Source organism: Scleropages formosus, chromosome 4 (assembly GCF_900964775.1).
Source record: "Scleropages formosus chromosome 4, fSclFor1.1, whole genome shotgun sequence".
Classification (NCBI taxonomy): Eukaryota; Metazoa; Chordata; class Actinopteri; order Osteoglossiformes; family Osteoglossidae; genus Scleropages; species Scleropages formosus.
Window position 1 is genome coordinate 25863289 of NC_041809.1, and position 110354 is coordinate 25973642.

The 110354-nt window shown below is 42.6% G+C and overlaps 10 protein-coding genes and 1 pseudogene across 21 annotated transcripts in view; 7 read left to right on the forward strand and 4 right to left on the reverse strand.

Annotated features, from left to right (window-relative positions):
• LOC108921181 (protein phosphatase methylesterase 1-like) overlaps positions 1-4714 on the reverse strand; it is a 7161-nt gene extending 2447 nt beyond the window's left edge. For 2 of the 3 annotated variants that reach the window (XM_029250825.1, XM_029250826.1), the window contains exons 1-10: positions 4473-4714; positions 3226-3319; positions 2274-2366; positions 1974-2031; positions 1725-1776; positions 1429-1583; positions 912-1002; positions 746-811; positions 337-463; positions 41-170 (exon numbers count right to left, since the gene is read on the reverse strand). In XM_029250825.1, the coding sequence (XP_029106658.1) occupies positions 41-170; positions 337-463; positions 746-811; positions 912-1002; positions 1429-1583; positions 1725-1776; positions 1974-2031; positions 2274-2366; positions 3226-3319; positions 4473-4558 (952 nt within the window). In that variant the 5' untranslated portion in view covers positions 4559-4714. Of the gene's footprint in view, positions 1-40; positions 171-336; positions 464-745; positions 812-911; positions 1003-1428; positions 1584-1724; positions 1777-1973; positions 2032-2273; positions 2367-3225; positions 3320-3406; positions 3514-4472 lie in introns of those variants that run through there. The other variant, XM_029250827.1, reaches the window with a different exon arrangement.
• Positions 4715-10484: 5770 nt separating this feature from the next.
• LOC108921207 (mitochondrial uncoupling protein 2-like) lies at positions 10485-14698 on the forward strand (annotated as a pseudogene).
• Positions 14699-15858: 1160 nt separating this feature from the next.
• Positions 15859-19385, forward strand: LOC108921291 (mitochondrial uncoupling protein 2-like). Its single transcript, XM_029251291.1, has 8 exons — positions 15859-16013; positions 16160-16317; positions 17170-17386; positions 17842-18046; positions 18247-18444; positions 18524-18625; positions 18705-18885; positions 19004-19385. Exons 3-8 carry the CDS (start codon positions 17261-17263, stop codon positions 19116-19118), a joined length of 927 nt encoding a protein of 308 aa, XP_029107124.1. The 5' UTR covers positions 15859-16013; positions 16160-16317; positions 17170-17260; the 3' UTR covers positions 19119-19385.
• Positions 19386-19442: 57 nt separating this feature from the next.
• On the reverse strand, positions 19443-23598 carry dnajb13 (DnaJ heat shock protein family (Hsp40) member B13). The gene is made up of 8 exons (XM_029251292.1): positions 23249-23598; positions 22995-23098; positions 22575-22736; positions 22142-22299; positions 21863-21976; positions 21632-21745; positions 20462-20538; positions 19443-19610 (listed from the first exon to the last, which is right to left on the reverse strand). The coding sequence occupies exons 1-8, from the start codon at positions 23314-23316 to the stop codon at positions 19457-19459; spliced, it is 951 nt and encodes a 316-aa protein (XP_029107125.1). The 5' UTR covers positions 23317-23598; the 3' UTR covers positions 19443-19456.
• A 1230-nt stretch (positions 23599-24828) lies between these two features.
• Positions 24829-28230, reverse strand: mrpl48 (mitochondrial ribosomal protein L48). The gene is made up of 8 exons (XM_018730599.2): positions 27613-28230; positions 27223-27281; positions 26921-26952; positions 26604-26692; positions 26245-26435; positions 25931-26033; positions 25505-25594; positions 24829-25313 (listed from the first exon to the last, which is right to left on the reverse strand). The coding sequence occupies exons 1-8, from the start codon at positions 27631-27633 to the stop codon at positions 25236-25238; spliced, it is 663 nt and encodes a 220-aa protein (XP_018586115.2). The 5' UTR covers positions 27634-28230; the 3' UTR covers positions 24829-25235.
• Positions 28231-29357: 1127 nt separating this feature from the next.
• rab6a (RAB6A, member RAS oncogene family) lies at positions 29358-49213 on the forward strand. 9 transcript variants are annotated; one of them, XM_018730600.2, is made up of 8 exons: positions 29358-29492; positions 40354-40412; positions 42044-42097; positions 43310-43415; positions 44939-45050; positions 45322-45415; positions 47377-47443; positions 47876-49213. In XM_018730600.2, the coding sequence occupies exons 1-8, from the start codon at positions 29423-29425 to the stop codon at positions 47938-47940; spliced, it is 627 nt and encodes a 208-aa protein (XP_018586116.1). In that variant the 5' UTR covers positions 29358-29422; the 3' UTR covers positions 47941-49213. The 9 variants fall into 9 exon arrangements, with proteins under 9 accessions (XP_018586116.1, XP_018586117.1, XP_018586118.1 ...); XM_018730601.2 differs by lacking the exon at positions 45322-45415 and adding an exon at positions 45957-46050; XM_018730602.2 differs by lacking the exon at positions 43310-43415 and adding an exon at positions 43542-43647.
• A 3269-nt stretch (positions 49214-52482) lies between these two features.
• On the reverse strand, positions 52483-56402 carry plekhb1 (pleckstrin homology domain containing B1). Its single transcript, XM_018730609.2, has 6 exons — positions 56286-56402; positions 53789-53941; positions 53507-53609; positions 53371-53410; positions 53204-53297; positions 52483-52971 (listed from the first exon to the last, which is right to left on the reverse strand). The coding sequence occupies exons 1-6, from the start codon at positions 56320-56322 to the stop codon at positions 52838-52840; spliced, it is 561 nt and encodes a 186-aa protein (XP_018586125.1). The 5' UTR covers positions 56323-56402; the 3' UTR covers positions 52483-52837.
• A 2993-nt stretch (positions 56403-59395) lies between these two features.
• On the forward strand, positions 59396-73795 carry LOC108921179 (protein FAM168A-like). Its single transcript, XM_018730529.2, has 7 exons — positions 59396-59592; positions 65842-65931; positions 70223-70303; positions 71007-71149; positions 71416-71590; positions 71702-71822; positions 72003-73795. The coding sequence occupies exons 2-6, from the start codon at positions 65862-65864 to the stop codon at positions 71815-71817; spliced, it is 585 nt and encodes a 194-aa protein (XP_018586045.1). The 5' UTR covers positions 59396-59592; positions 65842-65861; the 3' UTR covers positions 71818-71822; positions 72003-73795.
• A 2618-nt stretch (positions 73796-76413) lies between these two features.
• LOC108921223 (P2Y purinoceptor 3-like) lies at positions 76414-79123 on the forward strand. 2 transcript variants are annotated; one of them, XM_018730574.2, is made up of 2 exons: positions 76414-76709; positions 77616-79123. In XM_018730574.2, exon 2 carries the CDS (start codon positions 77638-77640, stop codon positions 78592-78594), a length of 957 nt encoding a protein of 318 aa, XP_018586090.2. In that variant the 5' UTR covers positions 76414-76709; positions 77616-77637; the 3' UTR covers positions 78595-79123. The 2 variants fall into 2 exon arrangements, with proteins under 2 accessions (XP_018586090.2, XP_018586089.2); XM_018730573.2 differs by lacking the exon at positions 76414-76709 and adding an exon at positions 76717-77103.
• A 6552-nt stretch (positions 79124-85675) lies between these two features.
• rsf1b.1 (remodeling and spacing factor 1b, tandem duplicate 1) lies at positions 85676-100431 on the forward strand. Its single transcript, XM_029251110.1, has 17 exons — positions 85676-85826; positions 88841-88932; positions 89074-89166; positions 89596-89801; positions 89949-90094; positions 90185-91555; positions 91651-94406; positions 94560-94829; positions 95064-95168; positions 95271-95350; positions 95466-95520; positions 96192-96322; positions 96426-96493; positions 96807-96984; positions 98121-98362; positions 98475-98660; positions 99512-100431. Exons 1-17 carry the CDS (start codon positions 85676-85678, stop codon positions 100105-100107), a joined length of 6726 nt encoding a protein of 2241 aa, XP_029106943.1. The 3' UTR covers positions 100108-100431.
• Positions 100432-104126: 3695 nt separating this feature from the next.
• On the forward strand, positions 104127-108311 carry LOC108921267 (methylosome subunit pICln-like). Its single transcript, XM_018730658.1, has 7 exons — positions 104127-104560; positions 104876-105015; positions 106538-106666; positions 106819-106923; positions 107201-107338; positions 107583-107652; positions 107787-108311. The coding sequence occupies exons 1-7, from the start codon at positions 104442-104444 to the stop codon at positions 107806-107808; spliced, it is 723 nt and encodes a 240-aa protein (XP_018586174.1). The 5' UTR covers positions 104127-104441; the 3' UTR covers positions 107809-108311.
• Positions 108312-110354: the final 2043 nt, after the last annotated feature.

The following is a 110354-nucleotide window of genomic DNA, read 5'->3' on the forward strand; positions in this document are numbered from 1 at the left end:
TAAAATAAAGTTTAATATTATTAGAGTACCTCCCTCTTACCTGCCAAGAGAAGTAGCTTAGGAACTGGGCAGCTGAGAAAGAGAGACGATAAGCCTCGGAACCAACCATCCCAATAGCGCTCAGTCTTGGCCAGCTCAATACGCCAGGTGAAAAGGCTCACATTTTTTATCTGAGCAGAACAGAGAATGGTGAGCAGGACCCTGAGTACACTCAGACACAAATTCAAAAATTCCCTTGCATATTCCCTCACTGAAAAGGGTAACTTTGTACACCCCCGTGAAGCACTGCTGCAGGTCTACCCCTGGGACCACCTTAAAACCATGGAGATTAATGACCTCTTGGTCGCCTTCTTTCTTCAGCTTGTAGTTAGACTCTCCTCCATCTTCATCCTCCTCCTCTTCCTCAATGATCCCTTCACTGATGCCCTTGGAGATGCCAGGACTGCTCAGGGGCTCCTCACACCTGTAAGACGAGGGTTTGAGACAGCAATCTCACTGAACTGGATGAGGAAGTTGTATACCTCCTGGGTTGAACAGAGATGTGGGATTCTAACCAGTAAATGACTGACACCACATTCTCATTCTTCCAGGAAATCTCCAGTCAGTCAAGACCAATTTAATAATTTTTAGAACAACCGAAGACAACATGAAAAATGTGTGCAGAAGGTACAGCTGGCGGGGATGTAAATCAGAGGAGAAAGTCATCAGCTTGCTCTGAGCAGCTTACAAATCATAAACTCCTCACCTTTTCACCTGTCCCACCATAGACACCCGTGCAGACTCCACATTCCTTATCTGTCCGCTCTTTACACTGCAAAGGTCAAAAAGACGCAAGAACAACATGAATGAAAGTACTCAGTTTTTTCATGTTTTGCTTTAGTAAATTACTGAATTTCTTCCTGCTCACTCACCTCCACTCTATGGCATTCTCCAGTGATTTGAAGGTCCTTGGTCGGCTGCGCAGGAAATTCTGCATGCTATTCAAAGCATCCATGGCTGTCCCTATGTGAGGTGGCCATCAAAATAAGCTGGTTAGCTATGTAACTACTATGGAACCACTGTGAGACAACAGCAAATCATGAAAAATTTACATTTTTATCAAGCCAAAAATTAATTATCCAACAAAACACTTCTAATAGAGCAACTGTTTTTCAGGTGTTGTCTGTGCGCCACTACTAATCTCCAAAGCCTTTCAAGTAGAGTGCAAGGTGATTTCTTATGTATGTCACGTACACGGAAAGAGAAATATGAAAATAAAAAGCACATGGGTTCAGTAGACAATTGCCTGCACAAATGTTCTACTATTGGTATATAGACTTTTGCAGGAAAATGGTCTGAAATTTTTTGTAACAGTTAAGTGGTCTACAATGAAAAATTTGGAACCACTTCAAAAGATGACAGGCGAAAGTTTTCATACTTCCCACATACCTTCCACCACATCAATCACACAGAGGCCAAGTAAGGATGGCAAATGGTTGGCTGCTGATGTGTGAACTGCTATTGCCCCACCCATGCTGTGTCCAATAATCAGGATCGGTGGAGGATTTTCACCATAGAGTGCTTCAACCACTCTGCCAACATCCCTAGAAAAATGAAGACATACCAACATTTACAGTTAATAAGAACACATTTTACACTGTCACGTGCAACAGTTAAATGTATACACATATAATAAGGTATGTACTTTCTAAGTTGTCAAAATAAACATCACATAGAAAACTTACTTGGCCATGGTTTCTGCTGACAGGTCTTCACTGTTTTTTACTTTTGTGTCACCTGAAAACAACACAGTGAAGGTAATGAAAACTGATGATTAACAAAGTCCACCTCCCTCAAGCTACTGTATAGGATAACATTTAAAATGTTTGAAATGTGCGAAAATGTGAATTTTCCACAACGTTCACAATAAACACCTCTTTCAATCCAGTGTCAAAGGTGTTAATAAGGAAGGGGGTAGGGGTGGCCTTACTCACCATGACCCCGAAGATCTAAAGCTACCACTCTGCAGGTGACCCGACTGCAGATGGCTGACTGTAAAGAGACAAGGTCAAAAAGGTCACCTTCATTTTGAATCCTGTGCTCTTCTTCTCCAAAAACAAATACACAAATATCTTTCTAAGATAATATGCCAAACGCAGCAGCCTCTGCTATACAAATCAACAACTTACAGCAGGTTACCACTTATAGGCAATTCAGATGGCGTTCCTCCAGTTTTTGGTGACACGTTTGCTTTTCTAACCACTGCACCATCTGCTGCCTACAGCTGATCTCACCGTGAAGACGGCCCAGGACAGAGCTGAGTGGCCGCCACCGTGCAGGAGCAGAAGCACGGGCCCCTGGGATCCGCAGCTGTAGATTCGGAAAGTGTGCACCGTAGTCAAGGTCAAAAAGACACCAGATGTGACCAACATGACGTCATCTTTACATTGGCAAAAACGTATGACTCCCAACGCCACTTGTGGCCATTTATGGTACTGCAGATGTAAGGTTCCTGCTCAGCTTTTTTCAAAAATAGTTTCTAAGAACAAAATCCTTCCTATGCAAACACACACACACACACACACACATTTTCAGAACCGCTTGTCCCTTACGGGGTCACGGGGAACCGGAGCCTACCCGGCAACACAGGGCGTAAGGCCGGAGGGGGAAGGGGACACACCCAGGACGGGACGCCAGTCCGCCACAAGGCACCCCAAGCAGGACTTGAACCCCAGACCCACCGGAGAGCAGGACTGCAGTCCAACCCACTGCGCCACCGCACCCCCTTTCCTATGCAAACATTATAGTCAAATTAATCTGATGCCATGTGTGATTTATAACAAAGCAAGAACAACGATTTTAATAATAATCTTGGATTTAAATGATAATGTTTTATGTTCACAGGGTTCAATTCATCATCAGTGTCTTGTTCTCATCTAACAGGTTTCAGGTAAAGTCGCCCAAGAGCAAGACTGACAGAGAGCAGATGTGCTTGCGCTACACTTTCGCTAGCTTTCGCTGGTCGAGTGGCTCGACAGATACGAAGATCTTAAGATTTGCAGCCATGAGGATGAAACAAGTGAAACCTCTGCATCCATAAAAGCAAGGAATGTGTTAGGTACTGGGGGAACGGAAGTGGACTTTCACACAATCTGAGCAGTGAAGTTTACTTGAACACTACGTACAGCACCCCAAGCCTATGTATAAAACCTTGATTCACAACACCTGGGAAATGTAAAAGGATATGTCCTTGATGTTGTCATTTTCCACTTCAAGGTCCTCCATGGTTTCAAAGTACTGGCTCCATGGCAAGGGAGAGAAGTCACGTTTCCTTCCAGGTCTGCAATCAATATTGATTGAAAATTCATCACATTGTGGTTCCACATTTATAATATTACAATTACATCACACGTATCACTCTTCACACCTGTCTTATAACGCATTGCGAGGAAGTTCCCACAAGAATACGCCGGTTCACAACCAGTTTCTCATGACGTAGAAGTGCCTGTCAGCGTCACAGCACGCGCGGAGAAAAAAAGTCACGACAGCGGCTGTTCTCGAGATCGCGAAGGCGGGGCGGGGCAACGCGCGACAGCGAGCCAATGAGACGAGTGGGACGGGAGACGACGCGCGGCTTCCCCTGAACGCCGCCGATTCGCGTCGTGATCGGCTGGGATCGTGGGCGCGGAGCCGTGACGCTGTTTTTTCACCGCCGCAACACCGGAGCCCTCACACACTCCTCACACAAGGATCGCACAACCTTGACTCCAAAACAGTCACAGTGCACTTACTTACCAGAAATGCGGGAAAGCCAAGGAGAGTAGGGGGCCGCTAACTAAGATTTGCGCAGCATGCGAGTCTGAATCATGAATGAAAGACGATTTGTGAAATTTCTCTCGGAACTTGAAACATTTTTAAGATGAGAATTGGTCGCATTTCCATTGTTCTCGCTGGAAAGTGACAGCAGGCGGTTATCATAGACAGGACTCGCGCTTTGGAAAATTAAGATCCCCGGTTCCTGAGTGTCCAAATCGATGCAGTAACAAACCCTACCAAATGATTTGAACGTGCGTATCTATTTGTAAGACGCCTAAATAAGTCAGATAAATAATAATAATGATAATAGTGAATCAGTGCAACTGCCATTAGAGCGTTAACAGATAATTGACGGACTGCATTTGTAATCTGATTTATTATAATCTCTGATTTTTTTGCAAGACATTGAAAGTATCATGTCATGTGTGCTACAACTGCAATTACAGCAACTTGGTGTTTTAATGTAATGAGCCCAAATGGTCAAAATCACTGCACTTCCAATAACATTAACAGACTGCACTCATGACACTGCATCTTTACACTCACTTGTACTGAAAGACAGCCTTCAGACAGCATTAATGGCACACTTAATTAACACATTAAAAAGGCGCAATAGTTACAAGATGACATTGCAAGCTTTCCATCAGAAGTAGCATCATCAGAAACTAAAAACTTACCCCATTCTCATTTTCGAACCTGATTGCAAACCTCCTGGTAACGCCGGTCTGGATGACAGTAAATTAAGATGTAACTGTTTCTCCATTATTAGATTATGTTCCTGATATTAAATGTCTACAGTCTCTCTCCAATACAACAAAATCTCAACAACAATGCCCGATCCACCTACTAGTACTTCTGATTCCAATACTGGACTAAAAATTTTACCCACGATGAGGGCATCCTCCCACTATACTATAGCTTTTTTTTTAGCGTGCTTTATTCTGGGAGATGTATTCTTTATTTGCGAGAGCTTCCATTCAACATCCGTACCACACAGACAAACGTTTACTACAGTTCCCAGAGTGCATCGTAAAACACCCTGTTGAAACTATGAAGAGATGACGTAATGTTTTCACTTGACACTGGAAAGCCGTCAGATAAGTTATTAAAAATGTCAGCATTTGCAGAAATTAACGTCAGAGCCTTTACAATTTCTAATTTGATCATTCTGTACCATAACCCGCACTTTAATCTGTCTAAGTTAAATAAATCTTCAATATTTTTTAAGTTTGTGCCAGTGTTTGTATCCCAGTCTAAATTGGTTCATATTATTATGCACAGTGATCTTCCAAAACGGTCATTCGTTTCTGAATACACTTGTTTGGCAAATACTGTAGTTCTTGAATCCAAACGTGTGTAATACATACATTGTGCATTAGGGGGCAGCATTGTTATGATTGAAGACGAATGCGAGCTCTCAGTGTCGAGTCGCTGGCTGTGCTACGCCGATGTCTCTCGGGGAACGGACGCTCCTGGAATGCGCCCGTGTTCTGTTCATTCATTAAAGACATGATTATTCATCCAGGGACAATTAAAAATCCGTGTCCAGGGAAAGTTTAATTTGAAAAAAAAAGTTCAGTTATTCTGAATTCCATGCACAAATGCACCAAATGAACCTGAGTCTTGTTCTACCCTCAGAGAAACAGCCCCCAGCTTGGGCTGTATATAGAAATGGCGCTTTGGCTTTCGCTCGCGCCGAGTGCTCTTATCCCCTCCCACATCTAAGATGTCCGTGCTGTTCGCAAGAATTTTTTTGAACGAATTTTGCGAGACTGTGTGCGTGACAGTGGCTCTCCTGCGATTCCATTCCTCCCTCCCTGGATACCGAGGACAGACGAAGGCAGAACCCCCCTGCCCAGTCAGTCCAGTGGTCCCCGAAACGCGAGCATCTCTAAGGTGTAGGCCACTCTTCACCGGTAGGGGGCAGTAAGGAAGCGGCAAACCCGCTGCCCTGAATTCCGACCGCTTACGTAAGATAGACGCGTGGAACACACACACACACACACACACACACACACACACACACACACACACACACACACACACATTTTCAGAACCGCTCGTCCCATACGGGGTCACGGGGAACCGGAGCCTACCCGGCAACACAGGGCGTAAGGCCGGAGGGGGAAGGGGACGCACCCAGGACGGGACGCCAGTCCGCCGCAAGGCACCCCAAGCGGGACTCGAACCCCAGACCCACCGGAGAGCAAGACTGCGGTCCAACCCACTGCGCCACCGCACCCCCTTACGCGTGGAACAATGGACAGAATTAAGAGAAGATTTTACATTTCCGAGTGGTTGATTGAGAAACAGACAAGCTGCTTCGTTCCTTTTAAGTAGCTACAGCTAGGCTAGAAAAATTAGGAGAGGAAAGTTAAACCTCGTCTATTCACGTTCCGCAATTATCCAGAATCTATGTGATGTTTGAAATTTTTAAGGTGTTTAAATTAGTCTTTTTATAGGTACTAGTTCACTTTCATAGGTAGTGTATTTTCACTTTCAAAGAACTTTGTCACAGCTTTATCAGAGATTTTTTATTGAATTTTACCTGCAAATAAATTTGCCTTCATTATATAGCTTTTAGGGGGCGCGGTGGCGCAGTGGGTTGGACCAGGCCCTGCTCTCCGGTGGGTCTGGGGTTTGAGTCCCGCTTGTGGTGCCTTGCAACGGACTGGTGTCCTGTCCTGGGTGTGTCCCCTCCCCCTCTGGCCATACGCCCTGTATTGCCGGGTAGGCTCCGTGACCCCGTATGGGACAAGCGGTTCAGAAAGTGTGTGTGTGTGTGTTGAGTGGGGGTGTGGTGGCACTGCGGGTTTGGCTGGGTCCTGCTCTCTGGTGGGTGTGGGGTTCAAGTCCCACTTGGGGTGCCTTGTGACAGGTCTGGTGTCCTGTCCCGGGTGTGTCCCCTCCCCCTGCACCCTGTGTTGCCAGGCTAGGCTCTGGCTTGCCATGACCCTGCTTGGGACAAGTGTGTGTGTGTGACAGAGAGAGAGAGATTTTGAGTAAGTAAAGCTGAGTTTTATGCACCTACTTTTGCGATGAACATTGGTGCATAAGTGGAAAGAAACTAAGTTTACATAAGAATCACATATCTGCAACTATGTCTCTTTCTCCTGATGTAATGCACAAATTGTATTTTCTCTGAGATGTACTCGTTTTGGAGAAAAATGTCTGCTAAATGAATAAATGTAAATGTAAGTGGTCCAAATGACTTTGGACTTTAGAAGAAGTCAAGTTATAACTGGACTTCCACTCCAAGTGTTAGTAAGTTAAGGAAACAGTATATAATGTTCAATAGGTTAAAAAGCCAGCAGCCATTCTGTTAAATTGCCTTAAGCATTCATCACCCTCTCAGCACATCTGTAACTTCTGAGGTTAAATATTGAGTCAGTATGTGCTGTTTACCCCCTTGCAGATACTCCAGGTTCAGGGTGCAGAACTGTAAATGGAGCCTTGTCCTCTATGCCTGTTAAAAGAGGCAGAAGACTGTACATTTACATTTACATTATTCATTTAGCAGATGCTTTTCTCCAAAGCGACGTACATCTCATAGAAAATACCATTTGTACATGCGTTAACATTGAGAGCAAGGGACGGCCGAGCACATTCATGGTATTACAGCAACTGCGAGAAGGGAGCATGTGGTAACAGCTGAATCTGTCTCGTTCCAGCTTGCAACGCACTTGGAGTGCCAACCAGAACATGCCAGGTCTCTGCCTCCAGGACTCAACCCATGGGATTCAAAAATGGGAACAAAACTTTAAAAAAATCTTGTCCTGGTGAATGCTGAGTGATTCAGCTTTGTGGCTATTATGCAAAAACAATCTTCTTCTTTAAAAAATGAGTGGCCTTAAGGCAAGAACATGAACATGAAACAAGGTTCTTATGTGTCTCACTAGGCTGATCTTTAACTTTACACTAAAAGCTGATTTCTCTCAGAAGTGTGTCTCTGCCACATTCTCATCAAGTTTGAATTTTATTTATCTGATTTCTTTCTCGCTGTTTATATATATTTCTCGCGTAGAGAAGAATACACAAGTTTGTTGAGATGTCTGTTGACTGTTTTTCTGTTTTATAACTTAATAGATGAAAACAAGGTTCATCTGACCGTTTTGTTACTCTCCACTATCATTGTGTGTAGAGTTTTGTCTTCTAGTGATGAATGAATGAATGTTTTGTTCATCCAATTAATGTATTGTCCATCCATCCTTTATTAGTAACGGCTTGTCCAATTGAGGGTCACAGTGATTTGAAGCTTATTTTAAAAGGACAGTGCCTGAGACAAGGACACCCTGAATGGAACACCAGTTCATCGAAGGGCAATCAAACACACTCATTCACTCACACGTCCACGTACTTGGTGCAATTTAGAGTCACCAGTTCACCTAATACATGTCACTGGACTGTGCAGCGAAACCCACAGAAACACAGGGAGCACATGTAGACTCCACAGACAGAGCTGGATTTGACCCCATAGCACAGGAGCTGTGAGGCATGGGTAATACCAGCTGTACCATCGTGTTACCCTGAATCATACAATTATATTACACTGTAATATTTTCTATACACTAACTTTCAAATTGCAGTATACCTAAAAATTGCTGCGCATTTCTTTCATGAACGCATTATGTAGGATTCTCTTTGAATGAATGGACTGACTCTGGGAAGGTGGATTTCAAGGGTCATTTAGCACTGGGGTAAGTACCATCCAGTCAATTCTGATTTAAAGTGGTCAGTCACATGGTCTTCCTAGCACAGGGTACAGGAGTTGTTTTCCTATAGCCTTCTTCATTTTCGGATTGCACGCTGGGAGAGCATTCGGATTTCATACACCTTGAGTTGAATTTGAGCTTATCTGGCTAACCAGCTCAGGGGCAGTGAGACACGAACATTTCCTCGTGCAGCCTCAGTGTTGCTATCATTAATATTAAAAGGGCAAAACGATTTTTTTTTTTCATACAACAATCAACTAGTATATTACATGGCCACCAGTGTAAACCATTCATAAATCTATTTTCTATGGGTAGTCAAATCCTTGAGCAGCACAACTAGCAAAGACAGTGCAAGCTGTCCTCACCTGTACGTTTAAGTGTATGTTAATGCACTTTAACGGTGCTTTTTCAACACCAACTTTGTTTTCCTTTCTTCTCCTTGTTGGTCTCCGGACCCGGCCAAACCTGCAGCACCACCACGTCCCCCCATATTGCACTGCTCTGTTGTATAAATGTTTGAATAATTGTAGGGAGTTCAGTGTAGTGTATCTAATAGTGTAAGTCACCTAGAATAAAGGAATGAAGCAAAGCGCAAAACAAGTTTAGGGTTTTATTTAAATAAAGGAGGTGCAGAACCAAAGTATATTTTATGTAGCATGTTTCAGTGGAAAAACATGCCCTTAGACTTTCAGAATCCATGTGCCCTGGTAATCTTTATGCAGAGGCACTTGGTTTATTAACATTTGAAGAGTTTTTTTATGTACAGTGTAAAATAATATATATACTGTATATATATATATATATATATATATATATACACACACACAGTATTTATAGTTTCATGTTGGATGTCATAACATGCTTGTACACCGTTCTGCCTTTCATGGATCCAGTTTCAAAGGGAGGGAGGTCTGGGGCAGAGGAACAATTTGTTTACCATGAAATGTGTACTGCCAACGTGTTAAAAGGAACCGGTTTCAGCTGGTTGGGCTGGAAACTGACAAGAAAACAGATGACTAACTAAACATTGTTTTTTTCATGTACATTAGTTTTCTGCCCATGTATGTTGTTTAATGTATGCTTCTAGAAACTCCAGTACTATAATTACAAAGTTTTAGTGCAATATTTTTTTTGAATATGAGCATACTAAATTGTGACATCATAATTTATATTAATCCTACAATGTTTTCCTTTAAGAAAATGTACGTTTCCAAAGAAATGTTAATTTGTGCTTTTTTCAAAATACAGTATATACGTATAAGCACATATTGAAGGGTATTGTCATACATGAATGCCAGATATGAATGATTCCTACATCAAGTTTTCATTGTTGTCAAATGCTATGGACCCAGTTGTTAGACTCTCTTACCCTGTTACATAAGGATGCCAAAAGATGGTCACATGAAGTCTGCCTCTCTGTTAGTCAGCAGTGATGGCCAAACATTGTTTCAATGTGACAAAAGACAGCTAAATTAACACATAAATATACACCATCTACAAGTTATTGAGCATATTGTGTAGGTGCTATAGTTAATTGCAAGATTTTTTTGGATCTTTTTTTCTCTATGGTGTGATATGGTTTACATTTTATGTAGATGTTGTCTGAAGTACTCTGTTCCAGATTTTTAAGTTCTTTGGTTTATTGTGTACTATGTGTACTCATTGTTGCATGGGTGATGTTATGGTCTTTATTGTTTGTTAAGAATACAAGAAAATGCCACCCTTTCAAACAGTATGAAAGCCACATATGAAAGTAAAGTCGGCGCTATTGGAGTTGGAGTCGGTGGTGAACCTCTATAATTACCTTCAACATAATTTCATAAGATGTACTGATGATGTTTTTTCATGACCTTCTTTGCATTCAGTCGCATTCTTGGTCTGATACAAGGTATCAGGGAAGATAAGCAATCAGTATCCATGCTACTGTCAGTATACAAGGGTACTGTTACAAAATACTGGTTTCATAAAGGTTCAGTGATGGATTTTGACCTGTATAACAGACAGGAGGATTTGGGGAAGGTCTGTTGGTGATTGTTAAAATTTCATTCTGTTTAACTGGGTCCTTGTCTCATAATGCTCTGCCTTCTGAGGGAAAATGAACTCAGATCAGATGTTAAAGGACCCAAAAACCAGCTTTCAGATGGATTTCAGGCAGATGCCTCTGAACACACCCCTTCTGTCCCAGATGTGCATTGGCTGGCAAAGCTGGCATTTCCTTAGTTCTGGTGTATTCCATAAGTTCAGTTACCGTTTGCAAGAACGTGCTGTTTTATGGAAGGTTTTGAAAGCTGGTAAAGCGAATAAAAGTTATCTACATAAGTCTGAAGTGGGAAAGGGAGTTTAAATAATTAGATGTGTTAAGCAAACTCCTTTAAAGTATACGTCTGATGGAAGCAGTGTGGATTTTCATTTTGTGTGCTAGCACAGAGGTTGAATCTCATAGTAATTACTTTCAGGTCAAAACTGGAATTTCCACATTGAGGTAGTCTGCACAATTACATTTAAGTACATTCTATGGAAAGAATTATTAAATTTTACTCATAATATTCAATTCTAAGATACTGATATGGCTGAGAAGAGCATGAAAAGTTCATGCTGTATTTACTGCAAATTTTACATCAATACAGCAATCAACAGGTAACAAGAAAATACTTCTAATGTTAAAATCAAAGATCAGTGTTTTTTTAGTTTTCAGGCAGTCATTGGCGGTAGTTAAAATGGTCAGAAAGCTTGGATGTGTAATGTCTTACTTGGGATTGACACTGATTCAATTCACTAGTAACTAGAGGACACTGTGAGACATTCACACATATGCACATTTAGTTCCTGAAATTCTCGGTGGGGGGTGTGCACTCTCATCTGATAGGATAAAAGGTCTAATCCTCTCACACACACTTGGTCAAATATGGGTAGCACATGAAACTGCTTCCAAGAGCTTGCTCACTAAAGGAAAGTAGAAACATACGGCCTTATGTTTCCAGGATGGCACGTGGTAGCGATTCAGTATTTCTGGAATTCAATAAAACTGTAATTTTCTTATGGTTATTTTTACATTATCTAAACAGTAATTGTTGGTAAATTAAAAGAAAAATCTGAGTTTGGGGAAAATGTGTTGTTTTATTGTTTTGTGCGTAATATATACAGCAAGTGTAAGCATTTCAATGAAGCCATTTTGGGGGGGGGGGGGTGAACACTGAAAGAGGCTTTAAATACATGTTAAATAACTCAGTTATATAACCTTTGCATAAAACAATGTGAAAATTACAGCAAAATACTTAATAAAATATTCTCAATTTAGCTGATAAATGGACTGTTATATGCATTAAACTAGAATATTATTAATTAATTTTTAAATTTTGCAAAGAATTTACTGATGACTATATTTTCTTCATCTTGGTACTCTAAGGAAAATTGAGCTTGACATTTCCAGGTTATATTTTCTTTATTTTTTTAATACGCACTGTTAGTGTTTCTAAATTGTGCATTTTGTCATTGCTTTCATTATTGCAGAGATGCAAGCTGAAGTATACTAGAGTGCATGAAACTATGACATTTTAATACTAGAGTTGCAACAGATTAAAAGGAAAGGTTTTTCTCATATTATAATAAATATGTGTTGTTTGGTGTTGTGATGTGTCGTCATCATTATCATTCAATTTATAAACACAGAAACAGGAGACCCGAATCTTTTATTAACGGTAGAGTTGTACTGGTTGTGCTGTGTGGTGAACTTCTAATTCATGTGCAGACTAGCCCTACAAAGATCAATGTCAGCAGGCAACAATCTATACCCAACGGTGAACATCTGAGAAAAACATAACACTGGCCTGCAGTTTGACAGCTGGCCATCTGAAGCTTGTCAGGAGACACGTCTATAAATTGTAGAGCCTCTTGGATTGCCTAGAGCAGCGAGGCTGAGTTTAAGAAAGACAATGTATTAAGTGGAGTGACCCTTACAGGACAGTCTCAATCTCTTCAATGGAATTATAGAATAGTGTTTGGCTTGACAAATTAAGCTAAGAAGAACATGTCAAGAATGTGAAAGTTACATCAGTGTCTGAGAACAAGAGTAATATGTTTTCAAACAGTGACTATCGTCCTGCTGGCTCTGGAAACTGCTTTCTGACTGGTACAGCAATACAGTACTTCATACAATAACTGTCCTCAACAGAACAACAAAAATATTTATTACTTTGCTTCCTTGTTTGTTTTTAAATAGTAGTATCAACAGCATTTCAATGCCCAAACCCCAGAATTCCAGTTAATGTTGGAAAATGTATTTCAAATATTTCAAAAATGCAGTTGAAAGGGAAAGATTTCATTAAAAAAAAAATCACAAAAGATAGAATCGTGACAAATATTTTAAATTTAATGTGTAAACAGGATCCAGTGATTATCTTCAGATTTGGTTTGAATATTCACACACACACACACACACACACACACACACACACACACACAGAGTGTCTGAAACTGCTTCTCCCAAACGGGGTCACAGCAAGTCGGAGCCTAACCCAGCAACACAGGGCACTTGAATATTCAGCAAAAATTAATTAAAAAACCATATAAACTGAGCTTTGCTTCTGTCTGCATTGGCCTCTATGAAACAGCTCTACCACCAAGCCTCAGACAGTGAGTCCCCATCACACCTGTCTAGAGAACGGACAAAGTCTCGGATTTTACTGATTTGCTGAGCCACAGGTCCTGATAAAAACTGCCAGGGGGTGAAAGTGACACTCAGACTTGGGCAAAAGTATGTCCATATCTAGAGTTCACAGTAAATAAAAGTAAGATGAAGCAAGTTAAAACACACAAAGAAAAAGTGGAGGAAATTGGAAAAGAAAAAATGAAAAAACAAAGACCAAAACAAGGATTTCGAATTACAGAGCATTGAATATTAGGTACTTGTTAGTAAAAGTAGAATCTGCGGGTTGTATTTTTTAATTTGAAGAACAAGCTGGGAATCATGGGGCAAGTTAAATGTATTATTAGATGGCAAGTTCCAATGTAAGGGTGTAACAGCTAGAAGTTATCCATGGACAAGAAAACTCCCCATACACCTCTCATTCCCCCCCTCCAGGTGCAAATATTGTGACCCAACTGATGGCTGGCTGCACAATAAGCACCATGGCTGTGTCATTTGCCAAGCTTACTGATGTGGTCAAGGTGTGTTTTCAGGCCCAAGTGAGACTGCCTAATGGAGTGAAGGGGTACAATGGCACCATGAATGCCGATAGGACTACTACCCATGACGAGGGCATCAGGGGCCTCTGGAAAGGTGGGGCATGAATGGATTGGACTCCAGTCCAAAATGTGCACTGGAGCCATGGCATCTATTTCATACCAACGTAAAAAACTTAGTACATCAAAATTCTTTCCCTTTCACTCTCTTTGTCCCTCCTAGGCTGCATACTTAACATAACGTGAAATGCTATGGTGAGCTGTGCAGAGCTTGTCACCTATGACATCATCACGGTGCTCGTCCTGAAGTGTGTTTTCATGACAGGTGAGATGTGCACATAACCTGAAGAAATGATGTGCCACAGTGCCATGTCAACGTATTCACATGTGCATGTGTGCTTCTGTGTTTTGCAGATACTTCGCCCTGCCGCTTAACAGCAGCATTTGTTGCCGGCTCCTGCACCACCATTGTGGCTTCGCCAGTGGACGTGGTGAAGACACGTTTCGTAAACTCCAGCACCAGGCAGTACAGCAGTACTGTGAACTATGCCATCACCTGCTCTCTACAAGGGGTGTGTTCCCATCCTGTATGAAGAAGAAATATCCCCACATATTTACAAACCTTAGTTGAGAAACCAAACCTGAATGGTCAGCACATTAATTTACCTGTAATGATGCCAAAAGGAAAAATAAGCAAATCATTACCGATAAGTCACGGGAAACCTTATTCCCTGTGTTATATTTCCAGAGCCTGTCCTGTGTGTGTGTGTGTGTGTGTGCGTGAAGATTGCTCATTCAGCATTTCCCCGTCTTTCTCCTTGATTTATGCCCTCATTCCTTCACCTTGGCTCCTAGAATATTGTCATGTTCATTTCATATGAGCAGATCAAGCAAGCAGTAGTTTAGGCTCAGCAGTCGTGGGAGGTGCCCTGTTGAGAGCTTGCTTTCAAATGTTTATTCAGAGGCTGCATACTGAGGAGGACAGTTGAAATACCAGTCTAAAGGGCTGATGTGAATGTCATTCAGCCAGCAGGATGACATGCTTAAACCGCACCTAATTTCAGCAGTCCTGAAACTACTGCCGCATAATGAGAAGTTTTAATAAGGGAAGACATAAAGGATGACAAATTTGATGCAACATATAGTTTGACTACAAACGCTACAAACTCCTGATATTCAGGGTCAAAACTTGAACATTTGACAAGATTCAAATGTATAGAAATTGTAACTCCAGTTAGCATTTTAATGGCAGATGTCTGTGTTATAATTTTTATGGACGTTACATTACTGTGTACTATTTTTATAACAGCTAAGAAAAAGAATAGAATTTATTGTTTATCACTGGTCAATGCATTCATTTGTATGTACTATTTAAACCCGGTTTGCTATAAAATAAATCTCATTTGGCTAAACTACTGTAGTTACTTAAAACTGTTCATTGTTACATGAAATAACATCTTTACAAGGCTTATTTATTGCTGAGACTTGAGATGTAGTCACATAATGCTAAGGGTAAAGATTATAACTGCACAATAAGCAGGCAAAATATCACAGTGGAATAAGTTCATGAAAAGCAGTCATTAAATGTAGAATTTAGCAGCTGGAGAGTTTTTCTCTTTTTTTACAGTTACATTTAAGATTTCCTGGAAGTTGTTTTTTTTTTTCTGCTGGTAAAACTTGTTATGTTTATGCATGAAAAGGAATGGAATGTACACCGGTAGAAATACACCAAAAACAAGTATATTTAGGTTTATGTAAATGTGACTAAATGCTCAATAATAAACAAGAACTAACATAATATATTGTGGCATCTATGATGGCATTTTTTGTAGCCGTGTTTGAGCTTATTTGTGTCCGTTTTGTATTTTTCCTGACAACTGTCATACATTTTAATGTAATAAAATGATAATGTAGCACATCAGACTGGAACTTGTTTTGAATTACAGTAATCGCTTCAAGCACAGCCTAAAGATAACGCAGTTGATGCGGGGTGGAGTCACGTGCGGTGGAGTGAACGTAAACAAATGACCCGAGCCAATCAATACTGCGTCTGCCTTTGCGCTGTCGGCGAATCGATGAGCAGCTGTCGCTGATTGGCTGGTTTCTAAAGGCTGCGCGTTGGTCGCGGCTTCTGCACTGTAGGAACGAGATCAACGCAACTCTTGCGCTGTGACGTAAAAGGGCTTTCTGAGGGAGGCTATAAATGCGCATGTGGCGAACCGGTAACGGTGGGGGAAGGTTTTTGAGGTAGTGGTGTCTGTGAAGGCGGCAGGTAGCCTGAACAAAGAAACTCAGTGTTTAATTGTTCTGCTGTTTTAGTTTACGGTAAGGAGAAGTTGTAGTCTTAAAGTTGTCTTTCTTGCAATAACTAGTTAATAGCTGTATGTATCTAATGTGTTTATTAAAGTTCGGTTCAACTTGTTATGTTAATCGACTGCTGCTGTTCTGACACACTTCTTGTTTTTTTCCAGACTTTAGAGTATGTTTTTAAAGTGTTACACTTTAAAGCGTGTTTCTATGGAAGACCAAGTCAACGAAATTATAGCAGAAAGCCAGTTCAGCGAGAGGGATACGTTTAGAGAAGCCTGATCCTAAAAAATGTTTTCTTCCTGAACACGTGGAAGAAAAGGTAAGTATGCGCTAGCGGTTAAGCGTTTTATTTAATTTTATAAACTTGTATGTCGCTTAGGGGAAAGCGTCTGCTAGGCAGTGAATGCAGCGTGTAATTCTCATTTTTAAAATGGTTTTATGATATATGATGTGATCAAGCGATGTATTGATGATTGTATTGTTCTAGTATGAATCGACCTCTACCCAGGCGGTAAGCAAACGCGGCGCTGCCTTTAATTTGTGATAAACATGTACAATTTGAAGGGGTAAACAGATATTTCAGCGATCCTCACTGTACTGTACACGCTGTATAATCCTGGAAGTTGTGGTGTGATGCAACTTTTTTTTTTAAATTTTAAGTATGTGGGTTGGATCAGTTCAGGCAGGCTGGAGTTTACTATACTGTGAGGTTTCACCTTAGCTTATCTTGTAAGTTCTCGGGGGGGGGGGGGGAATCAACAGACGACCCCTGCATCAAGTTGCCGCGTCTGAAAAGTTCTGGCGTTTTCGCTGCGCGAGCCTAGCAACAGAGAGCCGCCAATGAGGAGCGGAGCCGGTTCACGGAACGGGCGCCCCACACGAGGCGGGGTTAAAGGGGGGGGAGGGGGTGGTAAAGGACTTCCTTCTTTCAGAAGCCCTGTTCACACCCGCTTGTATAACAAAAGCGGAACATGCTGCGGTTTCCGTGACGTGCCACCGCCCTGTTATTCTTCATCTCGGGGGGGGGGGGGGGGGGATGTCTATCAGTATGAACAGGGCACGCGAGCAGCTTCCTGCCACATCTCCCACCGCACTTGTGAAAACGCAGCAGTGTATGACCAAAGGTTACACGCAATTCAATGGCCTAATCAATAACCACCTTTCATTGCAGGCTTTGGCAGAGATCACCTATTTCGTCTTCACTCTAGCTCTCGCAGCTTTTGTTAACTCATCCTTGTTGGAAAGCGGGGGGAGGAAAAAAAATGGTTGGATTTGCACCAAGTAATGTGCCACCTACGGCCACAGTCAAATTTATTGGGGCTGGAACTGCCGCCTGTGTTGCTGACCTGTTGACTTTCCCTCTGGACACTGCCAAGGTTCGGCTTCAGGTGAGAACTACCACTAGATGGCACTGCAGGCCTCAAGTATAGTGTATAACCCTTGGTTGGCTGCTTGTCATCTGGTGACGTCATACTGTGCCAAGTGATGTGGTGGCAAAATAAGGAAAATGTTCTCCCTTCTGTGTCACAGAAGGCCTGACAAGTGGGGAATTTTAATTTAGCTGTGGAAAATAGGTACAATATATTGGTAAATGAACATTTTGTTTGTTGGCAAATTACCACATAGAGGCATACTGACCTAGATTTTCCTTGACTCTCTCAATCCTTTACCTTCAGTGTAAGCTGTTCCATGAAGGGGCTGCTATGCTGTAGGAGTCTCCACATTCAGGACCCTGCTCTACGGATGCAGTTTTGCTGCTGCTAGGGGGTGAATGGGTGTTACTGTAACACCTAACCCCTCCCAGTTTCTGTAAAGCTTCTCCTTGCCCCTCTGTCCTGCGCAGATCCAGGGTGAGGCCCAAGCTGCTGCCAATGCTGCAGTGCGCTACCGTGGTGTGTTTGGCACCATTGCCACCATGGTGCGGACAGAGGGCCCCCGCAGCCTCTACAACGGTCTCGTGGCAGGGCTGCAGAGGCAGATGAGCTTTGCTTCTGTCCGCATAGGGCTCTATGACTCGGTCAAGCAGTTCTACACCAAAGGGTCTGAATGTGAGTCCATACCTGACTTGTCTGTGTTGGCCCATTCTTACAAAACTAATCTTCATTGAGTCACTTGCCTAAGCTGCATTAATTTGATTGTGCCAGAAATTTCTTTTAAAAAGAAAGCCAAATCTGCTAGAGTGAATGGCACTTGTAATACTGTCCAGATCCTTGAAATGGACCACCGACTCATGATCTCTGCTCCTCAGATGTGGGGATTGGTAGCCGTCTGCTGGCAGGCTGCACCACTGGAGCACTGGCAGTGGCAGTTGCCCAGCCCACGGATGTGGTCAAAGTCCGATTCCAGGCTCAAGCAACTGTTATGGGCCCCGGCAGGCGTTACCACGGCACCATGCATGCCTACAAGACCATAGCTAGGGAGGAGGGTGTTCGTGGATTGTGGAAAGGTAGCTCTCAATGCAAAAACAAGACTGAATTATCTATTGGTGTTGTGTCCTCCTTGCCCAATTACTTGTATCATTACAGGTACATCTCCAAACATTGCCCGCAATGCCATTGTCAACTGCACTGAGTTGGTGACCTATGACATCATCAAGGATGCGCTGCTGAGAATGACACCAATGACTGGTATGGCTCTAAAGGTTAAGGACTATGCCAATCTAGTTTTATACGTGAGTATCACTAAAACAAAATGCTATTTGTTTAGATGACTTGCCATGCCATTTCACATCTGCATTTGGAGCTGGCTTCTGCACCACTGTGATCGCCTCCCCCGTGGATGTAGTGAAGACGAGATACATGAACTCTGCCTGTGGCCAGTACAGCAGTGCCTTCAACTGTGCTGTTGCTATGTTGATCAAGGAGGGACCCTTTGCCTTCTACAAGGGGTAACTTCAGTCAATTATCAAAAGTTAAGCTTAAATGCCTCAAACTACCAATGCAGTCATCGATTCCCTTATGTGCATTCTTGCTAATGCTTCTCCCCCCCCCCCCCCCCCCCTGCAGGTTCATGCCTTCATTCCTGCGGCTGGGGTCCTGGAATGTTGTGATGTTTGTGACATATGAGCAGCTCAAACGGGCCATGATGGTGGCCTGTTACAGCAGAGCTGCTCCTTTGTAAACATCACTTGTGTGGATTCACATTCCTGTGACTTGCTCCCTTTCAGTCTTTTAATTCTTAAATGTAGTAATAGTTGACTTGGATAATTTTAGCAGACACTCGCATACTTATATTGGTGTGATACTTTTTAACAATTCCCTTTAAAGGGATATGAGTACCAAATGGTTTTATCTACTAGCCTTTGACCCTGTTCACGCTTGCCATTTTGGTCACTAAGCTGGTCTTTCCTTTTTACATATATGAAAATAAAGGGTTTTCCTTTTGAAAGTAAACTCTGCATTAAAATTTATTGCAAAATGGAATACTATAAGGTGAGAACCTTAACCTGACCCCTGCAATTACTGGGCAAGGGCTTGCCTGAGCAGACGCTTGCTCTCAGCAGAGAGCTTCTCTGGAAAATGGATCTCAAACTGGATGATGAGGTTTCCTCGTTGGCTAGGGTCTCCAGACACAGGCATTCCTTCACCAGGCACAACTTTTGTGTACTTTGGGCTGGGGGAGAAAAGGGCCTGTATGTCAGTTGTGGATACAAGGTAAAAAAAGGTCGGTATAATCGGCTGAAATACTTCGCTGGTATCCCTCCTTTCATAATGCAATACTGGAATTAAAAGATCCAATAGGATAAAATATTGCCCCCTTCAGCTTTGCAACATGGCCATCTTAAGTAAATCTCAGACTTACTCCCCCCAATGTTATGTGGGTAGTTCTATTGGGACAGCCCTGGGTAAGTACCTTACTCAAGAATACTGGAGCAGAAGGTAAGCGCTGAACCAACAGCCCTTGGATTTGCAGGTTCTACCACTATGCCATCAGTTGCCCTTGAAGTACTTTTGAGAGCCTGGCAAAACCTAATAGTTTCATTGCACTTGATTTCTTAAATGTTAAAGCTGTAAGACATGTATAATTGTACATGTAAAAATTGACTATATTGACAGGGTCTGATTAACAAGGGTCTACACAGTATTGGTGCTTAATCTTTTTGAGGAAAAGGGCATGATGCATCATCTATAAAATAAAATCTTGTACACCCCCACTACCCCAGAGTTTAAGCATGGGAGAGACCAGGCTGCCTCAAACATACAATGAAGGTGTCAGTGGTTACCAGACCACTACTCAACAATATAGGAAACTACACCCAAGTGAACTGAAACCAAACTACTTTCTATGGTCTAATAAGTCTAGATTTTGGGGAGATCAAAAAATACTGTCAATGCTACTGTATTCAAGTGTGTTACTCTTATTTTGGAACCCAAGCTGGCTCAGACACTGCAGGAGACATGTCCCCTCACCTTATTAAGCCTATGTAATGTTTTTCAGAAGATGAAAGTAAAAGTAGCACTCACTGTACTATGTCGTTGACGGGAACATTGACGAGCCTGCCATCTAGTGTCTCTACTTCTATCGAGAATCCAGTGAGGGCCTGTATGTTGGACATATCACATGAAAATGTCATTTACTGCTGCATGAAAATTACATTTATTAATTTATCTGATGCTTTTCTCCAAAGTGACTTCCAGTGTTAAGGTTAGTTATAACGGGGGAAAAACTGCAGGACAGTCCCAACAACTATCTCATTCTAGTGGTTCATGAGAAGAAAATGACCAAAATGCTTGATTACATCTTCAACTCATTCTTGTCTTTTAGCTTTTATGCTGTTCATTTCAAAGGTCTGCATCCATACAGCTTGTAACGCATCCACTTATGAAGTAGCTTCATTTAAATGTAATTATTTGTACAAAGCAACCACTGAATTTTCACACTTTTACAGCTGGTGCTTCAAAGATTAATCCTAGTCTTAAACTAAATTTATGTCAGTAGAGACTGAAACGTGTTGCCACTAATCCGCTGCCACATCAATAGGTCTATCGACTATTTTTTCCTTACAACCACTCGCTGCTGCTACTGATGGTGTTAGGCCCCTCCATAGAGCACACATTCTGGGTCTATAGGGTGATTGTGAGTGATCTGCAGAAATTTCATTGATGAGGTGTCCAGTGAAGACAAAATAAATTGTAAAAAATGATTATGTGTGTGAACTGACTTGAGTAAATTGAAGGCTTAGAGTGCCGATATTCAGTTCTCCTGAACTGAATGTTGAGGGTCCAGACTGAATACAGCAGACTGTATAAATGACAATTTGGACAGGTAGTGATAGAAGTGGTACTAATAATCTCAGACCACATATGTGGAAAAAATATCTAGAGACCAAATAAAATGGGAGGAGTGTATTTCAGTGTTTTCTTGTCATCTTTTGGTGCAGTTTACCTAGTAGATCTAAGTACCACACACTGGATAATGAGTGAAGCATGTCACATGGCACCTGAAAATCATTACACATTTATCCCACAATGCCCCCACAATATTCTTTTTAGTTTAAGTCTAGGGCTAATCTGAGAGAAACTATTCTTAAATCTTAAACTTCCAAGTACTATAGCATTGATTTTTATCAAATTCACCACTGGAACAAAGCACATTTTACTGTAGGACAGGAGTGTGACCTCAGGGCATCTCACCTTCTCCAGGTCAATATGAGATGTGTAAATAAGGTCATCCTGTTGCCGTGAGAACCACGGGTGAGCCTTCTCCTGCACGATGAACACAATGTCGGCCGGGATGCAGTTGGGTCCCTTTTGGACAGACACCAATGCGGAGAAACCTATGTTCACAAGGTGTTTCCTAATACACAATACTAACCAGAAGAAAAAAAAGACAAATGTCTGAAGTTTAAAGTTTTTTTTTTCCACCTGGTCCCCCTCTTTTTCAAACTTTATCCTTGTCCCCTGCCTCCAGCCTGGTTTTACGTCAATGCTTAGAATTTTGTCTTTAATACTCGATGTGTGTCCATCCTCGTTCATAATCTGGTTGGGAAATGAAAAAAATCTACTTAAAAGCTTGCAATAACAGATTGAGTGACCACCTCGGGTGATGGATGGCAATTAATTACAGGCTCTCTCCTACTGCAGCAAAAGTTTGGTGCTTTGTAGGCAGCTGAGGCCTGCACTCTTGCACTTTGTGGGTCTTACCCGTCGGGATATCTTCATTTTTTTAGTGCACCCATAAAACAGGTCCTCGAGAGCCAGGTGCAGGTCTCTCTCGATGGCTGGATCTTGCTTCTTCACCCCAAGGTCCTGCAGGCTTCCAAATTCAATGCTGACCTCACTCCCGTCTTGAGTGTGAAAATCTTGAGGGCGAAAAGCCCAAACAATGTTGAAACCTCGGCTGCACTTATAGTAAGACGACCGAGAAGTGCGGCTGCAACAACCCCACTGTGACTGACAGAAGGTGATGGGTTTTATTCCCAGGTATGACAGTACATTTAACCACTAAGGACTGCAATTCTGTTGCTAATGTAAAAATGAACTCTATGTGTTTCAAAGAAGAAATATCTTGAAGGTAACACATGGAATTAACTCTCTTTTATAGCCTCCCTTGGACACTTTTCGTATCCCAACTTGCCTGCAAAAGGGTTGTCCCCTCCAAAAAATTGTCGAAAGGTTTTCTCTGGGTTGCCATGGTAGGTGTACCCTTCCGTCCACGCACCATTGCCACCATAATCACACGGAATTCCTCCTTTTAGACCGTCCTCACCGAACTTGTCATACGTGGCTTTCTTCCTAGCTGAAGTGCAAACACAAAGGATGAGCGTATGAGGCTTGGAGAAGTACAACTTAGACAGCAGCGGCTACTGGGCAGGGCCGTGCCCCCCCCCGCAAGGGTTCAACAAATCTTATTACCCCCCCACCCCCCGTATGTGCAGAACTCCTTTTAGTGGCCCAGATAACAGTGTCCGTTCCTGCGTACCTAACAAGTTGTTCCGCCCTCAGGAAGGTACCCAGGCCAGACAATGTGAGATGGCCATACACCCCGGCTACTCACGGTCACTCAGCACCTCGTAGGATTCGGCCACCTGCAGGAAGCGCTCGGAGGAGCCCGGGCCGCTGTTCGTGTGCGGGTGGAACTGCAGCGCAAGTCTCCGGTACCTACAATACATGCAAAGTTCCCACAAGTGAACACGCCGAAGGTGAGCAAACGTCGTGACTATTTCAATATGTAAAGAAAACAAATAAAGTATTATTAATAATAATAATAATAATAATAATAATAATAATAATAATAATAATAAATCTTACGCGTTTTTGATGTCTGCGTCTGTTGCGGTTCGGTTAATTTCCAGATCGATATAGTAATCTCTTTCCATTATTTAGTATAACTTAAGGACAATACGTGGTCTCTGAAAAAGGACTGATGGGCGAAAAGAACTGAACCGTCGAATATGGTTTGCTGACGGTTTACATGCTCCGTTGCCATGGACACCGCGTGAGCTGCGGTGAATTCTGGGAAACTGTCCAACAATTACCGCAAGTTTACATGTCAGAAAAAATGGAAAGATGCGCTCAACTTGTGGTAAAATAAGGAATTAATGGATTGCGCGCTCCAACACTCTGTTCTATGTAGAGTATCTGTAAATTTTAAGTGTAGTCTCCCGCCATTGCTCCAATCCTAAATGGTTTATATTTAATTATTATATATTATTATATCACTAGTATAAGTAATTTTTTAAGTTTGCAAAAGACTCTGATTTGTAAAGTAGTAGATGTCTGTGGGGGGCAAGACTAACAGGGTCCCTGTTTTTCAAGACCACTTAATTCATTTGGTTGAAATTCAGAGTAAAATACCACTGAGGTGACAGTTGACCAAGACTTTGTGGAGCAAATTATCCATAAAGTGTACATATGTGTCACCAATCAAGTAAAGCGCAATATTGTCCACGTTTTTATATTTGTGGAAAAAAAAATTCACATCACTTCAAAATTATGTTTTAAAAATATGTTTCATTATCAAATCACTACACAGTCGATACAAATGGATGATAATGGCTGATCTCTGAATTCAGTCAGATCTATACAACAAATTACCATGACTGAAGGCTATCTGACTGGGCATTTTTTAAACTCAAACTATTTTTCTAATGATTCTGCCTTCATATATAGCAGATATACTTTTAGAGGGGGGGGGGGGGGGGGGGGGGGGGGGGGCAGACAAAGAGTGCAGCATGAAGTGGCCAACACTGCAACAATAGAGGTCAGCTATACATCACAAGATTGGGCAATAGCAAATGTCACCAAGCAATTATGGCCATCCAGTTGAACACTCTTCCTCCTCCCCTGCCCTCTAGCCCAAATCTGACGTCATCAAATAAAGCCTCTTCTGTCAAAGAGTATCAATGGCACATTCAGGGAACAGACGGAAGCGCGGGCCTGTTCTCGCCTGTAGTTTCCCTGGGGACCAAGTTGGCAGTGACAAATGTTACGAAGTAGCCGGAATCGGATGAGCTGTGAATCCAAACTGAGGACACTGTGTATATTTTACAGATACTGTATCTCTCTCATCTGTGCTAACGCTGACAATAAAAGAAATGTAAACCTAATTAACAGAGTGAGGTGATTCCATTAACATTTTAATACGAGATTAAAAAGAGCTGTAATAGGAGAGACTGTTTCAGCTGTGAATCAGTCTGGGCTGACCAGTCAAATAATTCTTTGCCAGTCTGGGCTGACCAGTAAAATATATACATACATACAGAAGCTGTTTATCCCAAGCGGGGTCGCGGTGAACCGGAGCCTAACCCGGCAACACAGGGTGCAAGGGGAGGGGACACAACTAGGACAGGACACCAGTCCATCACAAAGCACTCTAAGCAGGACTCAAACCCCAGACCCACCCGAGAGCAGACCCTGGACAAACCCGCTGCGCCACCGCAACACCCAGTAAAATACCCTTCTGTCAATTACATATCTTTGTTATTTGTTTAGAACTAACACTGGCTATGACTGCCAGGCTCAGCCTGATCAACAATACTTACCTCTAGCTGGCTTATAAACCATTCATTGATTATCTTGAATACATTTATGTTCCCAGATGAATTATTTTCCACAGGTACCCCTCACTCATAGGAATAATTTTCTTCTAATGTCATACAGGAATACAGTTCCCTTACATTGTTTAAAAAAAAGCACAATACACACAATCCTTTTAATCAGCATTTGATGTACAAAGACTGTCTGAAGGAAATGCTGTACACATGGTGTTCTGAAGGAATATCTCATCTTGTGGTGATTAGTTGTTCAACTGTGCCAACAGCTCCTCCATTTCTGGGCGAGATTTGAACCGTGCCTGGAAATCGGCCTGTGTGTGCTGGAGACAAGAAACCACATTGCGATTAAGGTGACATTTCAACGTGTACTAGAAAACATTTAACCACCCACCCCAGTACACACACAAAGATGCATAGTCCTTCATTATGAGGTTAATGATCAATCAACACCATGGGTGACTACTTAACTGATATAACATGTGCATCCCACACATGGAGCAGATTATCTCACCTGTTTCAGAGACAAGTCAACTCCCTCAGGCTGGTTCTTCAGTAGTACTTCAATAAGCAAAGGACACATCGTAGCACTGAGATCCTTGAGCTAAATTACAAAAAAAAAAAAAAACACACATTGTATATTTTGAAACAGAGACCTTTACTACAGTATCCTACACTGAAATGGTTTCATGATATACAAAAGTACACAGCAAATATAAGGGTTAAAGATTAAAATTTCAGGAGGACATACAGTACACGTTTAAATTTAAAACATTCATGCTTAAACTATCATGTAAAGCACGAAAATTGCTATAAACAAAATTATTTTCCACTAGCTAAATAATGGTGATGGTCAGATGGTCTCAGATGTATGTCGCTTTGGAGAAAAGCATCTGCTAAATAAATACATGTAAATGTATGTAAATAAACCTGTACTTGCCTGGATTACGCGTATGTGGGTTTTGAGCACAGCATCTACAACCAACTTGGCGCTGTGCTCCTTCATGAGCAAGATCTCTGTGGTCCTTGTTGGCAAACCATAGCTAGAAAGAAAAAGCAGTGATCCACAAGAAGTGTATAACCTGTAACTGTGGCCAGAATTGACAGTGGTAGGAACATAACCCTTCAGTAAAGACAAATTTACCAAAAGTCCATCATCTCCATAAGTTAATTTCAAATTTTATGAGTAGCTTTTTGATTCAAAAACTTTCGACAAATGGAAAAAATAAGAGACATGATAGGGGCTCATTTCACCTGCGGCTCACTGGAATCTTAAGGTGATTGCAGAGATGGTGGGCATACTGGGTGTAATGGGAGACCAGAGTCATGTCATAGCCGGAGACTGTCAAGTTCAGTACTCCGTACTCAGTCTCTGTCCCCTCACTGATCTCTTTCACCTTTAAGAACTTCTTCCTCCTCTTTGACTTTACCTTTTTTAGGGAGAACTGGGCATAGAAGAGGTATACATAAGGATCACATTAACAAACAATTACCTGAATTTTTGTTATGTCAAAGTTCCTGAAAAACTGCTTATGATAAGTAATACACAGATGAAAAGATGTAACAGAGGACACAATATAACCCTCAAGAAAATAAACTGTAAGGAGTCTTGCCGAATTTTTTGGTATTAGGTGAGAATATCGTCCAATTCCATGGGTTGGCATCGACTTGTACTCTCTTCCATCACTAGGTAAGAGACTGCCTGTTGAACAGAAGAAAACTCAAACCATTATCACATGTAGTACCATTCCTGAAATAAAGGTCTAACTCTTGCTGCTTTTAAAAATTATTCTGTGTACACTGAAAACTGAATTTAACAAATTTAAGACTAAAGAAACTACATATGGTATTATTCAATTGAAGTGAGGTAACGTGATGAGTGTTTCACAGCACAGGCTATTCAGGTTTGAAATTTAGCAGCCTTACTTACCAAGCAGTGGGTGCTGTTTTACAACCACAGACCTTCAAAGAAAATTGCACAGAAGAAATTACAGTACTCCATTAACTAAACATGAGATTAATAAATATAAAATAATCAAATTCCAAAAAAAAAAATCAGTATGTCTGTTTATCCTACATTATTTAAGATGCTATAAACTCTTTTAATAAGTAGTAGTACACAGTCTATACACAACAGTTACTGGGCAGGTAACTCGTTATTACCAAACCAGTTCAATTATCTCTCCTCTAAAGTTATACCAGTCTACCTACAGTACACGGGTACAAACTTACCCTAATATGGATCCCGTCCGCTCCAAGGCATTAATGTGTCGTGAAAAAGAAACTCTTAACTGGAGAGAAAGCCAATACTATTACGTCAGTTGTTTATTTAAAAAGTTGCATATTGAAAAATACATGTAACTATGGCCCATAGTACGGGTTCCAATACAAGTATCTTAAGTACAAGCATATCTTCAAGTATATATCTTTCTAAACCGATCACCGACAAACACCACATGCAAATAACTCGATACAATAATGTACTGCAATCGTTCACTTCATCTAAATCCACAACCCCACATGATGATGATTGTGTGCAGCAGTGGATGCTTGACCTTCTCCATATAACTTAACGACATATCGCCGGTTATTCAGTATACGCATAAGACATAATTAAATTACCTTTGTAAAAACAGTATTCATTGTTCATATACGAACAACAACTAATTTATTCATTAAACAGGATGAAGTATGTCAAAGGCGATGCAACTCAAAAAGAAATTTCTTAGAAAAAGAGTTTCCGGTATGTCCGTCCCTCTAAAATGCAGTTAATGCATCGCGGTCACAATGTTTGGTTCCGTTTCTTTAGCGTTCAACCGCTCCTAGTTTCATTCGATGTTGTAAAATATGCCATCTTAAATTCCTCACTCACATGTTTAATTTTCTATCTGTAAGAGATGAACTGCTTTAGATTCCACACCTCCTCCTTTTTTTTAAGCTTTGCCGATTAATGTTTAAGTGAAGGATCGCAGTAGCTGGTTAAGCGTTGACGCATGATAAGGTCCCTGGTTGGAATCCCACTCCTGCAGTAGTACCAATTATCAATGTACGTGTTCTGAATTGCTCCACTACAAATAACCTACAATATAAATGGAGAAAAGCATTGTAAAATTCCTTAACATGATTGTAAATCGCCTTGGAACATGAATAACCTGCCCAAGTGAAGTAGACAAAACAGTTATAAGCTTGTTACAGTTGGTAAATATATGTATGTCTAAGATTCTTCTTATATCCATTTTTGATTCAATATTTTATTTCAAATACTGTGTCGCAATATCATATTTGAGGCTGAAATCACGCAGTGTAAATCCTAACCGATACACGACAGACATGCAGTAACTTCCTTGCTCGATGCTGTTGGAAAACATGGAGAATGTGCCAAATGACGTTATTTTCAATGTAGATCCAATAAAATGGTTTTTAAGTGTTCGATTGTGCAGGCATAAGAGCACCGAACTCAAACGCTTCCATTGACGTTGTAGTGTGACGTCAACGAGAACAACGTGGCGTCCCTGTCGAGCAACCTAACCCAACAAACAGTGAATCCCCGCCCCGGTGGAACGGATTACCAGGACTATGGAAGGGGCGTTGCAGACGAGTAGTACGCAAAGCTTCAAGCATAAATTTAGTAATGTAGTCAAACGATTTTGGCAGTAGGTAAATAAAGTTGTAAGGAGAACAAATACACGCATTCACAAATTAGGCTTATGTGTTTACATTTATTTAGCAGACGTTTTTCTTGCGACTTCCAATGTCAATGAGGAACTCTATTTACCAGCCCACACGTATTCACACTGTATGTTATATTTTATGATGAATTTAGAATTAGGAATAAAAATAAAAAATACTGCTATTAAAAAAAATTCTTTTAAAAAAACGTTCGTATTTGGGTACACAAATATTTTGTTGCTAGCCTAGGCTAGAAGTGCACGTCCGACCTGTTTCGTAACATTTTGTATCAAAATTTATTTTATAACGATATCGTAAGAGATGACATTTAAAACGTTGATATAGTCAAGGACAATGCTATACATACTGCCATGAGCAAAAGTTCGTTCTGAAATTTGTTTATGCTCTTTGCCGCTGTTCTCAAAATGGGAATAGCTCCTGTGCTGTAAGCGGATTGGTTCCGCCGTCTGTCGATTAAGTGCGTGAGCGCGAACACTTTTGGTTGTCACAAACGCCTTGCTAATAGTACGGTCAGTGGAGGAGTGCGGGGTTTTCTGATTCATATGACCGACAGATGAATTAATGCGGAGGCTGTATAACGAAGCAAGAACGACGTGTTCTTTTGGTTTTCCGAAGTAGTTAGCTCCAGCCTTTCACATTTACAGTCGACGGGCAAGGTAGAATCAACCCAGCTACTTTTCCTCCAACTTAGTAGGGAGGAATCGGATAAGTCGATCGTACGCCTGCTCGGACCGCTGCCGTCATGTCTGCGGCTGGAGACTTCGGAAACCCGCTGAGGAAATTCAAACTGGTCTTTTTAGGCGAACAGAGCGGTAAGTAGGAAAACGACGAGCGCGTTTGGCCCTTCCCGTGGACCCATCGGATCGTCTTGTGTGCGCGCTTCGCGGGGACGAGCCGCTACCCCCGGCTAGCCTCCCCCCCCCACACACAGCACTAATTCGCGCTGAAACTGAGTCTCAATCAGTCAGTGTCAGCACCGTGTGACAATGATGAACCCGTACCCGATTCAGTACGTGGTTGGTTACCAGCTGTTTTTTGTGGGGGTTTTTTTTTATAAACTAATTTCTCGTAGACTTTTTTTCTCAGCAGTGCTAGTTTTGCGTAGGAAAGATCCAGAAGACTAGTTTTTCCAGCGCGTGGCGTCGTGTCACTCAGAAGAACGCAGAAGAGAATGTGAGGTAAAAATGAGGGACAAGTTGGTTGGCGCAGATTAGCGCGCGGAGGGAAAACAACGTGTATTATGAATGAGCAGCGCGCTCACTGACTTGGAGTAAAATGGGGCTGTCATCTGGGCTGGGTAGATCTGCGGTACTTGGCACTTTGCAGGTGAGTTACTGTGAGGTTCCCTCCAGGTTCAGTGGCTGCTCACGGTGGCAACAACCTCAGTTCTTTCCTCCTCCTCTGAGTTATTGGCGTTACTTTTCCTGCTGCTGTGTTTCTCACCAGCGTGGCCACAAGGAGATGGCCGCAGGGACATGATCGTGATGTCAGTTTGCCCTGTAATCTGCCCTCGGCCTTTGGAAATGTCCTCTCCGATGCTGTTTGTTTGCTCTTGTTCTGTTCTGCAGAGCCAGGGCATGTATAAATTACCCCGTTTGTACGAGGTTTTGTGTGCAGCATGTATGCAGACGTGCTGGATTCCAGGAGGAAAGGGCTTCCAGGGGCAGCGGTGTCATGTTGGATGGCTGAGGATCTGTATGGCAGGAGGTCTCCTCTGGCCCATGGGCCCTGCTGAGGAACAGGAGGTCTAACCAGGAGCTCTGGATCTCTCACCCAGACTGTGAGACAGCAGCTTTTCCTTGTCCTCAATACCATCGGTTCACATTCACCCATCTGCATGTGAGCTGTAATTAGTTTTATTAAAGATATTCTCATTAAATCAGCATTTTTAAAGGATGACCTCACTGTACGTGTCTTAAGCGTCAGTAAGCAGCTATTTTATTCTTTTTTTTTTTTGTATTTCTTCCCTTTTTTGTGCATTTAAAACCTCTTATCCTGTCATTAAGTAGCTCATCTTGGATATCCACAAGGCCTCCAGTAGTGATATGTACCAGGTTCTGAAGCCTGCATCAAGTCATCCTGTGTTTCATGATAAGAGAGAAGTTGTTGTTTTCTGGTGCACAACTGATAGGTCTCTTTTAAGGCACTGGTTATTTTTTTTTCAGCTTCCTTGGGCCAAGAGGAAGAGTTATCGTTAAGATTTTATTGATTATGATGCTTGGTGAAGATGGATGAATGCTCTGGAGGGCATCCACATATGCTAGTTACTGTTATGGAGAGCAGTTGAAAGAAAAAAAAAAAATTACCTGTGATAGGCTTGTTTTCATAGAATGCGTGCCGAAGAGAATTGCCAAACATTAGAAAAAAATGTGGGTTTCTAAAATCTTGAAGTTTTCAGCAGGTGGCGTGAGGAAAAGTCCAGCTCTTAAGGGTGATTTGGTCTTTGTCTTAGTCACAGGCTACTGACTTATGCCATCGGGGGAGAGGTGCATCAACTTGTTAGAATGACATCATCCACTTCTGAAGCAGCCGTTGTTATGTTATTCGGTGTATTGGCTGTTCAGTAGAGAGCATAACTTCATCTTGAGTCTTTGTCCTTATAATGATTATCTTGCATTAGTGTGTGACAGTATTGAGATAACAATAACAAACAATTGCTGCTGAACTGCTGCAGTTAAGGTGCTGGTGTTGGATTATGACTTTTGGTTGGAACTGATTGTTGATCAGCAGGATGAAGTTCACAAAAGATGCAAAAACCTATTTTAACTCTATGTTGATTAACCTGATTTTTGTGCCTTTGCTGTAATGCTGGCAAGTATTTTTCCATTGGGGTGAAGTGTGGCACAATGATCTGGTGTTATAGATAGCTCCTAAGTGCTACTCTCTTGTCAAATGTCAGATAATTTGGTGGCTCAACTGTTCATTGGTTGCCTAAAGAAGAGTGGCCAGTGAAACCTGAGATGTGGAGCTCCTTCTGGTTTGTAGTAGAAAGATGAGCCAAATACCAAGGATGAGAGGATCCACCCATCCTATGCTGCAGTCTGCTGGTTTCTGTTCCACTGCAGCTCTGCATGTCCTGACTGCTGTTAGTTGCATAAACAGTGTCTTTACTATTAGTCTTGCATGTTAAATGGGTGTCTTCTAGTAAAATGGTCTGCATAATACCTTACATCTGCTTTTCCCACCTATAGCTTGTTTGGGTTCTTACATCACTGTTTTAAATAAAATTCTGCTGCAATCAGTTATTGTCAAGTTCCATCCATTCCTTTGGGGAATGTTTCATTTGGGATTGAGAGCAACTGGGGAACCCTTGACATCCACCCTGCTTGCTGTGGATTTGTCATCATTACCTGTTATGGTTGGTTGAATGCTAAGTTGATGATGGAGCCCCAAGCCCTTGATCAGGCTGAGTTGTATCAAAGGGCTATAGACATTGCTATCCAACAGAAAAGTAGCTTTGTGGTTAGAAGGCTTGGTGGAGAAATAAAACATTTTTTTTTTTTTAGTTGTTTCGGAATACATGTAGTGTTGCTGATCACTAAATGATCAGGCACCTGCTGAGTCATTGTCAAGGATGGTGGATTGCCTTCAAGCACTAATGATTTTGTTTTTTGTATTAGGGCTGTGAATGGACTGACTAGGCAGCTGTGCTCTTACTGCAGACCACTGGGCTGCCCACAACACACTCTTGAATCTCATTATATCCATTTGAAAACATGTATGGAATTTAAGTGGAAAATCTCTGAATAGCCTCTGAGAAATTTCTGTTTGGAGAGTCTCTACAGTCTGGATATGGACCCCCTGTGGAAAGAGTGTGAGAGCAGGACTTCTTGATAACACTGTAGCCCGTCTGTACAGCACAAGTTGACATTAGCTTGATTCCCCCCCGTGTGTTAGTTGCATGCTGACATGTTGCCTGCTTCACTGCAGACATTTTTTGGCTGCATTGTATTGTGACAGCTGTATTTCTTTGTATAGTTTTTTTTTTTTTTTTTGTTAAAATTGCCACATATGATGTTTAGGGTACTTCTCTTGTGAGTAAGTTCTTAAATTTTAAAAGTTTTACTGTGTTTACAGTCATTTGGTGTTGTCAGTTTACTCATGCTTCAGCTTCTACATGGCTTGCTTTTGATGGGGATTAACAGATGCTTTGCTGGGATACTTGGATCTCAGGGTGCCAGGTTTCAGCTTGGACACAGGAATGCTCTGAGACTGCATTGGAATGTTTGGCTTCCACCAGCCCTGCCCTTGCAGTTTTATTAACCTGACTAAGTGGTTTGCTTTGTGGTACCCGGAAACCAGAGAAATGGTGTCAGGGTCACTGTCATACATTTAAGGGATGTGTAATTGGGTAGAATGCCAGCGGCACCTGTTGTGTCTGCTTGGACCTTAGACAGTTTCTAAATTTCATTAAAAATGAAAAACAGGTCCGAGATGGCTTATACTTGCAAAATCAGTGTTCTGTCCGTGTGTTTTTAGACTAAGAAATTACAGTGCATGCATCCAGGCAGTCCCCTTATCTGTCAACCTGTATCTGGTCAGGAGTGGAGTTAGTGGTTTGTTCAGCACATGAAACCAGAAATGTAAACATAAGAGTAGGTCCAAGTGGACCAGGGTGATGGTAGCACTCACTGTGGGGTACAAAGCATACTGTACAGACACCCCTCGATTTACACAAATAGACCATTCTTCAACCCCTTTACTTAAGTCAAAATTTAGATATGTCGGATTCCTCCACCTCCCCACCATTCAACATAACATTAATAATTATTCCATCTCAGTTATTGCACCTTGACGTTTCTTTCTTATTGTTCTTCATGCTAGCTTTTTCTTTCACATGTTTCACTATCGTATTCAGTCGATTTGGCTAAATCTGGTTCCCATCCTATAGACAATCTTTGTCTACCTTCATACTTCCTTATTATTTTGAATTTCATCTCCAAATCGGTTGCTGTATGCTTGCAAGACGTTTCTCGTTTTCCTTACATTTATTCATTTAGCACATGCTTTTCTCCAAAGCGATGTACATCTCGGAAAAAAACGGTGTGCATTACATTAGCAGAAAAGACTTAGATGCAGACGCGTGATTGAGTGCAGTTATTTTATTTTCTTAGCACCATATGAACGAGTGGCTGTATAAAACTGTCCAAATATCACCGATTCCTTCCTAGTATTTTTTTTATATAAATATATATGATTATGAACATTTATGTTACAGGAGTAGTTGCGTGAAGGTTAATCCGTTGTTTAACAGACATGATCTGAAAGTTATAGTGCATGAACATTTACATGTTACACAAACTTAGTAGATCATAGTCGTAGTGAGTCTGGAAGAGGTGAGTTTTAAGACCCTTTTAAAATGTGGACAGAGATTCAGCAGTAAGTGAATCCTTCAAGTGCACGTTTACCACCAGGCTTTGTGAATAATGAAATTGGTTTTTTTTAAAAAAAAAAAATGCGAAAAAGCACTACGCTAACACTAGGAGATGCGTTCACGGCTCAAAATGCGCGAGAACTGGGAAGATGCAGCTTCCTGCCTTGTCTGGCTACGCCGACTTCGTGCTTAAAGTATTTCAGGTGTTTTGCGTAAGCACTATTCATGAATGTGTATGCCAAGAATTTTTTACGTAAATCCGGATTTACACAAGTTGAATTTAGAGGGGTGTCTGTATTACGTTCTAATGTGATGCACATGACTCTTATATCAAACATTACATCTATCTCAATGTGTATAGGCCTTTCTGTGCCTAATCAAGCAGGAAAATCATGGCAGTACAACTCTGCTCTTCTTTTTTACATTAGTAATGGATGGATGTGGTTTTTAGGTAAGGAATGGACCGTGGTTTACCATTGCCTTGTTTCATGCATCTGCAGGGTGGAAACACAGAGTGAACATGCAAACTCTGCACACACTAAGCTAGATTCAAATACATGCCCAACACACAGCACAGGACCTGTGAAGCACTGGGTTTAGCCAATGTGCCGTTGTCCCTTAAATTGGTAATAAAGGAAGCCATATACTGTGGTCAAGGTCATCCCCCTGAATTTGTATAGGTGTAAGAGATAAAGATAGAATGCTGGGCAGTATCGATGGTCTCAATCAACACTTTGGCTCTCTGGGCATAAGTGACTGGTTCTGGGTGGGGTTTTTAATTCCTCTTGTGTTGTCAGTAGCAGGAACACAAAGATGCAGTGTGCATGGAATCCAGGCATCAGTAGAAAAGGTATGAAAGCAAGGTTCCACATGACAGTTGAAGCCCTTCCAGTCCTTAAGCTTCTATCATATCCAGTATAGTTGACTTGAGTTGGAACACTTGTCTGTTTTGACAGCTGTTGTGGTACCTGGCCCCCATATTCTCCAACGCAACTGAAAAACCTAAATTGCCAAAGAGGAAGGAACCATCAAGGCAGAAGGGGATTATTGTATGGGTTAAAAACTTGGATTAGGATGGAGACTGTCATGATTAACGAGGAGGAACACACTGTGTGTGGATGAAAGGTAATGACAGTGTTTGGGCCATCTTGTCACCACCGAGGAAAAAGAGAACACGCTACCCTTTCTTCATATCCTGTATGTGGGGGGTGGGGGTTTGGAGATGAAGTTATTCCCGTCAAAGGGCAATACACCTTGCTTTTATGCATACATGTTATGTTTATCACTATGTTCAACTGCTGCTCAGCCACTCCTCAGATGTGACCATATTGTTTAGGATGAACACACCCTACAAGCTTACGCATCCCCAAAAAGTAATGGGGAGATGGTCCACTTGTTGCTTTCAAAAACCTGTGAAGTCAAGGTTACATGGAAGTGCGTTCTTTCACCCTCCCATGTGTCCACAGTGTTTTTCCCCTCTGTACTCCTTTGCATTTTCATCCAGTGGTTCTGACTGAACACTTCTCTTCTGCACTGCTTACACTTTGATTTTCTCATAAGCAGTCTTCTGAGTAATATGGGAGTGACAACAGAGGAATTAGTCTGACGAATCTACAAGGCTGATCTCCAAGTAGCTGAAAAATGGGTGTTTTTCTTGTAGCGGCTTAATTTATCCACAGGATGCGCTCTGTGGTTGGGTTTTGGTGGAATGGAGAGACAGGTGTGGAGCAGAGGAGCAGGCTTAAGGGAGTTCAGTGGGATGGGCCCCTTTTTCTGAGAAAGGGGTCAGCTGGGGTATGGAGGGGGGATGTTCTCAAATATGAACTGAAGTATTTTGGTATCTGGCCTAGTTGTGAAGGCAGGATATGATGACAGGAGGGAAGGAGGAAGACTTATGGTTGCACAAAGAGTACCATTGTGAACACACAGAAATGCATAAGAACAATGCCCTGATCCAAATTCAACTGCCCCACCTACTTTTAAGTCCAGGATTGTGTCCATGTGAAACTTTCACAATGACTTTTTTACACATGTTTTTGGGAGACAGGATTAAAATTCATAAGCATGTGTGAAAAGTACATGCAAGTCAGACAGCCGCTCCAGCTTATCGGTGTTGCTGATGTGTGGTAGCACTGTTCCTTCCACTTATTTTCACTTCACGTTCTTCCATGCTTCAGTGCCTGGACTGAACCATCCCAGCAGGAGGACAAGGGCACACCCACTCTTCCACCTAACCTCAGAACAGTCTCTTTTGGGCCAGTGCTATTGTCTGCTGAAGCTCTTGTCTTATTTCGTTGCATGTTGTGTGAGTTTGAGGGGAAAGCAGCTTCAAGTCTTTGTTGTGTCGTCTTTGTGTGCATGTATCCTTGCCACCACCCCCAAAGTGGAGGAGGTAGGAGAGGGGGTAGACTGCCCAAGTTAGTGGGATCTAGCCTGGCAGTTTGTATTGTGGGAGATGAGATGTTTTGTGTCTCCCACCCCTTGGTACTTTTTCATCCCCTTTCACAAAGCTGTGGGGGTGGGGCTGGACAATTGCTGTCGCTCTGCTTCCCAGTTGGTCCATCTGAAAAGACTGATGAAAATTCATGAACATAGTCTTCGGTCCTGCTGCACTTTCCGTTCAGCAGTTTGTAGAAAGGAGTTCAGTTGAATAAGGGCCTGAACCCAAGTCTGAACCTTAACACAATTGAGATTAAGGTAAGGTCAGAAGTTGATTATTGCACAGTTGTGAGAAAAAGTTTGTGAGCCCTTTGGAATTATCTGCATTTTTGTATGAATGCCACCTAAAATGTGATCTCATCTTCATCTATATCCTGTAATAAGTAAAGGCTGTCTTATTTAACAAACATCCACAACATTTTACATTTCATTGTCTTTATTAAACAAATGGTTTTAGCAATCACATTTTTGAAGGAAGTTAACTGGAGTCATGTTCCAGTCAATGAGTCAGGACATCCAGTCAACTAAGATGTGCGTTTGACCTGACCTGTCCTGCCACATAAAACACAATTTTGGTTACCTACTCTTCGCAACAGAATTTCCTCTGTCATCCGAGTAGAATGCCCAGCAAGGGTTGGGCCGCCACAGGACCTTGGATCCCCTGAGGGGTTTTTTTTTTTTTTTTGTTTGTAGTTTGAAAGGTTTTTGTTTCCTCTCTTCCCTGGCCAGATGGCTTAGTCTGCAGTGATCTACATTTGTTTTAGTGTATTATCATTGAATTCTGTTGTAGCCTTGTGTCATGCGGGTGGGAAAGATGCCCAACTTTATATAAAAAAAAAAAAAAATGTGTATCTCCAGAATTCAATGCAAAATGGCCCATAAGACAGGAAAGTGTTACAAAAGGGTTTCTAAACACTTGAGCCTCCATCTGTCGACAGTCAGGTAGAAAGTGTATAAATTGGGGGAAAAAATTTGGAAAGGAGCGACGTTGCTCCCTAGGATTAGGAATCCTGCAAAGATCTGTGCAAAGGCATGTTCTACAATGTTCAAACAAGTAAACGACAAAGAACCGTCTGTTGACAAGTAAGGATCTGCAGGCTTTTATGGCACTTATGTCTGCTCATGATTCAACCATAAGAAAAATGAGTGGTGTTCACTGGAGATTGCCACAGAGTGAACCACTGCTCCCCAAAAGACATTGGCATGTACCCCAAATTTGCAGAAGACCACCTGGATGTTCCACAGCACTCATGGAACAATGTTCAATGGACAGATGAAAAAGTTGTGCTTTTTGATAAGCACACAGTGTTATGTTCATTGGAGGAGGGGGGGGGAAAAAAGCTGCAAACGGTGAAGCATTGTAGAGGGCGTATAATGTTGTGGGGCTGCTTTGCGGTCTCAGCGCCTGGATGGCCTCACCACTGCACAGGTCTGATTACTGCACATAACCACTGCACAAGTCAGATTTAATTTGTCCTTAGTTTACAACATAGTTCTGCTTTCACAATTTTGTTATAAGTTGAGAACTCCCTTATACTGAATTTTGTAAATCGTCAGCATACATAAACAGTTCACATGTATGAGCGACATGTTGTATAATAGTGAAACAATATAAAAGCCCTAACTTCTCAGCTCATTGTTAAATGTGCTACTCATAGTGATATAAATAAGTACAGTGCATACACTGGCAGACTGCTTCTGATTTAATTTAAGGCTGCCTCATTCACACTACTGCACCCTAACCAATGGCATGTTAAGCACAGCTACATGCTCTGATAGAGAATGTGTATGTGGCCTTTGTGGTTCTTGCATTCCTTTTCTTGCTAACAGCTGTTTTGGGACTATGTGCTTGTCTGTCCACACTATTTTCAGTGGCTGCACTTTTTCTGTGGCTTGTGGGGACTACAGATGAGACCTTTTTGATCTAAATTGTCCAGCGGCTTTTGGGGAAAGTTTTCTAGGTTCTCATGCAGCTGCTTCCAGAAAATCAAGTAATTTGCTGTTTGTTACTATTTATATCTTTCTCTGTTACCAACCCAGAATTTTATTTTAATCTTTCTAGCTTGGCACACAACAAATGGGGTTCTCTGTAATTATCATTTAAATGGGGGAAGAAATGAGGATCAGTGGTGTGAGAGAATATGGGTTTGATGCATGCTCAGTCTGTGCCTGAGTTTGTATGTTCTTCCCTTGTCTGTGTGGGTTTCTTCCAGGTGCTCCACTTTACTTTTACAGTCCAAAGACATTCGAATTCAGGTGCATTGGTGATGCTTAACTGTCTGTAATGTCTGGATACCGTGCAATGGACTTGCCTCCTGTCCAGGGTGTACCCCCCCAGCCTTACACTCAATACTTCCAAGGTAGGCTCCAGTTCACTACAAACCTATTCAGCACCAGCGGTTATTGAAATTGAACAGATGGATAGATGGGAAAGGAATAAGGATAATGAGAAGTGACAGCATCTCCTGGGGTGCGAGTCATTGGCCTTGGTGTAAATCTCAACTACAGTAGCCAGGCTGTGGAAATGAGCACCTCTAGCCATGAAAGTGGACATGTTTTTGGAAATATTGCTTTTGTATTTAATACAAAAGCATAAAGTTGAGCTTGTTTTCTGTTCAACAGGAGTCTTAGTGGTGTTGAATACCCAACACTTTCTTTGCAGAGTGTTCAGGGTGTGTAGCCATTTTGTGGGAGCATCAAGTGGATTTTGTGTTAATTCTTCAACCTGGAGGCAAGATGTTCCTGGCAGAATCAGCAGTGACACTCTTTGTACCTTGAGGGGGGCAGTAGATTCGCCCACATGCAACCAAAAAGGCCTCTTGTAGAACTGGCTGCTTGTGCTGCTCTGGCTCGAAAGACTTCCACTCACAGGCATTGTAAGATCGTCGGTGTTCTGTTGACATTAAATGCATAGGCCGTTTGAAATCGCAGATTACAGTCATGCAGACAAGCTTTGAGGTGATTTTAAAAGGCACATGTATTTGCATTTTTCTTTTCTTTCTGTGAAGTCAGCAGGTTCAGTATAACATCCCAGGCTTGTCAGGTGACAGATTCCTGACTTGAGGATGTATTTTCTACCAGTTGTCCCCACATACAGGGTTATGAGGTAGCTGCCCCTTGTGGATCCCCTTCCCCCCATTCTTAGGGTTGTTTGGGTTGGTACAGGTTTGTCACAGAGCTCCTATTGTCCCTTCCTCAATCTCCTCCCCTTCCTGAGTCCTCTCCCTTCTCTGGGACTTGTCTACTCCTCTCAAAGCCATGTTAGTGGGCTGCTTCAGATATGGCAGCATGTGGTAAATTCTCCTTGTTCGTGCTTGGAGAAAATGGGTTCTTTTATCATAAAAGCTCTCTGGCATCTACTTCAGTGACAATGCAGAAGTGAAATGAAGGGACAAGACAGTCCATGTTCTGCTTCTATCTGTGGCTGTAACCCTTAATGCTGTGATGCTGTTGTCATTGCTTAAATGTTCTGGGACATGGGAGTTTTGTAGTGAGCAAGAACTGTCAAACTTCGGACACACCTGAATTATCAGCACTTGTTAAATTGTGTTGTTGTTCCCCCCCGTGGATGCCAGAAAAGGTAAACTGTGATTTATGCCTGTCTTTCTCTTGTGTGTCAGAAGGAGACTAATGATAGTGATGAGAATGACATGGTGTCTGCATCTCATTTTGTGTGTCTGGAGACATGAACCAACAGGCCCTTGATGTGATTGAGAGCCCTACTGTGAAGTTTTTGTACAGTTCAAATGAAGTGCTTTATGTAAAAAGCCAGAATCTGTGAATCTTTCCTGTAGCCTTTGCATTTTAAAGTAGTTAAATTGGTGGACCTCTCAATAACATGCAGTCTTCACCTCTTACAGTTGGCAAGACGTCGCTGATCACCAGGTTCATGTACGACAGCTTTGACAATACCTACCAGGTGAGACCAGTTTCTGTACCAACGAGTGCCCAACCCACAGCCCAGCATGTCATGTTGTGTGGCCCTTGAACATTTGTAAATTATTAATACATGCTACAAGTTTTACTGAATCACAAGGTAATAGTTAGAGCAAGCCACACACTGTGCCTGATAACACTGAGTGACAGAGCAAATGGTGGAACTGCAGTCAGAATTCATCAGTGGCAATGCTGTAGTCTTCTTTTTTTTTTTTCTTTTTTCTTTTAGTGTCTTTGGTTTTGACACGTTCTGATTTTTTTTATTAAAAAAATCACTGTAAACTCTTACTTGGCATTAAATACTGTTTAATATTTAAATTTACTTTAGTGCTGAAAATTGCTTCCACATCAAGTAGGAAAAGTTTCTGATGGATGTAGGACAGCAACATTGATGAACCTTTTTTAATTTTAAACCTGAAAGGCCCAAAACACCCAGTGATGCCAGGTTACGTCACTGATTTTCTGTTCAGGTGCATCACAATTTATTTTAATTGAAATAAAGTTTGTCATAATGCCCGTTTGACATAATGAAGCAGCTACAGTCCTTAACAGATTTAAAATCGGAAGGCACAAAATGCATCTCCATGCAGCAGACTTCCAAGTCCAGTTTTGTGAAGTCAGTATATCTGAACTACAACTTAAACTTTGGGGACAGCAATGGATTTTTATGATCATGTCCTTTCAGTCAGAATCATTGGTCACAGTGAGCTATGCAGTAGCTGAAAGGATCAGCAAGAAATGTTAATCATTTTAAAAAATCAGATCTGTAAAGAATATTGTTTTCAAATTAGACATTGAAGATTCAGTATGTTACTGTGATTTTTACATGTGCATCCCTTGAACCAGTTTACAATAATGATTTCAGCCCTTGGTTGAAAAAGGTTGGACACTCTTGCCCTAAACAGTGTTTTAAACATTACATTTACACACATCATCATCTGAAACCGCTTATCCCATACGGGGTCGCGGCAACCTGGAGCCAAACCCAGCAACACAGGACGTAAGGCTGGAGGGGGAGGGAACACACCCAGGACAGGACGCCAGTCTGTCACAAGGCACCCAAAGCGGGGCTTGAAACCCAGACCCACTAGAGAGCAGGACCCGGTCAAACCCACTGCTCCACCACCCCTCCCATTACATTTACTAGTTTTATTATTTTAAACACAGTACCATCATTACAAGCTGCTGCGGATTGCTCATGATGCAGAAGGGGAAGAAAGAGTTGAGTTGCAAAAAGTTGAAGATAGTTGACTTAAGGTCCTTGAACAGAAAACTAGGGGGGAGCATCACTTGTCTAAGAAATATTGAAACGGAAGCATCAGTGAGGTTCCAGTCAGCAGGGAGGGTAGAGGAAGAGAAGACGAACCTTCAGGGTTGGGGTTGGTCCTACTTTGCTTCCTTCACAGACTTGCTGCTGTGCCAAGTCTCCTTGCAAAACAATGCAGTGGATCCCAGATAAAGAGGGCGCAGTGGGAGTGCTGTTCAACTGAGCAGTCCAGCTGCTAGGCAACAGCACGGGGTTCTGAGATTGTGGCACAGGTGTGCTAATGTTTCTTTCTCATGTAGGAGGTATGCTCACTTGTTCTGTCTTTCTCTCTTACCTTTATTCCTCAGGCCACAATAGGAATTGATTTCTTGTCAAAAACAATGTACCTGGAAGACAGAACAGTAAGTCACTTTTGTTTGGCTTCTTCTGTCAGAAGGCTTCATTTTTAATATTTTTCTAATCTGTGTTAAGTGCTTTTTCAGTGTTCAGTTGAATATGTGTGTACCATCAGTTTGTAGAATGTATGTAAAAACAAAATTATTTATATAATTTTTGGAAAGTAGATTTAGGGTTGGGAAAATTGTACATAAACTGACATGACTGTTTATGTCTATTAAATAGCCATTTATCAAAACAGAATACAGACACACACTTTGTTTTGCATTTTTTTTTACTTCCACCTTGAAAGGAGGACATTCATGTAGTGTAGGTTTCAGTATTGTTGTGTATCTTTGTGATATCCAGTGGAGTTGAAAGTGAAAATTATTTCTCTGTAAATTCAATTCCTCATTTCTTTAACAGAACAATGTTTCTTTGATAGATATGTATACCTAATGGAAATTGTGAGCAATTACATCATCACTTAACCGTCAGGACATGTTATATTGTGAATGTAGCTTTAAAAAAAAGGATTTTATATCCAAGTTCAATTTCTTTAAAAAAAAATTAAGTTTCAAAGTGGGACCCCAGACCAAATTTGCAATAACAACCCAAGCTGCTGCTATTTTGTGTGTGTGATTTATTTATTTGAACTCTTGGGCCAGAACTAGCCTGGAGGAGATCAGTAAGTGTGCCTTTCCAGGGAATATTTCCCCCTCAATGTTTTTTAGGGAACTAGATAACTGTCCATAACTGGGCTGACTTGGCTGCACCCTGCCACAGCCCACATCTGATTTTCCATTTCCAGTGCAGCATCCAGCCACCTTCCACCAGCTGATTTTGTACATTCACTTCTTGCTATTTTTCTTTTACCCCCCCTTTGTTTTTTTTTTTGTTTTTTTTTTTAAACCCATTATGTTCTGTTTGCTCCCAAATCAAAAGTGATCATTGATTCTTTACTGAAAGTTCCCTTTGTTTCGTTCCTTATTGATCGTTCTCTACTGGTATGTGCACAAGAATACATGCAAAAAACTGCGCCGCATGCCTGTTCCACATGCATGTTCCTTTTGCCTTTTTATTTACTCTTTATTTGAGCAGTTTCCTGCTATTTTCTCATTCCATATTTTTTTTTGTCCCCCATTTTTGTGTGTGTGTGTGTGTGTGTGTGTGTGTGTGTGTTTTGCCCCACCTCCCCCTCCTGGTTCATCCTGCTTCCACCCGTCCGCCTCGAGCAGATCAGACTGCAGTTATGGGACACAGCGGGACAGGAGCGCTTCCGCAGCCTCATTCCCAGCTACATCCGTGACTCTGCTGCTGCCGTCGTTGTGTACGACATCACAAGTAGGTTTCCAGCCAGTGCCCTCTCATTTTCTCCCCCCTCTCATTATTGCGTCTTTCTTCCTCATTCCCCACCCCCCTTTACCTTCTCTGTGCTCCACGCCTTCTGTGGCTCACCTGTGTGGTCAGGTGCGCCTGCAGCTGTGGGACACGGCAGGACAGGAGCGCTTCCGGAGTCTTATCCCTAGCTACATACGGGATTCCACTGTGGCGGTGGTTGTCTATGACATCACAAGTGAGTGACGGTTATTTGAGACATCACAACTGTGTTGCGCTCATTGTCGGACGAAAGTGATGGCAGTTTATTTATAAAGGAAAACTAAGCAAAATTCTTGTGGTCTAGTATGGCAAGTGTGGTGGCTGTTTTTTCTAGTCATCTTTTTAATTTCAGTATGTATCCTGATGGAGGAGGAGGAAACCTAAGATTTCTGTTGCCATCAGACTCTGCATAAAAAATATATACAGACACCCCTTGACTAATACAAATATATCGTTCTTCAACCCCTTAAGTCAAAATTTACATATGTCGGATTCCCCCCTCCTCCCCCACCATTCAGCATAATTAATAATTTTTCCATCTCGGTTATTGCACCTTGACGTTTCTTTGTTTTTCATGCTAGCTGTTTCTTTCACGTGCTCCTTTATACGTGCAGCGTGCTTCACTATCGTATTCAGTCGATTTGGCTAAACCTGGTTCCCATGCTATAGACGATAATCTTTGTCTACCGTCATACTTCCTTATTATTTTGAATTTCATCTCCAAATCGATTGTTGTACAGTTGCAAGATGGTTCTTGTTTTCCTTACATTTAGTGATTTAGCAGATTCTTTTCTCCAAAGCAATGTACATCTCATAGAAAATACAGTTTATGCATTACATTAGCAGGAAGAGACAGATAGATGCAGACGTGTAATTCTGAAGTGCAGTTTTGTTTCTTACCACTATATGAATCTGTGCATCACACGAGTGGCTGTATAAAACTATCCGAATGTTGACGATTGCTTCCTAGTATTTTGTGTGTGTGTGTGTGTGTGTATATTATATATAAAATATATATTTTTAACAAATTATTCCAAATAAAGACTGGAGTAAGGATCGTAGCTTGAAATATCTAGCTCTATATTCTGAGGATGTAGCAGAGAGACCTGCCAGTATGGAGCTTGTGAACATGGTTCCTTTGTGCAACTGGTGGATCCTGCCAGCCTCAGCATGAACAGCTTTACAACAGTCTTACAGTATTTTTACTGAAGGCCACTTCCCTGGAGTCAACCTACCAGCATACCTGGGAAAACTTGAGCTTTTTGGTCTTTGGAGTATGTCTCACACCTTTTCTCTACCATTTCACCTTACTTCAGGATGAAAAGGCTGTCTTCATGCTCATTGTGTGCGTGCGTGCGTGCCAAAAAGTCTGTGTACAGGCATGCATTCTTCTGTCTATATGCCCATTTCAGTGTGTGTGAGACATTTTTACACCTTGTAAATTCAGCTGGACTAAGAACATTTTATCTCTTGTCCATCTCTGTCAGACGTTAACTCCTTCCAGCAAACCACAAAATGGATTGACGATGTTCGAACGGAGAGAGGAAGTGATGTTATCATCATGCTGGTGGGAAACAAGACAGACCTCGCAGACAAAAGGTACATGTGCCCTTTATGCAAGACTGTTTCCTTTGATAAATTCTGACAAAAACTGACAGTTTGCCGAGAAGTAGATGTCCTCTTCTACCCTCCCTAACTGAATCACGCTTTGGAAAATCTGTACTGAGAAGTGCTTTTACCAGACTGCAGATAAAAATGTACAACACCAACTGTGCTGTCACTTTGGTAGAGCTACATTTAACATGTGAAAACCAAATTAGTGATGGGCTTCCTGTTTCTGTAGCCCCCCATTAATTCTTCTCTGCTGCAGGCAAGTATCCATCGAGGAAGGCGAGAAGAAGGCCAAAGAGCTGAATGTAATGTTTATTGAAACTAGTGCTAAAGCAGGATACAATGTCAAACAGGTGAGTGTGATGAAAATGCACGCCTTTCTGCAGTTCTGTCTGCTGCTGCCGCCATCACCACTATGGACCTTCAGGGATGACGCAAAATAAAAGCCAGCTTGGCCGTCACTGAAAAGACCACCTTGTTCAATTTTGGTTGTTGCTACCTCATCCAGATACAAATAGCATGGTTTGGCCAAATATACTTTAAACAGTATTCTAATTTGTTATGGCACTAGTTCTTAAATGAGCTGGTGCGCAGTAGCTCCTGCACAGGCCATGGTTTTATAACATGAGTTAAAAATGTCCGTCCACCTTTTTGATTGGCTTCTAGCAGGCTATTGTTAAAGAGCAAATAAACACTTGCGTCCTTCACACAGCTCTTTAAATAAGGAGGCGAAGATCGCGGAAGCTCAAGAATGGCAGAAGGTGTAGTGGCAGACAGAAATGGGGCGTGCGCAGTCCCTGCCCAAGATATTCACATTCTGTTGTCTGTCTCTCTTTGTTGCTATTCTGTGTGTGTGTGTGTGCGTGTGTGCATGTATGTCTGTTGCCTTCTCAGACAGATCACCACTGAGGAAGGAGAACAGAGAGCGAGGGAACAGAATGTTCTCTTTATCGAAACAAGCGCAAAGACAGGCTACAGTGTGAAGCAGGTAGAGAGCCAGCCACACCCACAGTAGTGGGGAAGGGGAGGGTCAGTTCTGTCCACCAGCCCAACAGTGGGTTGTTCCTCCTTTCACAGCTTCTCATTCACAAGTGTTTGTGTGTGAGTGTGAGAGAGCACACCTTGCACAGTATGTAGCAGTGGGGATGTAACATCCAAACTTTGATCCACCTGGTTTTGGTCCCAACACAAGCCCAGATACATAAGTTTTGACTTCAACACCAAGGCAGAGGAATGGCTGTTTTGTGAGTGTGCGTGTTTCCCCCCCTTTAATGTCAACACAGGTGGTTCAAAATCTGGATTTTGTCCATTCTTGATTTGAGGTGATCTCTTCAGTGCTTGCTTCTTTATTTTTGTTCTTTGTTAAAGTGGTTAAATCTGAATGGTTCTCTGTTCTGGGGCTGGTGCAATGTTTTCTGGGTGTGTGATTTTAAAGGTCCTGAGGTGAAGTTGCTGCTGAACTGAAAATGTAAATATGAACCTGTGTGTTGGCAGTGTGCAATGGTTGTATTGCTACTCTATTACTTTACTGTGCTCCCACACTTTGCTGTGTTCTTTCACACAAATCCAGTAGCCTTGGCATTACCTGTCAACGCACAGCATAGCTTTTGATTTAATGTGAAAATGACACCTTATGTAACGATGGGTGATTGTTATTGATTGGATAGAGAATTTTAAGGCAAGAGGTTTCTGTACTTTACTCCCTTTGTGGAACATTATTGTGGGGGTGTAGGCCTGAGTATCTAATAGTTGAGAATATTATAGTTTAATTTGAAGGATGAGTGCATAATTAGAATGTTTCACATAATGACCAGTGTATAAGGTGTTTAAATAGCAGAAGGAAGCAGCAATTTAAATGTTGCTGACTGAGTTAGTCTTTCTTTCCTTTTAGTTGGTCTCCCCTTCTGTATCAGCTGGACAGAGAAGATCCTTTCCTTTCTGTGCAAATTTTAATAATAGGACAGACTCCTACCGTTTGGTACCTCAAACTCCAGATTCTTTTTTTTTTTTTTTTTTAATAAAAAAAAAAAAAAAAAAAAAAAAAACACAATATATGTGGCATTAAAATTTGAATGCCAAAGGTTAAGATTAAAAAAATGAACATGTGGTAGAATCAGACATATTCCAATTTGATACTGGATTTTTCTGGTCAGATGTTTCCTCTTGCACTAATTGTGGACTTATAGTTAAATAACATAGCATTGTAGTTTGAGCACTTCATGTTTGTAGCTTATATTCTATCTGCCCCCCAGCCATATTCACGGTTGCACTATGTGCTGTTGACATATTTTATAAGTCGTCATCATCTTTGTAGCTTTTCCGACGTGTTGCAGCTGCCTTGCCTGGAATGGAGAGTACGCAAGACAAGAGCAGAGAAGACAGTATCCTTTGCTCAATCAGATGTGGCAGCACTGCATTTATTTTTTTTTTAAATATGTTCTTTCCAGTATAGTGATGACAGTCCTCTCCCCAGATGACTAGTTTCTCTTTACCAGAGTTACCATCTGAGCATATTCAACCCTGAAACTGGCACAGTGACTAGTACTGGTAGAAGTATGATTTAAGACAAGAAATTTCTTTACAGTCATGGCTTCTGGGCAAAGGGATGCCAGTGGCTTAAGTCATCTTATCTTCAGAGGTGACAATCCTAGTGCCAGAAGGCACTTCTATTCCTTAGAGAGAGGCCCTAAACAGAGCCAAGGTACATGTACAGTTCAGGCAGGATAGATGCCTGGATAAGTCTACCAAGCACCTGATGTGTTGTCCATGTTTATGTGTGAGAGAGAACATGTTTCCTTAACTTTCTCTCTCAGTGATTGACATAAAGCTGGAGAAGCCCCCAGAACAACCTGTCAGCGAGGGGGGTTGCTCTTGCTAATCCCAGACTATTTTGTCAGTCTCTCCATCACTCCCTTTCCAACCTTTCTTCCTATTCCACCATTCGTTACTCTTGTCACCATCTCTCTGCTCCACTCCCCATTAGCTGCAGTATCAGTATCCAGATTGTAACTCCCAACCAGAATGTAAAAGAACACTACTTATTTAAATTAATCATTTTGCTGACTCACTTTGAAGACCTTAAGCTTTATGAGCACAATGTTGGCTCTGATGGTGGCATAAATTTGTTTTCCTAACTTTTTGATAGCTTGTTTATGTCTTTGTTCATTTTTTTTTTTCCCCCCCTCGTTTATTTCATGTTTGCATAGCAGGCACTTCTGACTTGGCGAAGTTTTTCTTTAACTTTTCCAGCAGATTCGAATATGATGATGATCATGATCATAGTGATAGTTGTAATTACTTTGTTTTGCTATCTTAAAATTATAAAATCTTGTCCTTAATGGGGCTTCACTGGTCTCGTGAGAATTAAAATCTCTGATTTTTGTCTAATGCTGGGGGAGGGGAGCTGGAAGAACTGAGTTAATGATATTCTGAATGAACAATGCTCAGTGTAAGAGATGTGGACATGGAGTTACTTTTCCTCAGAAGTGGTGGTAACTTTGTATTCAGGTATATGAATGAAAAAACAAAGTGACATTAGCATCAAAGTGAAAGTGGTTGTGATTGTTTTAAAAAAAGGGTAGTCCTTTTTGAGGAATGAAACAAAGTAAAACTATCTTAGGAGCATCTTCTGAAAGAGTTTTTGTCGCCTTGCCTGCTATTTTCATTTGTGTGTAAAGTAAGAACTCTTTAATCTGTAAGCATTGCATCTGAGTAGATTGAAAAATATGGAGAAATTAATACATTAGTATTTAACAAGCAGATTTTTTTGTCACCAAGGGAAGCATATTTAATAAAGTACTTGTCCAATGTAAAAATACGCTTTTTAAATATCCATTCTCATAGGGCTTCCACTATTTTTTTGCTGGTGTTGTAAAGTTTGGTTTAACATTGTAATTATTGACACTTTAGCAAAGAGGTCTTTTGTTAATAACACCTATTTAACATGTCCATTAAATCAAGTTCTATGTAATATTTATTTTTTTGGGTCACGTTTTTTTCCACTCTTTTCAATCTTAATGTAATTATTGTAAAACCACCAATATGCTGTGTGTTTATAGATTATAGGTACAGTTATTTCACAGGAAGCCGATGCATAACTTTCTCCAGCCGTAGATTATACCCAATAAGATATCTACCCATCTCTAGAGTGCCACCATTTTTCGTTATTTTTAACAGACTAGTAATGTCGCTTATGTGCTATCATGCACTAAGGCTTGTATTTGCACTTTTAGAATCCGTTGTGACACAGCTGTCTCTTTGTCATCTATAATAAAAATCTGTGTTTAATTTCTATGGAAAAGGTTGTTTTTTAAATATGACTTTTTACACCAGAGGTTGAATAAAATAGAATATACTTTATTTTCCCATTTCACAACTGTGAAGTTGTGGAACAGAAAGAAAAAACACAGCTATCACAGGTTACCAGAGTAACCAGGCTTTGGTACTTCTTTGCATCTGTCTGCCTTTAACATATTTGTAGATTAAAATGGGTAAGTGGAGAGTTTTATGTTGGTCTTAAGTAATGAATAGCCTAACTGAATAATGCTGATGAAGTTATTGTAAATCCGATATGGAATTTAAAGTAAATGCTGTGATGTCTCTTGCACGTGTCAAATGTTAAATCTGTCTTGACACATTAAAAGCCAATACTGATGATTAATCCCACCCTTTCACACATGTACATTAATTTTACAGATCATAATCTATCTGCTCCTCTAGTGGTGAAATTGCATAATTGTTAAATGTTTTTTAAAATATTTTTTTGACATTGTACTTTTATATTCCAATTTATTCCGGCCTTTAAAAGGTCTTTGCTTTTTAAAAGACTACCACATCAAAGACTGATTTGTAGAACAGTTTAATCAATTGAATATCAAAATCTGCGGTCATGATGTCTGCAAAAATCCTCCCACCCGCCGCCCAGTGTGGCCTATAACGTACCTCCTTCCTCCGCAGCAGCAGTTTGACGCAATGACTGTGAGGTAGTCCTGCTTGCTGCTGGCGGTGTTGTCCACATGCCATCTGTTACAAGTGCTGAGTCACTGCAGCCTTCTGTGTTTGGTCCTTACGCTGCATGCCAGCACAGGATCATTGTAGCCGTACAGTATAATCCAGCCATGTATGTTGGCATTTAAACTGATGACATAAAACAAGGAAGATGTGATTGTTTTCCAAATTTTAAAGATTAAATTTATATTAATATATACGTTAAAACTATTGTCAGCAGACCGGTATTCTTACAATCCCTGTTTTGTTTCCTGTGGGTGTTTGCTTATTTTTTTCATATTTTTGTTGCGAATATAAGTGATTACATTCCTTCCTCAGGAGAAATGATGAAAAATTAGTTTTGAAAGCCAGAGTAGGAACAATTATAACTGCAACCAGACAACTTTTAGAATCGGGAACGATCATAAGGCAATCCAGGAAAAGGTTAAATGAGCACTAAAAATCCAGGAAGCATTCAAAGGAAATAAAGTGTGTGCAGTTGAATTGGAGTCTTTTTAGAGGCCCGTTTGTTGAAAAGCACAGTTTGATTACGCATTATTGTTCTGTACTTCTTTTTGTAGGGGTAGATTTCAAAGTTCATTGACACACCTGTGTTTGTAGGGCACCTAAAGAAGATGTACGGGTGACCATCAAGACTGACATGAGGTGATGGTGGGGGCTAAGCTTAGATGATGTTATATGCATCCTGTGGTATTCATTTCTGTGAAAGGTGATTCTAACAATGTCTGGTTTGCAGCATCTGAAGAGAGAAGTGGGTGAGGCAGGAAAGTGAGGAGGAAGGAGTTGTCAGCAAAGTGTGAATAGGGTTAAGCCTGGATATGACAGCAAGAGTGGGTTACACCTTTGGAGGACAAAAATCACAAAGGAACAGTCACCCAAAAGTGTGATGGTATGTTAATAAAGAAGATCCTAAACGACCAACTCGTTTTGTCCGTTTTCAGCACAAAACTGAAATAATATATAGGTCATAGTTGTTCTTGTACCATGCTGTAACTATTAATACACCGTAGGGGTGTGCACCATAGTAGGTCATTCCTCTGAAGGCCTCAGGCAAACATCACATGGTCTGTGTGTGTGTTTAAGCTGCAGTTTCCCAACTGGGACAGTACAGATAAAATTCTGTTTAATTTCTACAATGAATTTGTCTTCAGCTTAAGGGTCTTCAAACTACCACTGCTAATCTTGCAATTAGCAACAAAATAGTCTTGCAACTAACTTAAAACCTGAATATGGCCAAATATGGGGTTGCTGGTGGTGGTGTGATTAACACTGTTGACTTTGGATCCAAGGGTCACAGGTTTGAGTCTCACATCCAGCTGTAATACCCTTGAGCAAGGTACCTACTGTAAAATTGCTCCAGTAGAAATTACCCACCTGTATAAATGGATAAACAATTGTAAGTTGCTTTGGAGAAAAGTGTCAGCTAAATGAAGTAATATATTTATTCATTTAGCATATTGCCAGTTGAAGCTTCAAGAGGTACCTTGCTGTGATGAAAGTTAAATATATAGGTGTATAAAAGAGTAGATGTTTAATTGGAATAAAAGCATCAGCTAAGCAAGGACAATAGTAGTAATATACTAATTATTTCAAATTGTTAATATTTCTGCCTCAGTTTAGTGTTGGAACTCCCAACACAAAGAGGTTTCTCTTCACCCATTAACCCAGACTATCTGGGTTCTAAATTAAATGAAGTGGGAACTCTAGAGGGGGGGTTAAAAAACATGTAATTCAGCCATTTATTCGTGACTTTTTATGTCACTTTAATTTGCAAAGCAATTTTTATTTAAATGGCTTCACTCATACAAACCTAACAACATTATATTCAATGTCAGTCTTTAAATACTTGGAACATACAGCAGTTACTAACACTTATTTAACAGCAGGCTAGATTATTGTTACAATTAAACTGTGACCTGCATGTTAATTGCAATCAAAGGTTCCTTAAAGATTGGTGAACCTCAGGCAACTTGTACAGATGAATGCAGGACGTTCAAAGACCACGTCATGTTTACACCTTAGAATATTCCCCAGCCTAACAAGTTTTTAAAAATCCTCACTTGGTGGACTTTAGAGATGGATTTTATTGTACATTCACATATCCTCTTGCAAGCACCCTTGGTCATGTAAGCTGCCACCACCATACTGGTGCCCATCTCACTCTTTGAGAAGATGTGAAAAGCAGTAGCTGGGGTCTCTTTTGTATAATATTTGTCATTTTGCTGAACATGAATCATGGTGGTACATTTACTATACCGTTGACGGTAGTTGTGTGTTTCCCTTTAAAATACCTCTCATCAAAAGGGATTTAAAAAAAGAAAATGTGAGAACTGAGGTAATCTGAATGGCAGGTGTTTGGTCCAGTGCGGGTGAAAATAAGCCCTATAACTATGTGTTTTGATTATTGAATTGACATTGTCAGCTCTGCCAGTGTCGTCCTCCGCTGCCCCCACAGGGATTAGGGAAGGTTAAATGAATAAAAAAAAGAAAAAAAACCCACAAGGACACACAGCAGGTAAAGAATCTGGAAAATAGTCTTGACGTCTGTAACGCGGACTGGCGATTTGCAGTACTTTTACCAGGGACATCTGCACTGGCGCTGGGATTCACGGATCAACTGATGTCTCGGCTTCAGTCCCTTCTGTTTGTTTCTTTGTTTTCTCAGAGTAAGAAGAAAAGCAAAAATGCTATAAGAGATTTGATGAGAGGCAGACAGCAGCAGCTCTAATGAGTCAAGGTGCGAGAAAAGGTGGGAATTGAGGGTCCCTTCAGCAAAACCAGAAAGGCATCCACAGGAAGGACCGCATCGCGGCCCCAGCGGCCATTCCAGCTAGGAGCCCCAATGCCACCTGTTCCCCGATTCCATCGTACGGGTCCCGGTGGACCAGGATGTGGTGGGTGCCTGTGGCAAAGCAGGAGATAGGAAGGAAGTGAGTTAGCATTGCCTCGTCCATATTCCTTAACCTACCACATAGAGGAAGTCTCATCAAACTTGAAATTTAACAAACTGGGCTTGTGACCAAAATTGTTTTTCTTATGTCAAAAAAAGCACCTAACTATAAGGAGAAGAAAGTGACAACTTAAACTGCATTAACAAGCCCAGATAAAGTTATGTATGGATGTACAGGCATTACCTCCTCCAGCACAACTCGGACTGACATAGATGGCGTTGTGGCTGTCTACAGGTACAAACTGGTAGCCGTCATCATAAGGATTGTACATGTAAACCTGTGACAGAGAGAGACACGGTTCAGGTCCCCAGTCACTCATCTGCTCAGTAAATGCCAGAAGACAAACTTACTGGATTTCTTTTCGCTTCCATCAATGTCAGCTTCCATGCCCTGCAAATGACAGAAAAATGAATTGTAGCAAATGCTGAAAAGAGAGGAAGGAGTAAAAACACAAAGGCGGTGGTATGGAGAAAGAAGCAAACTCACAGGGCTTCGTCCTCGCTGTTGGCACACATCGCCATGGTGGATCCATCTTTCAGAACCACCACCAGCAAGCTCTCCTTCGGATGGCCCTCAGGAGGAACGACGCCTGTGTACGGGACACTGAAGGTGTTATACAACATCTCCATCTACATCTCCATGCAGCGTGCTGCAGGTCTTGTACAGCATATGTAAGAAAAAACGAGAAGATCGGTGCACAGTGAAGCACACCCGTTCACATTAGCGTTGATTCTTTCCACGGGCTGCGCGAGACCGGTATTCTCGTACCCGTGCACTCCAGCCCAGATTTGACATTAACGCACTGGTTCTTCAGACTGACGCGGTTCTCGTAGTCCTTTCGGCTGTCGGTCTTGTAGAAGACCAGGTTCCCATCTACCCAGAGGTCACACCAGTTCAGCTTCCAGCGCTTCAGGATGGAACCTGAGGGAAGAGGAGAGCAGAATAGTTACAGGTTTCAGATAATGTCATGGCAATAGGTATCGAGAATGGTGCATTTCATGAAAAACATTTTCCAGAACAAAGAACTATAACCAGACTTCCTGTGTGGGATCAGAAAGTGATTAAACTGGTTGATGTTCAGTAGCTATTGTTTCACAATGCTCGTATTGTTCTTCCTCTTACATATACACATATATAAAAGTGGGAGCTGCTGTAATTAGAATTAACTGTGAACTTGTATCACCCTGCTTCTATTTGGATCTTTGGAAGTCCATGTCAGCAGATCTTCCTCCATTTGTCCCCAAGTGGCTCAAAATTAAACACATGAAGAATTTGTATGTTTCTATCAGCAAGAGGGTCAGGGGGGCGCGGTGGCGCAGTGGGTTTGGCCGGGTCCTGCTTGAGGTGCCCTGTGACGGACTGGCATCCCGTCCTGGCTGTGTCCCCCTCCAGCCTTGCGCCCTGTGTTGCCGGGTTAGGCTCCAGCTTGCTGCGACCCCACTTGGGACAAGCAGCTTCGGCTAGCGTGTGTGTATCACGGAAGAGGAACTGAAATTACTCATATTACCACCCCATTTACAGTGATCACAGAACAAGAAATATTAGCACTACAGGTGTTTAAAATGGCAGGAATTAATTCTATGTATTGTTATGCTTTGGAGGGGGGCTTGGTGGCGCAGTGGGTTGGACCAGGTCCTGCTCTCTGGTGGGCCTGGGGTTTGAGTCCCACTTAGGGTGCCTTGTGACGGACTGGCGTCCTGTCCTGGGTGTGTCCCCTCCCCCTCCAGGTTTACACCCTGTGTTGCCGGATTAGGCTCTGGCGACCCCGAATGGGACAAGCGGTTCAGAAAATGTGTGTGTGTTATGCTTTGTGGAATGAAATTAGGTAAACACATTCACAAAATTACATAAAATCTGCAGGAATTAAGATATTTCTTCTGTATTACATATCTTTGAAGAATACATTTACTTAGACACTTTCCTACAAAGCAACTTACAATGAACTCTATGTAGTGTTATCAGCCCATACACCTTATTCACCAAGGTGACTTACACTGCTAGATACACTAGGTCACTCATCCATACATCAGTGGAACACTCTCTCTCTGTCACTCACACACTATGGGGGAACCTGAACAGCATGTCTTTGGACTGTGGGAGGAAACCAGAGCACCCAGAGGGGACCCACACAAACAAGGGGAGACCATGCAAACCACATAGACTGAGTGGAGATTGAACCCATGTCCTCTCACACCACCCAGGCACTATGAGACAGCAGCACTACTCACTGTGCTACCACACCCTGGGTTTCCAGAACATTGTCTGCTAAATGAATAAATGTAAATGTACAAGTATACATTGTACATGGATTCCTTAATATACATCTGTGACCATGCTCTTTCACTTGCCCTTTACAAATGGGTTAAAATAATCAATGTCTAAACAAACTTTGTTTCTTTTTCCAGTTTGCTTCTGAGTCATGGATTTATTTGTATTATGATGATGAGCTCTCCTTTCTACTGGCTCTTGAAAATCCCTCTGGATTCACGTTCGTCCAATCGCTCTTATCACGGTCACTGTCAAGTAATGGGATTAAGGAGCGTTTAAGGATTTGAGTTTCATAACTTCAGTATATTTGTCTTTCTGGAAAAGTTGCCCTCACTTCAGTTTCTAGAACAATACCGTACCTTCATCCTACCCCGCTACAGAAACGAGCCTTAAAGGCATAAACTCAGATAGGCTGAACATGTGATAGCTGCTCTTTTTGCATTGGTAGGCCATAAAACCTTCATTGTGCAATATTGATCTTTTTATAGTTTTTACCAAGGACAGGAATGAGCTCTTGTCCCTGTGAGGACAGGATCTCGATGTTTTTGAGAACGTGAGCTTCTACTCTCAGTAACCTGGTGAATCGAACTCTACCAGTGCTATCAATACTTCATGCTTAGTTCACGTAACGGAGACATGCAACACGCCACTGACTCTCCGCAGTCGCCTCCATTTTGTTCTTGTCAAACCTAAATTCAAATCGCTCCTCCTCTTGCCCTGGCTTTCCACGTTATTCCAGATTTTTTCGCATCTGATTTAAACAGAAAAATCCGAAAAGAAAAACCAGCCAGGTGAGGTGAGTCATCTGTCCTTGTCATTAATAATACAGTTTTACTGAAGGACATTCGCGTACTCAGTGGTAACCCAGCTAACCAGCTCTGAAAATTTGAGATCAACAGATGGGTGAGAGTATTTAAAAACATCTAATCCTGCCCTTAGTCTCGAGCAGAAAGTAATCTAATAAAGACCTGAGCAGGAAGATTCTGGGAACACTCACTCTGCCTCCAGAGCCATCCGGATTTCATGAGGACCATGGTGTCCCTTCGGTTCCCGTGAGGCCCTGTCCACAACACGTCGTGTCTGAGATCAGAACGTTGGAGTCAGACAGGAGCTAGCGCCCAAGCGTTTAAGGCTCTCAGTGGCTTAAAGTGTGAGGGCTGAGAGGATCTTTACCTTGGCTCCACCCACTTCCTCAGCCACGCCCCTTTAATCCTGCACACCGCACTAATGTGATGGTTAGTGACAGGTTAGCGGTCATGTCCTCCTCCGGCTCTCATTCCCCACCTCCTACTGCTGGAGGCCATAGGATGTGGCTGTAGGTCCGGCCTTGTCGTCCTGCCTGCATCATCTGCCCCAGGTGTTTCATGTGACCCAGTGAGGTGTACCTGCATCACATGCCCAGAGGGACGAAAATGCTTCACATGTTACAGTTGATGTGTCTGTTATTTTGAGGTCTTGCAGCTTCCAGATGTAGTGAATGTGGCTCATACAGGGTGTCTATAAAGTCCTCGCACAGTTTGAATTTTTAATAATTTCACTTCTATATAAGACTTGAAAAATCTGAGAAACACACACACACAGTCTGAAACCGCTCATCCCAAGCGGGGGTCGTTGCACACCGGAGCCTAACCCGGCAACACAGGGTACAAGGCTGGAGAGGGAGGGGACACACCCAGGATGGGACGTCAGTCCGTCGCAAGGCACCTCAAGCAGGACTCAAACCCCAGACCCACCAGAGAGCGGGACCCGGCCAAGCCTGCTGCACCACCGTGCCCCCCATATCTGTGAAACAGAGGGAATTTATTAGAGATTTAAATATTAAAATGAATTGTTATCCTTGATTTTTTTCTAATTTCCTTGTTTATTCGGCAAATAATGAACCCTACACTGTACCGAATGGCTTCATCTTAAGAAAGGTCAGGTGTATTACACTCTGACCAGTTGAACTGAAGTCGGAATCAGCCATCAGAAGTAAATGATGAGCACTTCAGATTTTTCCCTCGCTTTGTAAAGGCACTTTATGCCAGAATAACAAATGTGGTCAGTGCCGTAAGCGAAACCCACCCGCAGATCATGTTGTGGGAACAGAATCCGAATGGTGCTATGATTTGTATCCAGAATATTGGTGGCCGTGTCGAAAGGTAACATCCCTATAACTACATATGCTGAACATCGAGCATCGAGCATTTAGGATGACCGAATTTGGATTTCACACTCCTCCCGACAGCTGAGCGAGTCACCATGTTCTCTTCTTTGCGTTGATAGTTTGACGTGTGATGTTTTTTCTCAGCGTTCCCCCCGTTAGTTTCCTAGTTTCACTGGTTGTCAGCTCGGGAATCATGGCTCTGGTTGGACCGCTCAAACGCTGTCAAAATGTTTGCCTGTTAAGTGTAGGGTGCATATCAGCTAGGAAAGAGCTGAAGGAGCACAGGTAGACAACCATACAGTATTATACAGTAATTAATGAAGGGAAACATCCTTATTGTGCTGTGTTATAAACAATGCTGATTACTGAAGTAATTGTGCCCATTATGTAGTAAGTTATTAATTTGATTTGGTGAGAAATTACCATAAATGGGTGTCAATTTGAGGGGTGCGTGGTGGCACAGCGGGTTTGGCTGGGCCCTGCTCTCTGCTGGGTCGGGGGTTCGAGTCCTGCTTAGGGTGCCTTGTGACGCACTGGTGTCCCATCCTGGGTGTATCCCCTCCCCTTCCAGCCTTATGCCCTGCGTTGCTGGATTAGGCTCTGGCTCCCTGTGACCCCACCCAGGACAAGCAGTTTCAGTGTGTGTGTGTGTGTGTGAGAATTTTTGAGCTAAGGAACATGCAAAAAATTTTGCCAGTGAAACTAGTGGTAACTGGGTCTTCGATTTATGACAACTAATCTTAACGAAGGGGTTTTCAGGAGAAGATGCTATTTGAATTACCGTGCCCAAGGCTGAAAGGAGCTGTAACCACGAGTTCCTTTCTACCACAGTTCACAAGACGGCCACTAGATGGCGTCTTTGTCCTCGATGTAACTGGCCTGGAAATACCCACAGCATGGATCATTTTTCAGGACAGAGTCCCTCCTGGGACTTGAACCAGTAAACGTGAAACTAAAACCCCCCACTACCTGATGCCTTTTAATAATTCTTTATATTACTTTTCTGACTTAGGAAAAATTTCTCTGGTACCTTTTGGAGTGAAAAATGGCAGCCGTGAGGACACACAAAGATTGGAGCGAAGGCCAGTCTCGTACAAGAGGGTGTGTGTTTGTGTGTGTTGTTCCAGACACACTCCACCCTTCCTCTGCTTATTCGAGATAACGGACCTTTCCTGACACAAACACCACTGCGGCAAGAAACATTGTGGTATTCTGGGGCAGCCGAGGTTCCAGAACTGCACCTGGTGACAGGAAGGTAGCGAGTTTGAGTCCCAGAGGACTACTGTCATTGTACTCCTGTGCTAACTTTGTTACACCAGTGCATGCATCATCATAAATTCCACATTTTTGTGCGGTGTAGTGATTACAAGACGACATGGTTTAATGCTTGTGGGTTACATTGTTCATCTGAGCACTGCAGCTGAACCCCTGAGGAAATTCACCCTCCATTTCACAAACCTCCATGTGTGCAGTCCAGTAGCGGCGCATTGTAAGCCGACAAGTTGCCACAGGGTGGCGCTGATGTGCAGACCGTGAACCTCGGTCTCTTTGTTACAGTGAAAATTGACTCGATCCTAGTTCAGAATACATCATGTTGTCAGAATGTTAGTAAAGACACGTTACTAGGGGGGTCGCAGTATTTTGATTTATATTTCTTTTACGCAGCAGCACGCATCCGGTAGTTTAGCAGCTGTCCGCCATCGCATCGGGCTCTTTCCACGCGCATCATGCTAGTATTCGGACCTGAGGGAGTAACGGGACGGCTGGAGTAACAGCGCGGAGAGCCGCGGCTTTAGGCGAGGAACCTAAACGAAAAAACGACCCCGCAGCGCAAACATGGATGTTTAGGCTGTCTGTGGTTGTTGTCCCCCCCTCGTAACTGCGCTGGCCCGCTGCCTCCCTCCGTCCCTCCCCACCACTTTACTGCCCTCCCCTCGCGCTCCGCGGTGTCCCCATCCCCCACCCTGAGTGCAGCTCGCTGTTACCGACGCCGCTCGCGAGCCCGACGTCGCTGGAGCGGAGCGAGCGACGGGGAGGGGGGGGGCAGCGCGAGCGTCACCGCGGAGAACCGGGAACGCGCAGCGTGTGTGGAAGAAGCAAGAGGGAAGGCGGCGACGAGAGCTGGAAATAAATACATCACATCCACCTGGATTGCGTGGTAAATTTGACAGTTTTACCCTTTTTAATTAATCGTCGTCAGGTTTCCCGTGAATGTTGCTGCTCTTTATCATGCCGCGGCGCGGTGAACACGGACGGTGCCGCCGTGCAGCTGCTTGGGCAGTGACTGACCGGGAGAAGAAGGGCTCGAGGGGGGAAGGCGCCCATAAGCAGTCGTTTTTATTATTCATTTTTAGTATGACCTTAGGCTTAATGGCGAAATTGGGTGCGGTGCTGCCGGGACACTGTAGCTGTCTCGGTGGTGGGACCTGACACGGCATGCATGTTCGACGCGGTGCGCTAGTCCGACCGTACGACCCCGGCTCCTCTCCGGCTGCGCCGTTTTTGTCCTCGTCCTGCAGCGGCCGCCCAGAAGATGTGCTTCTCAAAATGGTGTCGGCAGCTTGTGGGACCATTTTAGGACCATTTTAGGACCAGTACGTTTGTTGCGCGTAGCTACCGTTGCGAACGCCGCGCGCGCAATAAATGGTGCGGATGATGAGAAGTCGTTAGGAGACGGTGTGTATTATAGGGGCCGGGAGTGGCGGGCACGCAGGCAGCGCGCGCGCCTCCGGAGCGGAGCTCGGAGAGCCTGAGCACGGCTAGCTAGTGTTAGCTACAGCGCTAGCTGCACGGCGCAGTCATTGACAGTGTCAGACACGGTGCGCTTACACACACAGCGCCCCGCGTTATCATTAAAATGTGCTCTACCATGTCAGCCATGTTATTCGGGAATAACATCTCAGTTGTTGGGAGTATGCCAGAGGTGTGTTTTCTGTTATCGATCGGCGATATCCCGACATCCAGTGTGAGATTGTGGTGATACGATGTGAGATAACAGTAGGTGTAGCTAGTCGATACGGTCAGTTTTTGACGGCTAAGCAAATCAACAGTCAACTTTGGACACACCGAGGCGATATTCATATTGGTAATGTCTGAGCAGCTGGAATCATGCCGTGGGGATAGTAGTGGAGGATGGGACAACCTTGAGCTTGAATGATGGAAATACGCAAGCGACGTCGTGTAATAAATTTTCTGACACGCGAGCACAGCAGGGCCCTGGGTTGTTTTATTTCGAGGTATTCAGAAATTCTCCGACCTGTTTTTTTTTTTTTATCCTTTTTTTTTTTTTTTTTTTTTCTCGGTCAGGTTCACAGTCACAATGAGGGGCATCCGCACGGTGGTGGCACAGCGGGGCCGCGCGAGCCGCCACAGACGCGGACCCAGTTAAAGTGGCCGGTCACGTGCACTCGTGCGACTGCTTGACTCGCGCTGTGCGCGCGGAGTGGTCGAGGAAACAATGCGTTCCTTACACACTCCTTACACGGTTCAGCCACTGTCACCGGGCAGCAGACAGGTCCCCCCGCCCACAGGACACTTAGTTCTCTACCGCTTTCCTTAATTTGCGACGGTTTTTATCCCTCACATAATGCGCTCAGTTATGGATCGATTGGACACAATCAGTTCCAGAGCGAACACGAAATTTAAATAGCGTAAACCGCTTCGCAGGCTGCTTAAATTTTTACTTCGTTTGTCTAATTATTGAGTGCATTGGTCTGCGCGCCTCTGCCACTCACCGGGATCCATAGGCCTGGCATTGGGGCCGTTTTCACGAGCCACATTCTGCCTGTGTGAGCAAAATCATCGATGTCACCAGAAACACACAAATGTTCCGCCGCCTTGTTGGGTCGTGTCACACATCGAACCGTATATTCACCGATCGCCTGGCGTGTTGATGGGGGGTTGTGAGCGATAAACCGGGAACTCGACGATACACCACACTAATCCTGAGAGAGTGTCAATTTCTTGGTGCAGGTACTAAATGTTTCTGAATTATTGGCAGTTTTCCTGTCAGAAAAGCATGAGTTCTTCACACATGACAAATCATCCGGACTCGATCCTCGTCTCTCATGTGGGAAACCGGGTTCCCATCAGTGCCAACTGTGGTCCACAATTTTCCTTCGTATTTCGGTTTGTTAGAAATGCATGCATCCAAGCTGTTTTAACACTGTGTTTTAGACTAGCGAATTTGCACGGGCACGTACACGTTTTGGAGGAAAGGCCTGTGAATGCAGCGCTTGCACTTCGCTTTGTGTCACAGTCGCTCGTCTCCAGGCGGCTGTGTTTCCTCCGGTTGGCCGGAAGAGGGCGCGCTCTCCGTGCGGGCAGTACAGCCCTGTCAGCATCACAGACCGCATCACAGACAGCGTCACAGACAGCGTCACAGACAGCATCGTTCAGCGGGTTCTTTTCTCCAAAGCCACGTACATCTCCGAGAACAAAACAAAACGCGCATTATACCAACAGAAGGAGAAATGTGGATGCAGACACATGATTCTTCAGTACAGTCACTTTGTCACGTACCACCATATGAACCAGTACATATTACAAGAATAGCTGCATATGTGGGTTTTTTAATTATTGCACACTTATCCAGCACATAGGAGGCGAGGGGAGAAGTGAATTCAAAGGAAATGAGTTTTATAAGTGTTGAGAGAGAATCAGCAGTTAGAGAACGGGGTCGTTTCACCACACCTGAGTCAGAACTGAAAACCTTTGTGCTTTTGCTTTTGGACCTCTTGTGTGTGGGACCACCAAGCAGGCAGAGGTGGGGGAGTGTAGCAGTCTGGTTGGGGTGTATGAGGGATCAGGTCTTGTAGATTTTGGGGAGCAGATTCGTTGAAGGTTTTGTATTCCGTAACCAGAGTCTTAAATTTTGTGTGGGCAGCTATAAGAAGAAAACGGAGAGACATGAAGGGGGGGAAACATGGGAATACTTTGGCAGGTCGAACACAACTCGTTCAGCAGTGTTCTTTATCAGGTGTAGAGGTTAAGTGGCAGAAGCTGGAAAGCCAGACAGGAGAGAGTTGCACTAGTCCAGACAGGATATCACCATGGCCTGGATCAGGAGTTGTGCAGGATGTATATGTAGGTCTGAGTTGTGGCATCAGTGTGCTGAGAGATAGACAGACTTTACTCCCAGACTCTTAGCCGATGAAGTAGGTCAAATGAGTGAATTGTCCAGTTTCATAGAGAATTCTTGACAGGAAGACGGACCAGCTGGGAGGTGAAGAATCTCTCTTCTGGAGAGGTTGAGTTGTAGGTGGTCATCAGACAGCCAGGCACAGATGTCCTAGAGGCAGGCAGCGACGCGTGAGGAAACATTTGTAGCTCTAGGAGGGAACAAGAGGAAGAGCTGGGTTTCATTGGTATAGTAGTGCTAGGAGAATCTGTAGGAGGCAATGATGGGATCAGGGGAAGAGGTATAGATTGAGAAGAGTAGGTGGCCCAATACCAAGCTCTATGGAACAGCAGTTGAGCGAGGCAGAGGAGATGACCGGCAGCCATGCCAGACCACTTGGTAAGTTCTACTTGATAGGTAGGACTGAAACCATTTCAGTGCTGTTCCTTTGATTACAAGATGTCCAAGTGAGGAAAGTAGAGTCCGGTGGCTGACAGTGTCAAATCCTGCAGACAGGTCTAGGAGGATGAGGACCGAGGAGAGGGAGGCCGGTCTGGCCGATTAGAGAGCATGTGATACTGCAAGGAGGGCAGTTTCGGTAGAATGTCCGACTTTGAAACCAGACCATCAAGGGGCTCCATCTAGGTGAGGAATGCAGACAGCAGGTTATCAGTTGCCCGTTCCAGAGTTTTTCACAGAAAAGGGAGGAGAGACGCTGGCCTGTAGTTCTTGACTGAGTCTGGATCCAAAAAGGGTTTCTTTTAAGAGCAGTGAGATGAGGGCAGTTTTGAAAACAGATGGGGAACAACCAGAGGAGAGCGAGGAGTTGATAATCTGTGGAAATAACGTCCTTCTGTTGATGTAATGAACTCATTGTATTTTCCTCTGAGATGGATGCCACTTTGGAGAAAAGCATCTGTTAGAATTAATAAATGTAAATAAGAGATAAGTTACAAGGAAATGTTCTATAGGAGAGGTGAAGGGATGGGATTGAGGAAGCAGGTAGTTGCTCTGTGTTATAGCAGGAGGTCGGAGATTTCACCTTCAAACAGTGGTTGGAATTCAAAGAACAAGCCTTCACATGGGGAGATCTGGCATGAACTATGGTTCGTCCGTTAAAGGTCTCTTCATGTAGCTGTCAAAATTAGCACAGTGAGGTTTTTGGTGAGACTTTTTTTCATACAGTCAAAGGATTTAAGTGCTTTTGATATACAAAGCGAAAAGAAAAAACTAGAGGTATATTCCATGATAATTCTTTGGATGCTGCACTGAATGATGCTTTTGTGAGAAAATCGTTGTGTTACTTCAATGGGTTGTCTTGTAGTACATTACTCGGTTTACGTTAGATGTGCTACTTAAAAAAAGCCTTCTTGAATTTATGTTTATTCACTTAGCTGACATTTTTCTGCAGCGCAACTTACAATGTGAAGTTACTTACAGTTATTTACCCATTTATACAGCTGGGTAACTTTATTGGAGCAGTTTAGGGCAAGTACCTTGCTCATGGGTACTACAGCTGGAGGTGGGGATCAAACCTGTGACCTTTAGGTCCAAAGGCAGCCGCTCTAACTGCTACAATTGTTGTGGATACAGTGGTATAACATGGTAATACGCTGTGGTCCAGAACTTTTTGACTTCCTTTCTAGTGTAATTTATAACAGTAACTTAAAATATCCAGAGTGTTGTGTGAATGTGAGCTTTGGGTTGTTTAATTTGTATTTAGCTATCTGCTTGTAAAGTTTCCTTGTTATGAACCAAGTGCTGAAAAATAAACTTGTGACCTATAGCTTTTATTTTTATGACTTTGAAAGGGAACAGTACTTACAGCCTCGAGTAAGTGACTTAATCTTCTTTAGTGGAAATCCAGCTGCATAAATGGGTGAAGTGTAGCACTGTGAGCTGTGTAAGATAAGGTAATCTGCAGAGGGAATAATTTACCATAAAATCAGGAAGACACAAGAGTTTAAGAGACCAAAGTGGAACAGTGAGACTAAGATGGAGGGAAAACACAGTCCTGTTGCCTAGGAAACTAGTTTTATTTCTCTTCCACAAGGTGGTTTATATGTGGCAGTGAACTCGGTGAGTAGGTGAGCTTGACAGCAGTGTAACGCTCTCTGGTATAAAAAGCCTGTCACTGATGGTGCCCTTAAAGGGGATGGGGACCATCCACCATCCATTTGTTCAATAAGAGGAGTTTTTTTTTTTTTTTTTTTTTTTTTTTGTGGTGCCCTTTAAGAGGCGGAGTTTCTAATCAGTAACAGTTTGCCACAGCAATCTGGCCCGGAGGGTAGCATGGAGCCACATTTCATGCCTTTACAGCAGTGCACAGTTCTTGTGTCTTTTACATGGTGTTCTGCTCTGTGCTCTGGTGTGACATAGGATCAGGGTCAACAAAAGGTCAAGCGGCAACCAAGGGCGAGCGTGCCCTCAAGAACAGCATTTACTGAAGGCACCTGAGAACCTGGCAATGAAGGCACACAGTATTTTCACTGGCTGAGTAAACAGAGTGAGAATATAAGTACATTGCAGTGTTTTGGTCATGCTTTAAATGTGAGGATGGTTTTAAGTGGTCAGAAGCTGGGTTTTACCAGTGTGGTGTTATAGTGCATAACTGTCAACAGATCTTTCTGTTAGTGTCTGATAAAAATGAAAGGATAGACAGGTTTTCTTTGGTTGATAGGACAGGGATGCTTGCCAGGTCCTTAAATCAGCATGTGGTTTTATTTTCCATCAAGGAGGTGTATATATGCTAAGTGACTTATCTTGTTTATTCATATGTTTGTTGCTGTCTTCCATTCATTGTGTAGTTTCATCCTAAAAATGAAGTTTTTCATGTCATACATTCTCTTCATGGCTGATTGCTACAATGTCTTCAGCAAGTTATCTCTACTGTCAATTTGTATCTTGTTTCATCAGTGTTTCGTGCATCTATCTGATTCTAGCTACTACTTTAAATTGCTTTTCTTTCATGTCATATACCTTAATGCTTGTACATCATATCAATCTGTCAATTAATGTTCATCGCCCTCAGGCAGTGTTCATTTCTGCTTCCTGGCTTTATATAGCTATATATAGTACTTCATTATAATATAGTTGAAGTTTCAGTCCTGTGAGATATTTTTCAGTTTTTTTTTTCTTTCCCTAACAGTTGTTCCAGAGCTCTTAAAGTATTGTAAATTAGAAGAATGAGGAATTGTGGAAAGTAGGAAAAGCCATGGTGTTTGAGATCTGTCTTTCACTGACTATGTTATATTTTACTTTTTTCTGCATTTCCTATTTCCTCTGCAGCAAGTCCGCTGTCTTTTGTCATGAACCCAGTTTACAGCCCTGTACAGCCAGGAGCCCCGTATGGGAATCCCAAGAACATGGCCTACACAGGTGAGCACTCTGTCCACTTTTAATGGGGAATAATAATACTCAGACTATTTCTTTGAGTTTGCCTTTTGAAGTTCCTGTTTAAATCAGTGAGTTTATAGGGTCTTTGAGACTCTTGCTTTCAGAAAGCAGATGAATGCTTTGGAGGTTGCCAGCATAAAATTTAAACAAGCAATTACTTTTGGCTTTTCTGTACAGCTGTACGGTGGGATGGAGTGTTGGGTGGGTGGGTGCTTTTACAGAAATTAGCTGGAAATAGAGGTTTTCTTAAAATGAGGTGGATGTAACAGTGTTGTGGCTTACCTTGATATGAGCTGACATGGAAAAAAATGAGTATAAGTACATGAAGTATACAAATATGTAGGATTTCTCAGTCCAATTTTCTGCTTCTTGTCAAATTCAGGTCTACCGTGTGTGAGTAGATGTTGGGGTACAAAGTGTATCTGTATGTGTGTAAATCAGGTTGACCTATTGCCTGTGCTGGGAGTTGATTTTATAGCCAGTGCCAGGTTGAGTAACCCCCGCAGACGGTGGTGTTAGATGGACAATGGCAAATGCTCTCGTGACCTTTCGGTCCAAAGCAAAGCCCCGGTTGTTAGCATTGCAGCGGCGAGCCAGATGCCAGGCCATTGCCATGGTGATCGCTGTTGATGAGGGTCTGTATATTTTTTTTTTTTTGAAGTTCAACAGTTTCTTTTAACAGTTTTTTTCTCCTAAGGCAAAAGAGAATCGTCGTGGTGCAGGGGGATTCCTAATGAAACAGCTGTATAGAGCATCATGAGAAAGGGTGAAAATACACTGAGAGATGCGATAAATGATGAGTGTCATTCCCAGTTTGAGAGTCTACGAACCCATAGACCCCCACCCTACACTTCCTATGCCCCATATCCCTGTAACCCCTGGCGTTGCCAAAAGGGGGTTAGGATCACAGTGTTTGTGTTATAGGAAGTCCTTCCTCTGAGTAGCATGTTACACACTCCAAGACTCCAGCAGCCTCCCTGGTTCATCTTTGAAGCCTGTTAGTTCTAACAGTGCGGAAGTGTGTCTCCCACAGCTCTCTTTGATGAAAATGTCAGAATGGGAGGTGGGGGGCAGTCTGGGATTCTGTTGGAGGTAGCTGTCATTCACTCAGTATCTGCAGAAGTCTCCTGGAATCTTGAAACAGGTGTATTTGTGTCTGTATTCTTTTTTTGTTCAGAGGTTAGTAGCATAATAAGTTCTTAGAAAATATTGTACAAAATCCGAAGCCCTCTCGGGAAGAAGGCTCCAAAACAGTAGGTAGAGTAAGCATCACTTGGCACAGAGACCATTTCCGTGCCCACACACCTAGAAGAACACGTTAAAGGTGTTGCATTTGACTGGCACCAGACTGTCAATGACAGGAGAGAGACACAAAATGGTCATTGTTGCAGATGTTATTCTTTGGCTTCAGCAGGTAGTGTTGAGAAGATATATGAAGAATGGAGCATGACAGCAAGGCAGAGAAATGTGTGAAGAGGAGATTTTTTATAGCTGTCTGTAGAAATAGATCTGGCTTTCAGTGTATGGAACAGCGAGGCGGCTGATGTTGAAATGTCTTGTAGATGCTGGCCGTGTGGGGCTGGTGCCAAGAGGAGATCGATAACTTGGGGACAGGAAGAGGGCAGGCTTAGTTGTTTGCACCCATGCTGTATGCATTGCCACTCCTACACAGCGTGGGAGGCCAGTGTATCCACCAAATGTGGTGGTTACATGGGTGGATGCTGCTATGAGGGATGCAGAGTGTTCAGAGAGCTTCCGGACAAAAGAAATGAAAGTCCAACCTGCTCTGCAGTGGCTGTTCAGCTGCAGCCACAGAAATGCTGATCCTCCCCTTGACCTGGACTTCAAAAGTTACTCTGAACCAACTGTAATAAAAACGGTGTTGTACAACATTCAAATTCAAAAAGATGGACAGAAATAGCACTTTCAAATGGAATGTTGAATAAATAGAGACATACCAAAACAATTTAATATAGAAATATACAGAACAGGTAATACTGAACATTGAGTGAACAGCCAGCTCAGCTGACTACTGTATATGTGAACTTGACAATTTGTGACACTGTAAAACAGTAAGTAGTGTTAATGCCTCACAGCTCCTGGGGAGTGGGTTTGAAGCTGGCTCTGTTTGTGAAATTACATCTTCTCCCTGTGCTTGCGTGGGTTTCCTCCCACAATAGAAAGACCTGCACCAAAGAATGCAGTGGTAAACTTTTTCTTAACCCTTCCTTACAGTTGCAGCAAGGGGTCGCCTTAAGTTGACTTTGGCTCAGTGGCATTTACCTTAAGATTTGTAGAACAGTTTCATGATGGATGTAGTAGCAGTCCAGGTATTATTAAATACTAGATGCAGGTGAGGAAAAGCTGAGTGTGAGGGGAAAGAGAGTGAATTAAGTTTATGCTATAATGAATGAACAAGCAGTGATTACTTACACAGTTCTGACAATTACATAGTTGTTTGAAAAGCTTAGAAAGGTTAAGATTTTAATTAATCCCAGTGACTTCTAGTGTTAAAGTATTCAAATGTTTGCATTCAGTGTTGCTAATGGTATCTATCCATTTCCCAAAATGTTTGTCTTTGCGGGGGTCATGAGGACAGACCAAACTTTGATTTCCATGGCAGCAATATCCAGCTCCTCCTGGGGAATTCCTAGGTGTCCTCAGGTCAGCTGTGAGTTCTCCCCCCCACTGTCTCTTGCGTCTTCCCCGAGACCTCCTTCCAGTGGGCTGCGGCTGGCACGCCTCCTCTGAGAAGTGCACAGGGCTGTCCTCACTAAGTGCCCAGACAGCCTCAACTAGCTGTTGTCTACTTTGATGGTGTTGCCCTCAGAGTCATATTGAAGTTTAAATAAATTACATTTTTACAACATGCTTTACATAATTGATTTCTTAGACCATCTCAGATTTGAAGAGACTTTCAAATGACATGGCTGGTCATATGGTACTCCTTTGCATGAGTTTTTGCACTGGTTTGTGATTTTTGTATGGATATTTTAATGATTTGAAGCTGTTGCTTATGTATTTTGGAGTCACTCTATGAAGGTGAATAAGAGTACCTTATGCTGCAGTGGCATTTTATAGCTAAGTTAATGTGATTGACAGAACATTTTGGCTTTTTTCTTCAGTCAGGTTTCCTTACAACTTTACTGTCATTTCACCTGTGCCCTTTTAATTAGTTTGTTTGACCCCAAATGGGACAAACGGTTCAGACAGTGTGTGTGTGTGTGTGACTGGGTTCACTTTTTATGTAATGTCATTTAGGCACTGTAAAATTCCCATTACAAAGTTTCTGTCTTCAGAGTGAAACATTTAGTCCGCCACTGCACACACAAGTGTGTTTTTGATCTGTTTATGTTAGATTTTCCCAACTTTCTGCAGTCATTATTCACTCAGTACACCTTTAGTGTTTTTTTCCAGTTCTGCCATTGTTTTTCATCAGGTCTCTGCACTGTGAATGGCTTGGACTGACTGTTCCTCACCAGTTTAGCTCACCACTGCCTTGTCCCACCAGGGAGAGGTGGAATCCCTTGAAGACCTCTGTCTCCTTTTGCCCTCCTCTGACATGCCCGTTGTGGGGAATTACTGATCTCAACAGATTGTTTGTAGTCAATGCCATCTGTCTACATTTTGATTCAGAAAATCTCCTCCAACCACCCCCATTGCACCCCCCACCTCTTCTTCTTTTTCGCTTTCTGAAGCGGGTGGTTGGTCCAACCATCTGTCGAGCCCCAGTCAGTGCCAAAGGCTGAATTAACTCAGAATATGAATGGGTGTTCCAATTCAGTCAGTCCGCTTCGTGTACTCGAGTCATTTTTTTTAAACTGCTCACCAGTGTGCTAGGTTAGAGGGGGCTGCAGGACGTACAGGGCCCAGGTGATCCAAGTCACTGGGAGCACAGGTGTTGGGGGTGCAGATGATGCAAGGCTCTGGTGATACCAGACACAACAGGCAGATGTTAAGTGCACAAATAATACAGACTCTGGTTATAGTAATTGTGGTAGTCAGGTGTTAAGTGGACATATTGGGGACCCAGCTGATACTAGTCCAGGAGGTCAGGTAAATCATTGAACAAAGCTAGTTTGATGGCAGTCTTAGAGTCCTGGAACCAGGAGGGTTGATCAAAGCATCCAGCTTATTATTGTCCCAGCCTTTGGAAATTATACCAGTTTAACTTTATGAAGAGCATGTCGAAGACATAAACAAATACACAGTTTAACTGTCACCCTGTCCGGGGCATGTTCTAAAGAGCATCCCTCCTCGTATTTCCCTTTAGGCTATCCTGGAGGATATCCCACTACAGCACCTACCTACACCCCGAATCTGTACCAGACTGGCAGTCCAGGCTACCCTCCAGGTAAGAGAGCTAATACTGTCACATAACTCAAGCAGTCACCTCGACAAAAAACGTGTATGCTCTGTCTTGCATGGAGATGCCCAAGAATGGCCTCACTTTCCTGTTGTTCTATAGGAATTAACAAAATTAGTGAAGAGGAGGGTGAGAAATGAACAATAGTGGGACTGTGTTTTAGCCCTTGCTTTGTTGGTTAGTATCACTGACTTGTACTGTCACCGAGCAACACCTGTTCTTGTTCAGACAGGAATGAATAAACATGGTCCGCAGCGTTCGTGAAGGAACTGTGTTACTGTAGGGATGTTAATTTGGTTCCTTATATAGACTGTCGCAAAATGGAGTCAAGATAAGTGTGGGATTTGAAGTTTGGTTCTGTGTGCTTACCTCTTCTTCTATAATTCCATACAGGGTGTACAGAGTTTCATTATGCTTTGATGTGAATTATGTATTTTTCTATGACATGGTACCTTATAGCATTTGGTACAAACCCCAAGATCTCTCTGTTTAACAAAGAGACCCCCATCAGTTCAGGGCAATAGAGCTATATGGCAGGGTAGGTGTGGGTGTCATGCGGTGCTGGGCCCTTGTTCAAAAATTATCTTGGAGGGAAGAATGCTGAGTCTCATCCCAATTGCTTCTGTATGTGCATTTTCTGCCACTTCTGAATCATATTCCTTTTTCCCCAAACTTTGTGCCTCTATTAAAGGATATGCAGCTGGGACCCCCTACAAGGTCCCCCCCACCCAAACTAATGGAGCCCCCCCACCCTACTCCCCATCACCCAGCCCCTACCAGACGGCCATGTACCCCATCAGAAGTGCCTACCCCCAGCAGAATCTCTATGCCCAGGTGAGGCATCCATCCAAAGTAATATGTAAAAAAAAAAATTTTCTAGGGTTTAAATTCCAGTGGAAAATGTGCCTTTTCCAAGTCTGTCAGAATTTGTATTTTTCATATGTCAGTATAAAAACACAAATCTCCTTGTTGCATGATGAGTTTTTTTTTTTTTTTTTTTCCCCTTTTTTTCTTTCTCAAGTTTTGGTCTGACTTCAGGAACATTGTTGACTGCATTTATGCAAAATGTAATTTGTAGGCTGTTTTTTTCTGTCCACCAGGGGGCGTACTACACACAGCCTGTGTATGCTGCTCAACCGCATGTGATCCACCATACCACAGTGGTGCAGCCCAATAGTATCCCTTCAGCAATCTATCCTGCACCTGTGCCTGCCCCACGCTCTAATGGCATGGCGGTGGGCATGGTGGCTGGCACAACTATGGCCATGTCAGCAGGTGAGTACACCCTTGACACCTGCAGCTGGTTAAAAGCACAGTATGGTACACTGTAGACTGTTTGGGTGCCATAGCAATGACACTCTTTCTCCTCCACATCCACATTCGCAGGGACCTTGCTCACTACACCCCAGCACACACAGCATATTGGTGCACATCCTGTTGCTGTGCCGACATACAGGCCTCAAGGGACGCCTGGGTACAGCTATGTGCCACCGCACTGGTAAACCATGTAAGTACCACTTCCCATCTCTGGTTAGTCACCTACACTCTGTATTATAAACCAGTCCTGCCCTCCACTGGTTGGAAGAGGTTGTCGTCGTTGTCAGTGGGTTTTAACAATGACTGTAAAATAACTTTACCTTTGTTTATGTTTTCCACCACATATACCCTTTGTCCTTCATTTTTACAGATCAGGAGATCAACATTGTACGCAACTTCTCAAGTCCTTTGCTGGTGCTGGGTTGTTAACATCGGCGCCTGAAGTCTGTTTGCAAGTACAAGAAAAAAGTGCAAGGGTCACTTTATGCATTCATTAGTGTTTTTTGAGAGCTGCTTTTTTTCATTCGTTTGGAGACTTTTTTTTTTTTTACATTTTCATATACTCCAGGTTTACCGTAACTTACAGTAGTTCATCAGTCTCTCATTTTTGGTGGTTCATGCTGGGGAAACTTTCATATCTTTTTTTTCCTGCCAAATTTTCTGACTTAGCACTGTCATCAGCCCCCCTTTGCTATTCTGGGTGATTTCTACAGAAGGGATTGCAGATATTATGAAGTATAATTTATTTTTCTTTTCTGTTTGCGATCATATTTTTTTTTGACCTTACCTTTCCCCTGAAATGTAGTCTTCCAGCTTGTAGCAGAGTGTTAAGCAGACACATTTAAATTTATGTCCACTGTAACAACAGATTCTTGTAATCCTTTTGCAAAGAATGACACAGTGCTCTCATACATCATGTAGAGGACAACTATACAGTGGACTCAATTAGCTTGTACGTAATATTATAGCACAGAATTTTAAGATGTATGAATTTGATATTTACACACAGACTCGATCTATACTGTATATATAAAATTAATCTGTATTTAACACAGCAAAGAATTAAAGGGATTTTTAAGCAACATATTCATAAGATTTCCATAGTAAAAAATTATTAGTCGGTGCATTCCCGGACACCATCCTGATCATTTTAGCACTCTGATCCCAGGTGCAAGATGAGTTCAGTTGGCTGGTTGAGTTAAGGGAGTTAAGAGCTAAGGTTACTGTGACAAGTGTCCACGGAGGGCAGACATACCCAGCGCTGCCATTCAGACTTGGGTTTTAAGAGCCAGTTTGAGGCTCTGCAGGCAATATGCAATGAGTACTTCCTCGTTGTGGCCTGGTGGGGGCAGCATGGAGTCATAGGAACTCTTGTAGGAGTTTTAGGAACTGAAGGGAATAGCAGGTAGAGTTACGAGGAGTTATGGTTACCTAAAGTTGGCAAGACCCCTTTTCAAGTGAGAATACTATGTTCTTGCATAAATTCATAATGTACTGGAAAAAAGTCACAGAAAGATATACAGTAATCTATGCTATAAATAGGTACTTAAGATGCTGCTCTGATCCATAAATAAATTTGAGATGTTTAACTAATTGTCACATAAATAAAAATCATAATTTTTTTTGTTTTGCTAAGGTCAATTAACTACAATGTAACATGGAAACATGCCTTTTAATTTAGGAAAGAGCAGCTTGGCATGACTGTAGCTTATGGGAAGTGTTGCTAACTTCCTGCTAAACGATGATCAGATAAAATGTGTTTCTTTATGGAGAGGGATGATGAATACTGCCCCCCCCGTACAACACCAAATTTTTCTACAAAAAACACGTATATTGATGGAAATAAACTCTGAGAGAGTTTACTTCAACTCTACACATTGTTTACATTTTCCCACTTATAGTGCTTTACTTTTTTTGGCTCATCAGAATTTTCAGAACTTAAGTATGGTATAGTGAACTGCTTTCAACACATGGAACCATAGAATAGATAATAAAAATAATAATAGAAAGCATGAGCCAGCCATGCCCCTGTCCCCCCACCCCCCACTCAACTGGCAGTGGTCAGCCAGTCCTTTTGTAGCTTAATACATTCCATTCAGGTTATTTAAACAAGAAAAACAAAGATATTTTAATTTTTAGTTTACATTACATTTATTTATTTAGCAGATGCTTTTCTCCAAAGTGACTTCCAATGAACTCTATGTAGTGTTATCAGCCCACACGCCTTATTCACCAAGGTGACTTACACTGCTAGATACACTACTTACACTGGGTCACTCATCCATACATAAGTGGAACACACTCTTTCTGTCACTTACACGCTATATTATAGTTTCATCCTGTTTACATTGTTGAAACATTCCAAATTTAAAATTGACTTTAGTAAACTGTCCACACTGCTTGCCAGTCTTCCATTCAATAGTAAGGAGAGTAGTTGTTGTACATGGCAGCTTGGGTTCTGTTAAGTCAGGGGTTGTCTGATTTGGTCCTGACAGTCTTTTCCTGTGGGGATCATAAGCATTTGATGGGGGGAAAAAAGTTGCAGAGGCTATGACCCCCCAGGACCAGAGACTGAGGCTCCTTCCCTAAACTATTCACCTCCTCAATAAAAACAATGAACTGCACAAGAAGGGAAATAGCATGGTTTCTTTAGTTTTTTCGCTGCTTTGATATCCAGGGTTTGTGAAATCTTATTAGAGTAATTTTTAAACTGCTCTATAATGTCAGCAGGACCCCCCCCCCCAGGTACTTTTTCTTGTGCCATCACAGTGTTGTTTCTTTAACCACATTCATTCTGATATCGCATACTAAAATAACCATCTTTCCTTTCAAAATTTATTCCAACCGTAATTGGAATTTTAATTCTGTCACTGTTCTAAATTTATTTCCTTCTTCTCTCAGAACTTGTCAACATCTGGCCCAGTGGCAAGTTACTACAGCAGTGAATACACACATACACTTGTCCCAAGCAGGGGTCACGGTGAGCCAGAGCCTAACCCAGCAACACAGGCTCAAGGCTAAGGGGACACGTGCCGCACAGGATGCCAGTCTGCCACCCTCAACGGGACTTGAACCCGAGACCCACCACACAGCAGGCCGTGCCCAAATCTGCTGTGCCCCCGCACCCCTCTAATTCTGTAATTTCACAATTCCACATCGTAGTCCAGTCAGTTAGACCGATGTGATGTGTAGTATTTCAAACACTAGAGGAAACCTCAAGATTTCTTTCAGACCTTAGAAACATCAAGCCAAATGTGCGTTCTTTTGAAACTAATATTGATTTTGCTGAGCTTTGCATATCTTTGCAACAAACCCATGTAATGCAGGAGTTGAATTCGAACCCATTTTGTATCTGTGGAACTTAATAAGGATTATGGAAGTATGCCTGAACAAAGAAATATACATTTCAACAGCAACAGCCAGCTCATCACTACCTGTATTTTAATAAAGTGTTTAAAAATGGGTTTGTTGTGAGTGAACTTGCGCATAATTTCAATACATTGTACCACAAGTGTTAAAGATTTTGTTGTTGATCACAATGGCAGTTATCATTATTATTATTATTACTTCCATGTTTATTTGTAGACCCCAGTTTATACTAGCTGTGGTTCAGTCATGTTGTGGGAAATTATAACACTTTAAGGATGGTAAAAGTTCTTTTTATATGCCTGACTTCACCGTAAAGGGTTAGAAATTTCCAGGCAAATCCTCCAGTGAAGACCTTGTCTTGGATCCTGGCATTTACTCCCGGAGTTGAGACTACTGAAATTTGTCCCCATTTAATCCCTCAGAATACAGTACAGTATCCCCCCCCCACTTTCAGAATAATGAACAAAGCCAAGAACCGTTTGCTGAATTTTATGAAAAGCGGGGCAAAATGCAATTGCTCAGACAAACTTTTGGAGCGATGGGTATTAATGTCAAAGTTTTCCTCATTTTCATGTGAAATAGGCTTTACACAATACCAGATATCAGATCCACTGTGCTTATGTTCCTGTGTTAGAATAGGCTTTTCACTCATAGTTCTGGAAAACAAAGAAACTGCAGCATTAGCATTGGTGGTTGCTTTTTTATTTCTGTTTTTCATTAACTGCAGCTTGAAGTTTTGTATGTGATTTTAACTATGGTTTGAACACTAATTGTGAAGCAAAAGTGTAAATTTCGTGTCTTCCAAGCGCGTTTTCCGTAGTGCGATTCGGAATATGGGAAACGCTTTTTCCAACAATCCAGCCGGTGCACACGGTGTCCATGTAACATCCCTGTAATGTCACCGCCACAGCAACACAACCATGTGGCAATCCTATGGCAACGCTGTGCATGCGTTGCAGCAGTATCAGCTGGGTGTCTTGTGAAGCGGAAAAGGCCCACGTCAGGCTTGTGAATATGAAGTGTAAATCTGTTTTTATGTTTTGTTTTTGTTGTTTTTTGGAGATCAGTTTCTGATCCTGGTGAAAGAATTAAGCCAAGTTTGTAATTGTATAATATTTACTGTAAGATGTAGAACATTCAATAACTATTAAAATCTTTCCCAAAAAAACAGCTTTGATTTGTCATTGTTTTTAAAACCTGGAACTGACAAACAGCAGCACACTCGGTCATTAACTTTTTAGTTTCTTTCTGAAATTGGTGTGTCTAAATCACTGTGGGGGGGTTAGGGGGGTTAGGGGGGTTGGGGGGGGTACGGTGGCACAGTGGGCTGGACCGGGTCCTGCTCTCCGGTTGGTCTGGGGTTCGGGTCCCGCTTGGGGTACCTTGCGACCGGGTTAGGCTCTGGTTCACTGTGACCCTGTTTGGGACAAGCGGTTTCAGACTGTGTGTGTAAATCACTGTCCAGATGTCACAAAGGCAGGCTGGATGCTTTGAACTGGGAACCTCTTGCTATGCCAAATGTTTACTTTACAAGTTAAGTTCGCTAGAATTTACTCAAAGCAGTGTAGTGCAGGACATGTTATTTCACAGAGCATGTTTGTAAATATTTCTCAATAATGTCTCTATGAGGTATTTTACAGGGAGCTGGGAGCAGACAGCAGAAATGTCCATCAGACTGATGCTGTTCTGAAAATGCAGAAAGGTCCCAGTAAGTACACATTGTTGCTCAGATTTTAGAGAAGATGAATGAATTTTGAGTAATTGTCTCAGTTTTCATTTTTACAAAATAAACCATTGGATGACACTGGTCTTTGAGATGGGTTGGGCGGGAATGCTGCAGATGGTGGGAAACGGAAGCAGCTGTGACTTTGTAGGTCAGGGGGCAGCTGGGGGTCTGTCAGTGATCCTCACGCACTCACTCCAGCTGTTTCTGGGAAGTGGCCTATTTCTGAACTTCTGTTGAAAAGAGTCAGTGTGAGAAAATGACGAAATATTTAGGTTATAATAATAGTGAGTGGACCCCCAAATGATACCAAAAGAGTACAAAAACAACGAGAACAACAGACTCTGTCAACACACAAGATGGACCACATCACCTTCAGGTCTGTAGCTCAAACTTAATTTGTTAAATATTTTGATTCAACTTAGCAGTAAATGTGTATGTTATGTTCTTAGGTTTTAAAAAAAAAAAACAATTTTACTTATTAATATTTACCTGTTTCTATTTCTGAAAGTGGCAGACATTCATATTTTATATTTGTATATTTTATGCATTCGCTTTTATTTATTTGGCTTGATGCACCTATGGAAGTTATTTTTAGTTTATTTTCTAACTAGAAGAGAAGTTATCAGGTACTGCAAAACCGGGTATTGCCCAGCCTGATTTTCAAATGTTACTGGTACAATTGTATTTTTCATCAATGAGGTAAAGGTGTAAAATATATGTCAAATACTGCAACAGGAAACTCAATGGTTGTTATGCATAATTTTGAGTGTGTTAGAGCTTGTTTTTTGAGTTTTCAGTTTTGTGGGCTGGACTGTTAACTGTATCTTGTTGAGGAGAAGCGATCTATAGTGTGTCAAAATGAAGACCAATTTTCACTGTTGTCTCCAGAAGCCTTCCACTTGCAAGTGGCATGTCTCCCCAGCTAACCCCCTGCACCTACAGCGAGGGCTTCAAGTTCTACCTCTTGCCAGCCATCTATGGTGCTGTCTTCCTCTTTGGCGCTCCTCTCAACGCCTCAGTCATCCTGCACATCTGGAGGTCAAGGCTGGCACTGACTAGGAGCTCCATCTACATGCTGAATCTAGCGACTGCTGACCTTTTGTACACCTGTTCTCTGCCCCTGCTTGTCCTTTACCACAGCCGCCATGACTACTGGCCGTTCGGCAATGCTACCTGCAAGCTGGTCCGCTTCCAGTTCTACAGCAACCTGCACGGTAGCATCTTCTTCCTCACTGTTGTCAGTGTTGAGCGCTGCTTGGGTGTGTGCTGGCCACTGGCTAGCTGGCGGCTGCGACACTGTGTTGGTGTGAGGGGAGCCTGGATCGTGTCCCTGGCCATTTGGGCAACAGTGCTGGCACTGTGCTTCCCAACCCTCAGCTTCGCCAGCACGGGGATCCAACGCAACCGGACTGTTTGCTATGACCTGAGTAAGCCAGGCCAAGCAGCACAGTACCTGCCATATGGTATAGCACTCACCGCCCTGGGTTTCATGGCACCTTTTATGGTCATCATCACATGCTACTGTCGTATGGCCCATGTCCTGTGCAGGAATGGCTTCTCAGCCGGGTTAGGAAAGAGGAGGCAGGCTTTGCGCATGATTGCCGTGGTGGCAGCAGTGTTTGCTGTCAGCTTCCTACCTTTCCATCTCACCAAGACAGCGTACCAGCTGGTGTACTCCATGCCAGGATTGGCCTGCAAGGTGCGCAACCTCTACGCCATCATTTATAAGTCCACTCGGCCATTTGCTAGCTTGAACAGCATAATAGACCCATTCCTCTTCTTCTACACCCAAACAGCTGACAGGCGCACCAACAGATTGACTCCACCAAAGCTTCTGATCACCTCAGAGGTCAAAATGATGACCTGAGAGGTGGGCCAGAGGACCAGATATGTGTTTGGGAACAATTTTTTTTTTTTTGTCGCACTTTGCGCTACATCTCAGCACTACAGTAAGATGCAGCTATAGGAATATGAAGGATACTAACATACAACTGTCTTCTGTAACCTTTAATGTGATTTAAGAAATACTCTGCATTTAAAATCACCTGGATACTTAAAAACAAGCACTTTGTGGAAAGCATATTAATAAATGTAACAAATCAATGTAGAAAATGTATTTAATGCATAACTGATTTTTTTTTCAAGTGAATTCAATCATTATTTCATTTTACTGCTGAATCATGTGACCTAGACCTGTATGAATAATGGATGACTTCATTAAAAAAAATTCTCATCTATAAATTGGAATTTATTATTTTTATAATTTTTTTAATGGGGTAGCCCATTAATGGCTCTAGCCTCAGAGCAGATGAGAAAGTAGAACATATTGCAGCACATAATAGGGCAGCATGGTGGCACAGTGAGTAGCGCTGCTGTCTCACAGCACCTGGGTGGTGCAAGAGAACTCGGGTTTGATCCCTGCTCAGCCTATATGGAGTTTGCATGTTCTCCCCGTGTCTGTGTGGGTTTCCTCCAGGTGCTCTGGTTTCCTCCCACAGTCCAAAGACCTGCTGTTCAGGTTCCCCCATAGTGTGTGTGTGAGTGACAGAGAGAATGTGTTCCACTGACATATGATATGGATGAGTGAGTGACCCAGTGTAAGTAGTGTATCTAGCAGTGTAAATCACCTTGGTGAATAAGGTGTGTGGGCTAGTGACACTACATAGTATCCATTGTAAGTTGCTTTAGAGAAAAGCATCTGCTAAGTGAATAAATGTAATGTAACTAATAATAAATGTGATGTTTCAGTACCTTTGTTTTTTCCTTTGAGTTCACTTGACCACAATTTGTCCTTTGGTGTGCCCACTGCTACATCTAGTGGACATTTTTGAATTTATGTATTTAATTAATTAAATTGGTAATATATTAATTTTTTTAAATATTATTAGTAGAATTATTGTTGTTATTATTACAACCCGCGCTCCCTTCGAGCTGGAACAGTAGCAGGTTGCTAGTATTGCTATACAACTGGAAGCGCACCACGACGTTGAAAAAATTCCAAAGCCAAGCCCGCGCTCGCTAGCTACGTTGCCATTATAAGGCTCCTACTTGTAGCTGTCATAACGATCCAAGGACGAGCAAGAGGACCGCAGCTTTTCGCTGGGCTCAGTAGAAAACGCGCTTCTAGCGCAGCGAACAAAGAGCGTCCTCTATCTCGGTGCCTCAGTGGCTCAGCGCTCGCATCACGCGGCCTCGGCCTCGCGCTCACATTCCGTAGCCTGTGGCGTAACGTCATCATGACATGATGAATAAAAAATAAGCACGCTCAAAATACCCGTGCGTATTAATTTTACTCAGACTGAACAAATACCTGCCCGTGCCTGCTAGCGTGCGCATATTTTGCTCTGAGTTAGGGCCTGGCTGTAGCCCGTCTCTCTGCGCGCAGACATGATGAACGATGCGATAAGGCAGACAGAAAGAAAATTCATATTTATTTACAATTTTGTTTTAATGTAATTCGTAGTTCTTTCTAGTTAGTTGTCCATGTCACTAAATATCGCCGAATTAAACTTTAATTTAAACTATTTAAGTCAACAGTATGTGTGCGGATAGTGGAAAAAATAATTAATGTAATAAGTGCTTTTCATTACTTCCAATGCGGCAGAATCATATGGTACCACGAACCACACTTCCGGTTGCGATCTGTCTCATTTCCGGTGGAATGACGGCTCCTGTACCGTGTAAGATCCAACATGGCGGCACAGGGTTAGAAGTAGGGAAAGATGTATGCAGTTATTAACTGGAACAATTTTTAGCTGAGGTCCGTAAAGTTGTGTTTTGTCATATAAATTATGGGTTTTCGAATGATTTTCCGTACCAGTCGGTTTTGGGCTGCATGTAATTAAAGTAACTTAATGTGAACGAGTTGATGTTAACTAGTATTATAATTTATGTGGTGTGTGTCTAGACTAGTGTCATCATGTCGGGTTGGATAAAGGTAATTCAATTATTAATCACTCTTTGTCACTTTGGTGGAAAAATTATGCTGAATGAATGCATGTAAATGAAATGAATTTAAGTACATGGAGAAATTTGAACTCACTTTGACTTTGCAACCTAAATAAATTTGGGCCAGCTGGTAGAGAGTCAGAGTAGTGGTTAGAGCTGTTGTCTTTGGACCTGAAGGTTGCAGGTTTGAATCTCACCTCTGGTTGTAGTACCCTTGAGCAAGGTATGTACCCAAAATTGCTCCAGTAAAATTACCTGGCTGTATTAATGGGTAAATAATTGTAAACAAATTAACACTGCAAGTCACTTTGGAGGGAAGTGTCAGCTAAATGTAAAAAAAAAAGGCCTTCAGTTAGAATCACAGTCCTACTGTTTTTGCTCTGGGAAGAAAAATGTGGTGTTTAAATTGGTGAACCACTGTAAACTTTATCTAAAATTATAAATTGTCTGAGACACAGTGTCAGATAAAGATTAATAATTCAGAACCTGAAATTCTTTGGGTGAACTGGTTGTCGTGGGTCAAGATGGAGTTTTAACTCCAGCAGCATGTTTCATTTTGATGATCTGGTTCTGAAGTTGTCCTGTGTGCAAGGCCTCAGTAAATGTTGAATCCGAGCATCTGAAATATGTGTATGGACATACCCTCATTAAAATGAAAATATGATCACAAGTAAGAAAAGGACACTGTGTGGTGTTATGGTAGTTTGTTCCTGTTTTACATTATTGAAAGTTATTGTTAATTCAAATACAATACAAATGTACAAAAAAAGACTAAACAAATTCCAGGTTCGTAATAACTACCCAAAATCACACACATGCTGTCTGAAGCCGCAGCAAACCGGAGTCTAACCCAGCAACACAGGGCACAAGATTAGAGGGGGAGGGGACACACCCAGGATGGGATGCCAGTCCATTACAAGGCACCCCAAGCGGGGCTTGAGCCCCAGGCCCACCAGAGAGCAGGCACAGGCTAAACCCCCTGCATTACCACACCCCCCACATACAAAGTGCCTGAAACAAAGATACAATTAAATGGTCTTTAGAGCATTACACTGGAGGTCAAGATGGTATGGATATACTGTTTGACCTCCATGAAACACAGCAGAGAATTTTTGCCCTCTAAATTTACTTTTGTGAATATGATATTTTGCCAGTAAAATAAGAGTAATAAAATATTATTCTTTCTCCTGCTACATTTATTGATTTAGTAGACACTTCTCCAACTTCCAACAAACTCTATTTAGTGTTATTAGCCCACACACCTTATTGACCAAGATGATTTACACTGCTAGAGACACTTTACAGTAGGTCAGTCATCCATACATCAGTGGAACACACTGTCTCTGTCACTTACACACTATGGGTGAACCTGAACAACCTCTTTAGGCTGTGGGAGGAAACAAGAGCACATTGACACAGATACAGGGAGAACATCCATACTCCACATAGACTGAGTGAGGATTGAACTCACATCCTCTTGTACTATTCAGGCACCATGAGAGAGTAGTGCTACCTGCTGTGCCACCATGCTACCTGGAATTCCATGAGGAGGAGAAATGCAGGTCACTTTTGCTCAGCAGAAAAAATTTTGGAAAACAGAAAGGTGGAGAAAATACAGTTGTGTAATACCAGGTACTGTGAGGAAGTGGTATCCATCTTCACAACCTGAGGGCCAAATCTGTTACTTTTGTTGGTACACTGAGGATTCACAGTTGCAGCCTTTTCAACTTGTACATGGGCACTGCTGTCTGGCATACTCTGCTCAGGTAAGGTGAGGTCAGTGCCACAGGCAATGCAACCTGGTTATAAAGCTATCTGATCCACCTCGGTCTTGTCTGTTTTTGCCTCCAGAGCTTCAGACTGAAATGCATCATTTTTCATTTGTTGCATAGTTTAGTTATGTAGAAAATACACTTAGAAACCACAGTAGTTCTCAGATTATTATTGGACAATATTGGAAGTGTGGGTTTTGTAACTCTTTAATCAACATATGTATTTAGTAGATGATTTTTGGACAAATGGAACAACAGCACAGTGTTTATTTAAACTTGAACTTCCAACTTTTAAATTCTTCCACTGCCTTACAAAGGTAGTTCCCTTTAAAATCCTTTGTAAGGTACATTTTCATAAATCAAAGATGTAATTACCATTAGTTCCAATGTTAAAAACTTGTGTACATTCCTGACCTCAAATTGACACTGATTTATGCTAAAAAGTCACCAAATACCATTGAAATGAAAACTATTTCTGTAGTTAACTTTTGTTACAAGGCAGTTTGTCTTAATTATGATAATACAGTATGCATGTAGGGGGTGTGGTGGTGCAGCAGTTTTGGCCTGTGCCTATTCTCTGATGGGTCTGGGGTTCAAGTCCTGCTTGGGGTGTCTTGTAACAGACTGGTGTCCACTCCCCCTCCAGCTTTGCCACCCTGTGTTGCCATGTTAGGATCCGGTTTGCTACAACCCCACTTAGGACAAGCAGCTTTTCTGTGTGTGTGTGTGTGTGTGTGTGTGAGTGTGTGTGTGAATGTACTGTATGACTGTCTGCCTGCACTTGATCAGCTATTATGTATTGTACACTTAACAAAATATACATACAAAAAACAAGTGCTTTAGCACTGGCTTCTTCAGATTTCTTTGTGCTGCGACCACAGGGGAAACACCCAGACTATATAAAGTTGAGCCTGACTATGCAGCTCAGGAGCTGTGAGGGTACAGCACTACTCACTGCATCACCATGCTACAGTTTCTAATGTTTTTAATGATCCACAGGTATCCTGGGCATACAAGTGAAGATTATGCTTCCTTGGTATACAAGTGGCCATAAGAAGCCCCTTTCATACTATATGAGCATCATGGAGCAAAGCATGAGACTCACAACAACTCCAGTCCCTGCCATATATCATGTGCCAACTGCTGTCACTGCCTAAAGATGAGGATCATCATCACACTTCATCTCTCGTGTATCTCCCTAATCTCTCAGTGTTAATACAGTGCAGACTCCTCGCAGATGACGCAGTGACGACAGAGCAGGCAAGACCACTTGTCTATGAGGTCAAGTCCCAGTGACATATTCTGTGTGTAAAGTCAGACCTTAGAGGAACATAACCTCATAACTTCAAAATTGATGCATTTGTATGAGAGCAAAGTGCAATGATGTTTGAGGAGGAAAAACAGTTCATGTGCCCATTTGTCAAATTTTGAAAAGCTTAATGTAATTTTTGATGTGTATGCACTATATACAAGATCCATGTCAGTATTTACTTCCATAATCTAAAATGGCATGACAGGGTTATGTATCAGATCTTCTTTCTTTCTCAATATTTAGGGTTCTTTTTTGAAGGTATTTGCTGTATTCTGAAGACTTTCCAAATAGCAACAAAACAAGAACAAAAACCAGACAAAATAAAACGAATAAAGCTGTTTTCAATTGAGTCATATGGTACAGATTTCCATACTGATTCTCCTCTGTGCCAAATAGTTTAAAATATAATTGCAGATATAAGGATAAATTACCACAATTTTCATTATATTGATTACCTCCTTCAGACACAAGTCTGTCAAATCTTGGCACCTGACACTCTAACTGAACCTCATCGCTTGAAAATCTTTCATCTAGAGAAGTATGACGTAATTTTTCTCAAACACATTATACTAGTGAGTGATAACTGAACACTTAAAAATGTATAGACCTAACAGTATTTTGTTTACTTGAAACAACTGGACGGCGGTGAAGTGTGAGTCGGTATGTGACATGATGTAAGTGGCTGTTATGCTGGTGAATCATGATTAATACGGTGGCGCAGTGGGTTGGACCACAGTCCTGCTGTCCGGTGGGTCTGGGGTTCGAGTCCCGCTTGGGGTACCTTGCGACGGACTGGCGTCCCGTCCTGGGTGTGTCCCCTCCCCCTCCGGCCTTACGCCCTGTGTTGCCGGGTAGGCTCCGGTTCCCCCGTGACCCCGTATGGGACAAGCGGCTCTGAAAATGTGTGTGTGTGTGTACCTCCTCAAAAAGGGTCAGTCACGGTACTATGCGACAATATTTTCAAAAATTTTACTTGACTTTAAAATCGCGCAATTAAAGAACTAAAGGACTATAAGTCTATACGTAACATGGGATTCTTAAACGAACAAAATATTCATAAAATCAAGCAGCACTTGAAGCTCGTTGGATTGTAACGGCAGCTCCCCGGTTGTTCTAGCAAAACTCCGTCAGACCGTTGCCTCGTATTAGGGACGTCAGAGGGCACGAATATCTCCCTTAACGCCCCCTTTGAGACCGGAAACAATTGCAACTGCACGTGTTCTGTGGCCTAATATCAATAAAACTAGTTGTTCCGCTCGTTTCGCCGTTCCACGAGCACGGTGGAATACGTCGTATCACCGGCTGCACCTCCTCCACGCACTGTTTTGTCTATCTGTCCAATCTTGGCACTTGACACTCGGTGACCCCGCCTCTTATCACTTTTTTACACGACACCCCACGTGGACTTCAACAGATTCCTGAATGTTTTTAACTGCTGCAGCTTTTATTAAAATCAACATTCACAGCCAGGGACATGTTTGACACACGTTCACTCACACGCGAGCAAGCGAGCGAATGCCGTGTACGTTCCTACATTTATTTAACACACGACGTGTAATTACAAAAAATGTGTACGTCGATTTTTTTTTTTTTTTTTTTTTTTTTTTTTTTTTTAAAGAACAAATAAAGCTACCTATTTGGTCGTTTGGGTCTAAATTGAAATAAACCTGGCGGTCGCACTTCGGATGGGTTAATGACTAGCCGTGCTCCCCGTGCTTTTATGAATGAAAGTCTTCGCGCCCTTCATGTGCGAAAATACGAGCAAGTAATCATTCTTCGGGCATATTCGCTTGTTTACATTAGTGATTTCACTTCACCAGCAGAGGCCTATAGGCCACCGGGCTCGTTGACGCGGTGAATTGTGGGCAGCCATTGGTCCTCCGAGCTCACGGGCTCCTGGTCCCCCGCTGGAAAAAATGGCTGCCTCGGCGGCGGCGGGTTCTTGTCCTGGTTTGTGCCCGAGCTTTGCTGTTGTTTGCTCATTTCTGGAGCGCTATGGCTCTGTTCTGGATTTGCCCGAACTTACTTTTCCGCAGCTGGAGCGATATCTACAGGAGACTTCGACAGGTAAGGCTTAGGAGCTTAGAGGTAGGGAACGGTGTATCTCCATCGCTTGTGCGTGCTGCTGCTGCTAGTGCAGACATTTGTGTGTTATTGTGTAGCAGTACTTCAGTATTTCGCGTCTTTTTCCTCGGCTTAATGCCCTACTGATCAACTTTCAAAACACCGCACGACGATGTGAAATTATAATAACTTGTTACCAGACCACAGTGGGTGTCTAATATCTTTGTGCTTTGTGCAGATAGCGACTTAAGTATACCAAGATGCATTTTCCAGGCTGCCTTAAAATTCTGCATGGATCAAATTGTTCCTTGCAAGAAAAGGAGGCTACCTCGGTCGAGTGCTAGCAAGTTTAATAAAACTCTAGCGATGACCTGAGCGATTGCGTTCGTTTATATGACACTGAGCTGCTGTAACGTTCGGACCCAGACACAAGTATGCTGTGAAAGACTGAATGCACCGACGATATTTACAGTTACATTGTGATTTTTGGCAAGTCGGACATTCAGCAGCACTGCGCATGCGCGCAATGGGCAAACTTCCTGCCGAACGGACTGGCTCTGCTCCTTTCGAGCTGAGATTGAACCCGCAGCTCAATGAAAGCACTGTGGAATTAATTTTCTAGTGTGCGAGAAAGAAATATGTATTAAAATAAGACTTTGAACGTTTGCGTGGTCAAAGTCATTTAACAATTAAAAAAATCTTTCGAGTGGCTTTCCAGGAATGAAAACGCATGACTTAGCCCTAGCCGATTAGCTGCATCACGATATAATCAAAACAAAAACTTATCTCTAAACAGGCACATGATTATCAGCTGAGAATTTGTGTACATGGCTTTACGCGTTTTTAAGTTTTAGCTGGATCAAAACTTTTTAAGAAATGTTTTGTCGCCATGTCTGCTGATATTTTGGTTGCCAGTCAGTGGTGGCACGTGGTGTATAATAAAACTGAACACACAATGGATGCTTTAAAGCTCTAAGTTTAAGTCTCAATGTATACTTTTAAAAATGATGAATGTACCATGTTAGTTTCATAGGGACGTCAACAAATTATCAGATAGCTGGGACGAACCAGCGGTGGCGTAGACGGTAAAATGTGGTGAGACTCGCCCACACACAAACAGTGAGGGGTGCCACTGAGGTGAGAGGGGTTGGCACAGAGCAATAGTTTAAGATAAAAACTGTTATGCACCTACAAAGGAAGAGAAAACGTAGTTTGGACAGGTTACATGAAAAATACCGTCCATCGCAGCCTCAGAGCGGCACAAATTACATTATCCGATGAGTCCCAACATTTTTCGCTCAATCGATCCTCATTGTTCCCGCGCTGTCCGCAGTTTTCTACCATTAATTTAAAATTCGCACGCCGAAGCTTTTACTCTCTTGTTGTGCAACTTTTCATCTGCTGTTTCTGTGATCGTTGAGCGGTGCTTGCAGCATTACCTGGTCCCGGGGAGACTGTTGTAATACCTGTCACAATGTTAAGTGTGTGATCGCAGGACATCCTACGCGTCAGAATCTCACGCTACGGTTCTTCTTACATCAGACAAGATTCTCTTAATTAAGTTTGACTACATAACGTCCTTAGCGAATATATCCGATTCTTAAAAAATATTAAGTCGGATTTTTTTTTTTTGACAGATGCTGAAAACAGCATTACCAGTTTTTTTAGGCAGCTCAGTGAGGTTCCCTGCAGCAGTCTCGTCAGCCCAGATCTTCGACGATAACGGGAGATTTTTCCAACTTTTATTTTTAAGTCCAACGACTTTACATCAAATTGCACAGATTATTACGAGGCCGTGGTGAACTGTAGCACGACAGAGTGTTCGCCACACGGATCGATACGGCCAGCAGCCCGCTATGAACAGTCTGTCCGTTTTACGGCTCGAGCAGAGCGCCGGTAAGAACAAGTGACACGCGATCAGACGTAGCGAGCGGCGTTGCGGCGGGAGTTCTCGCGACCGCTGTCAACAGCCAGTAGGAACGTCCCTCCTCGTCACGTGTCCCTCATGATAGCGTCTCTTCAGCTGTCCGTCAGCAAAGAGTGAAGAATTCAATATGCATTAAACACCATGTATCAAACTTCCATATAAATGAAATGAGTTTAATCAGAAAATGTATGAACTTGGACAGTGGTGCTGGTTGGTAATGATTGTTTTTGTCGGAGTGAATCTACACTGCAGCTGAATGCCTGGAGTTTGTTTTATTTGTTGTAACACTGACAGCAGTTTGCTGGTGGTACTAGTGCAGCATGATCTGCCTCTCCAGGCAAAGACTATTAAAAACTGGCTGTGTTGTGTATCCAGCGTGCACCATGTTCTTCTTAGATTTCTTGTGCTGGGCTTGCATACTATAATAGGTGTCAACTGATTAAATAGCAAAGCTAATTAATCTACGTAGAAGCTGAAGTGAATTTAGTTGCTGCGTCTCTTGCGGAATTGGTCTAGTCAGCTGCCTAATGTACTGGTATGGATTTTGAGTTAAAAACTTGAATTTTCAGGTCCAATGGAGGTTATCTGAGTTACAGAAGGAAAGTAAAACCTGAGTACATACCTTAATCTAATTAACGTGTCATTTTCATGATAGTGCACATTTCAGTTTTCTCATACCAAACGTTAATAATAGTGTTCGTAAGCCTTATGAAAATGAAGACCCTGTCTATTAGTGGTCACTAACAGAATAACAAAACGGTCCCAGTTAGTACTCAGTTTTGAATAGACAGTATGGTTTTAAGATGCTGTATAAGTTCACAGTTTATTACTTTGTGTGTAGTTCAGTTTTGCTGCTTTCACACTTCTGTAGTGTAGGCTTCTTGTAATACATTATTTTATTATTAGACTGCAAATGGAAAGGAGCCAACAGGATAGTTAAGTTAAACTGAGTAATTGTCCACACACTTAGTGTGATCATTTGCATGATTTGCAGTGTACATTGCATTTGCATGATTGACAATGTATATTATATATATATATATATATATATATTTTTTTTTTTTTTTTTTTTTTTTCTTGTCCCTCTCAGTTCCTAAACTTTTAGTGGAGCTTCATGTAAAGTTGCTGAGAAAAATTGGGAAGTCTGTATCATCAGAAAGATGGGAGAAGTATCTGGTGAAGGTGAGTACAAGTTTATAGTGCACCAAGGCTCTGTTAGCACCTTTTAATCCTTTTGTGGCCTAGCGAAATATCTTGCAAGGCACTTTTTCAATATATCCTATGTAAGATAAAACACTGAGTGAGGATGTGTTATTCTTCCAGGTGTGTCAGGAATTCAACAGTACCTGGGCTTGGGAATTAGAGAAGAAGGGGTATCGGGAGATGACTGTTGAATGCAAGGCAGGAATCCTCAAAGTAAGACTCTAAAATGTTTTTTAGAAACTTGATGTTCATGCTACTTTCTCCCAACACGGGCTGTTTGGGCATAGGTCCAAATTTGGCTCAGTCTGTATGGCGTTACATGTTCTCCCCATGTTTGCATGTGTTTCCTTTTGTAGTGTTTATGTGTGAGTGAATGCATGTGTTTGGCTTCCTTGCAAAGGACTGGTGTCCCGTGCAGGGTCTGCCCTTACTAGCCTGTGATTCCAGGATAGGCTCCACACCACTGTGGTCCTCACTTGAACAATTGATTACCATTAGCGAGTGAGAAAGTTGATATTCATTAAGTATAATAAGGTGTTTTTCAAAGTCATAAGTCTCGTACAGGAATAAAAGGTATTTCTCAGTTGTCTCTCACCATAATAAAGCACTGGTCATGTTTCTCTTCACAACTCCTTTCATCAGTACCTATGTGAGTGCCAGTTTGATGACAATGTCAAGTTCAAGACCACCATCAATGAGGAGGATCCTGATAAGATGCGACTACAGCCTATTGGTCGAGACAAGGATGGTCTTATGTACTGGTTTCAACTGGACCAAGATCATAACGTACGTGTTTATGTGGAGGAACAAGATGACCTTGATGGATCCTCCTGGAAGTGCATTGTAAGGTAGGGCTGAGAGTGTGTGAGGCAGCCATTGTAGATCCAAAGTTCAGAATTCTTACAGGTAGTAGGCTGTGAGACTGTGAAAATAACTTGGAAATATGCAATATCAAAAGTGCAATATCAGTGGCTAAAAGACCCTCTCGTTTACAGGACACGGAATGAACTGGCTCAGGCATTGGCGCTATTAAAAACCCAGATTGATCCAGCATTATTGGCCAAAAAGGAACCAGATAATGGATCTGCCAGCACCAGTTCAAGCCCAGAGGAAGAGGAAAACAGGGATGCATGTGTTGAAGGTAAATGGGTATTTTTGGTAATGATGAAAAAAGATTCTTTAAAATTATTTTTAAAAAAAAAAAACTGCTTTTTTTGGTTTCTATAATCAGGGCATGTGAAAAAGAAAGAAAGCCTAGAAGAAGCTTCAGAAGATGGTAAGTCATGCAAGGATGCTGTGTGTTCAGTTTCTTCAGAAGATGGAAGTATGGGAAAGCCTCTTCTGGAAGAAATGGAGAACTTGAAGCAAGAAGACCTCACAGAGTGCAAACGAGCACCTGTGAAAGCTGAAGAGAGCAAAGATAAAGAGGAAACAAGCAAACTGGGAACAGTGAAAGGACAACCTTCAGTAGGCATTAATATCCAAGCTGTTAGCACCGCTGTTAAAGAAGAACCAAAAGAACAGTCCATAAATGCCAAGGGTGACACCCCGAGTGTGAAATTGATGGAAAGAACCACAGACTATTTGGATAGCACCATAAAGTCAGGAGATCTTGACGAAATGAGGAAGAAGACAGCAGAGGAATTCCAGAGGGCTATGAGGAGTGACCAGCAGGCTAAGATTCCCCTAAAGAAGAGGGAGATGAAACTGAGTGAGGATTTTGATAACAGCAATGTAAGCATGTGTGTTGTCTTCCGAAACCGTAATGCCAGTTCAGCCAAAGAGCCACCAGAAGAGACTGGAAAGGACAAGGAGGTTATCAGTGTGTATTCTAGAAAGCTGATGGAAGACGCAAAAGACCAGAATAATGGAGAAGTTAGACCAGTCCATGAAAAAAATAATGCAAATAAAGATAACACTTTTCATACAGAAAGACCTAAAGAAAATAGCATAAAACAAACAGCCCAGGTTGAGGACATATTTTCAGAAGATGGCAAAAAGGGAAGGCTGAGTTCACCCAAAGTGGAAGAGATGATTGAGAAGCAGCAGGTCAACCAACCCAAGGAACCTGACCAACTGAAGACCATTACAGCAGTTGGGGAAACAGATGCTTTGTTTGGCTTGAAAGACACAAAAGTAAGGGGAAAAGAAAATGTATCTGGCTGGGTTGCCACTGCAGTACCCGAAAAGGAAACACAAGCATCTAGTGTCAGAGGAGTACAAGAAAAAGAAACCTCTTCAGCCTTCAGTTCAACGGCAGCGTATGGCACGGAGGCCGCGCACGACACGGAGGCTGTGACAGCGCACGGCATGGAGGCCGGACCTGCCTCCGATGCGGCGGCAGCGCACGACACGGAGGCCGCACCCTCGCACGACACGGAGGCCGCACCCTCGTCCGACGCCGCGGCAGCGCACGACACGGAGGCCGCGCCTCAGTCCGGCGCAGCGGCAGCGCGCGACACGGAGGCCGCCCCTGAGTCCGGCGCAGCGGCAGCGCGCGACACGGAGGCCGCCCCTGAGTCCGGCGCAGCGGCAGCGCGCGACACGGAGGCCGCCCCTGAGTCCGGCGCAGCGGCAGCGCGCGACACGGAGGCCGCCCTGAGTCCGGCGCAGCGGCAGCGCGCGACACGGAGGCCGCCCCTGAGTCCGGCGCAGCGGCAGCGCGCGACACGGAGGCCGCCCCTCAGTCCGGCGCAGCGGCAGCGCGCGACACGGAGGCCGCGCCTCAGTCCGGCGCAGCGGCAGCGCGCGACACGGAGGCCGCCCCTGAGTCCGGCGCAGCGGCAGCGCGCGACATGGAGGCTGTGGTAGCAGCGTCGGAAGTGGCGGCAGCAGCGCACGGCACGGAAGCGGCGTCGGAAGCGGCGGCAGCAGCGCACGGCACGGAAGCGGCGTCGGAAGCGGCGGCAGCAGCGCACGGCACGGAAGCGGCGTCGGAAGCGGCGGCAGCAGCGCACGGCACGGAAGCGGCGTCGGACGCGGCAGAAGCAGCGCACGCGCACGGCTCGGACGCGGCGGAAGCAGCGCACGGCTCGGAAGCAGCGCACGGCTCGGACGCGGCGGAAGCAGCGCACGGCTCGGAAGCAGCGCACGGCTCGGAAGCGGCGTCGGACGCGGCGGAAGCAGCGCACGGCTCGGAAGCGGCGTCGGACGCGGCAGCAGCAGCGCACGGCTCGGACGCGGCGGAAGCAGCGCACGGCTCGGAAGCGGCGTCGGACGCGGCGGCAGCAGCGCACGGCTCGGACGCGGCGGAAGCAGCGCACGGCTCAGAAGCGGCATCGAACGCGGCGGCAGCAGCGCACGGCTCGGACGCGGCGCACGGCTCGGAAGCGGCGTCGGACGCGGCGGCAGCAGTGCACGGCTCGGACGCGGCGGAAGCAGCGCACGGCTCGGACGCGGCGTCGGACGCGGCGGCAGCAGCGCACGGCTCGGAAGCGGCGGCGTCTGACGCCTTGGGAGCATGCAGCACGGAGGCGGCGGCAGCGTCTGACGCCTTGGCAGCATGCAGCACGGAGGCCGCGGCAGCGCACGGCACGGAGGCCGCTCATGCGTCGGACGCCTTGGCAGCATGCAGCACGGAGGCCGCGGCAGCACACGGCGCGGAGGCCGCTCATGTGTCCGACCTGGCGGCAGCGCACGGCGCGGAGGCCGCTCATGTGTCCGACCCGGCGGCAGCGCACGGCGCGGAGGCCGCTCATGTGTCCGACCCGGCGGCAGCGCACGGCGCGGAGGCCGCTCATGTGTCCGACCCGGCGGCAGCGCGCGGCACGGAGGCCGCTGTAGTACAAGAGAAAGAAGCAACTCCTGCTTCAGAAGATATTGCTGTACAGGACATGATGGTAGCCTCTGTTTTACAGGAGACAGGTGCAGCTCCTGTGTCCAATGTCGCTACCATGCAAGACATCAAAGCAACTTTTGTTTCGGATCCTGCTGTAGCACAAAACACGGAAAAAGTTCCAGCATCCCTTACTACTATAGTACAGGAGGTGGAAATGTCTTCTGCTTCTCAGTCAGCTGAAGGTGAGGGTAAGGAAAAGACATGTTCTAAAAATGCTTCTGCTTCAGAGGCTTCACTGGGGGGAAAGGAAACTCTTTTTGGCTCTGAGAACACTACAATGAGGAAACGGGAAATGACTCCTTGCTTTGAAGCCAGTGTATTAAGGGAAAATGAAATCGCCTCTGTCTCTGACACTGTAATAGACACAAGGAAAGTTGGTTTCAGCGCTGAGGTTGCTCGAGAAGGCAAAATGGTAAAGGCTGCTGGCTCAGGTTCCACTCTTGAAGGGGATACAGCTTCTAATGGGGGTGCTAGTGCTGAGATCATGACACTGAGAAAAAAAGAAAATGCAGCTGGAATTAACACCTCAGTACAAGACGAAAAGGAGAAATTCTCTACTGAAGATGCTTCTAGCCTTCATGCCACCAAAGTAAGTGATAATACACAAACGTGTACAGAATATAGTGCTCATCCTCATGCTGCAGCTGGAAAAATGGAATCCATTACGGAGTCTTCTGTAGCAGGAAGGAAAGAGGAATTGGATCCCATGAAAGCTCAAATTTCAAGTGCAATACTGCCTGTGGTCTCAGAAGAAATATCTGAGGATGTAGCGATAAAGCATCCCTTGAACGAAGGCAGCCAAGTGGAACTAATGGAAATCAGTGTGAAGAGTTCTGCTGGTGTTAATGAGGAGATGGAGCAGATTCTTGGTGCAAGCGGAGGTTATTCTGATGGTAAAGTACTAAAGATTGCAGAGGAAGAAGAGGAGTCAACCACAGAACCTGTTCGGATTGAGCATAACAGGCCTTCTATGGGTGTTCTCATGGACAGAACTGTTGCAGCAACCTTTTCTGAGGCAGAAAAAAACTCATCTGGACTTAATTCCTTGTCTATGAAACCCAGAATGTCGGAGGAAAAAATTCAGAACACTGAGAGTCCAGTAAAAGAAGGTACTTCAGAAGAGGAGGTAAAACAGTTTAAAGGATCAGAAAACTCGCATCAGGCAGAGCACAGAGAAGCTGAAGAAACAAAGGATGTGGTCAAAGAAAATGAAAAATGGAAGGGGCAAGAATGTGACAACCAGCCGGAGGACAAAAAACTGGCAGATGCATTACTGAAGGAAACTGAAGGAGGAAATGAAGTTTCTTCCCAAATTCAGGAAGATGGCATCCGTTTGAAGATTCGCCTTCCGAGCCACCGTAGGACAGTGGAGATCCAGAAAGACTCAGAACTGGAAGTAGCTGATGGGAGGTCTCTGAGGAGGTCACCCAGGATTTGTCGACCAACAGCCAAGTTGGTTGAAATTCAGGACATGAAATTGGAGAAGAGGCAGACAGCAGCATCTGTGGTGAAAGAAGAGGGGCAGGATGAAGATCATGAAAAAGAAGAGAAGCCAGCCCAAAGAAAGCAGAGGGATCGGAAAATTGATCCAGATAGCCAGCCTAAGTCTACAAAGGTAATTAATGCTTTAGTTTTAACTAGACCATAACCATGGCTGAGGCCTTGATATCGTTACTAGTAAAATGAGAAATCAGACATTTATTCAAATAATTGTCATTTAGTATGTCCTTGGGTTTTCAGAATCTGTGGTTATTTCTTGTTGTTTCAGGGAAGACGACGGCAGCGACGAGCCAGGTGGTCCAACACGCGAACAAGGTGGCGCAAAACAAAGGGTTCTAGCGAGGAGGAGGATGAGGAGGAGGAAAGCGATGATGACGATGATGATAGTGATGAAGACTATAAGGTGGAGAAAGACAGGAAGAGAAACAGGAACAAACAGAATAATGACACAGACACATCCATCACCTCCTCTTCAGGTGATGAGATCCCAAACGATGATCCTTGTAAGCACTGTGGCTTGCCCAACCACCCTGAACTGGTGAGTGCTTTTAACTGATGGTTATATAATCCTGAATCTCTCGAAAGGGAGGAAAATTGCATTCCAAAAGGATTTATGGAGTTATCTGGCTACTTCTGGATGACAAAACTATATAAAAAATGAAATATTCAGCCACGTTTACAAATGGGACAATGATTTTTTTTTTTTTTTTTTTTTTTTTTTTTTATTATTAATGATGTATGTGCACAACATTCCATTCTCTCTACCTTGCAGATCTTGCTCTGTGACTCCTGTGACAGTGGTTATCACACAGCCTGCCTGAGACCACCCCTCATGATCATTCCTGATGGCGAGTGGTTTTGTCCACCTTGCCAACATGTAAGCAATAAATTGAATTACACAAATTTTGATTATGCTAGATTCTGAAGAATTTATTTAGGTGCAAGCTAAATATTCTGGACTGCCCTGTTTCTGGTGTAGAAACTGTTGTGTGAGAGGCTAGAGGAGCAGCTACAGAATCTGGATGTGGCCCTGAAGAAGAGGGAACGAGCAGAACGAAGGTCAGTACCTGGGTATTCTTCAGAATTCTTTCTGTACTCAGTCAACCCCACTGATGTTTCTCTGTTCTATTTTTTTTGTGTGTGTGATTTCCCTCTTCTCTTGGTCTGTCAATAGGAAAGAGAGGCTCCTGTATGTTGGGATCAGTGTTGAGAACATCATCCCTCCTACTGTAAGTGTCACCAAATAATTCTGAACTGGGTCCTGTATATTCAACTTTATGGTCATAATTATATTTGGCAAGTTTGGATTTTTAGTTCAGGATAAAGAAGTCTGCCCTTTCTCTACCTACTATCTTTTTTCGTAACTGATTTTGTTTTGGTTAGTGTCAATTCCTGTTAAGTTGAAGACCTGTGACACAATATTTAAATTGTCTCAATTTCCATAAAACAGTAACTTGCATTGTATGGATATTTGATTGTTCTGATTTGATTGTTCATTTATTTTGTCCGTGCTGCTCTATTTCTACATTGTATTATGTGGGATTCCCACAGAATGATGTACATTTGCCTTTGTTTTGATTAACTGGCCTGGAAGTGGAACTGCAGTACACATGAAAAAGGGGACAATTAGGCTACATGCTATTCACCTGGAAGGCATGGGCTTTAGATTTCTTGTGTATGTCATGTAGAGCAATAATTTCTTCACAAAGACCTAACTAAGCCAAAGTCACGGTTAAGATTCCAAATTCCCAGCCTTCTGTCATTTCTATTCCATTGATAATGTTTCAAGAATTAAACGTCTGTTTTTAAATAAATCTGTCGACCCCCTGTCCAACTTGACATTCTGGAAATCCTTATAAGCTGGCTCATGCACTTGTAACAGACTTGGGTTTCTCTTCAGGAGGTTGGAATAGAGGAGGAAAAACGTGAGAAAGAAGAAGAGAAGGGGGAAGAGGTGTATAAGAAAGAAGTAAAAAAGAGCAGAAATTTTGGGAGGCGGTCAACCCGTACCAGGAAACATATAAGCTACAGGTCTGTATAGACATTACTGAACAGTTTCCCCCCCCCCTTCCAAAGTGAAGTTTAACAGTGATAAGACACTTTATCTTACCAGAACATGTTCTGTTGGCACTAGGTTTGATGAGTTTGATGAGGCCATTGAAGAGGCAATTGAAGAGGACATCAAAGAGGCAGAGGGCGGGGGTGAGTGCATGGAGTCCTAGAGTACAGTGAAACACAGAGGCATTACTATGAACATCAAGCTTTGGCAGGTCATAACTGATTCAATTCACTTGCTTGATGTCTGAAAGAGTGCACTAATCTGTACCACCACCATGTATGTAGAACAATAGGGGGAAGAAACAATGCGTTCAAAGCAATGTGTGGTGTATTTACAATGGTGCCTTTATAATTTTAGTGGAGATGCTGTTTCCTACAATGAATTCAGGGGTCTGTGAGTCAACAGAATGAGGACTTACCAGTGATGGGGTTTATGTGAGTGTGGGGTCCTTTGCAGGCGCGGGCCGAGGAAAAGATATGTCCACAATCCTGTCAGAGGAAGGCAAGGAGAATGGTCGGCCGCCTAAGGCCAACCCCACACCCCGCAGGAAGAAGCGACGACGTCTCAACGACCTGGACAGTGACAGCACTATGGAGGAGGAGGAGAGCGAGGAAGAGTTCAGGCTCAGTGACAGGTATACACTTGCTATCAGTAGCTTGCTTATTTAAATCCCTGTTAGTGACTATGTTTGTGTGTGCTTCTGTTCGACTGTTATCAGTCATAAATCTGTAATTTAAACAGATTGTCAGAGCAGACAAAAGGAAACAGCAATCAATGAGCATATTTTGTTAAAGTCCAGTTTGATTTTTCTCTCCGCTGTCCCACAACACTTGGTATGGTAGATATAATTACGAATATTATTTTGTCTCTCACCACACAGAATTTGAATCAGTACTTCATATTTTACCCTTACTTATGATGCCTTTGTCCAAGAGGATTTACAATGTTATATACAATGGCTTGCTCATTTATAAAGCAAACTATTGGATTACTAACTAAAGGGTTTACTTCCTTTGAGCCCACAGGACAAATAAAACGCACAGAACATTAAAAGCAATGAAAATAAGAATGCATGAGAACATAATACAACATTCCATGCAAACATGAACCATGAGCTGATACAGTGTGTGTGACAGAGAGAGAGCACGTTCCACTGATGTATGGATTAGTGACCCATTGTAAGTAGTGGATCTAGCAGTGTAGGTCACCTTGGTGAATAAGGTGTGTGGGCTGGTAACACTACGTAGTATCCATTGTAAGTTGCTTTGGAGAAAAGCGTCTGCTAAATAAATGTAAATGATACACATTGTTGAAGTCTGGATAAGCAGATGTTCATATAATGGGCATCTCTGTAACAGGAAGCATGTGTATCTAAGGTTCTTAGTCATTTCTAGGCCACAGACTCCTTTAAGAATCTGTTGAAAGCTAAGGACCCTGCACAAAACATTTATAAATAATTCAGAGAAAATATTGTACTGAAATTATTTTTTTAAAACTTAATTACCTTCTCATTTAATAGTTATAAATATTTTTAATGTACTTTCTGTTGTTTTTAAAGCAAGCCTGTACTTTATGGGGCCTCTGAAGGCCATCTGTGGACTCCTAAAGGGTCTATGGACCCTACATTAACAGCCTGTGGCAAATATTAAAGAATGGGCAAAGCAACAATATTGCAACAAGCAAATACATTTTCCTCCCTCCACCTTTTCTTCCCTTACATGCATATTCCTGCATTGCTCTGAATGTCTGTATCACTCTGTCACTTTGCAGTACCGAGGAAGATGATTTTGTGGTGTCAGATAATGATGTGGACAGTGAAGAAGAAATCCAGTCCAACGACAGCGACTTTGGCAGCAATGGGGAGAGCCCCCGTTATGTGTCATCTCGGTCAACGAAGTCTGTCAGGCGACAGAGGAACTCTCAACGATCACAACGCCAGCAGCGTCGGCGAAGAGGGTATTCAGATGATGAAGAGGAAGAGGAGACCGATGAAGAGGAAGAAGAGGAAATGGGTGAGAAAGTTCACTAGGAGATGCATGCAGAATATGAGAGCACTCAATGCATGTGTTTTATCATGTTTGTTAACCATTGAGTATTTGACTCCTGCCAATTCTACTGCTGCAGTGACTGAGGCCTCTAGTGATTTCAGTCCCAGTGACCTGGACACATGGCGCCGTCGCTCCCGCAGAAGCCTAAAGCGACAAGTGAATTACTGTGAGACATCAGACTCAGAAGGCTCCCAGGGGGCCAATAGGGACCGGCCCAAAATACCATCACGCCGTCGTCGGCTCTCCACCTCTGAAAGTGAAGGTCAGACTGCACAGTGGCCCAAATAGATTCCTTGTTTTTGGAGTGCTGGGTGAGGGGTTGTCTAGCTGTAGTATCTTAGAGGTGGACATGGGGAAATGGTAACATGGCTATCAACATACCCCTGTCTTGTCACACTTTTTTGGGAAGTTCTAAACTTTAGTCTGTTATGAGAAGAATTGAAGTTGTGAGATATTACTAACCTAACAGATCAAATAAACTAAATGTATTCAGCAATACCAGTCCTATTATTGGATACATATATTTTTTCCCCCAAAAACTGGCTAAATGTTTTAAAAAAAAAAAAAAAAAATACTTATTCCTTATGGGCAGAAATTCCCATTTGTCCCAAACCCATTCCAACTTCACTACAAAATTACCCTAAGTGATGTCTGATGTCATAAGGAAAAGTTCTCACAATGCAGTTTGTCTTGCGGTTTCTCTCACACAGCTACTTAGTGTAGTTTTCAAATGTATTCATGTCATAAATAAATGCAATAAGCTGTATAAATGAAAATCAGGATCAATTACCAGTGGTATTGGTTAAAAAAAAAAAAAATGTTAGACTGGATGCCTGAAAAATTTGGTGATTAGTATTTTCTAAGAGTACCCTCCCTTTCCCTATGAATGCTCTACAGTGAAAAGATATGGGTGGCTCACAACATGAATATTGAAAGTGTGTTCTTTTGCTTTCTACTGAAGTTGAAGATATTATGCTTTTATGAGTGAGAAAAGAACAAGATATTTGCCCAAAACTTAATTTGTGAGAGAGGGATGAATAGAATTTTCAAAAAATAATTTGGTCTATTTAACTGTGGCACAAATTGTGAACTTTCCTTTTCTGAAAACCTTAGGAAGCTTTTGTTCCAAAGACTCTGAAGAGAAGGGGAAGAAGAAGAGAAGCAGGCTAATGGATGTCTCATCAGAGGAAGACTCTAGGAAGAGACGACAGCAGTTAACACTTAAACGGAGCAGAGGGTCTGAAGATGATGATGATGATGATGATGATGATTCGGATAACTCCGAGATGGAAGAGGAACGACCTGTCCGCAAAAGGGTTAACCGCATTGACTCAGATGATGACGATGAAGAGGAGAACAAGGTATCCATGGAGAAGCCTATGGGCAGCATGGAAAGAAGGCCCCACCAAGTTCCAACTGATGATGAAGTAGAAGGGGTAGAGGGTGTACTGGAGAAAGAAACAAGCCCCCTAGACTATGGCTTGGTGGAGCTGCCCTCTGCCAACGGACAAAGCCCTATTAAAGGCCTGGAGGGCCTGATTGCCCGGGGCCATGTGGGGCCCAAGAATGGTGGGCCAACTCTGCCCCCAGCCATGCTGGCACCCAATGGCATGGCTCCTCAGGAGATCCTGCCGCAGGAAGATGATGAGGATGACCTGTTGGGAGTGACGGACCTTGTGGACTACGTGTGTAACAGCGAAGCATTATAAGGCCCTTGACCGTATTATTGTTTTCATTAATGTTTTGTCCCCTCTAAATTCCCATCCTTCAGGACAGTTGCCATCTATACTTGCTTGTCTTCCGTCTTCCTTCCCCTCCTGCTGCCAGTATAAACTGGAGCCCCAAGTGAAGTTAGGTGTCATTAATGGCATCACCACAAAGAACAGTGGGTTACCAGGGGCAGGGGGTGATTTTCTTAACGCACTTGTGCGATCCTCTGCTGGATTTTACGGACACAGGCTCACAGCCAATTCTCTTCGTTACTCTTTGTATTACCATTCTGATGAAGACAGGTCTGTTATTTTTATTCCTTATTTTTTTAAAGATGTTTTATTGTACTTCCTTACTGGTCATCCTTCAGAATTGGCAACTTTTTTTTTTTTTTAACTGCAGGTTTTACTTCATATTTTATAAAACTGTTTTAGAATAACTTGGTGCCAGGTAGAAGCAAATAAATGTGTTCCTTTCTTCACAGTAGAAGTTTGAAAACAGTATAAATTATTTATGTATATATATATATATCCCCCATACAACATATTTACCCAGGAATTTGCCAGGGAAACAAACTAAATTAAACATACTGGGAAGTATCAAGTTCCAATTTGTAAAAAAAAAAGAAAAACTGACAAATTCCTTCTGGCCACGTTAGTTGATTGTCACATTGAAATGAGAACTTGGTATTTTCTGGCTGAGCAAAATGTTTGTCATTTTCCAGCTTTGCACTTATTTTGTGTTTTTAACTATTTATTCATCTGTTGTTTAAAAAATTTGCCATAGACCAGTTCCTTAAGAGAAGAATTTCAGACTTCAGGCTTTGATTTTATTTATAGCAGTACATTATTGCCTTCTAGATGATAGTCAAAATACAATAATGTCTAATGCTAACTTGCTCCTACATGAAAATCAGTCTTGGTAATTGATTGTTCTACTGACTGGTCTGTTAGTATTACAACACCAGCCTCAATTCATGTCATAACCTTTTCACACCTTCCAAAAAGCTAAAACTGAAAAGTAACATTTTTTCTTCAATAAAAAAACCATCAGTCCAGGCTGCTCAATTATTATGTTTCCACTGCACTCTTCAGGTTTTCCCCATCTCTGTGACTGTGCTTTTTTTTTTCCCCACATTAAGCATCTTTTAGTCCACTGAACACAAGTATTTTTTCCTTTCACGAGCAAGTACTGGTAAAGGTGCATATCTTAAATCCAAAGGTATGCTTTCCAATTTAGCTTTGACAAGCAACCTTTTACACTGATTTGTCAGGTACCAGTTCATTTACATGTACTGTTGTCTACATAGTTATAGATGCTTATGTAGAAAATAAAATCTGGATATATGAAGGGAATACAGAGTTTTCAAAATGCATCCCATCTTAATTTACTCATCTTTTTAAAGGGACCAAGTACTTCACAGTATTACTGATTGTAGCCCATTTGCATTACGTAGAGTAAATCCAATTTATTTCATAATCTAGTTCATACAAAATTTCAATGCCAGCTTTTATTGTTGATCCCTTTTTTTTAAAGAATTCACAGCTTCAACTTTTGAAATTTTGCAAATTACTTGTAGAGCATGCATTATTTTCCCAACCCATGTATTGGAGCATTCTAGAGAACACTACGCCACTTCACTCCTGAAGTTTTCTTGTACAAATCATTCATCCCAGAATCTCATGGAAAGATATCCTTTGTCTTGCACCAACAGGGAATTCTTTTAAAAGATTTATGTACCAGCTTAGGTATAAGTTTAATAGATATGGTGCAAACAATTCAGTTGAAGTGTACAGCCTTGGAATAAAATACCAGTACCCTAACTTAGGAAAGCTACAAAACAAAATTTATCTTTGTGTGTATATCTGAAGCTTATTCTGTATCATATTTAGAATCTTTTTTTAATCATGAAGAAATATATATTTAGCAATTATTTACGATTGCTACTGTTTATAATTTTTGTAGTAGGTTGTGATATTTAGTTTTTCATGTAAACAGTTTGCTTGCATGTTTGTTCTCTGTGAGTCTCAAGGGCAGGATTCTTTATTTTATTATTGACAATGTTAAATCCTGGTCTGAAAGGGCCACATGGTGTGCTGGTTTTCATTGCAGCAGAGCTCTTAATTACACAAATTTTATTGGGATTTTGATTTGATATGTTCCATCGTTCAATTCAAGATGAACTGAAATCACTGCTTGAGAATCATGTTAAGCTTAGTTTGTGTTAATCAATGAACTGTTGTGATACTTGTATAATATTATACTGTAATGTGGTTTTAACACAAATGGTTTAAACATGAACAGGAAATCAGAATCACTTTTCACAAGGGCTGTTGTGGTTAAAGTTACCTGCATCATGCAGTTAATGTAATGAAAATCCCAAAGAGGACTGATGAATTAAGAGCTAAACTGTGAGGCACCATACATTGCCATTTGTAGTCTCTTCTGAGATGATCTGCATCCTTTGGTACTGCAACCTGAATGAATTAGTTTACTTCTCCTACTGGCATATTTTAAAGCAGCTGGGTGTATAAATAGTTCTAGACTGTTCTTTTAAAGTGTCACCGGAAAAAGTTTCCACAGCCATAGGTAACTTATCTCTAACCTGACAAACCAAATACAGTTTTCTGAATACCTTTTGACCTAAAATTGTGACTTTTTCTAATCATTCTACCACCTCTTAGGCTTTTTCTTTAAATATGACTACAATGAAATAAGGTACAAGAAGCTTGTGTTCATCTTCTGTGTGTACTTTTTAACTACATGTTGTATTTTGGTATTCAAAATACTTAGAAAATTTCTCTTTGAAATTCTCCTTTGAAAATGAGTCCGTGCCAATATGTCGAAGTGTTAAATGTCTTCAGTGTCCTACTGAAGTTGGAGTGGTGATTTGGTCAGATCTAGACAGGATGTGGACATAAGCTCTTAGACCTGTCTTTTGTGTATGTGTCTCCTTCTGAAAGTTTTATTAAGTCTGCTGTAATTTCTTTCATATGGATAAAAACTTGTACATTTGTCATAATAAAAAACGGTGTTTAAGCCTTGGTGGGTGTAAATCATAAATGAATCTTAATCTGAAAGGTTTGTACACTTAGAATGTACTGCCATAATTTGATCGGGTCCAACAATTAATGATGCTATTTCAAGGTATATTTATTTAGCTGACACTTTTCTTCTCTAAGCCCACTTACTGTTTGCCGCGCAATAAACTACTTAACAGGTAAATCAGATGCCTAGAGACTGTAGGATCGCTGCTGTATTTCGATGCACAAACATAGGAGAAGGACTCTGGAGCAGATAAATGGAAATGTAAATTAATTTCAATATTTTAAGACACCTTGCTTGTTTTTCGCCGTTTTCACGTGTGCTCCTCAACCAGTTTAAGAGGAGAAGAGGTCGGACATTTTTTCAGCAATCTGTGCGCTCGATTTCTTTGGCAAATAAGAGTGACCGGCTCGTTAGAGAATGAAGCAGTCCACTGTTCTCTAATTACGGAGAGGGACCGTTATTTACATTTAGCTGATACTTACTTTTCTCCGCGACTTGTCTACCTACAATTATTTACCCATTTGTCCAGCTCACTTATTTTACTGGCGTAACTAATTTTAGGGTAAGTACCTTGCTTAAGGCTTGAGTCCAGGGTACTACAGCCGGAGGTGGGGATCGAACCTGCAACCTTCGGGTCCTAAGGTAGTAGCTCTAACCGTACTGTTCTGTAGTTAGTACAACGTTCTGCGGTGTTCTGCACGCGATCATTGTCAAGCTAAATTCAGGGCAGGAGCCGGAATTGCCTTCCGTTACAAATAAATAAGTGCAAAAATTCTATCTGAATTCGACGCGCGAAACCAATACCTCCGAACATCCAATATTGAAGTGAGGGCGACTCATCCAGGATTTCCTACAATGAAAAAGAGAACGTACTTTCAAGCGTGGCGATAAAGTCGTGAGGAGTTTACAGTAGTCGGACAAAACACAGCTCCTCCGCGATACGATCTGCGCATGTGCAACCAAGGTTCTCGCCCGTTGAAGTGCGGTGCAGGAGTCGATGCTCCGCGAGACACCCTCAGTCCTGCTGGGTGGCAGTGCAGCGCGAGGATGACGTCATTAGTGTCAGCATCAAGCCTTTGGTATAAGTTAGAGAAAGCGAGGTGTTTGTGTTGCTGCACTCTTACGACGGGTTGCACGGAGTGAAAATTGTGACGAAAGAGAGTTCTTGCCCAAATCCAGAGCTGTTAGTCTGCATATTATTACTGTGGGATTACCAGGTGTTTTGGTAACTTCAGAGACGAGCTAACTCGGGTTCGTTCGTCACTTTCAAGTTATTAGAGAAGGGATGGTGCTGCTGAGAATGGTGTCTCCTCCGTGTGAAGGCGTCCGGCACGAAGAGCCCGAAACTACTGCCTTCCTGGACGGAAAGGGACTTGGATCAGGGACACTTTGTGTTGCCGAAACGTGAGCCTTTAATGTTTCTCTTTATTATGAAATCTTGCTTACATCATCATGATGATTCATCATTTCCTCAGTCTTTTCTTTTGGAGTGTTAAAAGAGTTCGTCTGTTATTTATTATTAGTAGTAGCCCCCGCAGGTTATTATTTGCAGGAGTTACACCAGGCTGATGTTGTGCTCCCTAGTTAGTATCGACTTGTTTTCACGTAGTCTTAGTTAATTAAATAACAGTAGCTGAGCGAATTCCTTGTACTCAGTTACGTCACTGTCCTGCATTTGTCGCGCGTCCTCGTGGCCGTGCTGCTGCTGAACGCACGCAGGCGCGTGTCTTGGTTCGACGGCTCGGGGATGGGCTTCTCCGTGGAGTACCCCGCCATCAGCCTGCACGCCATCTCGCGCGACACGTCCGCGCACCCACAGGAGCACCTGTACCTCATGGTCAACTCCCGATTCCACCACGGTGAGGCCCAATGTTTATGAACCAGCCCTTGAAAGTATGAAAAGAGAAGAGAAGGAGGCGTCTTTCATGCCACTTACTGACTTAGACTAGTGAAAGTATGGAGGAGGGGGAGGGAGGGGGTCCCGTTTTCTGTGATAGATTGTGGTCGGTGGCAGATAAATGGTGCCTCTCATCATGTTCAACAAAGGTGCAAAACTTAGCCAAAGTCTTTAGTTCCATCCAGTGGCGCCACAAACTTTCAGGTACTGGGGACAAAAACATGAAAGCAGGAGCTTATACCGCACGCAAATATTGTAGGGACACGTTAGGTTTGCTGAACACTGGGGGGGGGGGGGTCACCTCGCCTCTCCCCATTGTTTCCCTCTCATTCAACTTGCTTAGTACCCAGTTCACGATAGCAAGAGGGAAACTTTCTTGGCTCTTAGTAGATTTTCCCAGCAAGTAATTGCCAAAAAGGATTTCTCTCTCGGCAGGAGGGCAGCCCGAAGGCCCTGTTCTGGCTCCAGCTGCCCCACGCCTGGCCTTTTATCCAGAGAGAGGCCCATTGTCCCTGTCTTACATCTCTGCCAGTACTCCCCTTGACGGGGCATTTAAACCGAGCCGCTGACTTCACATTAAATGTGCAAGGCCTTTGAAAAACTGCCTTGTGTTACTGCTGCTTTCACTTGAGTCATCAGCATTTATGTAGTGGTATCTGTTTTCCTAGTTTCAAAGATATGTGGAAGGTTTTTCTATACTCTATAATCAGAAAGACTAATGATTATTATATGCCTGTTGTGAAGGATTTATATGAATTAGACAAACTAGTAACTCTTATACAGACCTGCTTTAGCCAGAAAAAAAATCAAAATTACATTTACTTTAATAAGTTCTGTATCCATTTTAACTAAATGATTGCTTTTGCATTAATTGAATGAAATCAGCTTCAGGACATTGATGGCCAACCACAAACCATACCCCTATTTAATGCCATTTGCTCATTGCCTTTGCCATTTTTGTGTGGTCTGGCAGCATACCAGTGAGAATGGTGTCATCGGGGAAACTTTTCACAAGGGAGACTCTGGACTGATGTATGTGGTTCAAGTTCTTGACCAAAGCACATTTCACTGCAGTTTGGCTACAGGCTTTCAGAACTGGCAACTCATTCACATTATATATGTTTCCCTTTTAAGGAAGCACAATTATCTGTGAAACACACACACATACACATTTTCAGAACCGCTTGTCCCACACGGGGTCGCGGGGAACCGGAGCCTACCCGGCAACACGGGGTGTAAGGCTAGAGGGGGGAGGGGACACACCCAGAACGGGACACCAGTCCGTCGCAAGGCGCCCCAAGCGGGACTTGAACCCCAGACCCACCGGAGAGGAGGACCCGGTCCAACCCACTGCGGCACCGCACCCCCACATCTGTGAAACAAGATCCCATTTTATTTAAATTTTTTCTTCCAACTAAAGTTCCCAGTGACATTGATTTATTGAGTGGGTAAAACGTCCCAGAATTGACTGGATCTTTTTCCAGAGGAATCGGACATGCGCAGTCAAGCTGACGAAGCACAGGAGGAGGAAGAAGAAAATGAGAGCAGTGATGACAGCCAATCCTCTAGCCCTATCACTGAGATTCGGTTCATCCCCAGTGATAAATCTTCTTGTAAGTGCAGAACATCCAAGGAACTGAGGAAACATGTTAAATGTGTTTAGTCTAAATTCTCTGTGTGTGTGTGTGTTTTTGCTGTAGATGGTTAACTGTGCCCGTGCTGTTAGGTGTGGTGTCCGTGTTTAGTGCGTCTGTGTTGTTTGCAGTGGAGTCCATGTTCTCTGCTATGTGCGAGTGCCAGGCTCTGCACCCAGACCCTGATGATTCAGATTCTGACTTTGAGGGAGACGAATATGATGTTGAGGAAGCAGGTTAGTCTTTCCCACAACCTCTTATGAGCATAGTGTCTGATGTTATGATGTTGCAAACTGTGGGTAGGCAAGTTTTAGAATTTAAATCTGCTGCATTTTGTATGAATTCCAGGAACCAAGATTACTATGCTATTCTTACCTGTGAGTTATTTCATATTCTATAACTCCAGGAAGTCTGCACTGGAATTATGTTAATAGTTGAAAATCTTGATGGAGGCAGACAAGAAAGTGATGGTTTTGCCTTGCCCACTTTGGCTCCCATTCACTTCTTCTGCAGAGCAAGGTCAACACCATCTGCCAGACTTGTACAGTTGTGAAGAAGCTATGTCTCACTTCACTCTGGAGACCCAGGTCATGCTGGAAAAGAAAGAGGAAGAGCCATCCAAGCTGGTAGCCCAGCAGTGCCACCTGGAGGGTAGGGTGCCCATGTCCTGGGGAAAGTGCCCCTGAGGATATTTCCCATTGTTGTGATGATAGATTTGAGATAGGTGAATTCCCTTAATCATTTTGTTGAACCAGTGCTGCAAGCTTGGAACAGTCGTGTACTGTTGTCTGTTTTAAGTTGTAAATATTTTGATGTGTACTGTAAATGTACGGTGTTTGGAGATTATTTCCCTTAATTTGTGTTCCTCTGCTTTTGCTTCTTCTCATACTCACAGAGGAGACCAAAGTGAATATAAGTGTGACAACAGAAGCTGGTCAGTCTGAGGATGCCAGTGTGAAGGATTGGTAGGAGATTGACAGCACCAGCCAGTGCACATCAAACAATTGCTGCTCTGTTTATTATGATGTTTAGAGAAAGTCAGCACCTCATCTAAGTGTTTCTGACATGAAACTAATGGGTTCCTCTTTCCCCTCTACAGGGTGCCAGCTAAACACTTCTAATCAGTAAAAAAATAGCTGTTAGAGGTGATATTTGAAGTTGTCATGGGATTCAGACCGGTATAACCTTTTGCTGTGGCAGAACTAGAAGCTGTTCTGAAGGGAAGAGGAGATCCAAACAAGGCTTCTAAAATCCCATAAATTTTTCTTTTGTAGTCAGCTACAGGGCTTTCACATTGGCAAAAATATTCTCTGACCTTACTGTTAATAGAAACAATGCTTTTTGTGGTATTCATGCTATTACAAAGAAATGATCAAGTCAAGCTTATTGTCATGTACATAGTGCAGGTCTATATGGCATAATGAAATTCTTATTTGCATGTCTCTTGCAGACTGTAAAAGTTATAACTACAAACTAAGCAATAAATAGACAGCCAGTAAATACAACAGCAATAAACAGGCAATAAATATAAGACTGAAACATTATATACAATGCAATGCAACATCTACAACCGCTTGTTCCAAGCAGGGTCGCGGCAAGCTGGAACCTACCCAGCAACACGGTGCAAGGCCGAAGGGGAGGGGACACATCCTGGATGGGACGACAGTCCGCCACAGGGCGCCCCAAACAGGGCTCAAACCCCAGACTCACCACACAGTGGGCACCAGCCAAACCCACCACACCATCATGCCCCCCTTATTTACAATATCTAAACAATATGTCAAAGCACACATTGGTCAAGTGATTAATGGATTCAAAGATTCCAGCTGTGATGTTGTAAGAAGTCTGCTTTGTTAAAGCAGCTCCTGTACTATGCACTGTAACATTTGTCTCATGGGCTGGAAGGGAGTGACTGTCATCAGACATCTTTAATAAATTGCACTCTGTTTATGGGAACACTTGTTTAACTTCATTCTAATGGAATGGGAGAGTTTAGTGAGCTCAGAGATAAAATCAAACTGGTTTAAATCTTGTACTCACTTGTAAACTGCATGTGGGGTTTTTTTAACTGTGAAGATAAATTTCTAACTACAGATTTGTGACACAAAAAGAAACTGAAAACTTAAGCTGAAACAAGTATGTTCCACTACATTTACATATATTAATTTAGCAGACACTTTTCTCCAAAGCGACATACATCTCTGAAAATACTAGTAACTTTACACTTGTCCATATGGGCACGATAGCACATTGTTCAGGAGGGAGGGATGGTGCAGTGGCCATGGCAACCGTGCTCCAGGTGGGGGTGATAACAGCTGTTATACTGTATGTGCACTTTATGCAGCTGTGATAGTGGCTCTGTGTGGATGGTTGCAGAGTAGTCATAACTACTCTGAATGGGTCTGATGGCACAGATATTACCGTGACAGTTCTTTGTGTGGGTGTCTCAGTATATTGCACATGATGATGATAATAATGCACCCCAGTGCTCACCATAAGTAGGAACAAAGTTTTGACTTGGATGCTCAGGACATGTGGGCAATTTTTCCCTCTTTGATAACTTGCTACCCCTGTAAGCTTAACCTCAAAGTGCTGTACACAGAACTGGAGAATAGTGAAACCTTCCAAACATAACAAGACAAACTTTAAAAGCTAGCGATGCATTTTTACTTTCTGGCTGGCTATGTAAACCTTACCCCGTGAGCTTTTCAAGTTCACTCTGACAATTAATAGGCAAACAAAGAGTCTTTTGCTAGCTAACAATAAATTCCGCTAGCGTTTATGGCTCCAAAAATTTAATTTGAAACATGAAGAACATGGGAATCAAAATTGTCTTTGAAAAGGAATTTGGTTTTAAATGCTGATAAGTTAACCATTACCTTATGAGCGTTATACTTTTTTATTAGTTTTAAAAAAACATTTTAGTTCACCTAATAATAAATTTTACAAAATCCGAACAGAAATGAGCAAACGTGTTAATGAAATTGATAAAACATTTATTACTGCACTTAGTTCACCAACCTACATAATCAAGAGTTGTAGTGAGAGCAGCTGTAACATTTTAGGCCCCAGCAGCCAGCGATTACACACACAGTTCCATGGGCATAATTTTTGGAAATGTGGCACTGACTGAGCTCTCACCATTAAAATTCAGTATCCAGTGGCACTGCTGAATATGGAACCGTCAAAGAGTTCAGACCAGCTGTACGGTAAGTGTGCTCCAGAGCAGTGATGGGGCGGTTCAACCCACCCTAGAATGTGTAACTGATTGTAATGTAACTGTACATTAAAGTCAGTAATATGTGTGGTTTGCTAAGGAGTGAGTTCATGGGTACAGGTGCACAAATCATATGCATAACAAAGAGAATGGTGACCCAGATGTGTCCACTAGAGTTCAGGCAAGCTTTTTGTCTCCTTCAATATTTGTTTATAACTCCAATGAGTACTGCTGACAAAATGTTTGGTCCTACTATTACCTGGATGAGTTGTTACACCGCTGACACAGATGAAAGATTTTATGAACATGGGGGCAGTTCATAGTGTAATGTTTACAGCTGTCTCCTTGCACTGTGAAAGTTCCTGGTTCATACCCCATTACTACTGTAGTATCCTTGTTAAGGATGTTACTTACAGTGCTACTACCCTATGGTGTTATTAAAGTGCTATA

Coding starts and splice junctions, on each gene's coding strand:
- LOC108921223 (XM_018730573.2), top strand. CDS start 77,084: ATGGACCACATCACCTTCAG. Junction 77,104..77,615: donor ATGGACCACATCACCTTCAG/GTCTGTAGCTCA, acceptor TGTTGTCTCCAG/AAGCCTTCCACTTGCAAGTG.
- LOC108921267 (XM_018730658.1), top strand. CDS start 104,442: ATGGTGCTGCTGAGAATGGTGTCTCCTCCGTGTGAAGGCGTCCGGCAC. Junction 106,667..106,818: donor CCCCAGTGATAAATCTTCTT/GTAAGTGCAGAA, acceptor TGTTGTTTGCAG/TGGAGTCCATGTTCTCTGCT. Junction 107,653..107,786: donor GATGCCAGTGTGAAGGATTG/GTAGGAGATTGA, acceptor TCCCCTCTACAG/GGTGCCAGCTAAACACTTCT.
- dnajb13 (XM_029251292.1), bottom strand. CDS start 23,316: ATGGAAAGAGATTACTATATCGATCTGGAAATTAACCGAACCGCAACA. Junction 23,099..23,248: donor GACGCAGACATCAAAAACGC/GTAAGATTTATT, acceptor CATGTATTGTAG/GTACCGGAGACTTGCGCTGC. Junction 22,737..22,994: donor CTACGAGGTGCTGAGTGACC/GTGAGTAGCCGG, acceptor TTTGCACTTCAG/CTAGGAAGAAAGCCACGTAT.
- plekhb1 (XM_018730609.2), bottom strand. CDS start 56,322: ATGGTCCTCATGAAATCCGGATGGCTCTGGAGGCAGA. Junction 53,411..53,506: donor AACAGCGAGGACGAAGCCCT/GTGAGTTTGCTT, acceptor TGTCATTTGCAG/GGCATGGAAGCTGACATTGA. Junction 52,972..53,203: donor TCCGAGTTGTGCTGGAGGAG/GTAATGCCTGTA, acceptor GCTTTGCCACAG/GCACCCACCACATCCTGGTC.
- rsf1b.1 (XM_029251110.1), top strand. CDS start 85,676: ATGGCTGCCTCGGCGGCGGCGGGTTCTTGTCCTGGTTTGTGCCCGAGC. Junction 89,802..89,948: donor TCCTGGAAGTGCATTGTAAG/GTAGGGCTGAGA, acceptor TCTCGTTTACAG/GACACGGAATGAACTGGCTC. Junction 94,830..95,063: donor TGCCCAACCACCCTGAACTG/GTGAGTGCTTTT, acceptor TCTACCTTGCAG/ATCTTGCTCTGTGACTCCTG.
- LOC108921291 (XM_029251291.1), top strand. CDS start 17,261: ATGGTTGGATTTGCACCAAGTAATGTGCCACCTACGGCCACAGTCAAA. Junction 17,387..17,841: donor CTGCCAAGGTTCGGCTTCAG/GTGAGAACTACC, acceptor TGTCCTGCGCAG/ATCCAGGGTGAGGCCCAAGC. Junction 18,445..18,523: donor TGTTCGTGGATTGTGGAAAG/GTAGCTCTCAAT, acceptor GTATCATTACAG/GTACATCTCCAAACATTGCC.
- rab6a (XM_018730600.2), top strand. CDS start 29,423: ATGTCTGCGGCTGGAGACTTCGGAAACCCGCTGAGGAAATTCAAACTG. Junction 42,098..43,309: donor TGTACCTGGAAGACAGAACA/GTAAGTCACTTT, acceptor CGCCTCGAGCAG/ATCAGACTGCAGTTATGGGA. Junction 43,416..44,938: donor CGTTGTGTACGACATCACAA/GTAGGTTTCCAG, acceptor CATCTCTGTCAG/ACGTTAACTCCTTCCAGCAA.
- LOC108921179 (XM_018730529.2), top strand. CDS start 65,862: ATGAACCCAGTTTACAGCCCTGTACAGCCAGGAGCCCCGTATGGGAAT. Junction 65,932..70,222: donor CAAGAACATGGCCTACACAG/GTGAGCACTCTG, acceptor ATTTCCCTTTAG/GCTATCCTGGAGGATATCCC. Junction 70,304..71,006: donor CAGTCCAGGCTACCCTCCAG/GTAAGAGAGCTA, acceptor CCTCTATTAAAG/GATATGCAGCTGGGACCCCC.
- mrpl48 (XM_018730599.2), bottom strand. CDS start 27,633: ATGAATACTGTTTTTACAAAG. Junction 26,693..26,920: donor AAAACAGCACCCACTGCTTG/GTAAGTAAGGCT, acceptor TCTGTTCAACAG/GCAGTCTCTTACCTAGTGAT. Junction 25,314..25,504: donor TTGACTTGTCTCTGAAACAG/GTGAGATAATCT, acceptor TCTTGTCTCCAG/CACACACAGGCCGATTTCCA.